We start from the raw sequence: 141,748 nt of genomic DNA, 5'->3' as shown, positions 1-141,748 counted from the left end.
ATGTTTCTACAGCATGAAGGTGAGAGCAGTCTTTGGTCCCTAGAGTCTTACCAATTGAAGTTCTGTTTGTACATTGAAGAAACCACCCTGGGACCTCAAACTTCTTAGGAGCTCTTTGAAAGTATGACTCCAGAACTCACCAAACTCCTATGTGAGATGGTTATGGTGAAAATGAACTGTGACTCTCTCTGGAGAAGGCCACACCCACGCCATGGTATGTCTTCTTGGCCTGAGTCACCTTCTCTTCTTTGTCCCTGTGCTTAAACAGTGAACTCCATCTCTGCTGCGTACTGGCTTAGGCTGAAATTCTTTTCTGAGGCAAAGTCAAAGATTTGGCATTGCAGGTTTCCAAAAAGAACTCTTCAGGGTGTTTGAGATGTCAGAGACACAGTTGGAGCTGTGTCTCTGGCTGGTGCCCTGCCATTGCTGACATAGGACAGTAGAACTCTGGTTGCCAGCCTCTGCTGCCCTCAGCCTGGGAGCCACAGCTCTGTTGTGGTAGTCTGCCAAGAACAGTCAGGACTTGGGCACTGGCTGTCAGCCTTCTACTCGCCCCCACCACCAACTAAAGGTCAACTGGAGACTGCCAAATATGTTCCCAAGCGATTACATAAAGACAATGTTTCTAGTCTCTCTCTCTCTCTCTCTCTCTCTCTCTCTCACACACACACACACACACACACACACACACACACACACAGCTTCCTAATGAAGGCCAAGGCTATATTATGGAGTCTTTCTTTCTTTATATTATAAAGTTTGATCCAGCATTGTAGGTGAGTACCAGGACAGAGAAATGGGGGGGGGGGGGCAGGGGTGATTGGGAATTGGCGGAGGGAAGAGGCTTATGAGACCCATGGGGAGGAGGGAACCGGGAAAGGGGAAAGCATCCAGAATGTAAACAAAGAATATAGAAAAAATTTTTTAAAAAAAGAATATATCGAATAAAAAAAAAAAGAACTGAAAAAAAAAGTTTTCCTGCCTCTGACTTACCTTTGAATTTATGCCAAATACGTGTGCGATGGTGGGTGACTCTAGCAAGTTCTGAATTGGTGTGCCCTCCCTCAGTGGTCTTCCCCTCCTCCGAGAGCCTCTCCTGTCTGCCCCAAGCGCTCTGAGGTTCCTACCTCTCACCTGTACCTATTGTCTCTGAAGTTGAACGGTAATAACCAGGGCAGCGCCCTCCACATAGTGCATGCTACACACACATTCCCTTCCAGTTTAAAGGGAGGGATCGTGCTACAGATCCAGCTCTCAAAGTATGCTCGCAGAGATAAACAGACCCAGGGTCACCTTGTCACTCTTCATGAGGTGTCCAGTTAACTCCTAGTTATTCTGAATTCTTTAGAAAATGGAGTCTTCTGAACTGAGGAGATGGCTCAGTTGGCAACATGCTTGCCGTGACAGCTTGAACATGTGAGCTCCTTATCCAGCACCCATGGTTTTTTTTTTAAAAAACAAATAACAACAAAAAACCCGTCAGGCTGTTTGTACCTATAATCGCAGTGCTGAGGCTGTGGAGACAGCAGGGCCCGGACTCACCAGCCAGTAGTCTGGCCAATCTGTATGCTGTAGTGAAAGACCCTGTTTTAAAAAACAAGGTGGAGGAGCTAGACAGATGGCTTCACTATTAAGAACACTGGCTGTCCTTCCCACGGACCCAGATTTGATTCCTAGCACCCACATCTGTAATTCCAGCCCCAGGGAATCCAACACTGGTCCTCCTCAGGTACTGCAGACACCTGATACACAGACAGACATGCTGTCAGAACAACCATACATATAAAAAACTTGTTCATGAAAAAATGGTGTAAAAAGATTGAGAAAGACCCCCAACATCAACATCCAGCCTCTTTCACAAAGATTGTAGTAAAACGTCAGAAGCAACAGCCAGATGCAATGGTCCACCCTGTAATTATAGCACAGAGAGTATCAGGAGTTGGAGGCCAGCCTGGGCTACACAGTGAGCAAGATGTTGTCTCCAATCGAGTTGCGAGTGCTTGGGAACAGAGTGAGGCGCGGAGCTGCGCTGAAGCTGGCTGGGGCGGAGCGGCTCGGCCGGCCTCAGGCTACCACAGAACTAAGAATCACAGAAGCTCGCTCTCTCTCCATTTACTGCTCATAAAATTGATCGCCAACCTCCTTCATTCTTCCCCGTCCCTGGATCTCCTCGTTGTTTAGGTTATGGGTCAATAGGCTGTGGGTGGATGCGGAGAGATGCAGAAGGCAGCAGAGACAGAGGGCGAGGCTCCCTAGGGGGTCCTTCAGACGCTGGTCCGTCCCACGATGCCAAGACCCCCATTTTCCATCTCCTCAGCTCTGTGAGGCACACATAATGCCTCCCAAAGCAGGGGGAATCCTGTTTCCTGAGCATTGAAGAAAGCTCTGTGTCTGCCTTTAAAGAAGAAGAAGAAGAAGAAGAAGAAGAAGAAGAAGAAGAAGAAGAAGAAGAAGAAGAAGAAGAAGAAGAAGAAGAAGAAGAAGAAGAAGAAGAAGAAGAAGAAGGAGGGGAGGAAGAGGAGGAGGAGGAGGAGGAGGAGGAGGAGGAGGAGGAAGAAAGAAATTCCAAACATCCTTTTCCAGCTCTGCTCGGCTCTTTTTATAGCTGTGTTTGGACAAGCTGAACAAGTGGAACATGACATCCAACTTGGGGACTTGGGTTGATCACCGCGTGTTCCGTCTGAGGGAAGTCTGACAGTGCACACCATGGACGATTCTAAACGCCGCAGACTGCCCTGCCTCCATCCCACCTTCTCAGTCCTCTGCCTCTTCTTCTTCCATCTATAGTAGAATTCTTGTTCTCTGGCCCCTGCACGCTCTCCGGAGCCTTCTCCATGCCCATTGTCTGGTGTGGCCTCTCCTCTCAGTCAAGCTGATGAAAACAGTTTTCCTCTATATTCATGAAGCTTGTGAGCCCAGTACCCAGGAAGCAGAAAGACTTAGGCAGGGTTTCTATTGTGTGATGAAACACCATGGGGGAGGAAAGGGTTCCTCTCAGCTTTAAATTCTCAGGTCACACTCCATCACGGAGGGAAGTCAGGGCAGGAACATGGGGTAAAGACTGAAGCAGAGACCACAGAGGGTGCTGTGTACCGCCTTGCTCCTACGACTTGCTCAGCCTGCTTTCTTACATTGCCCAGGACCACTTCCCATGGTGAGTGGGCTCCCCCTCTGGATCAATCATTAACCACTGAGGAACCAAGAAAACGTCCTGCAGGCCTGCCTATAGGTCAATATGGCGGGCACATTTTTTTGATAGAGGTTCTCTCTTCCGAAATGACTGTAGGCTGTATCATGTTGACATAAAAAAAAAAAAAAAAAGCAGCCAGCATATGAAGGCATATGGAGGCAGGAGGACCAGTCGTTCAAGGCCATCCTTGGCAGCACAGCAAGTTCGAGGCCAGCCTGGAACGCTTGAGATCCTGCCCCACCTCCCACCTCTCGTACAACAGCCCCATTGCCACTTTGAGGCAGCCTTCTCGCACACCTCGGAGAAAGAACCATTTATCATCACTGTGCACCCACAATGCCTTTTGCTCCCCACTACACATGGATCACACTGGATATCTGCTCCCCACAGCAGGGCTACATTCCCTTCAAGGGAGGTGACATGTCTTGCTTTCACTCGCCTGTAGGCCACTGTCCTGCAATGTTTACTTAATTGGAAGCAGAGACTTAATTTTCTCTTCTGTACATAGGAGAAGGGTTTGTGGGGTCCCTCAGTGGGGAAAGAGCTTGTTGAAGAAGCTGGAGGATCTGAGTTTGGATCCCAAGAACCCACATGAAATCCCAACAAAGTAGCAGGCATCTAACCAGGCCTAACCTCTAACCAGGCCTAACCTCTAACCAGGCCTAACCTCTAACCAGGCCTAACCTCTAACCAGGCATGCCCTACAGAGAGGTTGGAGGAGAGGTGGGAGGTGGACACAGGAGAATCTCAGAACGGGAAGGTCAACTTCTGTGGCATCTGTGGCCATGAGCAAGTGACCTTTTCTAAGGTGGATGGCAAAGCTCAACACCCCAGGTTGTTCTCTGGCCATCACAGGTGCACTCACACACATGAACACTCACACGCATGCATCATCACACACACACACACACACACACACACACACACAAGTAAATTAAATAAGTAGGAAATACTGCAGTGGAGCTATGGAGGGACTCAGGGAACTGCGCAGTGCTGGGTGCCAGCAAACTTTCAGTTGGCACATGAACTAGTACAGAGGATTTTAACTACTTTAGAAATATAGCATACCAGTATAGTCTGTATTCCTAATGATTGAAGTGGGTGCAGTAAAGAAACCAAAATAGGGCCTCGTCGGGCCTCAGTGGGCGAGGATGCACCTCACCCTGCAGAAACTTAATGTGCCAAGGTGGGGGACTATCCAAGGGGGCCTCTGCCCTCTCAGAGGAGAAGAAGATGGGTGGGGGAGGGACTGTGTGCAGGGGGGTGGGGTCAGGAGAAAGGGAAGCAGTGATTGGGATGTAAAGTGAATAAATAAATATATTAATGGGAAAAAAGGAAATTCATGCTTTTGGTAATACTGTTTAATAAAATTCTACAGACTGCTTTTTTTAAAATAAGTAAAAATAGACACATTCTGTGGGTAAAAGGGAAAAATTTATTCCAAACTGCCAAGGGTATCTCTAGGGAAAACAGAGAGAAGGACTGGGGGTGGGGGTAGGGATGTGGTTGCGGGGGAGGGTAGGGGATAAGGGGGTGGGGGTGTGGACAGGGTTGGGGGGGTCGTATTTCCAGGGTTTAACGGGGAACAGCTACTTGGGAGGACAGGAACCTGTAGACTGGAGTAGAGGACAGGCCTATGACAGGTATCTGTTGAGTAGAGATTGAAGGAACCACCGATCTTGATATGCTCATGGGCATCTCAGGCATATGTTAAGGGAAAACAGGTAGAAGCTATTTTCCCAAGTCCCTGATGGGGTGCAGGCTTTTGTCTAAATGTCAGACTTTGGGAAAAGGGATATCTTGGGACCAGATACCTAGCACTCAGGAGATTGAGACCGGAGGATGCATTTCAAGGCCAGTCAGAGTTACCTGGTCAGACCTTGTGTAAATATCAGAAGAAACGGAAGAAGAGGAGAGTGAGAGGGAGGGGAAGGAGGGAAGACCAGGAAATGAAGGAGGAATGGGAGGCAGAAGAGGAAGACGGAGCTCTCCCCAAGAAAGCATCAAGGCCCAAGTGCACACAGCAGACACTTCAGAGAGGGAGGTGAGGTTGAGAGCAGTGCCCACTCCTCCTCATGCCCGGCTCTGAGGGAGAGAAGAGAAGGGTGCATTTGGAGAGGGAGAGCTCTCTGCCACTATCCCACATGGCTCCAGGGTTCCCGTTCATATCCCCTCTTGCCTTCTCCATCCTGTTCCTCCATCCCGGAAGCTGACCTATGAAAACACATCAGGGCTGTTGGTCTCCAGCTTCAGGGGAGACACACGCAGACCATGAGGGTAGGATTAGGATGAAGAAGACAGGAAAGTGGGGGTGCCATATACCCCACTGCTTTTCTTCTTGTGGGGCCACCTACGGCTGGGTGCATTCTGAGCAAGGTCACATGGCCTCTCCACTCAAGTAACCACTTGGCAGAGGTGCCAAGCCCTGGTGCTGATGATGCCCATGTTATGAGGCAACCCGGGGGCTCCCTAATTATGAGTGCTCCACATGTTTGTAAGCCTGACCTTTGCTCAAATGTCCTCCAACACCCAACTTGAACACTACCTGTTCCCTGCCCACTCCCCGTCAACTGAGAAGACACACATTAAGGTCTTTAAACCTGGTGGGGGAGGTGCGGGGAGGGGAGCCGCGGGGAGGGGAGCCCAGAGGACTGATCCCAGTTCCTCTCTTCAAGTGTGACTGACTATAGGGCTGGGAGGAGAACACATTGGGTGGAAGACTTGCCCCGGCAGAATGGGGCCGATGGTCCCCTGAATTCCCCTGAAGTAACTGTGTGTGTTCATATGTGTATGTGGAGACAGACAGACACAGCACGTCTCCTGCAGATGGACTGTTTACATTAGGACACAGCTGAATGAATCTTCACATACTCTGATGGTTGATTTTTATGTCTACTTGGCTGGACCATAGTGCTTAGATACTTAATTAAATTATTATTCTGGATGCTTCTGCTGAGGTGTTTAGGGTCAGATTGACATTTAAATAGGTGACCTTTGGGAAAAGAAATTTGCCCTCCATAAATTGACTTGTCTGCCTCCCTGGCAAATTTGGGGCCCTCACTGCCACATATGTGCAAGCCAATTCCTTGAGAACCTCAGCCTCTCTCCACATGTACCCCGCCGGTTCTTCTTCTCAGGGGAATCCTGACTTACATGATACCTTCTCTGTCAGTGAGTCAATGTGGGATCAACCAATGACAGCCTGCCTGGGAATTCATTTGACTAGATCCTTGTCACCTCTAAGAGCCACGCAAGTCATTCCAAAGCATTCAGTAGACTGTCACCTTCAACCGCCTCCGCCAGCCCTGACCTATCTATCTGCCCCCAGATCAAGCAGTCAACACATGGGACAACACGAGAAGACACTGGGGACTCTGTGACGGGCGCACTCTATCTGGGGGTGACTGACCCTTTCCCCTGATTTTTCCCTTTTTGCCCCCACCTCTGCCTGAAGCATATAAAGCCTGCACTGGTCAACTTAGGGTAACTTTTAGCTTCCATCTTCCCATTCCCAGATTTTGCCTCACTTTGGGGTACGCAGAACACTTCTTCCCGTTCACACAGAACACACTGCACGCTCCCTAGTGATTGTGCTCTGTGTTAGTACCAATACATGGACCCGGCTTCAGGTTACCCAGAGCCTAGGAAAACCCAGGTTGGAAACAGATGAATGTGTCCATGATTGGCAGCGCCCCAAGACCACACTGGCTTGGGAGAGGAGACCCCACTTGCAGAGGTAGGATCATCATAAAGTTTCCTCCCCTACACCTCCAGGAAGGCCCAAAAATGTTCTCCCTGAATTTCAATCAGTATTGACAAAAAAACCAAGATCACCAATTCTTTGGATCAAGCAGTCAACACATGGGACAACACGAGAAGACACTGGGGACTCTGTGACAGGCGCACTCTATCTGGGGGTCAGCAAGCTCTGGATCAGTATACTGAAGGAAAGATGGCTGACCGTTGACAAGCCCTCTGTCCCAAGCCTCTGGAGGGATTGTCCAGTTAGCATTCACTCAACCCCATTTTACAGACATGGAAATGAGGAGAAGGAACTCATGACTTGACAAGACCACTGCTTAGCGGTGATGGGGTCAGGATTTAAAGCCACAGAGTCTCACTCCATGGCCCTTGAGCTCCTTGCCGGACAAGTAGCTAACGCAGTCTCTGCTCAGAGCACCGAGCAAGCAGCCAAGAACACTACCTTACAAACAGGACAGGGCACTTCCGACGGACGTGCATTCTGGAGAGCATCCTTCTGTGCACTCTTAGCATGTTCTCTGCTTTCTGCATTAGGAAGCCTGAGGCACCCAACCTCCCTGCAGTTGTGACTGATGGCACAGCTGCATTTGTGAGCACACACAGTAGTCCCAGGGCTTCTGGAGTGTCTGGATGACATCAGTATAAGATACTTAAAGAGAATTTAAACGCACAAGAACTAAATAAACTCCCACAATCACTCACCGAGATTCTAGTGTGTATAAACAACAGCCTGAGGAGATACGGCTGGCAGTCCATTGCCAGGGATTTCTGTTTACCAACTAAAGTGGTGCCCCCCTGTGGCCAAACTGCAAACACTATTTGCAATGGACTTGGATAGCCCCTTTGAAATTGCATAGTAGCTAACTTTTATTTAAATAGGGAAGGGTTATATATTTTAAAGTTAGACACAAGATCAAAATTTATTAGTGTTTTATGCAGCAGGATTTTATAGTCCAACTTAGACTTGAGTCAGTTGCCCGTGCCTGCGAGGGCTGTGGTCTGGGCAGGTACCATGCATTTGTGCTTGATGGGACTTAGGAAGGAGGAGCCAGAGGCTCCCGAGAATAAGTGCCATGCAACCTGGGCTTGGGACGAGTTTTCTAAAAGAACAGACAGAAGTGGACAGCAGACGCTGATATGACACATGCGCAGTTCCAGCGCTCGGGAGCTGGGGGCTCAAGGTCGTTCTCCGCCACATAGTACGCTTGAGGCAAGCACAGCTGTATCAGACTCTGTCTTAAAGAAGAAAGAAAGGAAAAAAAGAAAGGAAGGGAGGGAGAAAGGAAGGAAGGAAGAAACACAGAGGAACCTGAAAGGACTGCAGGAATATTGGCTGTGAGGGATCCCGGGCCCTGAGAGAGAGTTGGAGGTGGAGCTGCAGCTAGAGAGGAGGGCCAGGCAGGCCCAGGTCAGGGAGGCCATGCGTGTGGCTGTCGGAAGGACCGAGTGATGGGAGGCACAGCCCTGCATTGGGATGATTAGGAATCACAGAGCCAGACCCAAGGAGAGAAGAAACACACGGGGCAGGGACACCGGTCAGCAGACTGCTGCCGAAACGGCTCGATTGTTCTTCAGATATTGACTGAGCCCCTGCTCTCTGGGCATTACAGCCACAGACTGACTCTGGGAGGTTCTGTCTGGGATGATACTGAGGGCCTCAGGCAACAATAAAGCAGAGCAGAGGACAGAGAACGGTTCCAGCTTCCTATAAGGGGATGGGGAGGGCCCTGGTGAGAGACTGAGTACAAGGCCACTGGGAGCAGGGGGTCAAAGGGGGTCCAGGATCCCAGATCCCGGCAGGAGGCAGGCTGGGCACAAAGACCAGCAAGGACAGAGCCCGGCAGCAAGGAGGCAAGGAGTGACACAGAAACAAATCCAGTGAGGTGAGTGTGTAAGAGAGAAACACACTCACTCACACACACATACACACACACACACACACACAGAGAGAGAGAGAGAGAGAGAGAGAGAGAGAGAGAGAGAGGTGAGAGGTGGCGGGACAGATACTTAACATTCAGACTTGGTGGTCTCTTAGAACTGACTATGGAACTTGGCCCTGGGAGCATGGGAGCAGCTGCAGATTATGTAAAAGAGTGGGGTGGGGCTGCAGAGATGGCTCAGGGGTCTGAGAGCTTCCTGCTGCTCTTCTAGCGGAGCCCCATTTCCAGTACCCATGTCGGATGGATTATAATCACCAGCAACTCCAGTTCCATGAGATGAGAATCTCATGCCTTATTCTGGCCTCTGTGAACACACACACATATACATGCATTATGAAAATTAAATAATTCTTTTTCTTCTTTTTAATGAGTGGGCAGGACTGCATCCCAATAAAACTCCCTAGACAAACTTGGCAACAGAGCAGGACTGCATGACAGTCATGGCTAATCCCCAGTGTTGACGCTGGGGCCGTTATAAGGCTTTAGTTTCACTGTGAGTGAGCTGAGCTGGGCAAGCCACTGAGGGTTTTAAGTAAAGAACCGGCCTGCTCTGACATTTCATTCATGACTTTGGGTGCTGTGTATGAACAGAGGGTCAGAAAGCCAAAAGGGGAGTTGTGAGTCTAACTCCTCTACTTCCCGTCTGGAGGAAGTATGCAGTCACTCAGCCTCTCAAGGCTTCTTCAGGTTCCTCCCTTGTAAACTGGGAGAATACTAATAATACCCATGTCACAGGGCCAAAGTGAAGAAGAAATGAATTATGCAAAGCACATGGAAAGTGCCTGGCACACAGTACGATTGCATAGCGTCGGTGGTGGTTGGAACTAGTCAAAGGCATACAAGGTGACTGGAGGGCTGGAGAGACAGCCCACACCGGCCTGTGCCTCCAGTCCCAGGAGATCCAATGCCCTCTTCTGGCCTCTGTGGGTACTGCATAAACAAGGTGCATAGACATATGTAGGCAAAACCTGAACATGTGTTAAAATAAAAATAAAGTTGGTGAGAAGTCTTTTTTTTTTTTTAAAGAGACTTGTCTCTGGAGATTTTCCCATGGAAATGCAAACAGTACTTCCTAAAGTAGTGTCTTTAAGTAAAACAGAAATTCAAGACTCGCCGGGCAGTGGTGGTACACGCCTTTAATACCAGCACTTGGGAGGCAGAGACAGGTGGATTTCTGAGTTCAAGGCCAGCCTGGTCTACAGAGTGAGTTCCAGGACAGCCAGGGCTACACAGAGAAACCCTGTCTCAGAAAGAAAGAAAGAAAGAAAGAAAGAAAGAAAGAAAGAAAGAAAGAAAGAAAGAAAGAAGAAAAATTCAAGACTCTAACTTTTTTACTTTTCTGACCGAGTCACTGGGAAAATGGAGTCACTTTTTGGTTTGGTTTGGTTTTTCGAGTTGTGGGGATATCAAGGCAGTGGGGTCTGTTAGTCTGACCCAGTGGTGCACAAGATGGTGGCTCAAGGAAGTGAGACTGAACCGTTAGAGATGATTGGAGTGGCTGGGCCAGGAGGGAGGAATAAAATTGACCTGAGGGTCTGGAGAGAGGGATAGAGAGATGGTGAGGAGCGAGATGGTGGGGAGAGAGATGGCAGGGAGAGGAATGGCAGGAAGAGACTCATAACAATAGTCCATGAAGAGTGCTAAGCTCAGAGACTGCTCCTCATTCTCCATGCTAAGATTTTACAAAAACCAGAAGGTATGTCATACTCAAAAATCACTGAAAGGCAGGGAGGGAGGTGTAGTCAGCCACACTGGAATTTGACAGATGAAGTAAGTATTCATCATTGACAGCTGGGTCTCAGAGGCTTGTAATCCCAGCTACTTAGGAGACTGAGGCAGGAGGATCATAAGTTCAAGGCCTGCCTGTGCTACAGACTAAGTTCCAGGCTAGCCTAGGAAACCCAGTAAAAAGGCTGTATGAATAAGGCTGCAGGTACAATCCCCAGTACCGAAAGCAAAGGGGACAGGGGGAGTTTGGGTGTGACAGCTCATTGGGGTCAGGTACAGAGAACAAAAGGGCTGGGGATATAGAGTATAGCGTGTTGGGAGACCCTGGGTTTAGCACTGAGTGAAGGGTGGGGCTGAGAAATGTCTTAGTTAGGGTTTCCATTGCTGTGAAGAGACACCATGACCAAGGCAACTCTTATAAAGGACAGCATTTAATCAGGGCTGGCTTACAGGTTCTGAGGTTCAGTCCGTTATCATCAAGCAGGAAGCGTGACAGTGTCCCGGGGGACATGGTGCTGGAGGAGCTGAGAGTTCCACATCGTGTTCCAAAGGCAAATGGGAGAAGACTGGCTTCTAGGAGGAGGGTCTCAGGCAACTAGGAGGAGGGTCTCAAAGCCCGCCCCCACAGTGACAGGCTTCCTCCAACAACACCACACCATTAAAAATGAAGCCAGAACTGGGACAAGGTATGAGATCCAGACAGAGCTGCTAGTGTAATGAAGCGAATGGCTGCCAAGCGTCTGGCTAAGGCCTTGGACCCAGAGAGGAGATGAGGAGGGTCCAGATGTGCTGCTGCCGGGAAGGACTGTGATTGTTAAGGTCTGAGGGCTGGCTGTTTCCTAACTTCCTAAGATCACTGAAGGATATCAGGGAGCAGCACCCCTCCTCCACAGCACCTGAGGCGCGCTGCTACTGCTGTGCGGGTGCCTTCCGCAGACTGCGCCACTTTCCGCGTTTACTTTTGTGCAGTTGGCACAGAGTGAGAGCTTGGGACCACCCGAGGAACTGAACGAAGGTGAGCTACAGGAGGGCAGCAGTTCCACTCACGGGACAGCGATCTTCTTTTACTGGGCCACATCACACAGGTCACAGAGCATGCTCCGCCCCGCCCCCTCTCTCAGCTCCTCCCCAGCTCCTTTCTTCCTAGATCTGCAGATGGATTCTTAACGCAGAACTCAACCACGTTTAACACAGAAGCAGAGTTGTCGGTTCATCTGGATCCAGAGCTCAAAATGACAATTCACACGGGCCACAGATTGTTCCAGGGTGTCAATGCCTGGAGACTTTTAGTGGACGTTGTCCAGAGTGGGTCATGCAGTCGTATCTTCCTGGCCAGCCCTGGGATCTTTAAGGAATCTATTCAGTAGGTGCTTAAGGATCCGTCCCTCTGCCTCCACAGTCAGTCCATGCCGGGACCACTCCATTTCCTGCTTTTTAATACAAGGCCAGTCGCTGAAGAGTCAAAAAAAAAAAAAAATTTTACATGGATGAAAAGACTTAATACTCCTTGGCACCGAAGAATACTTCTCCATTTGGAAAGATGGAAAGATTTATGAACAAATGGGACTGTTAAAGAGTCTCAGAAATCCAGATCCACATGGAGTATATCCTCAGCAATATACTCCACCTAAGGATCCTCCTGTCTCAGCTCAGGGAAGCATCCCCAGAGCTACTGCCATGCATATCAAATTAAATGAACACAGCAGTCAGCAAAGACAGGCAGTTGATAGGTTTTAGTTACTTACCCCTTAATATTTGAAATGTGGGTTTTTAAAATCACAAAATGGTCAATTTTAGTTGTTAGTGTGAGATAGCCCAATTAAATTGATCGCTTTTTCAAAGTGATTCCCAAGCTTTAAGGGTCCATGATCATACGGGGATCTTGTTAATCTGTGGATTCCGCATCCATAGATCCGGAGGGACGCCTGGGGTTCCATGTCTGTCCTTTGTGGCCGGGTCTTACTCTGTAGCCTTGGCTAGCCTGGATGCACTATTTGACCCAGACTGGCCTTGACCTTGCTCTGACATTTCAGCCTCTCCCTCCCAAGCGCTAAGATTGCTTGTGTGCAGCCCCCTGACTCCACCATGAAGGTCTGTAGTTCAAACACGTTCCTGGGTGATTCCAACCCACCAGTTGCACTGACTAGCAAAGGTAGGAGTCAGCCACCAGGCTCAGTGGAGGTTATAAAACATGGACTTTGCTCCTGAGGTACAAGGCTATCCACGAGCTACAATGCTCAATCTTCAGGAGTCTAGCTGGGTCTGCTCATCAAATACCATCACAGCTGGTCTAATTGACTGTTGGTGCTCCTTCACAGAAGGAGGGGGCAGGAAGGGCCACAGGGGCCTCATGTGAGTGTGCAGACCTACCTCCCAGCCAGCTGTGAACAACTCTGCCCTAGTTGCAAATGGCTTTGAGGGGCTAGAGAGGGCTGGAGTACACAGGTGAGGAGGGATTAGTGGAAAGGGCCCTATCTACACAGCCAACAGAAAACCATCATCTAGCCACTCTGGATTCAATCTTTCTATTGTGGCTGCTTTAAGATCACCCATGCCCCTTCCTGCAACCTCTCACCCCTTGCTCTGTCGTAAGCCTGATCAACAGAATCACTGGTTCTCCAAGTGAACACTGGTGGAGTCATACTTCAGTTTGCCTTTGGGACCATAGGGAGAGGGGATAGATATTGTTTATGTCTCCCAGGGAAGGGAGCTGAGCATTGAGGCCCTGATACCAGATCTACTTACAGAATCAGAATTCCGTGTGCGGTGTGAGACATCTATAATGTTAGTAGGCAGCCCAGATCATTCTAGCGCCCTGAAGCTGAAACCTGCTGCCTGGGGCCTGGGCTGCTTCCTGATTCTGATCTCTGGATAATTCCAATCCATTCATTAACTGGTATTTGTTGAGCTTTTACTCTCTGCCAGCCACTGACCATGGTAAGAACAAACAAGAGGCACAGCAAAGGTGGGTGGGGGCAGAACTCCCAGGCATGTGATGGGTGGTGTGGGGGCCCAGGATGTGGGTAGAAGGTTCGCATAGCTTGATTGGTCAAGAATAGGAAGAAGAACTGAGCATGGCAGTTCCCCAGTGATCCTCCAGTTGGAGGGGCAGAGACAGGTGGATCCTTGGGTTTACCCAGGATAGTCCAGTTGGCAGGCCCCAGGCCAGTGAGTGATCTTGCCTCAAAAAAAAAAAAAAACCAAAAAACCCCAAGATGAATGGCTTCTGAGAAAGGCTATCTGAGGTGGACCTCTGGTGTCCACATGCATGCACATATATGTGTGCATATAAACAGAAAAGAACGAGCAAGAAGATGATGGAGTGGAATTACAACTTAGAACACAGAATGAGGGTGAGCCAACTGCTCTGTCCACTGGGATGATCTTGAGTTCACTCAGGGGGGAGAAAAGTCAGTAAGAATAATAGTAGGCCATGAAGGGTGCTAAGCCCAGAGACTGCGCCTCATTCTCCATGCTAAGATTTTACAAAAACTAATGTTGGTGGGGTGTGGTGGTGCATGCCTTTAATGCCAGCACTTGGAGGCCATCCTGGTCTACATAGCAAGTACCGGGACATTCAGGACTATATAGAGACCCTATATTAGTCAGGGTTCTCCAGAGTCACAGAACTTATGGGTAATCTCTATATAGTAAGGGAATTTATTGATGACTTACAGTCTGTAGTCCAACTCCCTAATAATTGTCAGCAAGTCCATCATTAACTATGTCCTGGTCAAGCCGGGCGTGGTGGCGCACGCCTATAATCCCAGCACTTGAGAGGCAGAGGCAGGTGGATTTCTGAGTTCGAGGCCAGCCTGGTCTACAGAGTGAGTTCCAGGACAGCCAGGACTCCACAGAGAAACCCTGTCTAAACAAACAAACAAACAAACAAACAAGGTCCTGGTCAAATTTCCCAGGGACATGAGAGAGGGTGGGGATGAAACAGAAAACAGTTGGGCTCATGGCTGGAAGGAACCTTTCTATCCCAAGCAGTCCTCCCCAGGTGGGAGAAAGAACAAAAAGGCTCAGTCAGGCTGCAAGGGTAGCTGGGGGACAGATGTCTCCATCCCTTTCAATATGTACGTAAACCCAAAACTATCCCTTGCTTGCTCTACATTTATCATTCAGCATTCCCGCCAGCTAGCTGCCATGTGTCATCTCTAGGTGTTGATACCGTCTCCCTCCCCACCTGCCAGTCAACTGCCTCCATATACCGTGTACCATATACCATACACCATATACCATATGTGCCATAATGGAAATGGTGATGTGGGAGGGGCTGGAGGTGCGCTCAGATTCACTCTGAAGTGCTCAGTGCATATGAAAATTCACAAGTCCACAGCCAGAGAGTCCTGAGAAGTACCAGGGCCCTGTTCCAGAGGGTTTTTTCTCAGCTGTGGGTGAAGTATCCCCTCCTCTCCTCCTCCCTCCTTCTATTCTCTTCATATTCCTCTGGGACTCAGAAATTGGCCAGGTCAAAGGCACATATAAGATGCAAAATTTTGAACCCTCAGACCCCTAAAAAACACACTCCATTTTAAGGGTTGGTGTGCATGCAGCAAATCCCATCAAGTCAGGTGTGGCTTGCGACCCGACCCTTAGAAGTGCTGCCAAGAGGTGTGTTGTACAAGACACTTAAGCAATGTATTCATTATTATTATAATGCCTCCAACTGTAGCATAAGACACTATCTAGGAGGGGTAAAAAACTTTTTTATGTTGTTCCAAACCTTTTCTATGAATCCCATATCAAAAGCAAGGACAGATACCCTGGTCTCATTGAACTTGAATATACTTTCTCTGAGTAGGACCAAACAGTTTAAGAATGTTTCAGATTAGGCTCCCTTAATGTAAAGGGACAGTTGTTCATGGGCCTGGGAAATATTTGTACTTGATAGGGTATAAGGAAAATGTCATTAAAATGGGGATCACAGGTAAGTAGAGACATATCTCTAACAAGGGCCACCTCCTCAGCCTGTCCATTTCCACAGCTTACAGGCATGCCCCTTACTGGCACCCATCGTGATGTTGTGGAGTCCTGAGGAAAACCACATGCATGTTTTGCCCCCATGTCAGCAAGGGGGCAGGTGACCGCCACAGTGATGTTAGGGATCTCTCCACTCTACCAGTGGAAGAGGAGTACTCCAGGGTAGGAAAGACTAGTGTTTATAGGCAGGGCTTAATCCCTGATCACCAAAGGTGAGGAAGTTTAGATGAAACAAGGGCTCTGCCAGGGCTAGGTGAGGGTTTGGATGTCCGGAAGGCAAACTGAGTCAGCAACCCCTTTAGAGTCCGAGTGGGCCCTTCTACCATCACCTACCCGTGAGGGTTCTAGGGAATCCCAAAAGTATGGCTAATCTTTCATGAGGCAGTAAACTCATTGAATTGTTAAGAGACATAGGCAGGGTCATTATCTGCCTTCAAAGCCCAAGGCACAACCACAACCAACATAGCAGATTTCGTAGACTTGATGGTGTGGGAGGCTGTTTCTCCCATCAAGGCTGCAGCATGTACAGAGGAGCAGCAAGTATCAACAACAACATGTACATATCCAAGATTACCAAAAGGGATAGTGAGTCAAGTCCATCTGCCAGATAGCATTGGGGAATAACCCTCTTGGCTTGACACCTCCCCTATTGAGGGGCCCCAATGGTGCAAACGGCACAAGAGGCACAAAATCTTGCAAGATGTTTGCATTATGTCATGGATAATTCTGGTAAGAACTTGTGTAAGTTTTGTGAGGAAAGATGGAATTGTTGATGCAATGGTCTAGCCTGTTCCAAGAGCCCCTGGTCAACAGTCATTATCATTAAGTCAGTCATATAACTGCCCTGAGCCAAGATTCCTGGCAGCCTGGAGTGGGATCTGATGTGAGAAGTGGGCCATGGCTGTACCCTATTCTCAAGGGCTCCTCGAAGGGACTTCATAAGGACGTGTATGGAACTGAGCTCTAATGTAGAGGAATGATTCGAACAGTTTGTACTCCATATTGGCTGTCAGAAAAACATATTGACAGGCTCAGCCTGACAGAGTTCAAAGATCCTCAGGAGCCCCAACAACTTCCCTCATTGGGCTGATCCAGGGTTTGGAAGGATGTGAGAAGCATCCTTCAAGCCTGGCCTCTGTAGTAAAATCCCTTATGTTTCTTTGTTGGCGTTGGAGAAGGCCTTAGGGATCGGGCTAGAACTGGGTAGGCTGTAGGGCTTAATTTCAATAGGTCTATAGGGAAGGGCCACCAGGTGGTTATCTGGGGTGGGTGGTTATCAAGAGTGTCCCGGAAGCCTGACATCATTTCTTGAAAACCAAGGGAATCTGCTCATAAAGACTGAGAGTGCAGCTGAGCAGTGGTGGCACATGCCTTTGATCCCAGCACTTGGGAGGCAAAGGCAGGTGGATTTCTGAGTTCAAGGCCAGCCTGGTCTACAGAGTGAGTTCCAGGGCAGCCAGGGCTACACAGAGAAACCCTGTCTCGAAAAAACAAAACAAAAAGACAGAGTGCTTAAGAGAAAAGGGCAGTATTGTCTTATCAGGCTCCTTATTATAAGTTCTTCTTGCCAAGCCCCTTGACTTAAGAGCAAGTTTAAAGGAGATTTCATATTTGGAGGCTACCTCATGTATTTCTGAGTGAGCTTGATGCAGCTACATGAGGGGGCTATTTTGCCACAGGGCCCCTAGGACTTCCTTCGTGGTCCACACAATTATTTTCAGCAAAGGCCTCAAAGGGTTATGTCTTTTAAGACTCGTGTCAGACAAGTAGGTCATTATCTTCTGCAGGAGTCTCTTAGCATCCTGGGTGGGTAAGGGTGATCTTGGTCGAGGGGCTATTGGGTCCTCCAATGGGGAGAAGAAATGTCTTATCTCTTGGTACAGGATCAGCAGAAATGGCTTTAACCAATCCACAGTTCCACAGATGTTGAAGCCCCACGAGGGAGTAGGTCTCTTTCCAAGAAATAGAGAATCTCAGAAAGGCATGGGGGTGGCTGACTGAATTTTTGGAGGGCAACCCACAGATTAAGCTCTTCTAAGTCTTTTAGGAGCTGTGAGGTAGCTCCTTGTAAAAGAGATGAATCAGGAGGTGCCAGCATAATGTCGTCCATATAGTGGACAGACGCAATATCTTTAGGGACTGCCTGTAGTGCCTCAGCCACATAAAGCTGGCAGGTGTGAAGACTATTTTTCATTCCCTGTGGGAGGACTGGCCATTGATGTCTCTTAACTGGTATTAAGCTCCCACATGGTAAAGGCAAAGAGCATCTGTCCTGTGGTGCCAGGAGATCTGGAAAAGGCAGTCCTTAATCTCCAACACTAGTGTGTGATGGGAGGGTAGGAGGGGACTAGGACAAGACAGTCCCACCTGAGTCATCTTTACTTCTTCCATTTGTTCCTTGATCGCTCTCAGATCTTGTATGAGCCTATATTTTCTTGACTTCTTTTTTATGACAAAGATGAGGGTGTTATGTCTACTGGTCAAGGGTTCTAAGTGACTAAATATAAGTTGCTTCTCAATCAGTTCTTTGAGTGTGGACAATTTTGGCTCAAGGATTGGCCACTTAGTCACCCAGATATTGGCATCTGACAGCCAGGCCAGCAGTATGGGATCAGATACCATGATGGAAGGAGGCCCTGGGTGAGCAGTGTCCCTTAGAATTGGGGTGATCCCTTTCAAGAGGCCTGTTAGGCCCAGTTGTCCATGTTCTATGATGTCATCAAAGAAGGCTTGATCATCCACTGTAAGGACAACACACTTGTCCTCTAATATGTCCCTGCCCCGCGGTGTTCAAGGGACATCAGCAAGGACGGAATCCTATCTAGGTGTACAGACATCATGGGTGAATGTGGAAACACAGGGAGAGTCCAATATACAGTAGGCCTGCTTGGCTAAGTTCCTCCTACTTAGGATTCCTTTAGCAGCCACACTGTCACTGTTTGCTCTAGGTAAAGACTGGAGGAACCTGGGACTCAGCCCAGCCGATTCTAGGCACCACTTTCTCTCATTTCTCTGACTGCTTGACTGCTCACCTATGCTGTGTTTCATCTCCCTTTACCTGCTGCATCTTTTTGTTGACGTGTGAGCTCTTTCTCCCCATCTCTAGTTAAAGCTTCTTGTTTCTAAGAGCATTTATTTTGAAATTGAATATTACTTTAACCTGGCTACTGTGGTCTATCCCTTCAAAGTTAATTCAAACTAGAGCAATCAATATAGCTGCTTCAGTTTTCAGGATTTTTTCTCTAAGTAAATGAATTTCTTTGATCCTTACACAGTCTTCCAAGACTCCCAGCTCATGATATCGTTAATGTGGTACAGGATTATACCTAAATAAAAGATGCACAGTACTTGCCCACAGAAGGGCCAAGGCTAGACCCGGGTACATAAATGCAAACAAGGTCTCTGCCCTTAAGGAACTCAAAATTTACTGTGAGAGGTGGATACTTAAATAACTTACAAGATACTGAAGCTTTTTGTAGGATTGTGTGGAAAACACTGTGGAATCACAGAGGGAGAGGATTCACTCTTACAAGATGAGGGATGAGGATGGAGAGGAACTCCTGAGACACTGGAGCTCAGGATCCACAAGCTCTAAGAGAAGGCCCCCTCAGCAGAGGTGATGCAGCTCCCAGAGGCGGGTATCCCCGGCTGACCTGAGGAGCTCAGGAGCCTCGGCCCCCTCCTTCTCTTTGCTTCTTCTCTTCATTGCCTTTTTTTTTTCTTGGCTTCTTCTGATGAGAAAGTCACACCAGGCAGAAATCTCATGAAAGAGATTTGTTGGGAGGTCCAGGGTGTAGAGGGGCAAATCCAGGGATGGCTGCCCTCTGCTTCCAGGAGTGGGCAGCAAGGAATTGGACAAAGGGCAGTACTTATGTAGTATTTTTAGGGGTGGAGCTTTTCAGGGTAGAGATTTCCAGATTGAGGATTAGTGGGATTTCAAGTCCTGAGCTTGGGAAGCCCAGGGATGGGTGGGCTTTCTTGTTCAGGGATTGGTAGCTTTTTTCACTCCCCTTTCCCTGCATTGGGCCCTTGGGTTAGAGTAGGAAGTCCTTCCTGGTTGCAGCCAGCTTTTGTTGAGAGCCATCTCTGTGAGGCTGTTGGGGGTAGGTGGGTAGGCTAGAGAGGAAGTGCTACCATTGTGAACAGCTCCTGTAGGACAGCTCCTGCAGTGGTGTTTCACAGGGGCTGTAGGTAGAGGCATGAAAGCTGCTCTTGAGGGCCAGCTCCTCCTGAGACAGGAAAGGAGATGCGTCACCATCACCGTAGACAGCTCCTGTGAGCTCCTGTGATGATGGCGGGATGAGGCGACATAGTGGTACTGCCATTTTGTCAGGAGCTGCCATTTTGGACAGCTCCTGTGGGACATTTTACGGTGGTGGTCGCAGGCTGGAGCAGGAAAGGGGCAGCCTGACTGCTTTGATGGCTTTTGTAGCTCAGCCGCTTTTGTGGTGCACAACTCAAGGCACTACAGTATCCCCATAGGCTTCAAGGTTTTGAAAACTTCTAGGATTTGGAGACAACTGATGTTTTGTTTTGTTTTTAGATAAGTTTCTCTGGGTAGCCCTGGATGTCCTGGAACTTACTCTGTAGACCAGGGTGGCCTCAAACTTACATAGAATCATTTGCCTCTGCTTCCCAAGGGCTGGGATTAAATGAACTGGTCTGACCAATGAACTGTTTCAGACAGGATTTTATATTCTCCCTATGACACTATACACTACAGCCGAGAGATTCTGATGCTTTGAACTTGGGCCAGATAGATCTGTTCTCTCCTCAAGGGAGGACAATCAGATGTTCGGTATTTTCTAATTTTGATGTGTTTTTGTTTTTAAATCACCACTTTCATTATGTTGTGTGTGGAGGTCACAGGACGTCCTTCACAACCCAGTTCTCTTTTCCCTCATGTGTGTCTCAGGAATTAGACTCAGATCATCAGATCAGTGCCAAGGGCCTTTGCTCACTGAGCCATCCCGCCAGTCGCCCCTGAATCAGCTCTCAGGCCTCCACCTGCCCGCTGCTGACGACAGCATGCACCACCACGTTTGGTTGGTTTATGTGGTGCTGGGGATCAAACCCAGGGTTTCATGTGTGCCTGGCAAGCACTCTGCCCACTGGGATCCACCCCTGGTCCCCATCAGCTTTGACTTCTGTGCTTAGCTCTTCAGTCAGTGAAGAAAAGTTCCTCAGTGTGGAGCTGGTTAGCGACCTTCCTGTTTAACTGCTAACCATCTAAATAAGGACAGAACCTGAGAAACAAACTCAGGTTCCCTGAACTTCAAATCCAATGCTCTTTGGGATGTGTTCCAGTTCATGGATCTGCCTTCCTACTTATGGGACAGACAAAATGTACTGGGCTGCTTCAGATCTACAGCGTCCTGACAGACAGCTGGGGCTAAAGGAAGCTTGTGTTCCCAGAATGGAATTCTGTTGTGCTTCAAGTCAGGGTAATTCTTTCTCTGCAAAATAAATGGTAGCAGAACCTATTACTTCTTTAGCTACAGATGAGACAGAGACCAGGGGGCGGGGTATATGTTGCTTGTCTGTGGTGGTTTAGCGATGGATGAGGGATGTTCAAGTTTAAGAATCTTCGAATTCCTGAAGAATTGGGAACTTCGGGACCCACGTGTGATGCCTCCTATGGTGGACTGAGCCTAAAAGACACCCAGAACCAGAGGACAAGGGTTTCCAATTGGTAAGAAACCCATTTTGGTTTTTTCTTTGAAATATTCGAGCTGAAAAAGGATGCTCATTTCTGATTCCTGTAGATTCTTTTTCCTTCCTTCCTCTTGTTTTGATTAAGACACAGTCTCATGTAGCTCAGGATGGCTTCAAACTCACCATATAGCTGAATGTAGGCTAGGATCTTTAACTGTTTCTGCTTCTCCTGCAGACTACAGGCATGCATTCCCAATTCCCAGTTATACATTTTTTTTTAAAAACATTGTCTAGCTGAGCTGGCAGGACACCTGAGCAGAATTCCAAAGCCACACAATTCAAAGACTTCAGGCTTGGGGAAAACTACATGGACCTAGTATGAGCAAAGTATTCTCCCTAACAAATGATATTGGTGAAATAAGTATGGCTATTGTTCAGTAAATCTAGAACTGTGGAGGCTTTTGTTGATCTTGTCCTCTACTTAGAAGACAAAGGTTTGAAATGTTCTTGGTCTGTAGAGACCAAGCCTTGACAAGTTTAGGTCTGCCAAATGCCAAGTTTCAGCGTTTCTTTTTCTCTACCTCTGATTTCTATCCAGTTCTGTGAAAGGAAAAGAGGTCAGCTTCAGAGTTGGTTGCCTGCCGCCCTGGGGCAAGAAACTGGACTTATTGTCTAGAGACCGCTTCCGGCCCGGGTGGGCGTGGTCGCGATGTGGGCGGGCTCTGGGCGGGGCCGAGTGTGGGCGGGGCCGCCGCCTGTCCGCGCCCGGAAGTGCCCCTGTGGGCGGAGCTGAACTGGACGTTAGGTCCCTGCGCCGTGTCCCGGGCCTGAGGGCAGCGGCCTGTTTGCTCAGGAACTCCTTCAGCCGCCGCGTTCTCAAGCCGCCGTTGCCGCCCGGGACGATGATGCCGCGCCTGCTGTTGCGTGACTGGTCCCGCTGCCCCTCGTTTGTCCTGGGAGCCCCTAGTCGGCCCTTAAGTGCTGTCTCGGGGCCCGCCGAGTATCTGCAGCACAGCATCGTACCCACCATGCACTACCAGGACAGCCTGCCCAGGTGAGCCTAGCCTCCTGGCCCCGGCCGCAGACCCGACTCCTGGCGCTCAGGACTTGCCCTGAACCTCCGGCCCAGGAGGCAGTCAAATTCCCCAACTTGGAAAACCTGAGACTTTGAAAATTCCCTGGCTCAGAAGATTCAGAAACTTTAAAGTCCCCTCCACAACCCTCCCGTCTACAAGTTCATCTTGAATCCTGCAAACTCCCTCTCCATTAATCTTTTAAGCTTAATCCATTAAGCTATCCTGCGCCCTACACACTTAATGTCTGAAAACCACCCGAATCCTTTCTACTAGGGATCCCTTTCTACTAGTCAATCCCTTGTTTTGTTTTGAGGGTTTGTGTGTCCAAGAACTAGCTCTGTAGACCAGGCTGGCCTACAGAGATCCTCTTCCTTCTGCCTATAGAGTGCTGGGATTAAACATAGACATAGGGCAAACCCCGTCCAGGGATGGTAGCCGGTTCCCAACATGGGTCTCCCTCGGGTCAGTTTCCACTCTTCACCTTTACCTGTTGCTGAGAACACCCAGCCTACTAACAGGACCTGCTCTGTTAGTGTCCCATCAGTTGCTGCAAGGACACCTTTATCCTCAATTTAGCATCCTCCACCTTCTAAGGTCAGCCTTAACCTAGGACCTTCTCATCCCCACCAAACCTTCTTCAGCACTCCTTCAGGTGGTCCCCAACACCTCACCCACACTACCTGACCTATCCAAACCGCCCTAATAAGTATTCCTCCATGTCCATCACCCCCCTCTCCCCTATACCCAGTACTTCCTAAAATTTGGAGTCTAGTTTTCTCTCTGATCTCTCAGCTTTGATTTGGGTTGCCAGATCTGCTCCAAGAATAGAAATTACCCTCAATCTAAGCCAAACCTAAGTTCTCCTCTCTGCATTCACTGTTTATTTACCAAACCAAGCTCCAGCCCTATTTCAAAATCCCTTCTCACTGTCCTTCCTGCTATATCCGCGGGGAAAGACAAACATTGTACCAAGGTATTGTTCCCTGCTGTGGGCTGTGTTTTTCTCCATGTCCAGCAGTTATTTAACCCAGTGTCATCTGCCCACCCTGCCTTCTCAGCAAGAACGTCCAGTAAGCTAACGTGTAAGACCAACTACAGTGAGGTTATCTGAATTCCGCAGGAGGGGTGGGAAAGAGAAAGGGGCTTTGCTGTTGTAGCATGAGGGTGTGACCTGGCTCTCCGGACAGCCTGTGTGAGCTACACTAATATGTAGGGGAAAGGTGAGGACTTGGGAAAGAGAGTTTTCATTTGCTGAGTCAGATGGGCACTGACTTTGAGGCAGGCCTTTGCCTCACCCAGGTTTAAGATCAGATGGACTGTCGGCAGTTTAGAATTGGAAAACTGTAAGAATAGTCAACATAATTTAGTCTTATCCAAAGCACAAACGTCTGTAAGATCCTGGAAGCATATATAGTATTGCTTGTCAGGTGTAGTGGCGGGTTCCTGGAAGTATAAATAGTATCACTAGTCAAGTGTAGTGGTGCATTCCTTTAATCCTAGCATTCAGAAGGTGGAGGCTGGGTGTGAGTTCAAGGCCTGCCTGATCTATATCGTGAGTTCCAGGATAGCCAGAGCTACATTTTAGAACCTGTCTTTGGGAAAAAACCAACCAGCCCCTCTTCCAAAAACAAAACAAACAAACAACAATTAAACAAACAAACAATGCTATACTACTACTGTACGCTCTTCACGGAACAGCCGACTTTCCTGGTACCGCATCTCAAAGTGGGAGTTAGAGGAGATACTCTCTATGTCAGCAGTTCTGGGCTAGTAAAATATATTGTCTTTGACACTCATCGATGTCACACTTGGCAAGGAGCCCTGACCTTGAGGTCGGATAGAACTTAGTTTCAGATTCTGTATTTGTCATCAGGGCTGCAGTTTTGTACAATTAAAGAGCCACAGTCCTCTGTGAGGTGACTGGTAACACAGTTCTTTGGACTATTAGGAGGCCCTTGGGATATGATGCCAGGGATGAGGAAACCATCGTCACGCCCATCATTCCTCCTTATCACGGCTTTGTTTTAGCCTCAGTGGCCTTGGACTCTTCACTAGTAGGAGCCCTAGAATCATTATCTGCTTAACTTTTTAAAGTGCTGTGGGTTTTGATCTTGTTTATACTAAGAGGTACATATCAAGGATATAGAGAATTGGCTCGGTGGGTAAGAGTGATTGCTGTCCTTACAGAGAACTTGAGTTCTGCTTGCAGTACCATTTCCAGCAGCTCCCAACTGCCTGTAACTCCAGGTCCAAGGAGTCATTAGAATTAAACATGGCGTATAAAGCCCTTGTGCAGGTTTGGCACAGAGTTCTCAGTAGACATTGATAAGCATGGTCCCTGCTATGAGCAGACAACTGCTGCTCTGTCAGTGACTCTGTCAGTCTGGGTAGGTGAGGGAAGCCCCGAAGAGGAGGTGACACTGACCTGGACTTTGATATTTACCAAGTGAGAGGAAGAACAGGGCTGCACACCAGGAGACGGTGTCTGAAACAGTGTTGTACATAGAGAGGTGGAGAGGGCGCATTGGCACAGAGCTGCACTTTTAGGCCTCGCTGGTTTGTGGCTGGAATGTTTAGTGGGGAGGGACCTTATGGGGAATCGTATAGATCTACAGTGGGGCCATGACAGTAAATGCCAGTTATCTGTTGCTTTTCATTTAACCTCCTACAGTGACAGCTGGTGTTCAAAACAATGGGCACATTCTGTAGAAAACCCGTGTGGGAGGCAAGAGTGGTAGTCATTTAGGAATAAACAAATCAGAAACTAAGTTCTATCTGACCTCAAGGTCAGGACTCCTTGACAAGTGTGACATCAATGAGTGTCAAAGACAATATATTTTACTAGCCTAGAACCGCTGACACAGAAAGTATCTCCTCTAACTCCCACTTTGAGACCAGGTAAGTCAGCTGTTCGGTGAAGAACATACAGTAGTAGTATAGGTTTGTTTGGTTTCTGTTGGTTGGTTGGTTGGTTGGGACAGAGAAGGCATTTTATCTGTGTTCTTGCAGGAAGAATGCCAAAGTTCCTGCTTTGAAGATGCAGATCGGGTATGGGAACAGGTGACTCAGTAGCTTATACAGGAGACAGATCTGCTTAGCATTTCCCCTTCATCTTTATTAGGGCAAATGTCTGTTAGCAAGGGATGGGGTGGGACAGGAAAACATGTGTGGTTAAGATGAAGCTGCTGTGAGCATCTCTCTAGACTCTGGCTCTACCCTCTTTTGATGCCTGATGAATCACCCAGAGATCTCCTGTCTTGATCGTGTTACTGGGAGAATGGTTGGGGAACACTCTATTAAAAGAAGATTGTTATAGTAAGAGTCTTTACATGCTGCAGAAAGTCCAGTTAAACTGGCTCGAGTAACTTGAGATCTACGAGCTCACACAGGTTTCCAGAATCCACTCATACGCTGTTTTGCCTTCCTGCTGAGCTCTTCATTTATGTGATTTCATTCTCAAGCCGGTTTTCTATTTGTGGTTGCAGAGAGGCAGCCAGTACACAATGCATAGCTTACACCCATCTCTTGGTGACCAAAGCTAATGAACATTGTTTACCATTTCCTAGAAATTCTAAGTCCTGTCTTAGTGGTTGTTCACTGGGTTGCCAAAGATCTGATCAGGAGGCTGGAAACCAACATTCAGGGTGGGTCTTCCCACTTCACTTAGCCTAAGAAAAGTCCTCACAGGCATGGCTCAGTGGTCCACTCGGACAGTTCTCTAGCATGAAATAATAAAGGGCAAAGCCATGTTACCACTGGCAGGCTCCTGCGGGCTGGCCGCCCAGGCACGGGCAGGCATGGCCGACCTATTCTCATCTCATGGAGACTCTTTGACTCAGAGCTCTGAACCCAGCTCGCTAAGTTTCCACTGGCCGGTCACTACACACCAGCCCCACATTTCCAAATTCCCACAGTCTTTTGGAGTTGCACTTCTTGCAAACCCACACTTTGCCTCCGTGTCTTTCTTAGTTCAGAATCAATGGTAACTCAATCGCTGGGTGCAACAACCAGCATCCTCATTTGTAAACCATATTAAATATAAATCCTCCAGTGACAAGTCCATTGAAATTACTCCCAGGTGATTCTAGACTGTGTCAAGTTGACAGTTAAAAACAGTCCTTACAGCCTGGGTGAGCTGGTCTGCTAGCACCAAGTATTTCCACCCCCATCTCCAGCTACATGTAGTGTTGTCATTACACCCATATGTTGCCATACCTGCTTTTTTTATAAAGTGGGTTCTGGGGGCTCAAACTCAGGCCCTCCTGCTTAAGCACTTTGCTGGCTCAGCCATCTTGCCAGCCCAGAATTCCCTGTTTTCAAGGGTACCATTTTTTTAGCCCATTCACAGCACTGCAGTCATAACTACTGTGGAATCCATTTTATCTTCCCGTCAAAGCCTGTCCTCAGTAGTTAGACACCTCCCACTCTGCCTGCCTGCCCTGTGCAACCTCTGACCTTCCTTCTGGAAGATGACCTCATGTTTGAACTCAGGATTGTTGGATGGCAACAGTCAGACATTTTCTAGCGTGCTACCTATAAAGAGAATAAACTTGCAGTTGGCAACATCCTGCTGTTTCTGGTTTCCCTCTTACTCCCTGGTTGGAGGAACCCGTAGAGGTCGAAATGGCCAAACTATAGAAATAAACTGTTGTAATATATACATTCCTGAAAAGACATGAATGTTCAGGGTGAGGAAGGTAAGGGAAGAAACACAGATGATGATGTCAAAACCCACGGGATGATTGGAGAGTTTCTAGCTGTAGCTTCTATATGATAACAACATCAAGCATCCATTAATGAGCTCTCAGTTTGGTGAAGAGAAAAATGAGTAAGAATTGCCACAAAATTGAAAAAGAAGACCTCACTTATTTGTGTGTGTGTGTATGTGTATGTGAATGTATGTGTACACAAGTGCATGCATGTGCTGTGTGGTAGAGGAGGTCAGAGGATAAATTGTAGGTTCATTCTTTATGCGGTCCCTGGAGCTCTAACTCAGGTCATTAGGCTTCGAGGTAAGTGCCTCTACTCACTGGGCCCTCTTCCTGGCTCCTGCCACTGAATTTGGTAGCGAAAAACCTGGAGAGTGGGTTCTTCTTGGGAGTGGAGTATTATTAAAAGAGTAACTGTGTTATAATAGCAAATTTGAACTGGCATAGTGGCTCACCTCTATAATCTCAGCACTTGGGAGGCTGAGGCAGGAGGATTGCCATGAGTTCCAGTCCAGCCTGAGCTTTATAGCATGTCCTTGTCCCCAAAACAACAACCAAGCAAGTTTGGCCTTTTGTGGTCCATGTGCTGCTATCTTCTGTCATGTTATTATGTAGTAAAATGACCTTCAAGAGTTTAGTCTTCTGCCGGGTGAGGTGGTCCATACCTTTAATCTCAGCACTTACAAGGCAGAAGCAGGTGTATCTCTGTGAGTTCTAGGCCACTCAGGTCTACATAGTTGAATCCTATAAATAAATAAATAAATAAATAAATAAATAAATAAATAAATAAATAAGACTGGAGAGATGGCTTAGCAGTTAAGAGGTACCAGCTGCTGTTCTTCCAGAGGACCTGGGTCCAATTCCCAGCATCCACATGGCAGCTCACAGCTGTCTATAACTCCAATTCCAGGGGGTCTGACACCCTCACACAGACATGCATGCATATAAAATAAATTAAGAAAGTGAAGAGGGAAAGGGCATGTTTCATGTCATGCTCAGAAAGGGAAGGAAAGGAAAGGAAAGAGAAAGATCAAGCCTTTTAGGATTCCCCAGCCTCCACAGCATTAAGTTTTTCTTAGTAAATGATGTTGTCTTGATTTGTGACAATATAAAACAGTCTAATGCTGGGTAGAAGAGGAAGTAAAATTAGTTAATTCATCAGATATAAGTTTATTAAAAGCCTTCCTTATGTTGGCCCATGTACCAGTGGTCACCAGAGCAGTTCTATGGGAAGAATTAGTAGTGGAAAGGTCTTGTCTATAAGATACCATAACTGCGAGAGGCAGTTCTATGCCCTTCTTCCTGTCTTCATTCTCACTGACCTCACTCTGGTGGAGAAACCAGCAGATGTTACAATTCAGGTCCATCCCAGGCGATCTCCTGGAGTGAGCTTACACAAACCTCTCTTCTAAGTTATTTTGCTCAGAACTTTTGTCACAGCAATAAAAGAAACTCTTGGAATTGTGCAATTAATAATTTAAAACAAAGTCACCACTCTGAAAATGTCCCTATTCCATTGAAGAAAGTGCAGTCAGGACAGAATTGATCATTCAGAAGTTTTTATTAAAGGCTGTTTTGTTTGTTTGTTTTTGTTTTTGTTTTACAAACCTCTGTTGTCTCTGATTTAGTATTTTCCTTAAAACGAAGGGAAAATTCTTTCCTTAATACCTTTGGTGTTAAAACCTAAGAAATTTAAATAATAGATTTTGTAATTATAAAGTGGCTGAGGTAATATTTGAGGTAATAATTCCTGTGTAAGTCAATGCCTAAAAGGGGGTCTGTGGGGTCAAAGTGTTCTGAATGGTTGGTTACTGGGAGGTATCTAAGTTCACAGTGGCTATAAAAATTTGCATTTATTCTTATTATCAAATTATAGATAAGCATATATTTAAAATAAATAGATGCAGTATAACCTATCATAAACTGAGTTATGTAGCCAGGTGATGGTGGCCACACCTTTAAATTAATCCCAGCACTTGGGAGGCAGAGGCAGGCAGATCTCTGTGAGTTTGAGGCCAACCTGGTCTACAGAGCAATTTCCAAGACAGCCAAAACTCTGTTACACAAACCCTGTCTCCAAAAACAAATAAGCAAGCTGAGCTGTGCTGCCCTTTGTAGAGAGTGGCTTGGTTTTCGTGAGTGACTGATAAAGTTCAGTATTTTGCATCATCTTGGTAGAAGTAAAGTAAGAAGCTATCATCGTGTTAATGCTAGGTTGTGAGTGACTGATAAAGTTCAGTATTTTGTATCATCTTGGTAGAAGTAAAGTAAGAAGCTATCATTGTGTTAATGCTAGGTTGTGTATCTTTCAATAAAATTATTGAAATGGCAGAGAAGATGCCATGGTGTTTGGGGAATGTGTTGCTAGTGAGCATTGGGTGCTCTTGCTGTTATCTGAGCACATGGGGATGCCTTGCGATTACTGGTAGGATGCTGGTGCTGGGCGTGGCATAGTGATCAGTTTCTACCTTTCAATGTATGCAGCCTCCATATTGAGCTGTTTTGGGCAGATCTATCCTTTCCCTTTTTTTCTTTTCTTTTTCTGAGACAGTTTCTCTGTGTAGTCCTTGCTGCTCTGGACTTTATGTAGAGCATTAGACTGGGCTTGAACTCAGAGATCTGTCTGCTTCTGCCTCCCAGGTGCTGGGATATAGGGAGTGGTTCTGATGCTTTGATTGGGAATCTGCGTGTGAACACAGAGACTCCAGTTCCTCAATTGGTTCTTGATCTATCAATAAAGATGCTAGCGACCAATGAGCTGGACAGAATAGGAGGGACTTCCACTTTTCCACTCTGGCAGGCTAGCAGACTCGAGAAAAGAGATTCACCATGCTTCGGAGGGAGAAAAGCCACCAGTCATGTGACATCTAGGGTGGGGTAGCCATTAGCCACTTCCCCAACTGGGACTGGAGTAGCAGGTGGGAGAGTAGAGACAACTAAGGTGAGGGCAGATGTAGGACTAACAGTGACTGAGCAACTGATCCTGAGGGCAGACTTAGGGGGCTGAGCTGGGAGGGAAAAGTCTGCGTGTGTGTGTGTGTGTGTGTGTGTGTGTGTGTGTGTGTGTGTGTGTGTGTGTATGTGTGTGTGTGTGTGTGTGTGTGTGTGTGTGTGTGTGTGTGTGTGTCTGTGTGTGTGTGTCTGTGTGTGTCTGTGTCTTTCATCCACAGATCTGAGGGAACCTGGGCAGGGCTGGTAGCACAGTCTGTCCAGAGTTTAAAGCGGGGTAGTAAAAACTACACACAACACTGGGATTAAAAGCATGAGCCTCCACATCTGGCTTTGTTTCACTCTTATGTGACTCTCTTTTGTAAAATGCTATTTTACAGACAAATCTTTTTTCCTTTCATCATGGATTGTTGGGAATGTATATTCAGTCAAAAGGTAGGACTTAGTACTAAACAGTATTGACCAGGAAAGAGGAATGCTTGGGATAGCCTCTGCTTTCCCATTTTAAATCTATTTTATTGTTATTAATTAAAATACTTTTATAGACATTTTAATAGAATAGAATAGACTTAACTGTTGATGTAGTAAAGTCATCAGCTCTGATTGCTCCTACTTGCTTATTTGTGTGGTACTAGAATCAAACCTAAGACCTCGTGCATGCTATGCTGGGGAAGTGCTCTATGCTGACCTATATCCCAGCCCTGTCCATCAATTCTGGCTTGTTACTGACTTTTCCATTTTTTACAAAGGGAATGAACCATCCAGTACTTGGTGTACTAGTTTGGCTCACCAAGCTTCTTGGCGTCTTCCTATGCTGTCAGCCTCACACTGACTTTGTGTTCTCCCTAGGCTGCCTATCCCTAAACTTGAAGACACCATGAAGAGATACCTCAGTGCACAGAAGCCTCTCTTGAATGACACCCAGTTCAGGTAACACTGCACATCTGAGAGCCATTGCTGACAGGCAGAATTCAAGAGAGGCTAGCAAAAGTGGTCACAGACCAAACTTCAAAGGTTATCAGTGGCCTGACAGAGCCTCCTGAACCTAGAACCTGGTTTATATATTTGCAAGTTGAGGAATTAGGTTTTCATTCTCAAAGGACTAATGAAGCTAGGGTAAGTCCCTCTAGTGAGACTCAGCAGGAGATGGTTTATAAGCCAGGATGGCATGTTTATGCTTAATTTTGGGAGGCTGGCTGGTCCCCCAAAATATTGGGAGTCATATTCAAGTCAAATTCAAGAGGCCAGTGTTCTGGGGAGGGAGGCCCATAAAAGATTATACAGCAGACAAGAGTCTGCTTGCTGAAGATGTTTACCAGATTGGATACTGTGCCCAAACACATGCCCTTTTAAAACCTCAGAATGAGACCTTACATGGAAACTACATTGTTGCAGATGTAACTAATTTAGATGAAGTTCTACTGGGATTGGGAAGGCCCCTAATCCAGCATGACTGATGTCCTTAAGAGATGTTGACAGCCATGAAGAACGCAGGTAGAAATTGGACTGGGGTGTCCACAAGCTTAGAACACCAAGGACTGTTGCCAACACCAGAGCCAAGAGAAGTGCATGGGGCAGGCTCTCTCCTCCATGGTCTGCAGGGAACACTGTCTTGTTGACACCTCGGTTTTGTGCTTGTAGCTCCAGGACTCCCAGAGAGTAAAACTCGAGGAATTTTTGTTTGTTTGCTATTGTTGTTTTGAGACTGGGCCTTTGTACATAGTACTGGTTGTTCTGGAACTCATTATGTAGACTAGGCTGGCCTTGAACTCACAGAGTTCTGCCTCCCTCTGCTCCAGAGTGCTTATATCAAAGGTGTGCACCACCACACTAGGTTTTCATCCATATTGGATTTGTGGCACCTGTAAGAGCAACCTTAGGAAACCAACCCAGCACACACTCTGAAGAGAACATCGGGTATCACCAGAAGGGGTTTGCATCAAAGCCTTGCAGTGTAGTATAAAGGGTGCTGTTTCCGACACTGGGAGTTTCCTGTACAGATTACTAGTTATTGTCATTAGAGTCACAGAGTCCTTCACTGCAGTCAAAGAAACAGGTGAACTAGTCGTAGTCTAGGCCTCTGCTTTAAAATAGTCATCCACAGTTCCTTTAACAATGAAATGGCTTCCAGGTACTGTGTCATGTTTTCCTCTGTCCCAAGCTTTATGTGTTTTAATTCCTTGAGATGGCATTATTCTCTTTTATGCAAATACACAGAGACCCGGAGATGGGCGCTTGTCTGAAGTCGCCCAGTGTGAATGTGGCAGAGTTAGGATTCACACTTGGCCCCCTTTTGACCCCAAAGCTTTTCCTCTGTGCCAAATGGCCTCCTCGTGGACAAGAGGCTTTGGAGGTGCCGCTGACCCTTCCAGGCCCTTAGGTGTATCCATTTTAGGCTGATTTCTGCTCTTCTCTTCTGCTCTTCTTCCCAGGCTCTGGGATATACTTTTGGGGACCCAGAGTGTGAATTCCTGGCCAGGAACCCATAAATCATGTTTTCCCTACTGTGATTTGATCTGTCTTTCTTGGAAATTACAGGAAAACAGAAATGCTGTGTAAGAATTTTGAGAGCGGCATTGGGAAGGAGCTGCACGCCCACTTGCTTGCTCAGGATAAGCAGAATAAGCACACCAGCTACATCTCAGGTAGGTGGGTGGGTGGGCAGGGGGGCTCATCATCCCAGGTAGGTGGGTAGGCAGGGGATGGGCTCATCATTCCAGGTATGTGGGGGGGTGGGGGAACTCATCATCCCGAGACATCTCCGCTCCTCCCTTCCTGAGTGTGTGTGGGGTACGCCGTGGATCCCAGCGCTTGAGCAGGTGTGCACTGGCATCCCGCACACAAGACAGTGGCTTGCCTTTGCAGTATCAATTCTATCTGAAAAAGATGCACAAGTCCTGTGTCATATCATTCAGTCCTGTACTGGCTGGCCAAATGTCCTCTGCAGCCTTGTCTCTTGTGCCTCTTTGATGTGAGTCATGTGTCAGCCAACCTGCTGCATCTGGCTTCCATAGCGGTCCCCACTTCTTCATTTACATTGTTGCTGGCAGATTGTTCCTTCCTCTGTGATCCAGGTAGAGCAGTTGTTCTAAGAAAACCCAGTTCTCTCTGTCTTTGGTCTACAGTCAGTGGTGTTCATCCCTGTTCTTACACTTAAAAAGAAATTACCTGTTCTAGTTTGTTTTTGTTTATTTTTTAATTTAAAAAATGTTTTATTATTTTGGAGATGGAAGGGGTCTCCCTTTGTAACCTAGGCTGGCTTCAATTTCATGAAGCTCTGCTTCGAGTAGCAGGGATTATACATATACCATTACATTTTACACATACACACACACACACTTTTTAACTATACATTCTATCTATATTTGGCAGGGGTTCGTGTGCCCCTCATGCATGTGGTAGTCAGAGGACAGATTGCAGAACTGAGTTCTCTCCTCCCACTATTTGGGCTTCTGGGGCCAAACTTAGATGGTCAGGCTTGACAACAGCACTTTACCCACGGAGCCATTTTCTTGGCCCGTTGTTTCTGGTTTTACCCATGATACATAACACAGTTTAAGGGACCATACAGGCCGGATGCTTAGCAGCTCAGAGCACTCACTGCTCTTGGAGAGCTGGCTCTGGCTACTAGCACCCATGTGAGGTAGCTCACAACTGCTTTAACTGCAGTTCCGGGGATTCAACCCCTTCTCCTGGCCTCTGTGGGTTCCTGCACATAGATTGAGCACAAATAATAATACTAATGCAGATTCATACATGCATACGTTTTTTTAAAAAATCAGATTATCTTATAAGACTTGTTGGGATAAGCAGAAGTTGGCCTACTCTCCCTAATTTCTTACTTTTCTCTTGACTATTTATTTACTAGCCAGGATGTTGCTGTGTAACCCCAACTGGACTTGGACTTGTAATCCCCCTGTCTCTGCCTCCTAAGAACTAAGGCTGCCTCGTCTAGCTTTAATTCTTCAGGCCCCGTTTCCTCTAAATTATATATTTACATTTCTCCCTTCTGTTTTAGACTGCCTGTTGACATCTCACTAACAAAAGTTAGACCTTAGCAGGCTTATATTTCTTTCTTGTACATATAAAAACATACAGACATGCTCCCATGCCCTCATTTGCACACTATAGTTACAATTTTAGTCAACTCTGAATCTGGTCCATACTGGAATAATCCTTACGTGTTGTTGTTGCTGAGTCATGAGGCCTGCTAGGATTGTTTCTCATTTATCAAGTTCTCATTTTCTCTGTTTAATAAAGATCTCATTTTTTGTTTAGTTTTCTATATGCTTAATATTTATCTTGATACTGCCCAAGCAATCAGAATATCTTCTGATTGCATGAAAGTACCCCAGCTGTTCTACGAGCTTTAAATCTTTAAGTTTGTTGTTGTTGTTGTTTTTGAGACAGGGCTTCACTGTGTAATCATCCTGGAACTTTCCCTTTAGTCTAGACGAACCTTAAACTTGGAGATCCACCAACGTCTGCCTCTGCTGTGATTAAAGGTGTGAGCCACCGTCCCCTGGCTGGACTTCTAGATTGTTCCAGTCAGATCTGTGAACTCTTGGCCTGTGGTGAAGCTTCTCTCTCTCTCTCTCTCTCTCTCTCTCTCTCTCTCTCACCCTCACTCTTGCTCTCCCTCTCTCAGCATCTTTTCCCTTTTTGTTGGTTTTCTTTTTGTTCTTGGCATCTTTACTGCCAGCCTTTCAGCCTTTTCTTTCTTCAGCCTTTCCTCGGGTTGGGACTCTGGTTTCTTGGACTTCATATTGTCCTCCCTCTTGGCTCCTCCTTCACTGTTTTCAGAGACTTTTGTCTTTTGGGAGCAGAACGCAGGAAGCAGTCCCAGTATCCAGGCATCCTTGAGTGGAGGACACTTGATTTGGCTGGGTTGGAAATGACTGAGCCACAGGATTTTGAAAGCTATTTTTCATTGTCTGTTAGCTTCAATTGCTGTTGATAAGTCTGATATTCTAGGCTTCAACCTTTGTCTATTTTCTCTCTGCCTCTCTGAAAGTTTCTAGTTTTATTTATTTTTTGACCCCAGTGTTCTGAAATTTCATATAATGTATTTTGGTGCGTATCTGTCCCTACCTAATTTTGCTGTGCCACTGACTGAATCCTCTTATGGAAGCTCATGTCCTTCTGTCCTGGGATGTGTTGTTTTACTTACTTCATTTCCTCTCATCTGGTGAAGATGTCTGTCTTTCTGTGCTGGTTTGGGGTGCATGTTCTGGCCCTCCCATCTCTTGTTGCTGTCACATTTTCCATCTCTTGCTCTTTTTCTTCTACTGTGTTGGAAATTTAGTTTCTCTTTCAGCTCTTCTGTGGAATTTCTAATTCTTGCTCTCTGTTCTCTACTTCCCCCTCTGCTCCACCGGCTCATTTTTGGTTAGAATAACATTTTTTTTCAATATTTACTTTGTGTGAGAGTGTGTGTGTGTGTGTGTGTGTGTGTGTGTGCGCACGCGCGCTCGCGCATGCATGCACATGCAATTGTCATAGAGCAACTTGTAGGACTTGGTTCTCTCTTCTAATGTGAGTCCTGAGGATCTAACTCAGGTCACCATGCTTAGTGGCAGGTGGCCTTACCAAGCTTGTTGTGAAGATTCTTTTTTACAGTTTATTTTTAGAATTTTAAGTTTCCTACTCGTACTTATCATGATCTCTCTCTCTTGAGTTCCATTCCCATTTGATGCTGCGTCATCCTTGGCTAGTGTCTACTGAGTGAGTTGTTCTCTGTGGGTAGGGGTGGGGCAGCTCAGTTTTAGACATAACTTTCTAAAGTGGATGGGTTCGGCTGTTGCTCTGGGTGCCTCTAGTGATGGTGTCTGATTAGATTCCCTAGGAAGGTGCTTCTAGTCATTCCCAACAGAGTATACTATAGAGAAATGGGCTGGGGGATCTGTGAGCTCCGTTGGGATGTCTTCTAGCTTATCTTGATGGAGAGAACAAGAGGGGAAGGGATCAGAGAGGAGCAGGCAAGCCTGCGATGGTGCATTTCACCCTGGCCCTCTGCGGTCTGCTGCGGGAAGCAGGTTGTAGCTTGGCTTCTTGCTAGGTTGAGGCTGGCCTTCTTCCATCTATCTTGGGCATTGCCAGTTGCCTCGATAACGTTCAGACTTTCAGTCTTTCCTTTTTCTCTTGACCTTAACATTGGCTTGCATGGTATTTTTGTAATCCTTTCTACCCAAAAGGCTGAGACAGAAGAGTTACAAATTTTGGACTATCTGTAGCAACAGTGAGACCCTGGCTAGGGTCATAAAAAATATACTACACACATAGTAGTAGTTGCTTTTGAGCGCATGGGGACTAGAGCTCTCATAGGGCTGGTGGGCATTCCTCAAAGGGATAAACAGAAGCCAGGTGTGGTGGGCAGACCTTTAATACCAGTACTCAGGAAGCAGAGGCACTCAGATTTCTGTAAATTCAAGGCCAGCCTGGTTTACACAGTGAATTCCAGGACTGCTAGGGCTATGTAGAGAGACCCTGTCTAAAAAAAAAAAATAAAATAAAAATAAAAAAAAAACTAAATAAAAATAATTAAAAGGCTTAGGAGAGAGTTAAAACTAGCTTACATATAATCTTAAAAGACTTGAGAACATCTGTCCACATAGAAACTTGCATATAGCTGGGCAGTTGTGGCACACGCCTGTAATCCCAGCACTCTGGGAGGCAGAGGCAGGAAGATTTCTGAGTTCGAGGCCAGCCTGGTCTACAGAGTGAGTTCCAGGACAGCCAGGGCTATACAGAGAAATCCTGTCTCGGAAAAAAAAAAAAAAAAGAAAGAAAGAAAGAAAGAAATTTGCATATAAAGTTTCATAGGATTACCATGCTTGGCTAAGAGGTGAACAAAAAACCAGATATCCATTAACTGATGAATGGATAAACAGAATGTACTATATCCATGTTACATGCATGTTACAACCTGGGTGAACCTCAGAACTATTATTAGAAGTAACAGAATCCAGACGCCTGGGACCAGGCATTGTGTGATACTGCTGATGTGGCATAAATCACTGTGCAGCCAAATACAGTCACCGTCTTGAAGTTGATATCATTTCTTCCACCTGGGCTGGAAGTCTTTTCTTTCTTAAATTTTATTGTTAGATCTCTCATTAGCTCTTTATGTTTTCTCTTTCTTAGGCCCCTGGTTTGATATGTATTTAACTGCTCGAGATTCTGTCGTTTTAAACTTTAATCCATTTATGGCGTTCAATCCAGACCCGAAGCCTGGGTATAATGATCAGCTCACCAGGGCCACCAACTTGACTGTTTCTGCAGTGCGGTTTCTGAAGACACTTCGGGCTGGCCTTCTAGAGCCAGAAGTATTCCACCTGAACCCTGCCAAAAGTGACACAGATGCCTTCAAAAGACTCATACGCTTTGTTCCTCCCTCTCTGTCCTGGTACGGAGCCTACCTGGTCAACGCGTATCCCCTGGATATGTCCCAGTATTTTCGGCTTTTCAATTCAACTCGTATACCCAAACCCAGTCGTGATGAACTCTTTACTGATACCAAGGCCAGACACCTGCTGGTCCTAAGAAAAGGACATTTCTATGTCTTTGATGTCCTTGATCAAGATGGGAACATTGTGAACCCCTCAGAAATTCAGGCACATCTAAAGTACATTCTCTCAGACGACAGGTCTGTGCCCGAGTTTCCCCTGGCATATTTGACCAGTGAGAACCGAGATGTTTGGGCAGAGCTCAGACAGAAGTTGATTCTTGGTGGCAACGAGGAAACCCTGAGGAAAGTGGACTCTGCTGTCTTCTGCCTCTGCCTAGATGACTTCCCGATGAAGAACCTTGTTCACCTGTCACACACCATGCTGCATGGCGATGGCACGAACCGCTGGTTTGATAAGTCCTTTAATCTCATCGTAGCCAAGGACGGCACTGCTGCCGTCCACTTTGAGCATGCGTGGGGGGATGGAGTGGCAGTGCTCAGGTTTTTCAATGAAGTGTTCAAAGACAGCACTCAGACCCCTGCCGTCGCTCCCCAGAGCCAGCCAGCCGCCACCGACTCCTCTGTGTCTGTGCAGAAACTCAGCTTTAAGCTCAGCAGTGCTCTAAAGGCTGGCATCACTGCTGCTAAGGAGAAGTTTGATACCACCATAAAAACCCTCACCATTGACTCCGTTCAGTTCCAGAGAGGTGGCAAGGAATTCTTGAAGAAGAAGAAGCTGAGCCCAGATGCGGTGGCCCAGCTGGCCTTCCAGATGGCTTTCCTGCGGCAGTACGGCCAGACAGTGGCTACCTATGAATCCTGCAGCACCGCAGCCTTCAAGCATGGCCGCACAGAGACTATCCGCCCAGCTTCCGTCTTCACTAAGAGATGCTCCGAAGCGTTTGTCAGGGAGCCCTCCAAGCACAGTGTGGACGAGCTTCAGCACATGATAGCCGAGTGCTCCAAATACCATGGCCAGCTGACCAAAGAAGCAGCGATGGGTAAGGCCCTGGTGGGGAGAACACCTTGGGTCTTGCTTGCCCTCTACGTGCCTCAGTAATACTCCACTCACATCAGTCGGATTCCTACCCATCACTAGGTTTAATGTACTTGCTAAATCCCAGATGATCTTTTTCCTAGGTTAGCCAAGCAGCCAGAGCAGCCCCTAGGGGGCAGAAGCTAAGGTGACACGGCAGGGAACTTTCCCTCATTTAAAGTCGGCCTCAGCTGCACCAGATGGTTTGTTTTGTTGTTGCTCCCCCCTACCCCCACCCCCCACCACGCCCCTTATTGGTCACAGACACATTTTTGGCTGGTTAGGATTTCTAAGCCTGTCCTCTTCACCTCAGCTACAGTATGCTCTGTAAACGGTTCATCTCAGAAGCTCATGACAGTAATCTACTTGGGTTTTTTGAGACAGGGTTTCCCAGTGTAGCTCTCGTTGTCCTAGACAATGAGGCTGAACTCAGAGGTCTACCTGCTTCTGTTTCTGCTGGGGTTATTTTTCTTCAAATTTTTGTGATAAAATTCAAGAATTGGAAAGGACATTAAGGAGCTCATAGTCCAGTCCTGTTATGTAGCATTTAATAGTGTCCTGGAATGAAGAGGTGCTCAAGACGTCTAGTTATTCTTTGTCCATTTTTAAGTTAGGAAGCTAAGCCACTGGCCCAGGGTTACACATGGCTGAGATTAGAATCCTGGGTAGATGTTACCACTTTTCCACCCAGTCAGTCTGTTACTCGTGAACTTTGAGTTTTACCCAGTTTTCTTTTCTTTACCCACTCAAGAAGCAGTGATGGGTGAGGCACAGGTGTGTGTGTGTGTGTGTGTGTGTGTGTGTGATTGAGGAATGAACCCAGGGTCTTGCCCATTGAACCTCATTTCAGTTGTGAAGCTCATGTTCCTTCCTACCATCTCGGTCTGAAATGATTTAGGTTTTTTGTTTGTTTAATTATTTTAGATGTATTATTTTATTGTGTGAGTGTTTTGCCTACCTGTATGTGCACCGTGTGTGTTCCTGCTGCCTGTGGAGGTCAGAAAAGGGCATCATAATCTCCTGGAACTAGAGTTGTGAGCCGCCATGTCGGTTCTGAGAATTGACAGAAGGAACAAATGCTCCACTGGGCCAGCTCTCCAGCCCTTGCTTGTTTTCTGTGTAGTCCTGGCTGACCTGAAACTCAGTGTGTAGACCAGACTGACCTTGAACTCACAGAGATCCTCCTGTCTCTGCCTCCTGAGTTTTGGATATTGAAAGTGTGGCCACCATGCATGGCTTCATTTGTTTTGGACACATGTTTTTTGCCACGTTGTTCATTACTGTCCTTAAACTTGTAATCCTCCTGCCTCAGCTCCCTAGTGCTGGGAGTACAGTTATGCACCACGTTCAGTGTGTTTAGCATCATGCTTCCATGTTAGGTTCATATTTAGCCCATCTGTTGGAAGCTGAGAACATAGTTTTTACATCTTCTGGAGCGCCCTGCTGTATGGTCAGCTGGAGATGTGCGTGCAGTGGTAGAGAAGACCCTTCTCTCACTGAGAACATAGTTTTTACATCTTCTGGAGCGGCCTGCTGTATGGTCAGCTGGAGATGTGCGTGCAGTGGTAGAGAAGACCCTTCTCTCACTTTTCATGTGGTGGTTCCTACCATGGTTAGGGGGTCATCTACACTGTCTTCACTGTGAGGTCCTGAGACTCTGAATTTCCATTTTGTCTCTGACAGGCCAGGGCTTTGACCGCCACTTGTTTGCTCTACGGTATCTGGCAACAGCCAGAGGGGTCACCTTACCTGAGCTCTATCTGGACCCTGCATACCAGCAGATAAACCACAACATCCTGTCCACCAGCACTCTGAACAGCCCGGCAGTAAGCCTTGGTGGCTTTGCCCCTGTGGTCCCTGACGGCTTTGGCATCGCGTATGCTGTTCACGATGACTGGATCGGCTGCAACGTCTCCTCCTACTCGGGACGCAATGCCCGGGAGTTTCTCCACTGTGTCCAGAAGTGCTTGGAAGACATGTTCGATGCCCTGGAAGGCAAAGCCATCAAAACTTAGCTTCCTGGTTGGTGAAAAGCCTCCATTCTTCCTCATGAACATGGGAGTTGGTGTAGCTGGAAGGCACCATCTTGTGCCCAACCAGGCTAGTCCCTGGTGCTTGCGCAGCCAGTGCTGCAGGAGTGAGCGGAAGATTCCAACTGAAGGTGAGGAGAGACTGCAGCTCTAAAGCCTTTGTTCAGGAGATAGGGTTTGGAAAACAATCTCAGCTGTATTTATTGTTTAAATAGAAATAAAACCCAGTGTTGCTATGGTTCCTCTTTTTTCTTATCCTCAACCTTGTGTCATAGTCCCCCAAAGAACTTTCCAACAGCATGCAGAAATTGCAGTGACCTTGGGGTCCTAACCTTGGGATGGCATGGGTCCTCTTTGCCTGTAAGCTTGCCCCGGTCTCTGGGATACAGTCAGTTTAAAAGCACTCCTTCCTAAAGCATGAACTTGCAGGCCAGCTGGGCAGAAAAGCTCTTCCCATGGGCTAGAAGATTACTCCATTTTACTCTTTTCTAGCCAGGTAAAAAAATCCAGTCTTTTTTCTTTTTCTTTTCTTTTCTTTCTTTCTAGAATGTTTTTATTTTTTAAAGTTATTATTTTTTCTTTTTAAGACAGTGTTTATCTGTATCCTGGAACTCACTCTGTAGACCAGGCTGTCCTCAAACTCAAGAGATCCACCTGCTACTGCCTCCTCAGTGCTGGGATTAAAGGTGTGCACGATCACCACCTGGCTATTTTTATTTTTTTAAGTCTCTCTCTCTCTCTCTCTCTCTCTCTCTCTGTGTGTGTGTGTGTGTGCATATTTGTGTCTGTGCAAGGATGGCTTTTGTATATAATCTATTTCCAATAACTGAATTGTTGTACGGCTGAATTCTGGTTTAGGTTTCTCACAAATCATTTTAATTCGTTTTCTTATTTAATCCTCTTCCTAGTTTCTATTATATATATACATATATATATATATATATATATATATATATATGTATATATATATATACATATATATATATATAAAATATATATTGCCTCGTTACAATTTAACATTTATCTCTACACACACACAGTTAATAATTAACATGTCCATTTGCAGCACCATCTGCCATTAATTTTTTTCATCAATGGGTCTGTTTAACCTGTTTCTTTATCTTTTTGGCCATCACAGGCTAATACCAGCTCTGAACACTGTGGCATCTGGTACATCCGTCTTCCATCTGTGAACACAGTTGTAATTTCAATTAAATTTATAAAATAACGTTTTTGAAATGGGTGTCTAAACACTGTCTTCCTATCTGTGCTCATAATATAGGTCTTTGATGACTTTCAATGAAGCTTAGTAGTAGTTTCCATTGTTAGAAACTTGAGGTGAAATCCTTGTTGGTTAGGGAGTGGGTGTTTTCTCGCTGTTGTGTTTCTTTGTGCTCCCTGAGTATCATCAGGACTCTTCCATGCTCTGCACATGCTCCTCCCTGAGAGACACCCACCTAGGCTGCTGCTGTAAAAGGCATCTTCTTGATTTTTGCTTGTCAATGAATTGAAATGCTTTTGGTTCCTCACAGATCTTAAAATCTAGCAGCACCTCTGAACTCCTCTGGACTTTCTACTAAGTTCTTTCTTCTTTTCACCCTTTTTTTTCCTTTTATCACACTTCTGGGACAGCAAAGCCACCAGAAAGTGACAGTGAGTCCTCGCCACCCTGACCTGTCCTCACTCATTAACAGTGCTTGCTCTTGGCTTTCTCCTAATTCTCTGTCTGTTGCGGGTTCTATTGCTGTTTGGGTTAAGTAGGTATTGAATATTACCTGTCTACATAATCTGCTTCACTTTCCCTTCACTGATTGATGACTACTTGAGTTCCCCAACCTTCTTCAACCAAGAGTAATTTCATGAACTGAAACACATAAGGGCTATATAGAGACTAGAAACAAGAAATGCTCTTCCAAAGTCCAGAGCTACCTGTTTGCTTCTAGGGTAACTGACTGGGGTCTAGTGAGTGTGAGACTGCCTTGAGGGAGGCTGGGAGCCCTTCTGTCAGTTACAGAAATACCCAGGAAGCAGGGAATAGGGCAGTTGCAGTAGATATTAGGGGTTTCTACTCCACCTTGGATCATTTAGTTCCTAAATAAAAGACACAAAATCTGTTATTTATAAGTCTTAAAGCATTAGAGCTGGCCAGACATCACCCTCTGTGCTAGTTCATCTACTTGCCTGCCAGTGACCCCGAGCTATCACTGGCACATTCTGCTTGGGGACGCAGGGGCCTCGGCGCTTTCCTCTTTCCTCTCTCTCCTCATGGTCTCTCTTCAGACACCCTCCTGGGACTGGGAGCAAGAACTAGACCAGACTTCTACAGGGGGCTTGGTATAAACAACATGGTTGCCAGACTCGACAGGAGGAAAAGCAGGCACCTTCTACCATTCCCAGGCGTGGCCAGTTGGCGAGCTCCCTTTGTCAGACCCTCTGAACCAGCCTGGGGTCAGAAGTGGGAAAACACGGGCTACAGATGAGATGGCGCAGCAGTTAAGAGCACACAATGTTCTTGCAGAAAACCCGAGTGGGTTTCTAGGATTCACATCGGGTGGGCCACAACTAGTGTGTAACTCCAGCTCTAAGGGACGTGGCATCCTCTTCTGGTCTCCAAAGGAACTTTCACTCACATCCACACACCTTCACATAAATACACACAAGTATACATAATTAAAACATACAATCTTTTTTTTTTCCAGTAGAATATTGGAGAAATAGTGTGCAAACAGGTTTCTCAAATGGTGGTTCCCCAGGTATGAAGGCACAACATAGTCACTGCCTAGTACTGGGATCTTTGGTTCCACAAGACTTAAAGGGTCATGATTATTGTCTTCACTCCAAGAGTTGTCTGCAAGCAGAACAGGGACACGTTGGGACCAGCAATAGGTGCTCCAAAGGCTGATTCCACACCAGGAGGAACTTTCCTGTTAACTCTGACAGGAAGTACCCTATCACAGCAAGTCAACGGCCATCAGCCAGGAATTTTGTGGAGTGGATGGATGTGTGCCAGGGGTGGGCTGCTGGCCTCTGCAGTGAGCTCTGGGGTGTGAAATGACCAGCTAACAGAGGTGCCTGGGTTTGCTGGAAGCCACCGTGATCAGGGAGTGTTTTAGGTTGGAGTTGCTGGGTCCACAGCACCTCTCCATGGGCTTCTCTGCCCTCTGTGCCATTGGCTTCATGCCTTTGATCCTGGAGGCTGACCTGCCTATTTCTTAAGAGCTGGAGAGCCTTTATATAAGCTGTGTGCAAATTGCATCAGGTACAGAATAGGAATTAGAAAGCAGAGCCCCCCAGAGCTCACTCTTACTTGTAGAGGGAGGATTGCTTAGACCACCCTCACACAGCACTGTGGCACCAACAGGGGCTTTATTGGTGGGACTTAGAACTGTGGCAAACCCTGGCATGCAGACTGAGGGCTTGGTACAGGTTCTAGGAGAGCAGAGATGAGAAGCCTTCATGGGAACTGCTGCTCAGGGCACTTTGTCTCTTCTTAGTCCTTACAGGCGAGTCTGCAGGCAAACAGTTCAGCACTTCACAAACTGATGGGTGACCTCGAAAATCCCCACAGACTCCTTAGCCTTTTCATCATAGTCTGTCCAGTCCTATGAAATAAGAAGGCAGCATTAGCCTTTCAAGGCAGAATGGGACAATGTGGACAGTGGAGAACCAGAAGTTCCAAAGCCCGATCCAGGCTCTGAGTCAGCTAGTCACGAATGCAGGAGACCCTTAACAGAGCAGACAACCCAGGCCTAAATTCCACCTCTTGGTCTTGTAACCAGGCGAATCATGTCATTTCCCCAAACCCAAGTTCCTTCCTTTATTAAAAAAGAGAAACAGGAGACTTGAGTGAATGTTAAAAGAATGAAATGAATCGTTTCATTTTCCATTCATATGAAAACACTCAGCATGGTGATTGGAACAAGGTGGACACAGAATGCCACCTAAATGGAGCCAGGCAAACAGAATGAGCGGGTGTTCTTCCATCACAGCTAGAGCAATAGGCTGAATTGATGCAGGGTTGAATTAATGATGCAGGGTTGAATCAATACTATAGGTGATCACTGCAAGCACTTCAGCTACTGCTCCTAGGAGAAACAGGGTTAGCTTCTCAAGATTTTCATTAACCAGTAAATACCTCTGTTTCACGTGTTTAAGAATAGCATATTTACTATATTGCTCTGTAACTTGGGCCTGAGTGAAGCTTATCTACTGTGCACTTTCTGTGCCTTCCTGCATGCATATCCACAGGACCGCCTGGTGGTGACTGTGCTGGAGGAACTGCAGTCTGCAATGAAGCTTATGGAGTTCGGGTGGGCTGTTAGCAAGGCAGCCATGGTGGACCTTGGAGAGGCAAAGCCCCAGGGGACGGTGCTCAGAGCCCCTTGCTGCTGCCCGGCCTTAGCGTGCTTGATGATTTCATGTTCTTCTCACATTTATGGTGGTGCGATTATTTTGTGGGAGATTCCCACCCATCTCTGGGCAGTTTACCTATAGCACATAGAGTGATGATGCTCTTCCCAGGACAGTGCTGTTTAGACGGATTAATGATTCAGCTGAACTTTCTGAGAAGAGTTTAAAGATAACAGGTGGCCAGGGGTTCTTATGAGGGATCTAGAGAAGATGGCAATAAAACTGAAAAAGACCTTTTTTCCAGCTGGATGTGAGATTTACTGGAGAGGGGAAATAAGAAGAGGGAAATTTCAGCCATTGTTAGCCCACGAGTCTTGCCTGTGAGAGACAGACAAGCTAATTATCAAAAAGCAATTATGTTCCTGTAACCATGGTTAGGGCCGAGTGTCCTGGTCATGGAGCGTACAGACGTATTTATAGGGCTGAGGTATGCACCTCAAGGAAACAGTTGTAAGAGGAAAATAAATGACCCTATTGGGAGTGAAAGAGAAGGAAAGTGGATGGTCAGTGAGGCCAGTGCAGCAAGGTTTTGTAAACTAGAACAAGAATGAAAGTTGGCCACGCTGTAACAGCAAACCCGCTGCCAGCCAGTACAAGAAAATTGGCTGAAATATACTTTGCATAAACTCTGTTAATCAATAATAAAAAAGAATTAGTGCTTTGGGATAAAGATGTAATTATGGGAGGAAAAATAGGGGAGAATGTTTAACTACATGTGGGCTTCTGAGGAAATTTGTTTTCTGAAATATGTGACTTATAATTATGAGGTGATTTCTTTCTGCATACAGACTTCTCAGTAGTAGAAAAGAGAAAAAATAAGAGAGAATAGGAGAAAATATGAGCTTGCTTCAACCATAGCATGTCTGTGTGTCTTCTTCTTGCCATCTTCACAGTTCCCCTTCAGGACCCTGACTTGCTGGAGCTGGACTCTGGCGACCGCCCTTAAACATTATACCTACGGCCATTTCAACAGCAGAATCACCAACCAAGAGCACAAAAAACTGGAGCTAGCTTGGAAGCCCTGTTCACCCAAAAGAGAATTCCCACCAGGTACCACATAACACCTTGCAGGATCCCCAAGTCTCACCTTTTCTTGCAGATTAATGTCACTGAAGACTGTCCTCGACTCCACACCTTCAGCAGCAAACCCAGCCTGCAGGAGACAGGAAGGCAGCAGGGAGGGTGGGAAACTGAGTGTCTGTGAAGACTAGCCCGGGGCTGTTCTTCCTAGCAAAGCCTTCTAGATGAAAGGCAACTTCAGCACACACAGCTGCTCCTGGAAACTCCAGATTCCAAGTGACTCGGCACTGCTGTGGTGTCTCTGATTTACAGCCCTGGCCCAGAAGACTGCCCTGGTTTCCTTGCTGTTGCTGTGATAATCATATGACCCAAAAGCAGCCTGGGAGAGGCAGGGTTTACTCTCGTACAGCCCGTCGTCCAGGAACCTGCAGACAGGCGCTGAAGCAGAGACTATCAACAGCCTGCTTCCGGGCTACTGTTCTTTCCCACCCTTTCCTTCTTTCTCTACCCCATGCCGTCCCCTTCTTGAGACAGTCTCACTACGTAGCTCTGGTTGACCTGGAACTTACTATGTAAACCAGGCTGGCTTTGAGCTCACTGGCATCCACCTGCCTCTGCCCCTCAAGTGCTGGGATGAAAGGCGTGTGACCAGGCCCAGCCTCAGTTAGTTTCCTATATAGCAGTTGGGACAGTTCTCCAGCTGAGGCTCCCCACTCAGGTGATTCTAGTTTGTGTTAACAAACTAACCAAGTGTAAGGTGACCCTCCCATCACTGCATCTGTTGAAGGGCCTGGGCATGCACCCCACTTCCCTCTCTGAACCTTAGTTTGTGGGTGTTTATTTGGTGAGACAGGTCTCTCTACATATCTCTGGCTATCCTGGAATTTGCTATGTAGACTGGGATGTCTTTGAACTCACAGAAATCCACCTGCTTCAGCCTCCTGAGTGCTGGGATTATAGGTGGAACCCACTATGCCTGGCTCTGAACCGAGGTTTTATTTGTTTGTTTTGAGACAGGGTCTCACAGATCCCAGGCTGGCCTTGAACCTTCTGTGCCACTGAAGATTTTTGTTTATGAAATGGGGGTGCCAACACTATCTTTTCTAACTTACCTCACAGATGTACTGTGAGGTGCCAATGCATACATAATGGGATGAGCACTGGCCTAAGCCTCAGACAGATCTGGGTTCAAATCATAGCCCCTGCTTACTAACTGTGGGACTCCGGCCTGCTGCAGTCGCTGAAGTTCCCTAGTCTAAAAAGTAGTATGAATCACTCTACGGGTTATACTAAGGAAGAAATGAAGCAGCACAGAAAGGTGAGGGCATGGAACACAGCACACAGTAGGCATTTAATAAGTGTCAGTTACTAGTCAAAGACTTCCTGATTTGTGTTGTAGCTCAGTGCTAGAACACGGAAGGGGAAAGCAAGATGGAGAATTCCTATTTTAGTCTCTGTATGAAGAAAGTTCGCTTACTGCATTCTCATCCCAGAGTCTTAAAACTACATACCTGAGGCTGGAAGTCAACTGGTTCAAGGCCCCGGCACTCAAACTCCACTATCGTCTTGAACTTCTCGTTGTCTTCAGCCTAGAGAGGAAGTGAATTGAGGGCTAGGCCCAATGGGCCCTCAGGAGACTCCCCTCCCCTGTGCCCTTTGCCCTTTCTACCATGTGGGCCCTTCCTGCACCCATGAGCCTAGAATAGAACCCAGAACAAGCCAGTCCTTTAAAAAACAGAAAGCCTGTCTTGGGTACTGCTCCCGATAGGACCTTGTGTAGACATGGATTGTGCAGAAGAGTAAGGGTCCTTGGGTCAGCCTTCCTGCGTGTCAACAGAGCAGAGGAAGTCCTACAAGCTTGTTATCAGGATCTGACTCATACACTGAGAGCCAAGCACTGGCCCTAACACTATGTTCAATGAGTGGTAAGTGACCAAGAAGACAAGAATGTTAAGTTACAAGGGCTCTAGACCATCCCTATGGTCCCACTGGGCTCTAGACCATCCCTATGGTCTCACTAAGTACACCATGACCTTTTGCTAACCATCCACCATGTCGGGCTGGAGAGAGGGCTCAGAGGTTATGAGCACGGTCTGCTCTTCCAGAGGTCCTGAGTTCAATTCCCAGCAGTTGTTATACATGGTGGCTCACAACCATCTGTAATAAAATCTGGTGCCCTCTTCTGGCCTGCAGGCATACATGCAGGCAAAAAACGCTGAATACATAATAAATAAAATAAAAAATAAAACCAAAACCAAACATCCACCATGTCATGAGAAGGGCTGGGTAGCTCTTGGAAGGTGGGTAGCCAGGAAATCCACGCCTACTTCACCCACAGGCTCAGATGACCAAGCACCATTCCATGTACTTTCAGGGAAACACTGCAGTGGGTGATGAGGGTGTGGTAGACAAAAGGTACTGAGTTAAGTGCATGAGCGTAGATGAGCAGGGGCGTGGTGCACCTGGACCCGGAGCATTCAGAGTATAATGAGCCTGAGCCGAGCCCGGGCCACCTAGTGAGACTAGACTCAAGCAAAACAAAGCATTAAGCACATGGGACAATGTCCAGGGCAGGCCTCTGATGCAGCCGCTCTGACTGACCCCACTCCTCCAGGCCATCAGCTCAGATTTAATCCCACCATCCCGACACCACAGCAGGAAACTTACATTGTAAGACTTGATGGTGCTGCTCAAAATTTCTGAAATACAAAAAGAAAAGGCTGACTTGAATCTCTACCCAGGCTCCGCTCAGGTGCACAGACACGACCTGGGAGAGAGCTGCGCAGGTTTTAGTACTTCAGACCTAAGTCCACCCCTGGACAACACAAGCCTGCTTCCAGTCAGCCTGGAGGCCTGGAAGGCACCGCCGGACCTACCAATAGAGTTTTCCCGTGCACACAGCTTGCACTTCTGGACCATGGAGGCACTGCCTCGGCCTCCTTTCAGCGCCACGCTGTCCTGACAAGAAGCAAAAAGAATCTCTAGTCATGTAACAGCTAGATGCAAGGGTCCCAGAGAGATCTCATCCCACCACCTCATCCAATGGCACAGACTAAGACCATAGGAGTCAGTCACTTGCTGACGAGTGACAAGAGGGTTAAGGGGAGCTCAACAGTAGAGCATGCTCAGGGTGAGGAAAGCTAGATTCAATCCCCTGGATGGGGCAGGATCCTAAGGAGTCTTCTCGTGGCTGAGAACCTCTTGATTTTGAACTCTGTCTCATCCAAAGATTCCTGTCACTCCCACCATGTGGGTCGTACTGGTGTTCTCTCAGTACCTGCTCCCCGAGAGGTCAGAGGAAAGAGATGAAGACACAGGGGCCTGTGTGTGTGTGTGTGTATGGTGGGACCATTACCATCAGCCGGATATATTGCCACTTCTCTGAAATCTCACCACAGTTGCCACATTTCATCTTGGGGAAGAAAAAGAGTATTAGCTGAGCAGGAAAGACACCGGGGGAAGGGTAAGTCCAGTGTAAAGCAAGTTCAGAGCCTAAAACCACCTCTTAATTCATTTATTTTAGATGAACTCTTACTACGGAAACCCAAACTGGTTTTGAACCTGAGCTCTTCCTGCATCTGCTTTCCAAGTACTGGGATTACAAGTGTGCCACTATACCTAATGTACTCTACCTTCTAGGTGATTCTTACATCATCCTACAGTCAGTCCCAATGAGGCCATGAGCAGATTGACCTCCAGGTAAGAACAAGCTGTTTCTGATGCTGTCACCCCCTAGAATCAGTGCCATTTGGCTGGGACTCCAGGTTGTCACAGGTCCCCAGCAACTCTGCTGGTTAGGAGCTCTGTGCTTAGGGTCCTGAGTGCTGGGGTTAGCAGGTCATCATGCTGTCACTCTCCTTCATTATTCTGTGTTTCTTCTAGTCAAAGAAGTTCAGTCTTCAAATGGGCCCTGGAACTCCTGCTCTAAACATTTGGAAATAAGAGCTGTGGGTGCAATGGGAGAGCACTTGTCTAGTACTGGGGTGGGGTGTGGACATAAAAGTGATCACTTATGGCTTTGGTTGGGTATGTGAGTCACTGAGACAGACTAGGAGAGTAAGGCAGAATCTGGGACAATGAAGAGCCTCCCGCTGTCTGGGCCTCTACAGACCGTATGGGCAGGGTCCCGAGCCAGTTTACTAGCACCGTGTGAGAACAGAGGGTGGCCAACGTTCACAATAGGCCGAGCAGCAAATAAAACAAGCTGAGTTTATTCACCAAATTAAGTAATCACATGGCCCCTTCAAATACCATTTTGTTCAGTGTATGTTTACAAACCAAGAGCTGGAAGGATTTCACATCAGGAAGAGTGCTAGCATGCGGTCCCAAATTCAGATAGACACCCCCAGAACCAAAGTGGGGTAAAAACAGAAAACTCCACTGTGTGAGGAGGCTGAACATCTGTAATCCTAGCAAGAAGATCACGAGTTCAAAGTCATCCTTTGCTACAAAAAGAGCTCAAGGCCAGCCTACATTACATAAGAATAATGTGTTTTGTTTTTTAATGTTTGTTTGCTTTTTGGTTTTTTGAGACAGGATTTCTCTGTGTAGCCCTTGCTGTCCTGGAACTCACTCTGTAGACCAGGCTGGCCTCGAACTCAGAAATCTGCCTGCCTCTGCCTCTCAAGTGCTGGGATTAAAGCATGCACCACTACTGCCCGGAAAGACTAATGTTTAATCAGTAAAAATAAAATCTAAAATTCCATCCGGAAAAACTCACTTAGATGCCTGGTTAAGTACCTCAGACCCAATGGAACGAAAAGCTACCAGTTCAACACTGAGATCTCGGTTGGTCCCTGAGCCCTAAGATGCCCAGGGCTTCCCCATGCTCCTCCCTTTCCCAGGAGGAATCCGCCTTCCGTCGCACCTTCAGGTACCACCGGAAGTCCTCGCCCACTGGCCGAAGGTTCGTGACGTTCTCCAGCGTGGCTTTGAGCTGCAGGGCGATTTTCTGAGAAGAGGGCGGGACAAGCTGAGTGCATGGCTTCCTCTGTGTGCCTCGGCCCACTCCGCCCCTCCCGGGCCTCACTCCTTCCACTCTCTCCTGGCCCGAGCTCGCAACTCTGAGAGCTCCTCGCCGCCTCCGTCCCACCTCTCACTCGGCTGCTACCGGATGGGATGCCCCAGTGGCGAATTGCCTCCCCTTACCCCCATAGCTGCCGGGTCCACGTTAAGTCGCTGCGACAGCTGCTTTCCGGCCTGTCGTAAAAGGCTGGCGTCGCCGCGCAGTCTCAGAGCGGGTGGGCGGGGAGCAAGGCTTTGGGGAGCGGTGCCGGCTGGCTTTTTCTACCTTGTCCCGCCTTAACCTGCCGGGCAGGGCTGTCCTTGGTAGGTTCGCTGGAACAGGTGTAATCGCTAATGCCAGAGATGGGTCCTGATTCTCAAATCTATGCCTTCACTAAGCAAGCCCTCGGTTCTCTGTCCGACTTCCCACCACCTTGTGGTCCTGAGGCTTCTCGGATTACGTTGCAGCCTCCCAGATTATGGTAGTCGCCCTCTAAACCGCCCCCTGGATCTACACGGTCTGATGCTGCGACCTTTCCCACGGGGCTGCCCTGTGTCCACGTCCTCCTCGTGGAACCTATGAAGGAACAGAGCTGGCTTTCCCTCACCTTAATCTTATACTTAGCGACACTGCAGGCGCTGGGGGCACCACCATTCGAAAACACGCCCCCGACAGGGTCTCTGTCCTGGCTGTCCTGGACTCGCTTTGAAGAGATGACTGGCCTCGAACTCAAGAGATCCACCTGCCTCTGCCTGCTGAGTGTTGGGAGTAAAGGCGTGCACCACATCTGGCCCCCCACTTTTATGGCCCAGTCTTTTTAAGTTGTTATGTGCTTGAGTGTTTTGGCAGGTAGTACTCCTGTATGTATGCACTCCACATGCATGCAGCTCCCACCAAGGCTAAAAGAGGTACCATAAATAGCCCTTTGTGACAGACTGATGTGAGCCATCCTGTGGATGTTAGGAATGGAATGAGATCCTCTCCTAGAGCAGCAAGTTTTCTTAACTGCTGAGCCATTCATTCCCCTACTTACTGGACACCACCAGACTGGCCTGGAAGTGTCTCATGGCATCCTGACATGTCAGATAAAAATGATATCCCTAACTTGAAGCAGAGTATGGAAAGTCTGAGGATGCCTGGGACCTTGTCTCAGACTGGAATGTCTCTAAGGATATGTATTTAGGCTCATGTCTGTTCAGTCAAATGAACCCTATCAAGTCTCATTGCTTCTGGTGCAATCTAATCAGCGATTTCCCAGAAGCTATGAAATTTAAGTAATGGCAATCTACCTACTGAACAGTTTCCCCTCACACTGAAATAAAGGACATGTAAAAAAGCTCAGCTACAATTTTATGCCTGAGAAGCTACACTAATGCTAGCCAGGTGTTTTACTACTGAGCTATAACTCCAGCAATTAATTATCTTGAAAATCTCCAGGGTTCCCATTTCCCTTGAAACTTAAAAATCCAGGTTGAGCTGGCTGTGGTGGCACCTGCCTACAATCCCAACACTTGGGAGACTGATCCCAAGTCATCCTGGACAGCAAAGGGAAGGGAGGCTTTGTCAAAACAAAATCCAAGTACCTTGTCCTAGAACATTGCTAATGAGGTTTCTCAACTCTCAATGTATTGACTTCTTTAGATGTGTGTGCTAGCCTAGCACACAGCCATGACGCAGCACAGGGGTGGAAGTTCTGAGTCAGTTCTTGCCTCCCACCTTGTTAAGACAGGGCCTCTTTCTGCTGCTGGGTGGCTTAGTCCTGGCCCAACGTGGCTTCCAGGAATGTGGATGCTGCTCAAGTTCATGCAGCTAAAGCTTTTACTGCCAGAACCATCTGCTTGGCCCTCATTAAAGTTTTAAACCTTTCCCCATAATTTCCTGTAAAATGGTAGTTTTTAGACAGTTGCTTGGGTTTTTTTTCTTTCCTTTGTCAAGTCTCCTACAGAATGTTTGTATTTTACAGATTGAGAATTCATATAGTCAGTTGTTTAGAAAAATAACAAAGACGTTATCACATTTATTAAAGATCATCATTTATTGTTTATAAAAATTGCCCCAATATACAGAAAAAAAATCCTAATTATGGAAACTAAAAACTCCCACCCACCTTGTGTCCACAATATTTAATCTAGATTGGTTTAATCTTGAAGTGTAATCCAATCAGACTGAAGACTAAACACTTCAGGTCCTGGACAAGATAATAAAACACTCGTAAACCTTCTGGATCCCTAAAACACAAAAGAAAACCAAAATGTTTAAGCAGAGGAAAATGGGCAAATACAAAAAATGTAATAACCCCGATTACTATAAATATGCTCCTTATTAAGCTATTTACAGTAATAAAACCCGAGGAAGCACATGTCCATTAACAAGGATCACTTATTAAAATGGTGTGTTATGCTGTTTCTACTGTGAAAATACATAAAATTAAGGGGGAAAACTGTGATTTCTTAAACAGATTTTGTCTCTTGTGCTTTCAATACAAAACTATTATAGAACTGGAAATTCAGGTCAGTGGTGGATAAACACTATAACCATGTTCAATTCCCAGCACCACAAACCTAAACAAAAAGTCCCACCTCCAGCACAGGGGGAGGGGGTTAAAACTTGTTTGTTTTTGAGGCTGGATCTTGTTATACAGATCAGGATGGCTAATCATGAGATTGCTGTGTTGTTTTTTAAAAACAAACTCTCAATTGTTTGGTTTTATCAATGAAGACTCAGGAGCCAGATGCTGGAGTAAGAGCCTCCTAGCTCAGAAGGGCAGGGAAAGCACCAGCTGACCTTCCTCCTCAGCCAATGTCCCAGAAGCCATCTCCGAAGAACCGCCTTCAAACTGAAGGCCCCTCCCTTCTACTTCTTGTGCATCTCTGTCTCTGCTTTCCTGACTTCCTGTTACTCTCTCTAGTTTTTTTCCTATGTTCACTCTGTCAACTGTTTGCTCTGCCTTTTGGCCTATGCTTGACTTTACTTAATCATGTTTACAATATTCAAGCAGAAAGCTCTTGGATTGAAGGTGTGTGTAAAGGCTGAGCCACACCCTACAGGCAGGGTATTTCAAAGTAAATAACAACAGTGTAATCAGATGTTCCTGTGCTATTCCTCCCCCAAGTACTTGAGATACAAGCATGTACCAGCATGCCTCAGCTCCTGGTGTTTTCTAAGACTATTTCATGTATTTTCTACAATGACCATCTATTGCTTTCAGAATTGAAGAAAAAAATATTTAAAGTAGTAAGCAGGACTGACAAGTGTGTCCAGGAAGCAGAGAGCCCACCAAATTCTAAGGTTCTTTATAGCAGACAGAGTCACATCCCAGGGCCAGAATTCACACCACTGGCAACATGCATTTGAAAACTTAGATGCAAGATTTCAAATTTCCCCAAGTCTGAGATGAGCTAGTCTGAAGAGTCAGCACTGAGAAGAGTTCACAGCGAGAGAGAGCAGCACTGTGTGGCCTCATCTCATTTCCTCTTCTGGCTGTCACTACGCATTCTTCCATGTCACTGAGAAGTGGTAACTACATGAACTACATGTAAAAGAAGCAATTTCTGAAATACACCTGGCCCGACTCCATAGGCTCTGCATTGTGGGCTCAGCCACAAGCGGATATACTTAGGTCTATGAGCTTTCCAACCATCATGTGTATGTTCAAATTTTCTCTTGTCATCATTTCCTAAGCGATAACAGCTATTTTCCAGAATTTGGTTTTACAAAGATGACTTAAAGAATATGGGAAGTACACAGGCTTGAAGCTAACATGACACTATTTTATGTAAGGAAATTAAGCACTAAAGATTCTAGTACCAAAATTCCTGAAACCAACCCCTCCACAATACTGAACCACTGTGACCTGGAGCCCCCTCTGAATGAGGAGGACCACACACTTCTGGGTATGTCTGCACCACATCTTTCTATGCTGCCCCCCATGTGGTTGACACTTCAACTGATTATGTCATATATGCTTACTTGGACTGGTTGACATCAATAAGGGAACCAATTTTTGATGTTGTAAAAGAAATGTGTTCATCTCCAATGACGATTTCAAGCTCCTAAAAACATAAAAAATATATATATATCACAAAGTTAGACAGTACTGGTTCATTCATCAAGCACCCAGGACAAGGGCTCATCCAAACTCTGGTCTTTATGCTTGCATTACTAGTGTGTGTGTGAGAGAGATGCAAGTAGGCATGAATCTCAGAGCATATTCACGGAGGTGTGAGGACAGCCTGCAGAAGCTCTCCTCACACTGTACGTGGGTTATGGAGATCGAACATAAGCTGCCAGGCGTGGCCACAAGAGCCTTTACCCATGATCCATCTTGCTGCTCCCATCCCCATCCCACCTTAAAAAGAAACACAGGTTAATGCCGCCTCCCAGTCTCCTCTCCAGCATCCCCTAAAGCGGCCGTATACTCCTTCCACTTGTTTTTTTAGACTTAGCAGCAGCTTTTAAAACAAATGCCCACAGTACGTGTGTGCGTTTTTTCAGTCAATATCACTTCTAAGATTTACCCTCGCTGAGCTGCCCAGCACTTAATGCTCTGAACACACATTTCATTACTGAGTGGACTGAAGTCCCCAAGTTCTGTCACTATAAATGATGTGGCAAGAGCATTCTAGGTCGTGGGGCTGAGCTCCGTAAACCTCTGTGCTAGCCCTGAGGTTAGGTCCCCAGGCCCACTCTGCTAGTTCCTACCTACATGGCTGTCGAGGTGGCTGCACGGACGCCATTCCAACCAGCAGTGCCTGGCTCTTTCTAGCCTTTTAAAGACCCAGGTGGGGCTTTTAAGTGTTCTCCTAATTTTACAGGTTACAAGTCACCTGTACATCTTTTCTGTGTTTACTGGCTATTATTTGAGTCTATAAACCGTCTACTTATAGCCTTTGCAACATTTTCTCCCTATTCCAGGTTATCTTTTTATTAATTTAAATATATTTTCTAAGTATCTCCATCCAGTCTGTAGCTTGTTTCAACTTTATTTTAAGGTTTTTTTGTTTGTTTGTTGAGACAGGGTTTCTCTGTGTAGCCCTGGCTGTCCTGGAACTTGCTCTACAGACCTGGCTGGCCTTAAAACTCACAAGATCCACTTGCCTCTTCCTCCTGAGTGCTAGGATTAAAGGCATGCACCACCACGGCCTGGCTACATTTTAACTTCCAATGAAGACAGATTTAATACCTCTTTTCCTTTAAAAAAAAGTTTTTTGTTTTTTTTTAATTTTTTTGAGATGGGTCTCACTACATAACTTTGGTTGGCTTAGAACGTGCTATGTAGATCCAGGCTAGCCTAGAACCCACAGAGATCCACCTGCCTGTGCTTCCCAAGTGCTGGGATTAGATGCATATGCCACCATCCCCATTTAAAATTTTACAGTGCCACCCACCCTGAGCTTTAGGATAGAAACATGGGGCTATGCAAGGCAGGAGAGACATGGAAACAGAAGTCTGGAGTAGAAAAATAAGTAGCACCCGAGGTGGAATTATCTTTCATTTTGTAGTTATCAAAATGGAAAGCTGGCTCAGTGGTTAAGAACACTGACTGCCCTTCCAGAGGACCTGAGTGCCTTCCCCAGCACCAACGTGGAATTAGTGATTCCTTAGAACAGGGTATTCCTAGTCATGTAGGGCTCCCTCCTCCCATAGAGCAGTAGCTGTCCTCTTTGTTGTAAATAGTACAAAGTGCAGTCAATCAAGCACTCACCTGCCGGCCCACTCGATCAGGAGGGGGCCACAGAGCATCATCTTCTTTGGTGATTTCACTGTCATCAATAATTCTCTTTAATTCTTCCATCACACTTTTATGTACATAAGCCTGAAATCAAGTTTAAAAATATGAGCCTACAGGGGCCATGTAGGTTCTCCTTTAAACCACCGTACCCCGACAACATCTAACACAGAGAGCAATAGGAGATAAAAGGACAGTCCCTGAAGATCTGCTTCTGGCCCCTGCAGAAGGAGGGTCAGGATCAAGTGTATCTGACGACGGTGTTCCAGCTCCCCAGCCTCCTGCTGGCCCGGCCCCTTCACACACACCTTCTCGCTGCTGTGGTTTGAATGTTTGTGTACCCCAAATTAAGTTGAAATTTAATTCCCTGTGTGAGAATAGTCAGAGGTACAGCCTTTAGTACAGATCAGGGCACAAGGACAGAGGATGCAAGGGGATTAATTATCTGTCCCCTTATGCCCCTTTGTCAAGTGAAGAACAGAGTTTGTTTGGGAGGCTACAGCAATAAGACACTATATAGAATAGACAGGGTCCTCACCATACACCAAACCTTGAAATTTGGGTCTTGGAATTCACTGAGAGGCGAATCTATTCTTTATCCCCAGTCTCAGGTATCTTAATATGACAGTGTAAATAGACAGAGATACATCTTTACTCTGTGCTATGGCTTGGACATGATTTCACTGTGTCCTTCCCAACTCCATTTATGTGACTAAAGGTTTAGTCCTCCAGGTGGTACTATGGGAAATGGTACAAACCTTGAAGAGGTGGGAATTAATGGTGGGTCCTTAGATCATTGCAGCGTATCAGCAGAGGAATTGTGGGACTCCAGCATCTGTGTGTTTCTCTCTCTTGGTATGAGGTCACTACATGATCACACACACACATTCTCACTACTACAGTGAGGTTTGGATTTTGAATCTCGGGATGATGAGCTAAATCTCTTCTTTATGTTTGAGAGTCTCATTAAGCCCCACTGCTTCAAACTTGCTATGACTGTAGCTAATTAACTAATTATTTTTTTTAAAAAAGCTTTTCCAGACAGTTTCTCTGTATAGACCTGGAACTTGCTCTGTAGATCAGGCTGTCCTCAAACTCAGAGATTCGCCTCATTTTGCCTCCCGAGTGCTGGGATTAAAGTCATGTACCATCACCACCATCACCATCACCGCCACCGCCACTACCACTGCCCGTGTTCAACTTGAATTTCTAATCCCCCTGCCTTCAACTACAATGTCCTGGGATTGCAGGCCTGTGCCATTCCTGGTAGTAATCCTGCAATAGTCTGTCAGATATATTGCTATAGTGGTAATAGACAATTAATACACCCCACTTTTTAAAGACAAGGTTTTATGTAGCTCAGACTGGCCTTGATGACCTTAAACTTCTGATCTTCTTGCTTTCACCTCCCTAGTGCTGACATTATAGATATGACTACCATAACCAGTTTCTGTGATGCCAAGGATGAAACCCAGGGCCTCATGAAGACAAGTACTTTGCTTTTGAGGAACACTAGGTCATGCAAAAAAAAAAAAAAAAAAGAAAAAAGAAAAAGAAAGAAAAAAGATATGCTGCTGACTTGACTTGGCATAAAATTAACTCTAAATTGTATGAAGACATACTGACTGTTATATTTACAAGTGTAACAGTGGTTAAAAGAAAAACAATTTTGATGAAGCCTTAATGATATAGCAGAAATCCCAGAAGAATGGAACACGTGAACTTTACTGAGAGATGGATATGCTCAAATTTCTATCATTATCTCTTACAAGCAAGAGTAACTATGAACAAGCCTCAAATTTAATATCTAGGCCATGATTTTCCTATATGTAAATATGGCAGACTACTTTGTCACATGGGTTTTTAATAATCAGGATTAAAGAACATACATACATGTAAAATTCCTAGAGTCACACAAGGCATCAGTCTGCGTTTAAAGACTTTCCCGATTCCTTTCCCCTTCAGAAGCAAATTCAATGCTCTCTTCATAGTCTATGAACTAGGAACTATATCAAACACTGTAAATATATTGAATTCTGTGATAGCACTTGGGACTGGAAGGTAGGCTTTCTTATCCTTTGTTTTACAGAGACCTAGTTCAGCCAGAGAACTTGTCTGAGGTCACATGGTCAGTACAGGGCATATGGAGGGTACAAACCAAGACACACAGGTTTCAAATAGTTACTAGCAATTGATTCAGCACTGGGGAAAAAAAGCGAATTGGAGATCTGTGAAATAATCTAGCTGTTTAGAAATAAGTGCCTGCTTCCCACACCTCGTCTTTTGTTACAAGTACTAGAGAGGGCATAGACAATGGAAATCTGAAGGCTAACTCGTAGTGAAAGAAAGGTCTGTACCTCTTTCCTGATCATGACGTCATTTTTGTAATTGCTGTTGTTGGCATATCGCAGTTTACCTTCGGGAGAAAAAAAACAAAAGAATGCAACGTATTAGACAACACGAACAAAGCATCATTACCCTCCGAAGAATATCAGCTTTGCCTGAATTATATCCACTGTTTCCCAGCTGTGATATTAGTCTTCTTGGCACTTCACTTTAAACTACCGGACAACACAAGATGGACCTGACAGTGAACTGGAGTCCTGGCAAAAGGCTGAAACGAACACAAAAAGAACACATTCTCAATTCTGGCAGACAGCCTTTCTGCAGGTTAACATCCTTGGCTGTAAACAGGATTTTTAATTGCTATCTTACTTGCACAGAGAACATGATGATGTTCAACTGGGTTGTGAAAGTACTTTGGAAACTAAGGTAGTCACATGCAAGCAAACCAACAGGCAGGCATGCACAGTCACTGATTTCTGCATTTTTAAACTGAGCACATTTGGTTCATAAGGCCCCTTGTGTATGTGGACAGCCAAAAGGTCTGCACTATAATTTTGGAACAGACAGGGCTACATAGTACGAATCTGTCTCAAAAATCAAAACAGTAAAACAGCCCACAGTGTATTAGGTGTGGTGGTAGAAAGAAACAGAGTCAACTTTGGAAAGAACCACCTAATGTAGGCTGAAGGTCTGTGAAGTTTCGTAAATAAAGTTACTTTGGTGGGTGGGCTGGCTATGGGAGGAATGACATTAAAATGTAGATTCAGGTTAAGGATCCAAGAAAAGACAAGATGGTGTTTTGGACACAAGACACAGGGAAGAGAATGAAAACTGGGGCTGGAAAGGCAGGCAGGACTGCAGTCTTGGCTGTATGCCAGGGTAGGGGTTTGAATTTTGTCAGGAAGGTAGAGGAAAGCTATTGACAGTATCAGAGAACTAGAGTGAGCTAATTACATAGGCCTGTTGCTACACTTTCTTGTCTAGGATACTTTTTAAAGAACAAACCACATCTTTTCTCTTTTCAGTTGTTTCCTCTTGCACCTACTCATGCCTTATAAATACTGTATAGTGAGGCTCCTGTCTAACATCACAGCCTACTACTTTCCTTCAGTCACCCCAACGACCACCTGAAATATGTCTGGCTCTTTGAGGTCCTATGACCATGACACTTGCTACCTCTATAGATGCTTTTCTTCCCGAACTTCAAAAATTGATAACCTTTTCAATTACGGCTTAATTCAAACACACACTCTTCAGAGTGCTCTCTAAAAGTCACCTTATTTTCTGATCACTCCTCACTACAAGAGATCACTGTGGTTTCTTCCGGCTTTGAAACACATGTTCCACGAGAGGGGAAGTTTATTTTCGTTGCTCTGTCCCCTGACTGTAAAACAACCCGTTCTGAGATGAACATTAAATCTTTGTTGAAATGTAAGCAATTTGGCTTTTTAAAACGCTACGAAGAAGAATCTCCAGGGGAGGAAGAGAAAGAACCAATGAAGCCGACAAAAGAATGCGCCTTTCACAACCCAACAGCACCACCGGTCTGAGTCCCTTGCTTCGCTCCGCCACATTCCGGCGGCCGCCTTCTCCTCCGCCATCCCCCGGGTCCCGTCCCGCTGCCCGCAGGCGGGAGGCCGCTCTTACCGTCAGGTCGAAATTCAAACTCCAGGAACTCATGGCCGAACTTGCCTTTGTGACCTACGTAGTAACGTAGGTAAAAATCACTCTCCATGCCTCGCAAGGAGCAAGCAAAACGGAACTTTAGGAATAGATGACACTACCTCGGCCTGCTGTCTGCGTCTTACTCTAGCCTAATGGTGGCGCGCGGAAATGACGTCAGCCGCCGCGACGTTAAGAGTTTTTCACTCTCCGGAGGCGGGAACGAGATTGCCACACCCCCTCGCTTGGAAGCAAGATCAAAATCACTAGGCTCCCTTCATTGTAAATCGAGAGTTCTGGAAGGTCTTGGGATCCTTGAACTGCATCTGGAGAGAGTTTGACCTAGGTTTCAGCCCAACACTGAGCGCTGGAGTCCAGTGAGGTGCAACCTCAATTGAAAGAGACAAGTGAGTCGAACGAGGCTATTCACACTCTAGACCTAGATGGGTTTCCACAGTAAAATGCAGCAAAATGATTTGCCCACCTGTGAGCATGCTGTCCCCCTCTCCTTCTTCCACTCCTAGTGTGTGGATCAGGAGTTGGCTTTGAGGCGGGAGAATAGTAGTGAATGTCTATGGTTTAGCGCTAAAGAGCATAATACAGAGGGGTCACGAGTTTGAGACCAGTGGCTGCATACTAAGACCCTGTCTCGAAAAACAAAATTGGCTTTACTTAACTGTCTTTTAAGAAAGTGGTTTTCGGGGCTGGAGAGATGGCTCAGCAGTTAAGAGCACTGGCTACTCTTCCAGAGGTCCTGAGTTTAATTCCCAGCAACCACATGGTGGCTCACAACCATCTGTAATGGAATCTGATGCCCTCTTCTGGAGTGTCTGAAGACAGCAACGGTGACATGTACTCACATGTATAAATAAATCTTTAAAAAAAATTGGTTTTCAATGACTCCTTCCCCTTTCCACAATGTTGCCTGAAACTTGCCTGCATTTAGCTAACATTCCTTGCCGCTGTTTACATGTAGCAGGGTACTGCTACACGATCCAGACTGACCTGGAACTACTAACCCTCCTACTTCATCCTCTAGAGGATCACCACTCATGAACAAGTTAGTTGCCTTTCATTCTTTCATGTCTTTCAAGCTAACTGATGTCTAGGATAGGTGTCATCTAAATGAGTGTTCGATCCCTACTCCTAGTCAACGTCTTTGATACCTGCACTTCAGAGGCAGAGTGGAGTAGACCCCTTCAAGTTTAAGCCTGGACTGCTCTATGCATAGTGAGTTCCAGGCCAGCCAGGACTACCAAGTGAGATACACACACACACACACACACACACACACACACAAACTGAAACAAAAACGAGGTGAGTTGAACATGGAAACCCAAGAGGTTCATTTTCAAGAGCCAAAGTTGACCTCTGTGAAAGTTTTCTGGTTGTGGGAATTTTAAGGTCAAGTAGGTAAGACACACTAAGTTCTTGTCATAGAAGATTGACACACCTCTTTACCAGAGATTCCATCTCACCACTCTCTGCCCTCCCACTGGTTCGTTTGTTTCTTGTTTTCTGAGGCAGGGTCTGATTGTGTAGCCCTGGCTGGTCTGAAACTCACTATATTGACCAGACTGGACTCGAGTACAGATATCCACCTGCCTTTGCCTCTAGAGTGCTAGTATTAAAGACATGCCTGGCTCCTACTGCACTTTAGAAAGATCACTTTGGTTGTCATGTAAGCTAGACTGGAAAATGGAAAGGCCAGTAGTGTAGTAAATGGAGATTGGTAGTTGTTAAAGTAATCCATGTAGGTAGTACTATGATGATCACCCATGTGTAGGTAGGTGGTGACTGTGCAAATTGGAAAAATGAGTGGGTCTGGAATGAAATACCTTCACGTAAAGGGTAGGTATAATGGCTATTCCTGGTTGTCAACTTTACTATATCTGGAATGAACTACAATTCAGAATTGGAAGGCTCACCTATGATCCTGATCTTGAGACTGAGAGATACTAGTTTCTGACCTAGATCTTGGCATGGAGATCTTGAGGCATAGTGGCTATGAATCCCAGGAGACTAAGGCAAGGAGATCCCCGGAGTTCAAGGTCATATGGGACAAAGCAAGTCCCAGATGCAGCCGTAGTAGTACACACCTTTAATCTGGGCCACATAAGGACATTGGAAGAAGGAAGATTCACTCTTCTTCACCTGCTTGCCTTGTGGGACTAAGCAACTACTAGATCATTAGAGTTGGACTATAGACTATAAGTCCTCATAACAAATTCCCTTACTATATAGAGACTACCCATAAATTCTGTGACTCGAGTAGAGTAACACAGTAATACAAATATAGTAAGATAGTAATACAGTAGGCAAAGGAGACTAGACTGTGGCCACAGCTGTAATGGAGAAAACCAGGAATATGGAGCCATAGAAACCAAAATAAGAGTATCCCAAGAAGAGTGGCCTAGTATAAAATACTGCTCCTAGGTCAAAGAAAAAAAGGACTGGAGGTTCTACGAGGAGGCCCTAGATGCCCTTGGTAAAAGTCACCTCAGTGGCATGAGAGTAAGTGGCAGGTCAGACTGGGCTGCAAGTGAACAAAATCATAGTGGAAATGCAGAGTTTTCTAACCCAGACAGTTCGTAATAAGTAGGAAGAAATCTAGGCAGAGAATAGAACATTCTATTGTTCTTTAGAACTACTAAAAAGAACTGTGTGGCTTTGAGCTGTTACTTTACCCATTTCTTTATAAAATGGCAGTGGATAATACTGAATACTTCTTGCTAAGATCGAGATGTTTGTGCAAAACCTTTGGTATACATTAAGGGGTTAGCTGGTGAGAGCTTACACCTCCCCCCCCCACCTCTGCCACCACCAAATCACCACAAGGAAACAAAACAGATTTTAAAAAATGAATTTAATCTCTCTAGAAATAGTGTACTGATTTTACAAATGTCCACATTTGGATGATGTCAGTACAGCTAGTGAAATGGAGCACTCTTCCTGCAGCCCCTCGACCTCTGGAAGAAGCTAGATTGCTGAGGACAGGAGCTGACAGAACCCAGAATGACATGACAAGAGCAGAAATGGTTAATGTGCCAATAATTTACATGCCCTACTATTACACCAAATACGGTAATTTGGAGGGTGACAAACAAGAAAATCCATTTGGATAGTGTGAGTTTGCAAACCAGTACCTTTCCCCTCACATTAACAGCTTGTAGAGAACAAAATGCTATTTTAAAAGCCTGTGGTTTGTACAGTCTTCTCTAGTAGTTTTTATATTTTTTTAAAAAAAGTATCAAAACCTTGTCTTTAAATATATATATATTTATATTTATACAGGTAGTTTTTTTTAAATTAATTTTTTACAACACGTGTTTGCAAATGCAGTTCCTGCTGATTCTTAAGACTGTGCACATGGTGCCCGGCCTGAATGAAGCTTTTATTTAACTGAAAAAAATTGAAGCCACAATTTTCTCCACCTTCTAAATTCTTCACATCCAGGAAACTCCCAAATACCCTAAAAATATAGTGTATGGAGACTGACTCCTTATCTTCATGCATTTATGGGGAAGGAAATGACATTTGAAACTGCTGACTTACTGATGTTGGGTGAAATGGTGGGAGTGTGGCAGGACAGGAGTGTGGTGGGATTAGAATTGTTTTCTCCTCCACCCAATAGCACCCGACTGTAGTGTGATTGGGGTCCCCTCTCCAGAGTCTGTATCTTTATCCTGTTCCCAGGTGACAGCACCTCACAGGTGCTCGGCAGCACAGCACGCTTCTGTGGAAAACCCCAGTCCTTCCACTAGCTTTCACAAACCGTATCAAAATCTCTGACTCAAATAAAAGTCATTTCCCTGTGGGCTCCAGAAAGCTGACGATGCCTGCCAGGTGCTGAGTTTCCCATGATGCCTTACACGCAGGAACCGACCACAGACATGTCTGCTTACTTACATCAGACATTTATAAAGTGCTTGTGTTGAATTTGTCTTTCCAACCAGTTTCTTGCCAACCCTCCTAAAGTTCTTTATTACAGATGTAATGAACTACATGTTTTCCTTAAGAGTCCTGCTGGTGATTCACTCCTCAGTCTTAGCCCAGTGTCTCTTCTCACAGAAGCAGTCTTAACACTACTTTTTAATTTTTAAGACTTGGCTTCAGGCCATTTCTATGTAGACCTAATTTTTTTCACCTCTCCAGGTAAAATGGCCCATCTCATTTGTTGTGCCTTGGGAGTTAAGTGGAATCTATGAGAAATCTACTTTTCTTTCTATTTTTCTTTTTGTATCCACATGTACTGCTGTGAGTTCTGAAAGGGTGAAAACTGTTGAATTGACCTGTGATGTTTGCAGAGTCTGGCACACAGCAGCTAATGAGTAGTTTTAGAGTATGTTGCTAAGACACGAGGATAGCTGAGGGGCTCCACAGTATTCGCTGCCATCAGTGTAAATCCGTGTCACTCTTACTCCTCGTCAGAAGCCATCTCACACTGTCCCTCTCTGTGCACACACACACACACATTCTCAAGAGTAAACAAAGTAGTAGTTTGTTTCAGGAAGGTCGTTTCTGTTAGTGCCTTCAATCTGCTGGCAGATAGCTTTAGGAGACGAAGCAGGTCTGAGGCCTTGCTCAGGCTGCCCAGAGTTGTCTTCTAGAAGGGAGGGCTTGCCTTCATTTCAATAAGTAGTTTGTTCTTCCGGCTGTTAGTGCTGTGGATACATAGACAGAGGCAAAAGGCAACAGAAGATCTGAATTACATCTCAGAATGAGGCGCAAAAAGTTTCCAAGGATAGGAGGAAGTCAGTCTGCCCCCTCAGAGTGCTTCCGCTCTCCAGCCGTCCCTGGAGGTGACCAGGGTGTCAAGCAGGTGACCCATCTGTTTACTGTAGGTTGCCTTCAGACTGCAGCTATAGCACATTCAGGAAACGTATTTCTGATATGAATTTAATCATCTTTTGGAAACCCTAGATGGTATGTTTCAACCTTGTTGTGACGGCTAGGCTCTGACTAAAAGTCCAGAAACTATACACTATCACCATTCCGGTTTCCTTGGAGGCAGACTAAAGGGGGAAAACATGCCTGTCTTGTGTAAATTTTGATGATTTCACTTCCAACATTTTTCTTTGGCCAAATTGATTTTCCTTTCCATTTTTGGATGAATAGTGATAGGTGCACTCCAGAGGACGTGGCTACCTGTTCTTGAGACTGTTTGGGATGGGTCAGGGGTCAGCTGCTCAAGACCATCAACACATGTGTACCAAAAAGAAGTTGTCAGACATAATGGCCAAGCTTGGAACACTGCCATTTCTTAAAAGTTAGGAAAACATGAGTGACATAGGGCAAGCTCCTAGGAACAAGATGGCAGGTCCCCAGACGGTCTGCCTGGAAGTTGAAAGGGCGTCAAGCAGGTGAGCCGCTCCAGGCTTCACTGGTTTAGGGGATGCCGGTGTGTGGGAACACGGAGACATATGTCTCAAATGTCGAATCCCAGTTATGTCAAATTTAGACATTAGTCTGCCACCATTTAAGCCAAACACCTGTTGTACTTGTCCCTGGTCATTCAGCTTGAGTGAACAGTAGAGCAGCAGAGTCACGGAGAGATCACACTTTGGAAGAGAAAGCTAGTGGGGACTGAATTCCTTTTGGGACTATGGGATTATGTTTCCAATAGAGGATTCCACAGACAGACAGACAGACAGTGGCATTTCTCCCACCCCACCCACAAGGCTCAGAAAATGCGAAGGTGTTACATATGAAGAAAATTCTATACAAATACCCAGAGTTTTTCCTTTTATTTATAAAGCAGTGAAACAAATCCTTATGTGGACACATGCCCAATATGCTATAATATCTCATGGTATTTACCCAAAATATAAATTTGGACATAGTCATCTTTTTGGACTTAGTCTTATCCATGTGAACATACGGTGGTAAGAAACATGTTTATTATTTTAAAATGTTTCCCCTACATAAGAAAAATGGTGGAAAGCAAGGGGATGAGAAATAGAGGCAACCAAACCTACTCCTAAGTCTGTCCTCATTCACATGACTCCGAGGTTCAGGGCCTGAGCCGGTCCTCACAGGAAACTTGGGAACCCTGGAAATGCATTCACTCGGCTCTAGAGCTGTGGTTTTCCACCTTCCAATGCTTCAAAAACTTTAATACAGTTCCTCATGTTGTCCTGACCACCAACCATAAATTTACTTTCCTTTCTACTTCATAACTGTAACTTTGCTACTGTTGTTATGAATCATGATGTAACTATCCGTGTTATCCGATGGCCTTAGGCGACCACTGGGAACGGGTCTTTTGACCCACAGAGGTGGAGAACAGCTGCTTTAAAGCTCAGACTTAGGAGCTTCAGAGGAAGCGCGCTCACACTGACCCAAGGCCTCACTAAGAGCTGAGTTTTGAAAGAAGGACTCTGCTGTCTTGAGCTCATGAGGGCTGGTAGCGCTGTCCAGTGGCTGTGCGCAGATCAGAAGCCTAGGTGCGCATCGTGAGTGACAAAGAGGAACGGAAAAGCTTTTTGCCGACTCTCCAGGGCATCAGGAGTAGCGATCTACCTTTCCTGCCCTATGTCTGCATAAACCATGGCATCTGTTTTCTGAGCAGTTTCTCAAGTGTCTCTGAAGACTAGACACCCTCTGGTGGACCGGTAAAATAACTGTTTTTGTGTATTTGAATAATAGTCGTAAGCGTGCCTCTTCTCTACAGACTTTTTTCTCTCACACAGACACACACACACCTAAACACAGAGTCTGTGCAGTGGGCCAATCATACCAAAAATAAATACTCTCACTTCTCTAAATTATTTATAGAGCTAACGTTACTTTTGAAATATGTTAATAAATAATCTAAGTGGGGAGGGAGTTGGTGTTCTTTCTTTTTATACTTATGTTGATGGATAGCCACAAAGCATAATTTTATTTACAAAAAAAAAAAAAATCAAGCTCCTCGAACCTAAAAAAGCTCTCAAATCAAACATCCTCTGTAAATACTGTACTGAGACGATGAGCAGAGTTTGTACCATTGGCCCCGTTTGGTTATGTGCATCGTGTTAGTCACTCAGCAGTGGCTGTCCCATGAACTCTTCACGGGTAGTGCAACCAGTTAAAAAGTGTATAAAACATTATACATATAAAAACTTTCACATCCTTTGGATGTTCGCAGTTCATCATAACTTTGTGGTTACCTTCTCGCAACATAAATTTAAAAAAAGTCACACACACTCACACACTCACACAGACCCATATATAGAAATGGCATTCATCCAGTCACACACCATCAGAGAGAGTAGTGCATAGGACTGAAGTCCATGAGGCACGAAGTGGGTGGGCCCATCCTCAGGGCAGTCCGTCATCTTCAAGACTTAATGCCACTCGCTGGGGAAACAGACCAAAGAGATCCTTGTTAGATCTACAAGAGGCAATCTTCCTGCATGACAACAAAAGTATCAGATGCACTATTGCTTTACAGACATTAGCTCATATAATCCTCACTCCCAGTGATAAGATGTATCTGACTATTTTAGAGGTGAGAAAACTGAGGCTCAGTCAGAGCAGTCTGGATCACACAGCAAACAGCTGAACTCAAGTTTGATTCCACATTTGTGCAGATCTACAAGTGTACCCTTCCCCCACCGTTCTGTCCTTTCAGAAAGAAAGGCAGCCAAGACCTAACCTTGGTGCCTTACAGTCGTTTAAGTTGGGTGAACTTAAAGAGGGTTAACTGTCAAATGTGAAATCTTGGGCTATTAGTCACCCATTCCCAGAATACAAATCACAATTAGGTGGGTGGGTGGGTGCCGTGCTGCGCCCCTCTTAACTGATAAAGGAGCACTGGAAAGCAATACAAGTGATTCTATTCCATCCCTCTCTCCCCGTCCCTCACTTCCAGTTACTGGATTCTCAACTCTCTTCTGCCTCAAATGGCTAACCAATGGCTCTGCTCCCTTTAGGGTTAAACTCTTTCCTACGCCTGTGTGATTTATATCTCCTCGTGCTCCCTGGTCTGCATTAGTCTCAGAGTTCTGGACAGGAAAGCTCCAAAACTTATTTTTGAACAAGTGATCAATCCCCCTTTTCTAGGATGCACATCCATTGTTCCTTAACTCATCGTGAGTGAACCCTGACGGCCACTTTCCCCTTTGCTGCCCCTTCCTTGGATGGACCCGAGCTACATCACCCCGCTCAGACTGTATGATCTGGGGACAGCCTCAGTGCAGTATTCTAAGCCTTCGTTTCATCAGCTGTCAGTGAGGCTTGGATCTACTTCATGGGATGGGCGAGAAACCCAATGGAAAAAATACATCAGAAGTTCCTACATGCTACCTAGCAAGTATGGCGTCTGAAGTAATCTAGTCAAACCTAACTAGCATAAAAGAAGCAATTTCCAACTGTGGACATGATACCTATGACAAAAAAGGAAAAAAGAGAAACCCATTGCCTTTCAAGTTAATTTTGAGTGTTTTTTTTGTTTCTCATGCATGCTTGGTCATGTTTTACCAACAGTGAGATTGTCAAGCCACCTTATGCTTGCCAAGCCCGTCTAGGCCAAAGGCAGGGCCCTGGTAGTGATGGCAAAGCTACAGGAGGAAAGGACAGAAGAAGACAGGAGGCTGAGAGTTCTGAGTTCCAGAACGTGGAGGACATGGACCCCAGGACAGAGTGGAGGGAACTCGGGACTCTGTGCACTGCCTGGAGTTAATCTTGGTTCTGCCACTTTCTGCCTATGATCTCAGGGAAGTTATTAAAACCCTGTGGGTCTCAGTTTTCTCAACTGTAAAAGAAACTAATGCTATCCCCTCCAAAGGTAACTGTGAAGGCTAAATGAGAAAGACATGTGACACACAGAAAGCAGTGTCTGACACATTGCTTGCCAAATGTCCCTCTGCTTACTCTATTTCTCTGCAACTAGCAGGAGCTTATTACACAGGACAGGGCTTCTCTGTGTACCCTGGTCCTGAAACTCCCTCTGCAGACCAGCTGGCCTCTAACTCAGATCCTCCTTATTAATCAGAGTAACTTCATTACATTATTTCCTTCTCTGGAAACGATGATTCTTTAACATAGACTGATTTGTAATTTACAAGATGCTCTTAAACTTTATAACCTCAGGAAGCAGAGACTGGGGTTTTCACTCTCCTCTCACTAGGAAAGGTAAGTAGACAAGACTGCAGGAGCGTGGGACAGAGGGACAATCATTTGCTCCAGAGTCTAGGCCCCATACCATGCCTTCTCTGATCTCTGAAAATCTGTTTGCCTGCATGGCCACGGCTACAGAGCCTCAGGACCATCTGCTGACCCTCACAAGGGTCCAGCTGTATTTCATACATCTCTCCTTTACAACAGTTTGCTTCAAGAGCAGTTTGTCTGCCATGCATTCAGTAACATTACTCCACATGCTGTTTCCTCTGTCTAGGACAAGCCCATTCTTTCGCTGTCCCGATATCAAGCCTTCTAAAATCAACAAGCCTACTAGGATTTGCTGTAGCTGCCCTAGGTTTAAGGCCCTCACTCACCAGCCCCTCAGGCTCAGAGTGGCACTGCCCTACCTTGCACTTGACGACAGGCAGCTCGGAAAGAGGGTTCTTCGGGAGTTGGTGCAGCTGTGACCTTGGTTCCCCCGGCAAGACAAAAAGCTCCTTGAGGGCAGGGGCTGGGTCTTCCAGGTCTCTGGTCTCCCCAAGACAGGGCTCTGCCCACAGTGGGCGATCATAGCTGCTGATTGCCTGACAGGGGGATGGACTGGATGACCTCTGAGGTCATACTCAGCCCCCTGACTCTGCTGTGCAACAATGACACCTGTTCTAACCACTTCATAATCCTCACTCCCCAATAGGCCATGCCCTTTCATGCCTCTAAGTCTTTCCACCTGAATCTCTTTGGAATGTCATTTTTGTTTTTCCCTACCTGAAAATTACTTTTTTTTTTTTTAAGACACAGCTCATGTGTTACTGGGAGTCATTCTATGCGCTGGATCCCCAGACAAACCAGCAGCCCCCCTGGTGCTTCAATACCATCCAGCCATCCATTCAGCATTTGTTGAAGCCAGCTGTGCTATGCCAAGCCCAGGGAAACAGACTAACCACTTCAGAGCCTACCCTCAGGGACCTCACAGTCTAGTGGCTTAACTGCTGAGCAAAAGGCACGAGGGCTGCGGATGGAGAAGCCCAGGAAAGGGAGAAGAAAGCAAGCCTAGGCAGGCTTCTAGGAAGACAGCTTCTTCAGCTTCCGCCCCGACACTGAGCAGCTCTAACATCCCGGGAACACCACTGCCGCCTGGGAAGCAATGCAGTCCTTATTAGCTCTGAATACTTGATGTCTAATGTGGTGTTAGGCATTTAGCTGGCATTCAGAGCTTGTTGGAATTCAGCCAGTTACCCTTCTGCAGAAAGTCATTAGGCTTCTTAAGGCTAGGAAGGCCCTGCAGGTAAAAGGTATCCTGATCCTCTGCTCCCCATCCCTGCTTCTGTGTGGCTGTGTTCTCCCAGAGCCAAAACAGTGCCTGATATGTGGGAGGCTCTTGATAAGGTGGAAGGAAGGAAGGAAGGAAGGAAGGAAGGAAGGAAGGAAGGGAGGAAGGGAGGAAAGGGGAGGGGAAAGGAAAGGAGGGAGGAAGGAGCTGTGAGGAGTACTTACTGCGGGATAGACATGGCCAATCTGAGCCGTCCTCCCTATGTGAAGTTCATCTTCCTCTTCCTCTTCTGTTGTTTTCCTGTACACTGGGTTGTCAAAATTCATGCTCTTGGTGTTCTTCCGCTTCCAGTTTCTCCAGATCAGGTACCCACTCACACACAGCAGGGCTATTACCACTGGAAGGAAGGCCACATCACACTGAACAACCAGGAGCTCTGGCCCAGCAGCAACACCCATCTGCCCCTCCCGGACTTTATTACCCCTGGCTTCCTGGCTCTGTTTCTGTACTCTCATTTTCTCCTGCTTGAGAGTCCTCTCGCTACTGCGTTCCTTTACCAATTCATCTGTTGTGCCATCTTTCCCGACTGCTCTGGGAGACCCTGCTTCCCCTTCTGTGAGTTCCCAGGCCACACTATTTTTAAACATCTGTTCTCTCAACTGGACTGAGCTTTCGAGGGCTGTGCTAACTTTAAAAAAAGTGATATTTATCATTTTTATTTATGTGTATGTAGTATGTCTGTGAGTATATACATATGTACATGCATGTACAAGTATGGGTGGGGACCAGGAAAGGCACCTGATATCCTGGAACCAGTGTGACAGCTGGTTGTGAGTCACTTGGCATGGATGATGGGAAATAGACTCTGGTCTTTTAGAACAGCCAGCGTCCCTAACCGCTGAGCCATCTCTCCAGCCCTGGGAGTATTTATTTCTTTGTGCTCATGCCTAGTATGTGCTCAGTGACACTTGCTAAATGGCTGAGAAGTGTTCACCTACGCCTGTACCCTAATGCCGCTGCTTCTCTAGACGGGGATATAGAAGGGCAACACAGGTTAAAAATACCAAACTGGTTAAAAATACCAAGCAGCTTGGTTCTTGTTGGACGGATGGGAAAGTCAAGACCGAGCACACTCTCTGCCCTTTTGTCAGAACAAAGGAAGGGTGTCTTATAGGTCCAGGGCGAAGACCTAGGAAGGAATCCATGCCTGATTCCAACTTGATGGACAGATCTTACAGAACTGGAGGCAGTGCAAACAAAGAGTTAGATCCAGATGGTGGGAATGGGCAAGACCTCAGCTGGGCATGTGAGGACTGCAGAGGTAACCCAGAGCAGCCTACAGGAAGGGAGTTTCCTAGACTGTGCCCACCAAAGTACGTACTGGGTCTGAGCACATTGGTGGAAATGATTTAGGATGCTGTGGGGGGTTTCTGTTTGAGTGAGAATAACGTAGTTAAAGATAGCAACAAGAAAAATAGCATTACAAAAGCAGGTGAAAGAATATTAGAAATAATCTAGTTATTCAAGAATCAACATAAAATATCAATAGCCTTCCTTTTAGTAAGCAGTAGCACATTAAAGTGACAGATAGAGGGCTCATGCCAGTAATTCTCGTGCTCAGGAGACGGAGACAGGAAAATTATCAAGAGTTTAAGGATAGTCTGGCCTACATTGTAAGCTCAGGCAAATCCAACTTACTAAGTTTCTGCAACCCTGTCTCAAAAAGCCACCCATGCAAACAAACATAACTCCCCAAATAAATAACATATTAGAAAATGTCATGGAACAGACGCATTCATAATGGCCCAGTAAAAGTTACAAAATACCCAGACTAAGCTAACAAGAAGTAGGCAAATATGACATGATCTATATCAAGGCTGCTAAAGGACATAAAGGCTGAAATAAGGATGTCATGTCTTAGATGAGGAAGTTTGATACTGTAAAAATGTAAATTCTTCTCACCCAAGTGTATATATCCAAAGCAAGTTCAATAAAAATGATATGGTAAATTTTACAAAATGGCACAATTATTCTAAAGTTCATCTAGAAGAGAAGAAAATGTTTACAAGAATAACACTTCATAAAGTACTGCTAGTCTGTGGGAATGGACAGATACTCGGTGAGGGATTGCATAGGCTGATGTGTATCAGCTACAATAAAGATGACCACTCAAGTCACAGGGAGATGGTGGGTCCCTAAGAGTGGTTTTAGAAAATCTATACACACTTATAAAGGATCATATTCACAAATTAGAACAGGTATAACAATTACACAGAAAACAGTTAAATCCCTAGCTTAGGCCATTCTCTAAAATAATACTATAAAGTACAGAAAAGAGTTTAAGTTAGAAGAAACTATTAGGAGACATTGTAATAACTCAGAATGAAGTGGGCCTTTCTAGCAAGACAGCAAACATAGAGCTGACAGATCAGGAGATGAGCAGATCTAGAACTTACGAAATATAAATTTATGAATGATAAGAGATAACCATGAGTAAATTTAAAATCAAGTGTCAGACTGGGAAAATATTTGCTATATAAAGCTTTAATATTTATTATGTATTTCTACAAACAATCAAAAGAAAAACATGAGACTGCCAGTAGGCAATTTATAGAGAATAAAATGTACATAACTGTCCAGGAATCTTATGAAAACCTAACTGTGGGAATAATACTTATCCTTTTCCCTGCAGATTAGTGGACATTTAAATTCACTGCTTTAATTCTATTTAAGCACTGATTCTTTCAGCAAGGGTCATAGCAACCAGAGAGGACACACACATGGTAGGGACAGAATCACTCAGAATAAGCAGACTAGTTGTCTCTGCACCATCTTTTGTGGTGAGCCCTTTCAAGACCAACTCACATGCTGCCTTCTCCAAGAACCTTCACCTCCACTCTGGGATTACCTTTCTATTTCCTCCCCAGGAATATCAACTGCCTCTACTCCAGCACACGATATAGACTATGCATTAGAACTACTGTATGTGACTTATACAAAGTCCCTAAGGGAGATGTGTTGGCTAGTATTATATCAACTTGACACAAGCTAGAGCCATCTGAGAGGAGGGAGTCTCAGTTAAGAAAATGCCTCTGTGAGATTGGGCTGTAGGCAAGCCTGTAGGGCGATTTCTTAACTAATGATTGATGGGGAAGGGCCAGCCCATTGTGGTTGGTTCCAACCCTGGGCAGGTGGGCCTGGGTTCTCTAAGAAAGCAGGCTGAGCAAGCCTTGGGGAGCAAGCCAGTAAGTAGCACCCCTCCATGGCCTCTGCATCAGCTCCTGCCTCCAACTTCCTGCCCTGCTTGAGCTCTTATCCTGATTTCCTTCAGTGATGAGCAGTGATGTGGAAGTACAAGCCAAGTGAATCCTTTCCTCCCAAAGTTGCTTTGGTCATGGCGTATTACCACAGCAATAACAATACTAACTAGCCCAGGAGTTAAACCTAAAAACAGGCAATCCAACTAAAAAATACTGCTAAGACATGAGTCAGGTATGAAAAAATGGATACACAGGACACATGTGAATATCGTAGTGGGTGGAGATGAGTCAACCCCAGGTTCTGAGTCTTCTCCAGGATTGCTCTGTCATACTGTGCCATACTGAACTCCTAGTTCAACCTCTCCATCTCCCCATGCCTCTCCCTCTCCTGGCTTTGCACATGCTGTCTGCACTGCGTAGGCTGTTCTTGATTCTTCTCTTGGCCAACTCAGCTCAAGGATTATTACCACTGGGAAACCGTGCCTGTTCTCTTCCCTTTTAGACCAAAGAGACTCCTTGGCATTCCCCACTCAACACAGTAACACGGCTTACTCTTAGGACCCGCCATGTTATAATCAACTTACCAGTGCTATATGTATCCTTTGTCCTGCTGGGTCCTTTTTAAAATCACATTTACTTATTTTTGGGGGGCTGCATGCTACAAAGTAGAGTGTGTGGAAACCAGAGGACATACTGCAGGAATCAACCCTCCTCCTTCCCTGTGGGCTGCAGGGACAGAACTTGGGTAGTCAGCCTTGGTGGCAAGTGCTTTTGCCCACTCAGTTATCTTGCTAGGCCAAGACTAGATTTCTATAGGATAGGACCAAATCTTACTAATCCTTTAACTGCTTTCCCTTTCCTTATTAGAGTTTGGCACATAGTAGCTGCTTGATAAATGATGATAGAAAACCAAAGAGAAAGTAAACAAGACAAGATGATTTACTCAAGAAATGACAAGCAGCTCTACTCATCACTTAACAAATACACAATTTCCTATAACGTGGAATGTGGGAGAGTGGTAAGCAAGAGACACCAGCTGTGTCCCCATGTGGCCGTCACGTGACGCGAGTGTGGGGTGTGGAGGTGGGTGGGGCAGGGAGATGCACCTGGATGTCACATGGGGCAGAAGTTGAAGAGCACTGTGTACCAGGCAAGAACCCACACTGGATCAGGTGGCATGCAGAGCTCTTTATCCCCTTCGTGCCTTTCCCAAACCTTGGGCAAAGAGTCTGTTTGCTCTCCACCAGTTGTGGTCACACTCACCTATGGGCACAATGACCCCAATGACAGCAGCGGTGACTGTTGAACCCATCTGGCTGCCTTCATTCCCATCTGTAAAACACGAGTTAGAGAATGATGCTCCGTCACTGTGAATCCAAGCCCTGCCTGCCCTCGAGCTGTAAGGACCGCCCAACCTCTTCCTGTCCTCGCTCTAGGATGATACTTCCAGATACTATGTAACTATTGAGTTTACTAAATTTCACCAAAACTCCAGGGGCAAATAGGACAGAGGTTATTTCACATCTGGGAAACTAAATTTTGATAAACACAGACTTTGGACTTGAACTCAGGACTCATGACCCAAGTCCCATACTTTGCCATAGCATCGAGAAGGTAGGAAGCTGAGGGCTACATGACAGGTGAGAGCTTGGGGCTCCTTGTTGCCGACGGGGTCTGCTGTCTTTTTCCACCAAAATCGAATGCATTGTCTCCACTGTCTCGGTGGTCTGCCTGTCCTATGCACTGCCAGCTTGTTTTCCTAAGAGATTAAGCGAGGTATACTAGACCGTAGTAGAGTGTAATTGGGAGCACAAACTTCTGGGTCAGGCCTCCTCCGCTCAAATTCTATCTCTATTACACATTACCCGTGTGACATTGTGGACATTAATATAATATTAAACATATAATGTATATTATATTTCTTTATCTTAAAATCTTAAAATTTATTTTTCTTAAAATCAGGGTAGGATTTAAAGATTAAATGGAATAATTCATATAAGATACTTAGCATAATGTCTACCTGGCCTTGCCTAATTCAAGACAGTAGTGAAGAGGATAGTAGTTATTATAAGGGCTAAATTTAAAAAGGTTTGTTAGTCAGGCCTGATGGTGCATGCATATCACACACCACTCAGAATGGCAAGGATAGAAGACCTCAAGTTCAGACTAGCCTGGGCTACACAGTGAGATCTCCATCTCTGAAAGAAGGGATTTTTGTTGTTGTTGCTCTTAAAGGCACATAACAGTCCATCCGTAAAATGAAGAGTGATTGTAAACTGTACTGTATTTTAAATAAATATCCTTCGCTAACTTTAACAGCTGTCTTCCCTGAGACACCCGTACAGCACTAGGCCCTGGGATCCGTGAGTGCCCTCTAAGCTGTGAGAGGATTGGCTAGCCACATCTGCTCAAAGTACGGTAACACTCGCTGGCCATGTCCCCCAACCCATCCCCTTAAGAAACTCCGACTAATCAGAGAGCCGCACTGCTCACCAAGCTAGCTAACTGGTGGGCACTGGGGAGATGGCTCACTTGTTAAGTGCTGGCCATTTAAGAATGGGGATCTGAATTCTGCTCCCAGGACAAGTAAATCCAGGCGTGGCAGCATGCGCCCGTAGTCCTAGCACTGAGGAAGCAGAGACAGGAGGAAGCCTGAAGCTTGCAGGCCAGTTAGCTGAATCAATGACCTGCAGGTTAAGTGAGACTCTGTCTCAAGAATAAAGATCTATGGAGAACACTCCCAAAGGTGATCTCCCGCCTGAACAAGCATGCATACATATTACACTCCCAACACATACAAATGCACACACAGATATGGACATACACACACACACACACACACACACACACACACACACACACAAGGAAGAAAACAAGCTAATTGGAAGCACTACTGTCCCCTTGCTCTGATGTGCTTAAAAATGTCCTAAGGCCTGTGAGGACACTCGGAGCTCTGCCCCAGATGAGAGCAAATGGAATTCCACCTCTGCTAATGCCAGGCTGCCTCAAACATCTATTCTTAGAATCTAGCTTCTGCTGGCAAAACAGCCCTGATGTCACCAGGTTGCTTGGTTTCTGGGTCAGCCAAGTATGGAAAAAGAAAATGTGAGAGATGGCTTATCCTTTAAAATGAACTCCCCCCGGCAATTATAAAGGTATTTTCTGGTTAATGAGATAGAGCAGTTCCAACAGAGACAATTACTGCTCCCAGTGAATTAAGGAGTGCTAAGCTTAATTATTTTATCCCAGGGTTTGAAAACAGGCACCGGCAGATCATACTCATAGACACTGCTGTCCAGGCAGCTAACCAAGGCTGCTGGGAGCTCCAATCAGAGCTCTCCAAACTTGCTGACAGCCACCTCAGGAACACATGAAACACTGACGACACCCAGGCAGCTGGCACTTCCATTCACAATGCCTCTTTTGCCTAGCCCCCATCTCTTGAGGCAGGATCTTACCATGTTGCCTTGGCTAGCCTGGAACTCTCTATGTAGATCAGGCTAGCCTAAAACTTAGAGAGATCCACCTGCCTCTGTCTCTTGTTTGCTGAGATTAAAGATGTGTACCACCCACCAGGCTTTTTTGCCTCTCCTGACCATTGAGAGGCAAGTAGAGTGCCTATTATTATTTGTTTATTTGTTCCTTTTAGGGGAGAAGGAGGCTTAGACATGGAATGAATGGTTTGCCTCCAGGCCCTCTAAAACTTACGGACACACACACTTCCTCAATCCCTGGACGGCCCCTTCTCTCCCTTGTTTCCTCCTAAGAGGTAGACACTATGTAGTTCTGGCAAGACCTCCCTTCCCAGCCATCCCTGACCCTCGTCCTGGCTCCCACAGGAATCACCCCCCCCCACCTAACCCCCCACCCCGTTATGAGAAATGCAGAGCAGACTTCCTTACAGTGCTGGGAGTGGTTGCTGGTTGCAGGACTCGGGGTAGACGGGCTGGTGCTGGGAGCCCTAGGGACATTAACTGAGTGAGGGTCGGCAGCTGTCTGGCTCGGCGTCTCTGTGCTGTGGTTCTGGTAGGTAGGGTCGTGGATGGTTGTCCCAGGGGTTCTCATGGTAGCAGGTACTGTCCTTGTCACGGCAGAGGCTAAGGTTGTAGTTGAGGTAGACTGAGGTGCTAGAGGGGAGAGACCAGGAGGTTACCTAGGCAGAGCAGTTTGTTGCTTTAGTGCCTGAATGATTACTGCTGAGTCACGTGTAGGGACTCATCCTCTGGGCTGAGCTAGGAGGCCGATTTTGTGAGCTCTTAGCCACAGAGCCTTCTCTAGGCCCATTAACTTGAGGCTTTCAAGGGATTCCAGAAACTTCCTGAAAGTTAAATTTAAAATATTTTATGCACATTGCACCTTTCTGGGAGATGGGAAATCCTTAGAGGGCGCCATGGGCTCACACATTCAAGGAAGCGTAAATGTGACGAATGTGCAAACGTGAGGGACAACCAGGGGGGACGGAGGGAAACCTAGAGCAGCCTGTGTCCTAGGAGGCAAGGTCACTGACCTCGGTAGCATCTCTTCATGTCTGGGCCCAGCCACATCGTGTCAGGACAGGCACACGTGTACTTGGGAGAGTGGCTGGAGATCTGAGGAGCAGGAAGGCACAGGTATTCACAGCCGCCGTTGGGCTGGGCACTCAGTTCACAGGCATCTGCAGCTAATGGCAGGGAGGGGCAGACAGACACAGCATGTTGGGAAGCTGACAGGCCGGCCGTGCCAGGTCCTCTTGTCCACCAATATGGAGATCCCACCAACTGGACTTGCTCCAAAGTCTTTCCCTGCTTTTGTTTGGGCACCTACCAGCATAGTAGTAAATCATAAGAATTATCAGTCATCCTACAGCTCTGAGAGGTGGGTGTTATGGACCAAACTGGCAGGAAGCCTCCGCTCAGAGAACATGTGTACATGTTACAATGCTAGGACTTTTAGAGACAGACTTTAAATAGAGGTTTATCGATCCCTGAACTATGGTCTCCCCTACTGTGTCTGTCTTGCTTGTCTCTCCTCTGTGTACCTGCCGTCTTCTTTGCTTTAAATCTCTAGAACTAGAATCAGGCACCAGTCTTATCTTCTTGCCCCCTTTGCTGTCTCTGTTACCCTGGCAACCAACACCTGATACAGTTAAGTCATGACAGCAGACGAGACAGCCCCGCAGTACGATTCTTAACCCATTTCCAGTAAGCCACCTGGCTAACTGTAAGGCCTCGAGACAACACGATTTCACAGTACTGCAAAATGGGTGCAGGAAGTGAGCGCGCACTGATGTGTCAGGACAGAGGAACTTGGCAATCAGGTGGACAGGTTTATATTTTAGTTCTTCTATCTGCTAACAGTGTTTTATCTCTCCAACTTCAGTTTCCTCGATTGTTGAATGAGACATGTAATAAGCATCTGTGATAATGTTGGCAAACCTAGGACGCTTATGTGACTATTTATTCCTAGCCTTGCTTCACACAGGCTGAAGTAGAGTGAGAGAAAATATGGGAACCCGCTCTACAACAAGAGGGATTATTGTATTCCTGGGGATGCTGGATGAAGGGAAAGAACCGTAGCCTGTCAAGTGGCAGAGGAGAGCACAGGCAGGCAGGACCGGGGAAGGCTTCCTTACCCTTTGGCTGCTTCAGCTCATGAAAGATTACGATGTCGTGTGGGTTGTTGAGGTTCTCGGCCAGGATGGAGATTTCCAGGCCATTGAGCCGATTTGCACTGAAAATGGCCTCGTTCTCCAGATCCGTCCAGAACACCTTGTCCTATGGGATACAGATGTAAAGGATAGGAAGGCCAAAATCCAAGCTCCATCCCAGCTTAGGGCCTAGCCCCAAGTCAGGGACAGAGCGAAGCGGTCTCAGCGTTATCTACCCTGCCCACAGGTATCCAGAGGCCTCTGCCTCTGACTTAGAGGATTCTGAGGTAAGTCTGTGCTGCTGAGCTAGGCTTACTTCCTGCAGCCAAAAGAAAACCAAGGTTGCATGCCTACAGCTGGTGCCATTCCTGTGGCTTGGGACTAAGGTCAGAAGGAATGTGTGAGTTCCTGAGGGCTAATTGCTGTTAGGCCTTCTGGGAGGAGCACACACATTTGTCCACAGAAGACTAGACACGCATATGTAGGTAAATCCACAATTACTGGTGCAGCCGGGCATCTTGTCCACAGATCCAGACATACCTGCACAGGCCCATCTAGACTCCTAAAGACATACTGCTGCTGAAGTAATAAACCTTTTAGTGTACATACACATAAAAGCGCACACACGGGAACACACACGTTTATTCTGGCGCAACTATGCAAACTCATGCACGTACACATATTACACAGGCCGGCAAGATGCTCAAGGACACAGACATACACTTGAAGCAGGGGCTAGATTTAGAGGAGATACTTTGCCCACAAGTCCAAGCAGTACTGAGTGAAGAAAAACCTGCCATCGTCCACCCCAGACCACCCCTCCTTATTCTGCCTTCCCTGGACAGCAGGATTAGTCTGTGTGTAAAAGACTTGGGTAGGTTCTGGCTTCCTTGGTTCCCAAAAAAAGAAAGGCTGTTAAGGTCAGAGCAGATGGGCTTCGTGATTCTGTTCCTTCTCGGGAGCTTCTTGAGGGCTTGGGTAGGGTCGAATCTACTTCTGTGACCCCAGGATGTGGCAAAGGTCAACAAAAATGAGCCTAACTGCATAGCATCTCTCAGGGTGTAACCTCCACTAACTGATCCTAAGGATGCACATCTTTCTTTCTCCCTGCCTCCTTCTGTATGGAAGATAAAGTGGAGAGGAAGCGTCTGTGCCGAGTGATTTACTTGTGTGATTTATCTGAATGAGGCTCTAGGGGAGAGCCCAGGAGAGGCTGTCAGGCAGACTGGGCTGCTGAGCCTCTGTAGAGGCAGCTCTTGGAGTCTATATAAGCCTGACAGCTGTCTTCCCGGTTCTTTTGTTTCCCCTTGGACTCACCTGGAAGCATCCTATTTGAACAAAGCCTTTTCTAGGTTTCAGCTTCCAGATAGGATCATGCCTACCCCTGTGGGGCTCACCTCAAACACAGCTACCCCGAAAGGGTGACTCAGGAAGTCAGTGGAGAAGATTAGCATCTTCCTGTTGCCTCCATTGAAGTCAATGCTGGACAGCTGGTGCAGCTTAGAGTCCACCCAGTACAGACGCTGGCTCAGCAAGTCTAGGGGAGGAGGGTCAGGTTAGACACCAATTACTGCAGCTGCCTCTCCACTCCACTGCACTCCTCCCTACCCGCATTCCCCAGCCTCAGGGAACAAAGACACTGGCCACCGTGAGGGGACTCTGACACAAGACCCATGGGACTCCAAACAGTTGTCAGGATCATTTCTAGCGCAGACCCCTAGCTCGCGCAGACAGGCAGGGCTCACCCAGGGTGATTCCGTTGGGCCATTCAATATTGTCTGAAACCAGGGTTTGCCGGTCTGCACCGTTGAGCCCAGCCTTCTCAATCTTCGCCTGGAAACCCCAGTCAGACCAGTACATGAACCTGACAGACAGAAGAGCCCAAGTTAGCTTCTTGCTTGGGATAGTTGGAGTATCTGAGTCACAAAGGCTCAGTGATCCACTGAATACTTAGGGTTTATATTTAATGGGGAACCCTCTGAAATCCTTTGGAACTATCAAATCTTACAACAGGCACTTTGACCTTCGTCTCACGAGAGCCTGGGGAAGCTCAACTCGCCCATAATCTACTCAGTCTTGGCTGAATGGCATGTGAGCTCGGCTCTCAAGAACCCTAGAGCATCTGTGTGGGAAGGGCCCTTCCATACCTCTCCCGATTTACAGAGAAGAAAGTTGAAGACCATCTTAACCCAGGTCCCTGCGCCTGGACCCTCACTTCTAGAGGTCGCAGCAGCTCACTGTTGCTAATTCACCCTTTCATGAGGAAGAAGGAACATTCCCACGAAGGGAGGTCCTAAGTCCCCACCCAGGTGTGGCCAGAGTAAAGTACCCTAGGTTCAAGGGGCCCACACACCGGGCAACAAGAGTCAGGGCAGGGGTGGGAAAAGGTGGGGAGCTAGCAACAGAGCAGCCCCAGGGCTGAGTCCCCCAATCTTACTGGTTGTACTCAGTGTATGGCTTGTGTAACTCCCACTGGGAAGAGTTGTAGGAGACAGATATGGGATTATAAAGGAAAACTCCACAGTGTAATGGGTAGGTATTCCACAATGAAATAGGTTCTATAAAAAGTAATGAGTTCTCTGTCCCCCAAAATGGTTAAGCAGCTGCCCAGATACCTATAGAACAGAAGAGTGAAGAAAGGCCTCTACTTCTGACGCTACGAGGGGTCTCTAGTCCTGTAGCATTCCAGGACATGCCATTTTAGTGATACATCAAGTGAGCCAAGAGTCCAGGGTGATCCCTGGTGACTAATGCCCGACGCCTTGGCTGAGGACAAATAGGATGTGGGCTGTTTGAACTTCCTTCCCTGTGTCTGACTGGCTCACAGGCTTCTAGAACCTTCGACAGCTCTTGTAACAGACACATGGGAACTGAGCACCTTTGCTGGTGGAATGGAAGGTTTGTGTGGTTACTCACCCTCGCAGGGGGTCAACAGCAATGGCTCGGGGCTCGCTGAGTTCACGGCTGAACAGAGTGCAGCGGCGGCGGCCATCGGTCGTGGCCACGGAGAGGGTCTTATTGCCCGAGTCTGTCCAGTAGATGTGCTTGTGGACCCAGTCCACCGCCAGGCCCTCTGGAGAGTGCAGCTGCTCACCAATGAGAACCACCTGCTCGTCCGGGATACTGGCCTTGTCCATGTGGGCGCTTAGGAGAGAGCAGGGCTGGCCATGGGCAGATGCTCCACCCACGGGCCCCTGTGGAGCTGCCTCTGCAACCCGCCCCTTTGTCTTCTCTCTGGGCCAAGTCAGTGGGTTCTAGAGGAACTTGACTAATCTCCACTCAACACATTCCTTAAGCCACCAGCGTAGGGACACGGACTGAGTCAGCTAGTTTCTGGCCTGGGGGAACTCAGTGAGTGGGGAAGCTTGCAGGCAGGTACAATGGAGTGTGGAAGCCCACAGCAGCAGGAAATGGAGACTGCACCATCCTGCAGTGGGAGAAGCCTCTGTGGCTGAGTCTTGAAGGACTAGGTCACCAGGGGCACAAAAGATGAAACCAAACACACAGAGAGACCAGTATACACAAGTGTGGAAGTGCACACATTCGGGAAGGATGCAGTACTTGGGGTGCAGAGCTGGTTTATGGGATGGGAAACTGGAAATAAGTTCAGCTGTGAGCGCACCGCTAAGGAACTGGATCCTGGGGCAAGGGTGGGACAGGCAATGGAATGAGTACAGGGACATCGCTGGGAATGTTAGATCACTGTGGCAGCTGCGCACTGGACGGTCTCAAAAGGAAGGGAAAGCACTGAGGGGAGGTTATGCCACGCAGAGGAGTGGTGAGGAGAGTCTGCAGGAGGCTGCGCAGTGCAGAGAGAGCTGACCACACACACACACACACACACACACACACACACACACACACACAAGGAGGCATCAGGCTGTTGCCTCCCCCACAGCTCTCTCTCCATCATCACTTCCATACTGCCCGCTGCCATCCATAATTCTCACCCCGAAATTCTGGCAATTCTCTTACGGTCCAGGCCGCAAAGCACACTTAGATATCACATGGGCACCTTTACTCAATGCATTGCAAACTGTGAGTCCCCGTTCCTGTCCCTCAACCACAGACTCTCCAGCCCCCGCCCGATCCTTGACCTCCCGAGTGTCCCATCTCAAAGAGGAGCGCAGCTGTGGTTTCTGAGACCCCCAATGAACCTGTGAGCTAACTCAGGTAATGCCTCATCCAGCCCCATACCCAGGCTCTCCCTAAATCCTGCTTCCCCATCGCACTTGCTGGACAGACTCTAGCTGCTTCTGGGTCTGTAGGCATGAACTCAGTGTGCGCGTGTGCTGCGGGGAGGCAGGGACCCAGAGGTCAGAGAATCACACGCGGCACTTTGCTTCCATCTTCTCAGCCACCCAGCCACCCATCTGTCTTTCTACAGTGACTCAGTGTCTACCTGGTTATCAGCAGTCCTGCCAAGTGGATCTCAAGGGCAAAACAAGAACATTAACTCTCCAAGGAGGCCCAGAGATGCAGGGAGGCTAGATAATTATGGTGTCCGAGACAGACCAGACAGAGAACTTTCTCAAGTGTCTGAGGAGTTTCCCAAGTGCTAAAGTCACAGCCAGTGGCTGGAGCACCCAGTGATGACTGGGGTCAGAGGTCTCCTTAGAACTTTCTCCCATGACTGCTAAAAGGTGTCCCTCCAGGTGGGATCCTCCAGGCAGAGGCCAGATCTTAGCCATCTTGAGTTCCCAGGGTCAAGAACACAGGGATGTGGCCTTATTTGTAGCTCTCCATAGAGAACCCAGGGAGGTCTCTCTCTCTTTCCTCATTTCCTCTGTCCTGAACTTCACAGCTAGGCCACCAGAGGTCAGACACAGTCTAGGAAGTGGACTCAAGGCTGTTTGCCCACAGGTTGGTGAGTCCTGGTTACTTCTACTCCAGCTGTGATTCTCTGTCCCTGTCAAGCCCAACTCTGGCCTGAGAGGCAGAGGCCAGGCTTCCTTTCTCTGTAAACTCTCCCTCTCACGCCTCGTGCTCGGCCGCAGCATGCACAACACTCACCTGTAGATCTTGCGGTAGGAAAGGTCGCACCAGTAAATCCGATTGGTGGCCACTTCCACGTCCAGTGCCACGACATTCTTGAGCATGGGGATGAGGCGGGAGTAGTCGCGCTTCACCAGGTCTATCCGCCGCACCTCGTGTCGGTTCGTGAAGATGAGGGAAGGGCTCTTGCCAGCTGCCACACAGGGAAGCAGTGTCAGTGGAGAAAGCAGGGAGCCTAGAGACCAAGTTTCTGCCCCTCGTTTGCTGGGTGCGGGCGGGGTTCACATTCCTATGAAGTGCGGACGATGGTCCCTACTTCACAGGCGAGAAGGGCCGGTGAATAACCAGTGCAGCGCACGGCAGACGCTCTGCTCTGTCAGTACAGGCTCCCAAGTCCGCGGCTTCCCGGGTCTTTATGCCTGCACCAAGGCCTTGTGCAGGGCGACCCTGCTGCCTGTCCAGCTCAGCAGTCTTTCTCCCATCATGGATTCCCCAGCCAAGCTTTATGATCAAAGGCCCTTTTCAAATCTTTCCCTTGCCCTAGAGTGTTTTTCCTTCCAGAGATCACTACCCTTTCTGCTTGGGCCTCCGCCTGCCATCCTGCAAGAACCGCCTACCTAAAGTGCATCAAGGTCCTAGAGAGAGCCCAGTGGGCTACCTTTGTTAAGTTTGCTGAGCCATCGACTGAGAGAGGGTATGTGGCACCTGACAAACCACATGCATGCACTGGACAGAACGCACAACTGACCATGTACATCCAAAACCTATTTTAGACTCTAGAGTTAGATTCTGAAGATCACCTGGGGCCTAGATAGTCTTGACTTCCATTTGGAAGACCAATGTCCCAGAGGTCCTTAAGGACCTTGCACTGCCCCTCCCACAGGTGGTTTTGAGATGTGTCAGGCAATTCTCAGGCACAGTTTCCATGTTTTCCAGTACACATTTCTATTGGCCACCTGGTCCTGTTTCTGTGCCGGACTAATACGGACAGGATGAGCGCAGTCCAGAGCAATGTAGTAGACACATTGACTGGGGTTATGTAGTAGACACACATATGTGCTGTGTGTAGTGATGGAAACTTTCAGGGCAGAGGAGGAAGAGGGAAAATGGGGCTCACGGTGCAGGAAGCACAGCTGGGAAGCTAGGTTCTAGGCCTCCTCGGTCACCGGAACCCTCCCCACCCCAAACTGCAGCCATGACTTCACCTCTCTGAGGTGGGAAGCTGGGGTAGAGGGCATCTTGTGACTCTCACTGAGAACTGTGTCAGTAACGGGGACCTGTGCTTATGTTTTGAGTTTTTGTATAACTGCACCTTAGTCACATGATTTAGTATATATATTTAGAACGTTGTCACCACTGTGTACATATGGGCCCTGTCACTCCTGTCCCATATGGAAGACGGGTTACATGTGACGTGTGAATGTGTGTTAGCGTATGGTGTGGGTGGAATATTTTAGGGTGTATGGGCTTCATATCAAGTATTGTAGCTATGGTGTGACCGTAATCTATGCATTCTATCAAGTATTTGTGTGAAACTCCAGGCTTTGAACTGTCTGTTCAATACCTCCATGTGAAGAGCGACAGTTTCCATATACTCAACCTGTAGCACAGTCTACACTCCTCTGAGACTTGCCCCTGTCACCATCTTTCTCGTATACTGAAATAGCAATTCTTTTTTCCCAGGTATTTGTCCTTAGAATCTTGATTCACTTTTCTCTAGAATCCCACATTAAACTTATAAGCAAACCCCATTGGTTAGCCTTTGAAATATACACGCATCTGTTGGCTTCTCAATATTCCCACAGCAACCACCCTACTCTAGGCCTTTCTCCTGGAGTACCTCGGCAACATGGCTTCTCTCTGGTTCTCTGCAGTCTGTTCTCAGCAACGAAGCCCGGCAGAGCTTAAACGTCACAATGCATTTCCCTCCCACTTGGAACCCTTAAGGACTTCTCTCAGACTCGGGAGAAACCAAGCCCGTCTGTACAACGGTCTGGAAGGCTCTGAGGGAAGGCCCCAGACACCTTTGACTTCACCTCCTGCTAGTCTCCTTGTTCTGACTACACCAGCTTCCTGACTCCTTCACCATCCGAGCACGTTCCCTTGCTCTTCGTGTGAGCTGCCTACACTGGCTCTGTGGTCCAAGCTTGTGCCTAGACATTGTGCTGTGCTAATGTGAGCTGCAGGCTCTCACAAATGATTCTGTGCCTGCGGGAGTTAGCGTGCAGCAGATCATGCATGTGATTGTGGGAATTAGCGTGCAGCAGATCATGCATGTGATTGCAGGAGTTATCGTGCAGCAGATCATGTATGTGTATGCTTCAGGAAGTCCGTACCTACAGCTTTGCAGTTCTTGGTCAGCGTGTCCATCTCATAGCCAGGGTGGCATTCACACTTAAAGTAGCCCTTGTAATTCACACAGATTTGGCTGCAGGCATCTGGGTCCTGGCATTCATCGATGTCTGAGGAAAAGACCAGAAGTCAGAGCTAGCAGGAGGCTCTGCATGTGCTTGGGTGGACGGGGGAGGGCTCACCACCACAGGTCTTCTGGTCTAAGAGCCGGAAGCCTGCTGGACATGTGCACTCAAAGCCGATCTTGAGGTCAGTGCAGATGTGGGAACAGCCGCCATTGTTGTGCAGACACTCGTTCAGCCCTGGGAAGGGACACAGTCTGCTGAGCTCCTCGGACAGGGCAGGGAAGCGGCCCAGAGCACAGCAGAGCTTTGGGGCAGCAGACACTGCAACCAGGAAACCAGGAAGCTACACTGAACCAATAGCCAGAGCAGGCTCCCTGATTACGCGGGGCCAGCGGAACCAAGAAAACACAGGTCCTCGTCCTCCTAGGCTGGGGCTCCATCCACTGCTAGACTAGAGGCAGCTAGGTCTTCCCTGGAGCTCTGAGGGCTCGCACACTTATCATAGTTCCTTCCAACCTTTAAGCCTCAGCTTGCATGCACACTGTTCACCCCTGGGACACCCCCCATGAGCCTTCGAAGGCCGCTGCACAGCCAGCTCCAGTTTCCAGGGCTCCGGAGGCAGGCGGCGGCACCTGGGAGCGCTGCTGCCCGAACACAGCTCTTCCTCCAGGAGCTCTGCTCCTCCTCCCAGCCCTGCTGTGGGGCCAGCCCAGGTGCAGGGGCTCCCTCAGAGCTCCGTAAACTGCTGACTTCTGGCCCCTACTATTTGTGTGCTTTCTCAAGGCAGGGCCCAGAGTTAGTTAGCTGGCCATCTGGCAGATGGCAGACAGCGCAGAAAGTCCTTACTTGCTACAGCTGAGTCTCTGGGCCACACTTTCTTTTAAATATGCCTATGGCCAAGTCAAAATTCTCTCCTACCGGGATTTACACGATGGAGCCTTTTCAACTCCTCTCTGACCTGCCTCGTTGATCTACCTTGCCACAAGCCTAGACCAGGATTACCAAGTGCTGCAAAGGGTGAAGGGGTGCCAAGAGGCCATCTGGGTCTGGTGCCTCACTCTCCGCTCCCTCACCACCTTGTGGAGGGTCCTAGGGGAGGCCAGGACCAAGGCTTACCAAGTTCTCACAGCGCCTTCTGAGCTTAGAACCACAGAAAGTTAATCCGGCAAGCCAGGGCAAAGTACCATGCCAACCCCTCTGCCCACCAAGCTCATGCACTGTGACTCCAGCCAAGCGAAGCAGCGCTGTGCGGAGCCAGCCGTGGCCATGCATCCGGCTGGTCGGAGCTGCCCATCCCAGGCCATGCACAGCTGTGGGCCTCCCCACCTCCAGCTGGAGCCATGCTTTGGGAATGTCCCCTTTACCCCTGGGCCTCCTCCTGTTTCCCTGGAATGTTGGTGCAACTGAAAGAACAAGACCACAGCGAGCCCATGACTTTGGGGGACTGGGAGTAGCCAGTCAGGCCCACTCCTGGGAAGCCCCAGGCTTCTGTTTGAGCCACTAGTTGCTGGGAGAGCTCCCGCCGGGAACCATTTGGCCACTCACACCCTCTGTCACCTGTCTTGGGTTCTATTATTCCACGAGCACCATCCATTCCTGTTTTCTTGTTCCCTCGCTGCCTCAGTCACCACCCCCCCTCCCTTCCTCTCTCTTTACAGGTCGAAGCATTCCACAATTCTCTTTAATGGACATAGCCACGGGGTATGTGTGTGTAGGGTGGTGCTGCCCAGGAAGAGCTCAACCTGACTGTGGCTTCTGATGCAAAAAGGTACGGAGAGCCTCAAGGCCAACATGGGTGGAGAGAGAAAAGCTAGGAGACCCCGATTACTTTATCCCTGATCGTCCTCTTTGGAAGGCCTGAGGGAGTCTCTGTCCTCAGATTCCGTGTAGCCCAGAGAGGAAGGAAGGGGCTGGGGCCTGAGTAGCATTTGATGTCCCCACCCCCTGCACGATACATCCCTGCATGCACACACCTTCATGCATACACACACATACACACACTATCATATGTGCAGAGGCACAGACAGGTCTGCAGGCTCCTCAGAGATGGAAAGGCAGGCAGAGATGTGTGAATGCAGTAAGTCAGGGGTGTGGCTTCGGACGCTTGTCCCTCGCCAACACAGACAAAAAGAACACACGGAGACACAAACAAACACGCATTTCTCATTGACACGTCATGCAGAAGGTGAGAATAGAAAGGTCAGTAGGTTAGTAGTCCCTGGATCGCCTCAGATCTGAGTGGTGTGGAGAAGCAGGTTTCCCTGTCTCCCTTGCCACGAGTCCCTTCTGGATCTCTTCAGGCTAGGGCTGCAGGCAGGGTCTCCTGCAAGCCCAGGCACAGGCTCAGTGAGCTTTGCTTAACTGCATTTCCTCTCTGCCTGACTTCATTTACATCTTCAGTAGGGGAGCAAAGAAGCTGACTCTGGGGGAGCTCTGGGGTGCCCTGTTCCCAGGAGGGGAGATGTGGGCCGTCTTCCAGGAGATAGGACAAGGAGGGGCCAGTCTGACTGTTCTCTGAGGGGCTCCTTTGTCCGGTTCTCTAAATTCTGGCCTGAGACAAGCAGAGATGACTCAGAACCTCTTCTGCACACACAGGGGCTCCTGCTCCTCCTCAGAGCCTCTGCCCTCCTCGCTAGTCCTTGGAGAGTTGGCTCACTCTACTTCTCTCTGGTTAGAATACAACTCTGGGCTCTTTCAGCTTCTCAGGATTGAGAAAGGTGACACTGCCTGCTGCTGGAGCCCCTCTTCCCGTCCAGGCCTGCCCTGCTGGGTATGCTCCTGAGGGCTCCCTGGCTGCTTCCTCCAACCGCTGACTTTGTAAGGAGTCCTGCCAAGGACAGGAAGAGCTCAGGGGCCAAGGCCATGGCTCGATCAGCAGGGCAGGAGCACTGAGGAAGGGAGAAACTTGCAGAGGGCGAACACCCAGTTTGTATGTGGCCGAAGTGAGGAGGCCAATTTTGTGAGAGGCAGCCTCATCTGAGCATGGAAACTGCAGAAGAGGGCCCTGGGCTTTGCAGCAGTACAGACCAAGAGATCCCAGTGGCAAAAGGCCCAGTGTGAGGCCCGGGGAGAGCACAAGGTCTAGAGGGCATGAGGGCCTCCAGCCTGGACACCAGGCGGGAGCACCGTGAGAATGTTAGTTCAGCCGTTGGGTGTAGACAGGTAGCATACCACACACTTTCTGAGGCTCATCCGACCAGTCCCGGCAGTCCCTCTGATCATCACACACTTTCCCGCCGTCCACGCACTCGCCACTCTTACACTGAAATCTGCGGGGACCCTCACAAGTTGACTCTGTCGGGCCAGACAAGAGAGTGGACAGTGCCTGTGAGACAGTGGGTGGGAAGCACAAGGCTGGGCAGGGCCAACCAAGGCCCACAGAAAATGCAGAGTTCAAAGGTCAACCCCAATAGGACTCTTAGGGGACCTTAGGACAGACAACGGAACCACGGCTTTCTCACAGGACAGATCCTCATATATCCACACAGGGGTCTTTGTCTGTCCTGGGGGTCCCAAGGGGGAATGTCTTCTGCCCCATGAGCCTGGGATATGCTAACTGCCTCATTGCCCACTCTGAAGTGAACTCTCCCAGATGACTGGTGGGTAGGGTCTCTATCCCTGTCCGGCAGGCCAACAGAGCCACCTGAGATTGAGAGGGACTCTTTGGGGAACAGGCTTCAGTCTGCCCAGCCTGGGAACTAGTAAGGAAGGCCACCATGAGGCTCGGGTGTGAACAGTGGGAGAGATTCCCTGCGGTGCCCTGTCCGGCCCCCTAGTCCTCTTCAGCCGTTACAAAGTCCTTGACCAGAAGTCCAGGTCTTGGGCCCAGCTCCCCAGGGAAGGAATTCCACTGATAATGGGATGTTGAAGGGATAAAATCATCTTAGAGATCAAGGGAAGAACTCCCTCAGCTCTGTTCTCTCTGAGCTTGGGAGGGTCACAGGCCTGTCCTCACGGAGGCCGGGACCCTTGCCGTGACCACGCACCCTGCAGACAGCCCGCTTCGTCACTCCCATCCGGGCAGTCCCGATCCTGGTCGCACCGTTTGATTGTAAGAACGCAAGTCCCATCCCCACACTGGAACTCATTCTCGCGGCAGGGTCCTGGTGCTGCTGAGACAGGGCGAGAGGCGGTCAGGACCCACAGCTTTGCCCTCCACCTCATGTCCCATCCGCCCCTGGCAAGAATGATCCAGTGGCAGAGCTTAGTGTCAAAGGACACCTACCCAAAACATCTCTAGTGTACACATGGGGAGACTGAAGCTCAGAGAGGGGGAAGGCCTTGCCAAAGGTCACACAGCACTCCCGTTTCCTGCTCCCCTGTCCAATCACCTCAGCACAGACAGGAGGTTTCCCACTGAGTCTGGGGGCTCATGACTCAGTCAACCTTTCCTGAACCTGGCCCTGTGCTGGGTATGGGTGGGGAGCCCGGAGACTAAGAGCCCATTTCCAGAAGCTCAGGTGCAGAGAGATGGGAAACACGAATGAAGAAAGCACAGTGTGAGCTGTGCCTGAGAGAGAGAGAGCAGCGGGGATATGCGGAAGTCCTGGAGGGGATGCAACATGGCTGGGGCAGTCAGCTGACTCTGGCAGGGTCAGTATGGAGGCACTCACTCCTAGGACAGAGGAGGGGATGGTGGGGAGTGGGGACCAGTGCCGGACTCTTTGGAACAGGAAAGGGCAGCAACAGGTGTGATGGAATGGCCACACAGCAGAGACAAAGGTACCAGTGAGGAAGCCTGGCTTCTGGGGTCAGACCTGAGTTCCACTCCTTAGCAGCCATGTGACCTCCAGCAAGTCACTTCATTCTCCCAGTGCAGTCTCTGTTAAAGCAGGGTTTGTACTCCCAGTAGGAGGGTCATATCAGCAGGCTCTGGGTGGGACTGGGTGACACGGAGGGGGCTTACAGCAGTCGGCCTCGTCAGACTTGTCCTTGCAGTCGCGGTCGCCGTCGCAGCGCCAGCCCAGGTGTATGCACTCGCCGCTGCGGCAGGTGAACTGGGCGGTGGGGACGCAGGCTGCTGGCGTGGCCGTGGTCCCCTGGCCCGCTCGCCCGCAGAGCTCAGCTGCCTCATCCGAGCGGTCCTCGCAGTCGAACTGGCGGTCGCAGACCCAGCGCTCCGGGATGCAGGTGCCGCCTCCTCCACAGCGGAACTCGCGGGGCGGGCAGGCCGGGTCTGAGCAGCCGCGCTCGTCGCTGCCATCGCCGCAGTCATCGTCGCCGTCGCACACGAACACAGAGGCCAGGCAGGAGCGGTTGCTGCACTGGAACTCGTGCGGGGCGCACACTGCGCAGGACAGAGAGCCGGTCGGCCGGCCACACCCCATCCCTTGTGACCCAGCCCGCTATTTCTGCTACAGGGGTGCAGGGAGTTCTGACCCTCACCTACAGGCTGGACTAGGTCCTGCTGGAGACTTGAAAGGGGAGCTGACCTTGGACCCTCATTTGCCCTTTCGGAGTCTCTGGGCTTCACCAAGTACTCAGATTTTCCACCCCGCAGCTAGCAAACATGGTGGGGGCAGAGAGGGGGCTCTAAGGTTGCAGAGCACTATCGTCTTGAAGGATAGGAAATCATCTGTAACATGACTGACACCAGATGACAGGGCAGGGTTTGTCCCTATGTGGCACAGTCGTGTATATCGCTTGCAGAGACTATTTAATTCTCCAGCCTGGCATCTGCTACCCTAGTTGCCACACCTAACTCCTGAACATACCCCAGCTATGACCACCTTGCTGATTTGCTAGGCCTGGGGCACACAGTTCCACTCCAGGGTTTTGTTTACGCTGTGCCATCTTGTGGGAACCCACTGTAGCCTACCTTTGCTTCTAGTTCTAGACCAGAGTGCTTCCACTGTATGGGTCCATCCATCACACGCTTCCGTTTCCTTGCTTGGGAAAGCTCCCTCGGCCCCAGCCTGCCTTCTGCGTGCCTTTCATAGCCACTCACGTGTCTAGGTTCCATGCCCCTCATACTCCATTATTCTAAGGACAGGCACGGATGTCCCTTGCAGGGTGTGGATGAAGTCATTAAAGAACAGGTCCTGGCCCTGTCTGCAGCCTGGGCGTCCTCTCTCTGATAGGCTAGTCTGAAATCCATGGGAAAGACCTTAGAGGCCAGCCAGCCCAGCTGCTTGTTTAAAGACCTGAGGCTCAGAGGGGAGCCCCCTGCTCACGGTCACATGTGACAAGAGAGCCAGAACTTGAGTTCCAGAGCATTTGCATTTACCCTGACCCTTCTCTCAGCTTCCTGGTTGTTTGGTTTGGTTTGGTTTGGGGTGCTGCCTCCTCCCCCCTCTTTAGAGATCCCGGTGAGGGCTCAAGGGGGTCAGGAATGCAGAGGCTATGATCCTCAACACCACGGTAGTAGCAGCTCCCCATCTCTCCACATGGGGGAGCCTGGAGCCCACGTTTCTATTTTCTGGTGACAAGATGTCAATTTTCACTGTTCCTGAACATAAAATAAAGTGATGTCTTCGGTGTTACAGTGTCAGCAGATCGCGTCATGTTCTTCTGACAGCTCTACCCAGTCCCTGACGGCTGCATTTCCTCCCTCCTGGGCTTTTGGGATGTGGTGGCACCGGAGGGGAAAGCACATGCTCTCTAGTACCCCAGCCCCCCAAGTCGCAGCTGCTGATACCCGCCTGCCTGTCTAGACAGTTTATACAAGCCCAGGGAGGGAAGACTCCGTCTTCTGAGAGTCCTGATAGGAAGTGCTTCATAACAACGGATTCCCAGCAGGTTCTGAAGCTGACAGTGACTGGCAGATCTCACCACCAAGGCCAGGGCCCCCACTCCCTGCATTCACAAGCAGAACAGGACTGGAGAACTCTCAGAGAACTGAAGGAAGACAGTTTCCTTCCCTGCCCAGGCCACAGCAAGCCCCATATGACCTCTCAACTCTGGTTTCTTTAATTAACAGGAAATGTCAAAATAAATAAACAAACAAACAAGCAAACAAATAAATAAAAGGAAATGTCCCTGTCCCCAAGTGCCCCCTACCCACCTGCAATGGTGCTTGCTAGCTTTATACTGGAAAGATCATGTGACTACAAGGTTGGAGGTGTTGGGGGTGGGGGCTGTCATGGGTGGATGAGTTCTCACTGAACTACCCCAGCTGAAGCCGGTGCACCACTGAAGCTTCAGAGCGTAGATTCTAGTCAGGACCTCGCCTCCCTCCACACACTGCCTGCTTCAGATCCATCAACCCTCCACACTTGCAATCTCAGAAGCCTTAAGAGGAGATGGCTGGCTCCTGGACCAGGAGGGAGTGGGGAAATGCTTGGAGAGGCAGTGGCGGGCAAGTGCCTGGCACGCACCCTCCCGAATGACCACGTATATCTCAGCCCAGGTTAGTGCACAGCCTGTCAGCCTGTGGCCCCCAGGAGAAGACTGTGGGTCACCTTCTCGTCCCTTTCAGAACCTTACTCCAGACCTGGCACACTGCAGGTACGCAGAGAAGGGAAATGAGTCAGGCCGTGCATATGCAGTCCTTGCCCAGCCCCCAGCCCAGACCTTGCTGGACTGCTCTCTGAGGAGATAATCCTGTGTTTGAAGCTCAGCCATGTGGAACTGTCCCAGTGACCGCTTCCATCTGTCCCTGCTGAGGCCGCTGCTCTGCATGCGGCATGTGCCCCAGTCTGAGGTTTCAGTAATCGTCATCCTTCACACCCCGAGGATCTGTCCACACAGGCCCTAGCCACAAAGCTGCCAGTGCCCTGGCACGAGACACCACACTGCACACAGCCCAGTTTCTGGTCCCCCTGTTCTTGTTTGGAGATCAGTAGAAACGGTAGAATTGTAGAATGGATGAGCAGATGTCAAACATGGCAGGAAGCTGTGTGAAGACCTGAATTTGGACCTCAGTTCCACCCCTCAGCCTTTGGGCATGTTTCCTCCCTTGTCTGAGCCTCAGTTTCCTCATCCATTAAATGGGGATGGTAATGGCTATTCATGAGGTGGCCGTGAGGATGAGAGAAGAGAATGTCTGCTCAGCGCCCAGCCGCTCGTTTCTAATGTTCCCGCCATTCTTCTTCCCTTCCCACCCACCCTCCCAAGAAGAGGTCAACACCCCTGAGCACTGGCCCTGGACTCACGGGTAGGACAGCCGGCCTCGTCCGCTCCGCCCTCACAGTCCTTCTCTCCGTCACAGCGCCATGAGGCAGGCACACACTTGTGGCTGGTGGGTCCGCAGCTTAGCTTCTCGGCAGGGCACTCTTCACTGGCTGCAGAGACAGACATCCGTGCACAGCTCAGCTAAGGGTGACAGGTCACAGCACCAACTAGTCCCTTACTTGGCGTAAGTCCCTGGCAGTCTGCTAGGGCCCTCCTGCTAGGCTTGCTTGCTATGTCCTAAGTCTGACCTCACTCCAGACAGGCTTCCTTGACCCCCGGGCCCCAACATGTCTTCCCTTTAAGATCTAACACTATGGAGTTGCCCCACCCTTGATACATTCCAGCTGTGTGCCTCTGGGTAAGATATGGCTAACTGGACCTTAGTTTACTTTCTAGATCAGCAACTGTCATCTGAACCTGTGGGTTTGGAGGGCTCATCAAAACCTTTGGAGCAACAATCTAAGTCTCTACGAAGATGGTGTGGAGCCCACCACAGAGAGCAGCCTCCACGTGCAGGGCCCAGCGGGACTGCGCAGCTCTAATTACTGCAGTGGCAATCAGAGGCTGACTCAGTCAGGGGCCTAGAGCCCCTGGGTTGATTCTCAATTTGCAAGAATAAGAACCACGTTCAGGACTGGGGGAAGCTCTCACTCTGAGCTTCCCTTACTCCACATGACAGCTGAGGCAGATGCATCTATGACCTCTGGTTGGCTCCCTGCTGCCTTCCACAGGGAGCAGGAGTCCCCGGCCTCAGCTAGATTGTGCCAGGCACAGTGCTAGACACTTCCATTTAATCTTTATAATAACCCAGCAGGGTGAGGATTATGTCTCAGCCTCCAACATGGAAAGCAGGGTGTGGGCTCTGGAGGGTGGCTGCCCCACTGCCCAGGCTGGAAACAGCTCAGCCATTCGCTGGCCACGTGACCCTGGCCTAGCACACTTCTCTTTGTGTCAACAAAGTGTAGATGACACAATGACCTGCCACATAGGATCGTTTTAATGACCAGATTGATGTCTAAGAAACGTTTAGAAGAACATTCAGCCTAGGCTTTCTACGTGTTCCTGGTTATTATTATCCACACATAACCCACGAGACTCCAAGTCTTGTTTATCCACTCAATGGATAACACTGACACTGCTGAATACCAGACATGATGCTAAGTCCTGAGTTGCAGACACACACACACGTGCATGCACACGAGAATGACATGAGGACTTGGCACCTTGGTCTGATCCCAGAGCCTGGGCACAGTTTTGTATCCCAGAAGAAGGGTAACTCATGACTCACTCTGATCTATGATCTGTTTCCTCTCATTTTATTTCCATGGCTGGAATGAAAGACCACAAGGAATGAATAAAAGTGAGCTAATGGAAGAAAAGACACAGAAAAGTGTGCAGGGGGAGGGGCAGGGGCTGTGGGCAGGGCAGTGGGCAGGGGCAGTGGGCAGGGGCAGGTGTCTGAATGATTGCATACTATCTCAGTGTGAGGAGAGTGGATCCCAAGGAGCACCTGTCATGGAGTACAGAGCAGTCCGCTGGGAGCACAGCGTCCCCAGAGTCCACTCTTCATAAAGTAACTGTCAGGTAGAGCCTGATACTCAGTGAGCTTTTCAAATGGCCACTTTTGCTGGAAGATGGTGGCGCATACAGTTAATCACAGCACTCAGGAGGTGGAGACAGACAAATCTCTAAGTTCAAGGTCAACCTGGTTTACAGAGTGAGTTCCAGGAGAGGCAGGGCTACACAGAGAAACATGTTAAGAAAGAAAGAAAGAAAGGAAGGAAGGGAGGGAGGGAGGGAGGGAGGGAGGGAGGGAGGAAGGAAGGAAGGAAGGAAGGAAGGAAGGAAGGAAGAAAGAAAGAAAGAAAGAAAGAAAGAAAGAAAGAAAGAAAGAAAGAAAGAAAGAAAGAAAGAAAGAAAGAAAGAAAGAAAGAAAGAAAAAAAGAAAGAAGCTGCTTTGGGTTGTCTGGTGGGTGGGTGTGGAGGGGTTAGAAGCTCAAGTTCCTGGCCCCAGGTCATGGAGACTGAACCGAGATGCTGAAGGTCAAGGAATTTGCATTTTTAAAAAGTTTTATATTTTTCTTCCAGTGTATGTGTGCCTGGTTCACTTATAGGGGTGCTAGTGGGGGAGGGAAAGTGGTGGTGGTGGGAAGTGGTGGAGGAGGGGAAGTGGGGGGGGAGGGAAAGTGGGATCAGAGGGATCAGATCCCTGGGTGCTGGAACCCAAACTCAGGCCCTCTGGAAAAGCAGAAAGCACGTTTAACCGCCCACTTCCCCAGGCCCTGGAACCTGCACTTTAGTAACTACTTTAAACGAAAGCTGTTCCCAGGTGCCTCTGCAGGAGAGCCCCTGAGTTAGCACTCCACATATGGGAAAGGCACACTTCACCATTTGTAATACCATGGCCCCTAGTGAGACGGGTTCAAATGTGTGCAGCACCCAACCCCAACCTCCCCCGCACCCACTCTTATCCCTCTATCCCCAAGAAAGCAACAGGCAGGAGAAGATGAGCCCTGGGCACTACCCACTCGAAAAACTAAGCCTCGAGGGGAGTGGAAAGGGCCACAGTTACATGCAGATAGTCGGTCGGCCTGCTCAGGTTCAGTGCTTGTGTCCCACTCCTCCTCACCTGCAGGAGCAGGAAGCCATTGAGAGCATCGCCCAGCCAATGGGGGCGATGGTCTCTTAGAAAAGAAGCTGCAGAATGGATAGAAACAACACACACACACACACACACACACACACACACCTGAGCACATACACATGCACACAGACATACATCCTTCCACACAAACACACACACAGACACACACCTGTAAACACAGACACACACACATACCTGCACACACACCTGTGCGCACACACACACACACCTTTCATGCACACATGCACACACACACATACACACACCTGCAAACACACACACACATACCTGCACACACACCTGTGCGCACACACCTTTCACACACACACACACACAGATTCAAATTTTTTTTTGCTGTAAAGAACAGTTATGTCATTTGTAGGAAAATGAATTCAATCGGAGATAATCACATTAAGCAATTAACCTAGACTCAGAAAGACAAATATTGCATTGTCTTCTCATTTGTGGTTCTAATTTTATACAGATATATAAAATTAAGTGTGTATATATACCATTAAAATAGAAGCAAAATTATCTAGAGGAACACAGGGGCTACCAGGAGAGGGAAGCGTGGAAGAAAAGGAACACGCTTTACACAGTACACATTTGTATGAAAATGTACTGACGGGCCACAGTACTGTGTAGTGAAATACACATGCAAAATTATGATATGATATGATATGATATGATGTGATGTGATGTGATGTGATGTGATGTGATGTGATGTGATGTGATATGATATGATATATAATATACAGACGTTCAAGGTAGACTCCACGCCCCTCTACTAAGAAGATCTGGGTGAGAGCAACCTCTGTGAGGAATGGACCCTCACCAGACACCAATCTGATGCCCTGTATATGCACCAGAACTATATGCAACAGATTTCTGTTATTTACAACATACCCAGTCCAGTCTGTGGCATTCTGTCTTAATAAACAGAAACAACTAAGAACCAACTCATCATCGCCCCCACCCTGAACTCTGACAGGCAAGAAGCCTGTGCGTAGGTCCCAGAAGCTCCATTCCCAAAGGAACTGTGCACTGCTGTTTCCTAGACCGAGGGGAGACAGTTCTAAGGTTCAGAGACATCTAATGACTCGCCCAAATATGCACAGCACATGAAAGACAGAGTATGGGTTCCTCTGAACCAAAAGTTTAGAGTAGGACAAAAGTCCTGTCCTTCCATCAAACCATGCATGACTGAGGGCCAGTCCTCAACTGTCTTACCTGAAGTCGAGGTGACTGAGAGAGCCTTCGGCCAGATGCACCACCTCGGAGGCCTGGCTCTGCAGCCCCCAGTGCAGCAGGCAGCCGACTGAACTTTTAATGAATATTTATACAGTTAACAGCATAACCTTTCAACAAGGACAATGATTAAACAATCTGTCTGCTTCCTTTCTTTATAATTAATAAGGCATTTGCTGTGTCCCTAAATAGACAGTTCTAATTACAGGCTCTCAAGGACCCAGCAGTGCTTGCTCCCGGTCCCTTCACCCCTAAAGAGCTGAGGCTCTTAGAAGGGCAGGACAAAAGAGGCCAAGGAAATCAGATTGACAAGCATCTCATGGAGTGGTATTCTAGGGTCCAGAGAGGAGCAGGTATATCAAATGCTGGTCTCTCTTGTGATAGAGCTTTTCCCCAAAGCTGGGTCTAGGCGTGGCTCCCCTGGCTCCAGGTCAGGCCTCTCCACTGACCACCGCTGAGCTGTGGGAAGAGCTGATGGGTATCTCCCAGACAGAGAGAGAGAGCAAAGCCTGGAGTGTGTAAGTCGCTTGCTGAGAGTCTTGCGGAGGGAGCAGAGGGGGACTTCCATCCCAGAACTATTCTGTTAGCCACTGCACATGACAAGATCCTGCTGCTTTCCCTGGCGTGACTGGAAAGGACAAAGAGGTGCCCACCTAATTTTGCTCAGGTAGGCTGAGCAATGTGCCCATCTCAGGTCTACTCCCAGGATCCTTGAAGCCAAGACCTATAGGCAAGTTGGTAGAGGTGAAGGAGCCTGGGTTTTAGAGTCAATAGACCTAGAACCAAATCTCATTCACCAAGGTCCTTAGACCAGACGCTTGACTTCTGCCTCTCTGGGTCTCCTCTGCTCAAGAGGGGGTTGAATGATTGCCTAGGATTGGTTTGCAGGAGGCAATGTGGAAATCCCTATACTTAAAAGCCTGGAACACCCTTGCAGCTCAGAAAAGAGTTACTCTTATCCTGGTCCCATGCAATGAAAATGTAAATGGCTGCGGCTGGGGAAAGCTGATTCCACCCCTGGGGGATGCAGAGGCCCACGTGTCCCATCATGATATGGTCCCCATCCTCGTACAGCCTTTCCCTCAGGAATAGATGCTCCCAAGGGACAGCCTGGGCTTGCTGTCCAAGTGTCTCAGCTTCTAAGAGGCTGAAGCAAAAGTCCCTGCTGCCAGACAACACTGTGAAGGGGTTTGAGATGACGGAAGGTTAATTTCTGGAGAATCCTGTTCCAGAAATCCTTTGCCAACTCGCAAGTTAACAAATTAAGAAAAAAGAAAAATGTCTGTTGCCAGTACCTCATAGCTACTCATCCGTCTATAGTCTTAGACACTTGAGTCTTATGGACAGACAGCTTCCAAATGGGGATAGCCTGCTCTAAGGAGACTGGAGGCTTGGGCTGTGGGGAAGCTCTAGTGTCACTTGACTGGGAAACCTAAGGAAGTGCCTGAAGAGGCACACCCTTGCACCCTGTTTCCCAGAAGGAGCTAACTCTGCTCTAACACCAGGCTCTTCCGCACAGCATCAGGCTGGGTGACATCAGATCTCCAGGCCTGTACTTCCTGATCTAGAGGAAGGCGAGCAGGGGTAAGGAGTGAAGGCCCGGGCTAGCTGCTAAGAAAGAAAAGAATCCACACGCAATAAGTAGCACCCAGATCTGTAACTCATTTTCCTTGGGCCAGTCTCTCCGCTCCCTGCCTGTGCCCCTCCCTCCCAGCAGATGCCTGAAGGTGGGTCAGAGGCGTCCCCAATCAAGTGAGCTATAATTAGAGCCCAAACGATTCTTTCATTAGGCAAATGTTCTGGGCTTTCCCATTGTGACTCTGGCTGTATTTGATGAGAACCTGCTCCCAGGCCCTCTGCTTCTCACAAGCCCCACCCCCTTACAATATTTTAATAGTATGAATCTAGTGTCCTGATAGTCTAATAAACTGTTATGTTGGGGGCAGTGTTTGAGGCTCAAATACAAAAATAGACAACGCTGGCACTTACTCTAATATTGCTATTTTCTCACTGAAAATGGAGAAACTGAGGTCCAGCAAGACTTGGCAACTTATATGAGGTTTCAAGGCCAACGACCTGATCCAGCTGAGCCAGATCCCAAGCCTACTATGCGCTTCTATCTATAATGTTTCTGTTAGGGGTGAGGAGTGAGACTCTATCCTGAGAGCTGGCACAGTCCCAGAAACCTGGTAGGCTATGGAAGTTGCTATGGCAACACCAATTAAATGGACAGCGGGTTGGCTGCTGGGTTTTCATTCAGTTGGGAAGCTGTGAGCAAGCTTGCTACCAAGTCCAGCTGCCCCAAATTCTGCCTGGCCTTCAAGGCCCTCTCAGGATGATTCTTCCAGGCAGCCCTCCCTAGTCAAAGACCCCACGACCATTGCGATGGTTTATAAGGTAGGGTTTCCAGACTCTGCGCCCCACTGGACAAGAGCAAAAAGAGGGTCTTGGACTACTAAGAATTTAGGAATCTTAAAATGCGGAAATCTTTGGGATTTTAGATTGGGACCCATATATGATGAGGGGGGCGGTGGATATAGGATCTCACAAGAATTGCCTGGGATAATCCACAGGGAGCTGGGCCTCTTCACTCCTGGGTGTTGCCTTGTTGCTGCTCCCATGAATCTCAGAGAGCTTGAGAAGCCTGTCTTTTGTCACAGGACAGACACTTGCCACAAACAGGCTGTGTGTCTGTGAGGCAAATCTATCAAATCCTTAAGGCCTTGAGCTGCTCATTGTTTAAGGGCCCTGGGAGTCAGGAGTGGGGTATGTGGGTCCATCCCAGGTCAGAAGACAGGGAGCACTGGCATTCTGAGGGAGAAACACGAGGAAGCAGGCAGGATAGGAAAGGGGGGCAGGGAGCATGGGCCAGAGAGGACAGAGCCCAGCAGAGTGAGACAGGTGAGAGGCCCAACCGACAGGGCTGGGAGGAAGCACTAAACAGAGACAGAGAGAGAGAGAGAGAGAGAGAGAGAGAGAGAGAGAGAGAGAGAGAGAGAGAAGCAAAGCCCTCAGGCAGCAAGACCGCCCCTTCCCCAGTGATCTCCAGAGCCTCTAGCTATATCCAGGATTAAGGCAGAACAGGCTATTAGGGTAGAAAACCCCAACCCAACCCCAGAAGCTCCCCAGGAGGCACAGGGCTCTGTCCCTTCTCAGCTGCACTGCCATGGCCAAGAGGCCAAACCTGGCCCCGTCTATTTCTTTCTCTGGGGGAGATGCAGCACCCTTGTGTGCTCCAGGCTGGCATGAAGATGGTGTTCACAGGCAAGTGCAGCAGGGCTCCCTTCTTCTGGAAGGGCAGGAAAGAGCACAGGGCTTCCTTCTGCCTCCAGGCCTCCCGGGACAGCATGGAGGGGCACTTGCTGTGGTAAGGAAAGGATGAACCTGCGGTAAAACTGGGGAAGCCTTGGCAGCTGCCGAGGAAATGAGGGACCCTTTGTCTGGGGCGGGGGTCTCTCTCGCTCTCCCTTTCTCTTTCTCTCTTGGAAACTGGTAGCTCTGTTGCTAGGAGACAAGAAAACCCAGTTATCATCGGTGGCAGCCTTAAATGGGACTCTGGCCTCCATTGTCCCTGCCTCTACCTCTGGGGCAAATGTTAGCTCCAGAGAGGAGCTTCTGGATCTCCCCTTCAGTCCCACCGTCCTCCACGTGCTCCCCACAGTCCCACCACCCTCCATGTGCTCCCCAGAGCCTTTTGTCTCAGGCTTGCGCTGCTACAGCTCAGCCTCTGGACCGCTGGGCCCTCCCTCTCCCCTTCTCCTTTTTAATTTAACAAATGTCACAGAATGACCTGCCAGGTCTAAGTTTGCTTTGAGGATTAGAGCCTAGAAAAGAAATCACAGAGAGACAAAGCCCTGAGTGTGGAAGGCCGTCCCAGAGCACCAGCGACGCCGCCTCACCCTGGTTCCTTATGTTACCATAGCTAGCCACGGAGAACAGGCCGGAGAAAAGAGGGGGGGGGGCCCTTGAAGTCTTGGCTGGGTGGCTACGGACAAATGGCTCCAACTCTATGAGTTTCTGTATGCCCCTTTTGAAAATTCAGAAAGTGGCAGTACCTGCCTCTAGAGGCTGCTATGAAGATAAAAGGACTACAAAGAGCTTAGCGAGCGAGCGAGGCGAGGTGTGGCCCGCGGTAAATGATTAACACACACCAGCTGCCTTCAGTGCTGCTGGAATTACAATTCAGATCCTCCTCAGGCGTGAGAGCAGGGCCTACCTCTGAGCACTGTTCTCACTCCTGGTGCTGCAGGAACTGAGTCCAGCCTACAAGGAAGCTGAGGAGGAGGCCAGGAAACAGAGCAGACCCAGAGACACTCGCCTGCTTACCGGGAACCGCCCACTCCCCCGAGGGTTTGGCACAGAGCATCCTCTGACCATGTCCTGTGAGCCTAACAACCTGCCCACATGAAAGTGCCCAGGAGGAAACTGAGGCCGGGGTAAGACTCACAGCAGGTGGCCTTCGATTCATCAGATCCATCTGGACACTCCTCCTCTCCGTCACACTTCCACCGCTCCGGGATGCAGTGGCCATTGTCACAGGTAAAATCGCTGTCTGCGCAGGTCCTCTTGGCTGTGGGACAAGGATAAGGAAGAGGGTAAGGGTGCACACTGAATGCTCTTCTCGGAGGCAGGAGGCAGCGGGTAAGGCACGTGCACCACCGAAGCTCCTGAGGTCTGTAAGCAGCTCAGGCCCAGGAAGCTAACGTGTGAGGATGAGCCATCGCCCCGGCGAGGCAGCCGCTTGCTGTCAGCACAGCTATTGCTGTTCATCTGCCTAGTAATTAGAAGAGAAAGAAATGGGGTGTTGTGTGCCCATTCGAGCTGAGATCTCCTAGCTCATAGCAGAACAAGGCTAAGAACACGAATACCACCAGGCGGTGGTGGCGCACGCCTGTAATCCCAGCACTTGGGAGGCAGAGGCAGGCGGATTTCTGAGTTCGAGGCCAGCCTGATCTACACAGTGAGTTCCAGGACAGCCAGCCAGTAGTATACAGAGAAACCCTGTGTGTGTGTGTGTGTGTGGGGGGGGGGGGCGGGGAACAAAAAAAAAACCCAAACAAACAAACAAAAATAACGTGAATACCATGTCTAGCCCCAAGCTATTTGCTGCCCCAAGTGCCTAGTTCTGAAAGAAATTGAATTTAAGGGTCAGGGTGGAGAAGTCCCAAGGTTGCCTCCTTATGATTTCTCCGTGTTGTCCTGGTGCCTGGCACTAATTTTATATATATATATATATATATATATATATTCATTCTTCAGAAAAGGGCAAAACAAGGCGGCTGTCCCAACAGGGAACCTGCTTGCGAGCTGGTGGCCTACCCACCCTGGGAGTGTGGAGTAGGCACTGGAGGACTTGGCCTTTGGCTCCTTGCACCCTTCAGGTCCTCAAAGAGTCAGCGACTTCTCAGCATCACCTGCATTCAGCTCCCATGAGCCTCACCTCGGACCGAGGGCAGGAGGGAGGGGCCCTGTGCAGGGAGCTGGCAGGCCTGGATTTGCACTGTGGCTGCACTGTGGCTGCTCTGCTTTGCCATGCACTCTCCACACTTTCCCTTCCAGGCCTTTGCTCCTTGTAGGGAAAGGGAAGGGGGTTGTTGGTAAACACAATCTTTTTTTTAAAGATTTTATTTATTTATTTATTTATTTATTTATTTATTTATTTAATGTGAGTACACTGTAGCTGTCTTCAGATACACCAGAAGAGGGCAGCAGATCCCATTACAGATGGTTGTGAGCTACCACGTGGTTGCTGGGAATTGAACTCAGGACCTCTGGAAGAGCAGTCAGTGTTCGTAACTACTGAGCCATCTCTCCAGCCCAAGACACAATCTTTTGAGTGTGGTAGATAGTCACAGGCCAAGAGGCCCCAGAACTGGCAGAGATAGCCCAGGAGGGTCCTCAGGGGGCCCAGGCGCTGGGAGTCCTCTCCCTGAATGACAGTGGAACTAGATGTGATATTGGGGCCATCAGGATAGTGCCCCTCTCCAGCAGCTGGAAGGTCGTCCTCCTTTCCCTCCCCTTTCCAACTTCCCAAACGGCCCCACCCTTACTACTATTGGTCCCTAGGTACTATTAATACGTCCCTCTCTGCTAAGGCTGTCATCTGAAAATCCCCACATTGCTTTTCCATTATAAGCTTGGATGGTGTTTCCATCACCTCCGGTCTCTGCCGGGGGCCTCCCCTGAACTGCCATAATCCTCTCAGTGGTCCTCTACAGCTTGGCAAACTTGGTACAGATGCCAGATATTTGGGGCTTTCGGTTGCACTGCCTCTGTCCTGCTCCTCAGTTTTGCTATTGCGGACAGAGTCCTGACAGAAAGTAGGTGGGTACACGGGGCTGTGTTTCAGTAGAAGTTTGTTTCTGAAGCCCAGCAACAGGTTAGTTTTGGCCTGTGCCCTTTAGTCTGATGCCTGCTGCTCTACGTCATCATGAATCCTGTGGTCTGGTGTGACTTGCTTTCCTCCTGTCTTTCCACAGGAACCATGTCAGTTTCCACACAGAACCCAACTTGGGCCAGACCACAGAACACCAGTCCCTGACTGGCATCTCTGCTCTTACACATCCAGGGTAGGGCTCCTCCCCCTTGGTAAACAGCCCACGGCCTGGGGTTTGCTGGGTTTCGTTTGTACTTTTCCCTTCTTGTGGTCTTCCAGCTGCCAGGCAGGGTTTCGGGAACACTGACTGACTGCCTTGACTCCAGTCCATGTCTGCTTTGCTTTTCCATGGTATCCCTTGGCCATCTCTAGTCTGAGTTTTCTTCACGTCTTCCTAAGATAGATACTTCCATTTCTTATTTTTCTGGCTCTCTTGATGCTGCTGGGTATTTTACTCAGGAAATCCCAGGACAAACAGCCTGATATTTCATCGTTTGACATAGATGAGTCCCAGCCAGAGCTCTTAAGTTATATGCCTAAGGTCACATGTAAGTGGGAACAGATCTGAACCTGTCAAGTCAGCAAGTTTCCTCCAGCACAGTCCTCAAACAGTGGCTGGCATGTGTAGCAGAAAAGGCCCTTGAGGACCTGGAGGAGCCTGTGAGAGAGCCCCACTATCCAACAGGCCCGTGCCACCAGGAATGCAGAAGACAGCCAGTCGGAGGAGCCCCAGCCCGGGACAAGCCTGCCAGGGAGCAAGATGAATTGCTTAAGGTGATGCAGGAATGCTGTCACTGGGCACAAGACAGCCAGATATCATCCCCGGACCCTTAGTTCCGGGGCATTGTGGGAGTACAGGGGAGAACTTGCTCTCTCCCTGTTTGCCAAGCCTTGGCAGACACTGGGCATGGAGGCCATAGCAGTCAAATGCCAGAAATGGAAGTCCAGGCTTAGCTGACCCACGGCAGGCTGTGGACAGACTGAGTATCTGAGCCGGTTAGCTGACCCCCGGCCCACTGCAGACAGGCTGTTTCAGTATCTGGGCCGGTTCAGTCATATTCACCCAGACCTGGACTTGGGCCTCTCACCTCAAATCCTACAATCCCCTCACAGCCACCCTGGAAGCTGCGGTCAATCTGCTTTACAGCGGAAACTGAGGCTCAAAGAGGTGAGTGGGTAGATGGAAGGAGGACTTCAGGGTCTGTGTGACAACTGCGGAAAATAAGGAAATGCCTTTCCACAAATCTGCAGCCACAAGGGTATTGACTGGCAGGGGAAGAGCAAAGACTCCTGAGACGGAGACCCCTCAAATCTCAGGGACCTCGTAGCAAGACAACCACCAAGCACAGAGACTCCTGCACAAAGGTGTAGCCTTGCCATGTGCCCAGAAGTGTGCAGTCGAAACCTGGCCTGTGACAATCCAGGCCTGGGTAATAATGTACCACCCTGGGGAAAGGGAGGCGGCACTAAGCCACCCTTGAAGTAAGTCCCTGGTTGGATCTCTGTAATCACAGGGAAGGATCTGGTACTGGAGCTTCAGATGAATTCTGGCATGGCCGCCTCTTCACTAGGTGACTGAGGGCAAGTCCCTTCTGTTTCCGAGACAGTAGGGATGTGGCTCTCCTGTGTGTCACTGCCACAGGACAAAAGGCAAAAAAGCTCAGGGAATAAGCTCAGCGTCATCTGGTCCCTTCAGAGTAACCAGGTTAGCTTAGGCCTGCCACTGGCGAGGCCAGGCAGTCGGTCAAGCTGTCATTGAAGCCCCGGGCAGACCCTACTCTCTCCTGGCCTTGGCTTTGGTTCCCAGGGCAATTCCCCAGCTGGGCTCCAGGCTGTGGTTCCCCGTTTCCAGGGATTTCTGTCCCTCCGTGCCAGTCTGCCCCTTGGACAATGCCCACCTCTGTGAGTCCCTGTACTCCACACCGCAGGAGTGATACATAGTCACCCAGGGTCTGCGACATCATCATCTGGTGCCATGACAACAGATGGGCCTGCCACAAAGGCCCTGGGATTCCACGGGTGGTGAGGAGGGGCCTACCCCAGGGAAGAGCAGAGGACAGTGGGAAATCCAGGACAAAGGGAATGGGAGCCGCTGCTACGTCTAATGAGAAGGCTAGCCAAGGAAAGCGTCGGACCGTTCGTGGTCAAAGGAACTCTTCTGCTACCTGTGGCTCTGGGACCTTATTCACAAAACACATGGGGCTGCTAGGAGGAGCAAAGGGGTTGGGGATTCATGAACAGAGAAAGAAAAGGGGAGAACGTCACAGCCCTGGCCCCAGCTGAAGGGGTGTGTGGGGCACGGTGTCAGTCTGCACATCTGGGCGGTGTTCCTCCTCAGGCAATGGAGGTGCGGTGCTGACTGGTCCTGCAGCAGCTCCCAGCCCCTGTGTGCTCCTGTAAATTACCAAGCTCACTCATCACCTCCCACGTCCACCCCCAGAGGCGTCCTTCCCAAAACAATACACATCTCAAGTGAGGATCCCACCCACGCGCTCCTGCGCAGAGAAGCCAGCTGCCAGCTGTTCCTCCAGGCCAGAGAATGTCCCACCAAGACACAGTTCCCAGATGAGTGACGGCTCAAGGCCACAGCCTGTGTCTGTGGGAGGCTGCACTGGAGCTCAAGGATCTGGGTTCCACTGTGTGGCCAGGAAGCCCGACAAAGGCCACTGGGGGAAGACTGTGCCCAGCGGAGATGTCTAGGTGAGGATGGGGGTTGGGATGAAGGGTGTTCTGGGAAGGCTAACAGGCCTAGACTGGAGGACCCAGCAGAGTCTGTAAGGCACTGGGGAAGTAGTAAGTCTCGTGGAGCCTGAGCGCTCTACCAGGCCAGCAGCCGACTCGCTCTGCCTGGCATCAAACGGTTCCTTGGAGGCCGGGTTTGACCTAGCTTTCCTTGAGCTCACGCAGTGACCCACTGAGTGTGTGGCTAACAACAAACAGGATGGCTTATTCCGCAGCCGGTGACACCCATGGCTCTGTTTGCTATGCAACATGGACCAATGGCTCCTAGCAGAGGAAGACAGAATACAGGCAGAGAGTCTGGGCGGCCATCTGCTCAGGTCTTTGGGATATATTTTCCACCTTGGAGAATCAAGATGCCACCAGTGTAACAAAAGCCACACACGCGTGCGCGTACACACACACACACACACACTCACACGCGCGCGCCTGCAGCAGATACCTGACTGGCTGTTTCCGCCAGCAACATCCAATCTTGTCTAATGAAGATTCTCACTTTTGGATGCTATATCTATTAAATTGGGAAGCACTATGTGATGCAAGCTCCTGATTCTATGGGAAGACGGGGTCCTTGGAAGCAGCGCCTGGCCACACAGGCACCCAGCAGAGAATGGTACCCGGCCATCTCACTGTGGGACTCTCCTGCCAGACCATGAGTAACAGGTGTTCAAGAGTGCTCAGCAATGAGGAAACACAAGTCTTCACAGCAGGGACTGTTTGAGGGAGGGCTCAGGACAGGGAGAGGGGACTGAGGCCAGTCACATGGGCCAGGGAGGTACGAGATGTCAGGGATCCAAACTGTCTACCCTCTGGTCTCCTGAGCTCCAGACAGAAGCAGAGCAAGAGACCAATGAAAAAGTTGGAGTCCAGCTCAAGACTGCAACCGAGGGACCTGGAGCGGGCGGGGCCCTGCCCTTGGACATAAACTTTCCACCCCAGAACCTGCCTAGAGGGACGCGCTCGCTCGGCTGCTTCCACTTCCTCTCTCAGGCCTAGGCCAGCTCCGGGAGGCCTGGCTCTGCCTGCAGCCAGTCCTAAGGCAGCTGGGCACTTATACCCTGTTCGGGGAGATGAAAGGGCTGCTCCCCACACAGTTACCCTTCAGCAGAGCTCGCCAGGCCCTGGGGTTGCCAAGACAACTGCTGCCAGCAGAATGAAGATCCGGGGTGGGGGCAGGGGGCGTGCCAGCCCGCCCCTGGCCTACTAACCTGGCAGGCAGATTTAAATGACAGCCCAGGAAGCTACTATTAAACTGTCACCCCAGTCAACAGGACGACAGACTGAGAGTGTTCTCTGACTGCAGCAACAACACAGCAGGAGTGAGAGGGGGAGGAGACGGTGGCCTGAAGCAGCCTGCACCCCCTTCCAGGAGGCCCTGGCCTGCAGGCTTGTCCACCCACTGCCAGAGACACCCCCAACCTCCCAGGCTGCGGCAGGTCCTGGCATGGAGCTGCAGCAGCTCGGTGCAAAGGCTGACAAAGGTTATTTTTCACACTTAAGAGGAACCTTTTCCCAAGTGAAACTCCACAACACAGAAAACAGATAAAAATGGATCTGTGCTGTGGAAACAGAGCAAGAAATAGGGAGTCCTGTTAGCTGTCTCCCCTCCACAGCCCTGCAGGAACCTTCATGAAACTCTGGGAACTGAAACCTCCCGGAGCTACCTTGTGGTCCAGCAGCTCTGGATTCAAGTCCTTACCCCTCTCCAGGCAAGTGATGTCCCCATCAGCCCTGAGTTTAAAGATCCTGTGGGTCTGACATTCAAAACAGCTTCCCTGTCTCAGGCACTAAAGACTCTAAGGAGTCCTAGTTGTGGTGCCTCACACCCTGAGCCCCTATACTATCTAGGTCTCTCTAACAGACACTGCCAGTCAGAGATGTCAGAAGAAGACAGCACAGCCACAACCCCACCAAGGGATGTTTCCGTAGGTTCCGGCAGCCACACTCCGACAATCCGCAACTCCAGGTTCTTGGTGGTACTGGGCAGCAGACAGCTGCTGGAGCCCTGACACACACCAGGAGTAGCATGTGGGGCTCAGGCCCTGGCTCAGTTCTGCCCGCCAGGCTCCAGGACTTAGGCCACCTCTATCCATCAGCAGGTGACATTCACAGACACCTGAGGGAGTCCTTTCTCCATCCACCTGCAGAGAAGGAGGAAGACTCCACAGCTGCTTGCTGTCTCCTGCCCTGTTCACTACAGGTCACATATTCTATCGAGGGCACATCAGGAGTCAAACAAAATGACCCCAAACACCCATAGGAAGGGGCCACAGTCAGAGGCCATGTGGGAGACACCTGCAGGAACACTTGTGCGGATGGCGAGGCTGGGCCTGGAGCATTAGGATCACTTGGTGGCCAATGTCATCACCATGACTCCGTGAGCATCTAGTGCTACTGTCTCCCAGTGAAGAGATGGGTCTTCCTGACAGCCTGAGCTGGGGACCTTAGAGGAAGATACCATTACCATTACCAGATGACAAGAGAGAGTCTGAGAGAGGGGAGAGAGAAAGGGGGGGAGAGAGAGAGAGGCGAGCAGGAAATCAGAGCCAGCAGCGTCTGAGCTAAGTCATAAGCCCATACCTCTCTCCCTGACCTAGCTCCTTCCCCAGTGTCCTCAACCTAGGATCTCCTCCCTCAGAGATTATCTCTAGCCCCACATCCCTATCTACCAAAGTGGTCTCTTCCATTCTGGGTCTTACTTTCCTCACCTGAACCAACCTCTAAGGACTCCCTCCAGCTGATGGTCTAGCCCAGTGGCTCTAAGACAACACACGGGCACCAAGTGTGCTCCAAGGCCCTCCCAAAGGTCACTGGGGGCTTCCCACAACAAGCCCCTCCTTCCAGATCAGCACATCCCAGTTGGTGTTGGACACCCTCTGACCCCGGTCTGGCTGTCACCAAGGGAAGTCCAAGCTCTCGCTGGGGTATGTGGGACTCCCAGTCGCCACAGGAAAGATGAGCAGCTCGCAGGGAGACAACAAAGGCATCTTCCTGTCCCAGTGATTTGTGGAAGCAGGCAGTATTGAGCCAGTGACAGCTGGGGGTGGGGGGAGGGTACACAGGGAGACATGGATGGGATGGCATCTGCGAGGGTCTTAGGCTGGTGCCTGCCAAGTAGCCAAACCCCGTGCTGCTTCCAGGCACAGGTGCACACCCCATGAGCACCGTCTTTAAGGATCAGATCAGCCCCATCCCGGAATGTGGACTGCCCACCTGGCAGTAGAATTATAGGTCCGAGGGAAACAGAAGAAAACTCAGGGTGTCCCCAAAGTCGAAGCTTCCAGAGGGCAGGAGGCAAGTTCGGGAAACCCCTTTTAGATCAGGGGTTCTAGCTCAGGGTCCAGCATGGCTCCAGCTTCACAACTGCTACTGGGGCAGAGAATATCTGACTTGTCTCAGCCTCTTCTGACCAGAAACCTTCCTGCCTAAGCCCAGACAAGAGGTCTGTGGTTCTGTCTCTCTGTCTCTGTCTCTGTCTCTGTTTCTGTCTCTGTCTCTCTCTCTCTGTCTCTCTCTCTCTCTCTCTCTCTCTCTCACACACACACACACACACACACACACACACACACTTCATGCCTGCCAGGTCCATTTTGGGAACCTGTTCTTCCTGCCATAGGCCTCTGGATGGGAGGAGAGGCAGCTCTGTTACAGTTTAGAAGGTTCTAGATTACATTCTAGCCTTGCTGCAAATATGCTGAGGGACACTGCAGGGGCTTCTTTAGGCTTAAGGCCCCATCAATGAAAAGGCCAGAATTCCCAGAACAGAACTCGGCATCCAGTGCCAAGAAAGCCAGGCCATAGGAGCCCAAGGACCCCTGGGTGCAAAGGGTAAGGGATGGAGGACTTGGGTACCACTTTACTGGTGACTGGCAGTGCCCCCACCTGACAAGACAAAAGCCAGTGGATCCCTGCTAGAGTGCCACCCCTCAGCGGGTCCCTTTTCCCACTCGTAGCCCCAGCAGTGTGCACAGGCCAACTCCAAGGAGAGCAGTGGAAGTCCAATTATGCAGTGCCACACAGCTCTCCCTCTATCAGCACCACACAGAGATATGCTGCGTGGTGCACAGCTTCCATTCTGGAAAGACTTGGGAGCCTCTACCAGACAGGACCAGGCAGGGTAAGTCATCCTAGAGGCTCAGCACACGGTGACACAGGCATGGTTCACCCACCGTCCCCAGCTGGGAACGGGAATGCACACCCTCATCAGTCCAGTGCAATGGGAAAACTCTTTGTGGACCAGAGAGGTCCACAAAGCCAGGCCTGCGCTGGGGCAATCCTTGGCATTACTTCGGGTTGCCTCTGGCTTCCGGGGGGGTACATTGAACAAGTCTGACACCCCCTGTAGTTCAGTCTCTTCCTCCTGTAGTCATAAGAGAAAAGGCACAGTTTGTCCATGAGCCCAATTTAAGGGCTTGCTCCAGGTGCATGGAGGTAGAAGCGAAGGGCACAGATGTGGAATTCTCCAGCTGTGGGCCAGCTGTGGGCCAGCATGCCAGCTGAGCCCAGGCTTCAGGTAGATGCCCAAGGGATGGGTCCTGAAGGCAGGAATAACTGAGGAGCTTAGCTCAGAGGTGGGGACCAAAGGGGAGTTTTTAGGGGGCACAGAGATGAGGGGGAAAGTTAGCTGAGCTCAAAGCTCAAGGCAGATGTCCCTACACAGTCTATGCCAAGCTGAGGTAACAAGGACCCCAGGCAATGGCCATAATGCAGAATGGGAAAGGACTTGATTAGAGGCTGGGGGTGGGGGCTGGGCATGAGAGCTTACATCTTTAATCACAGCTCTTAGGAGTCAGGTGGGTGAATTTCAAGGCCAGCCAGGGATACACTGTAAAACTGCCCCATCCCCTCACCCCAAAAAGCAACTGCCCCATCCCCTCACCCCAAAAAGCAAAGCTAGAAGAGGACACGCACTTCCCCTCTCTAGACCAGCTTTAGAGCATGGGTACCGAGCCTGGGGGCACAGGTGAGGGAAGGCTGCCTGGAGAGGACATCTTCAGTTGGACCTCAGAGAAAGGAGTGATTAGGCCAGAACACTCTCTCTCTCTCTCTCTCTCTCTCTCTCTCTCTCTCTCTCTCTCTCTCTCTCTCTCTCTCTCTCTCCCCTCCTCTCCCCTCTCCTCCTCCTCTCCTCTCCCTCTCTCACTGAGGTCCTACACATTGGCTAACCCAGACCTCTTGTGTTTACTGAGACTCCAACCACAGCTGTGCAGCCCATGGTGACAAGAGACAAGGTCCCGGGAGGAAGCTGTACATGGTAGATGAGTTGTCTCTCAGGCCCTTGGTTTCCTTGCCTAGAACATAGGGCTGACATTTTGGGGTGGAGCGACTTGGACGAGATATGAATATTGAAATCACGCAGTGGACTGGCTAGCCCTGCCAAGGCGGTTAACCATCAACACTCGCCATCTGGGACTTGAGGGAGAGCCGGTGGCCTTCCTTCTGGGATGACTGAGGGCTCAGAGGGACAGGACAAATATGTGTTTAGGGTCCCATGAAGTGCTAGATAGAGACCAGGCCACATAGGGCACGACAGGTAGGCAGGAAGAACCTGGAACTTGGGCCTTGGAGGCTACCTGGCCCAGGCCCCAACTGTATGGACAGAGAAACGATGCCAGAGAAGCTGGGGCCAACCTGGGGTGACATTTGTAAGGTAAACTTAGCAAAGCAATTCCTCCCTCAGAGGACCCAACACGACAGAACTAAGTGCAGCTGAAGAGATCAGGGGAGAGTACTGGGAAGCAGCTCAGCTGATCAATCGCCTGCTGCACAAGCTGGGGCGGGGCGAGATTGCTCCCCAGCACACGATTTAAAAGCCATGTATAACTCTAGAAGGGTAAAGAAAGACAAGTAGAACCAGAGAGCTTACTGGCCAGCCAGTCTAGTCAAATAGTGAGCTCTGAGTTAGTGACATTCAGTGAGAGACCCTGTGTGAGCACAGTATCCATCCGTCCGTCCATCCGTCCGTCCGTCCATCTCTCTATCTCTCTCAGAATTCCAAAGAAGCCATAGAACCAAAGATTTAGCTTTCCATATTCCGAGATAAAATTTTTAGAGTCTCAAAACACAAAGCTAGACTACTCAGGCCCACTGGGCCAGAATGTGGGGGCACTAGTCCCAGAAGCTTTCCGACTCGGCCATCAGAGACTCTCACAGGCAAGATGCAGAACCCCAGAATCTCTTGTCATGGGATCCAACACAGGTGCCAGAAGCAGCAGGCATGGCTGCCCCTCCCCCACCGCAGGCCCAGGAATCCTGTTCCCACCGCTGACATATGGCCAGTCTGTGCAGGCAAGGGGCTGAAAGCCACCCCTCCTGAACAGGGAGGGAAATAAGTTCTCAACGGGAGACCCCCGCTTTGTACAAATGGATTCTTCACCCTCCTTGTTCTTTGGCTCTGGTCAGAAAGATTCTCAGGGAAGTGGCAAGGAGCCAAGGTCTGCCACGAAATGACTTTAACCAGCAGACAGGCTGGTAATAGGTTTCGGTGGGAAAAAGGCAGGAGCGGGCGATTCATTCCAACTTGCTATGTGATAAAGAAAATTAAGGCATAATACTGAGAAGGCAGTGCCTCTGTTAACCTGTGCGGAATACCAATTACTTCAAGCTTCTCGAGATTGCTAGAAATAAAAGGAAAACCCCAGAAGAGTGTGACTGTGGCCCAAGGCTCATCTGGATTAGGCTGTTTGTTTGCCCTGGCACTGTAATGATGAGAGTGAGGGAAAATTCCCCGTTACCTTGGAGACGGCTATGCCAAAATGGGGGTGGGGAGAAAAGCAAGCCCACGTGCAGCCACTGGTCTGCTTGGCAAGTGCTGAGGGTAGAGTGGATCCCCAGGTTCACTGGGGGAGGGCTGGGTGCAGAGGCTGCTCGGCCCCCGTTAGCCTCCCTTCCAAGGCAGCTTCGGTGCTATGCATAGTATCTGGGAGGACCTGCAGAGAGAATATCTTGTGTATTGCATGGATGCATCACCTGTCAATTAAAAAACCTATGGCCTATAGGAAAGGGTAGAATAGAAGGTGGGACATCCGGGAGGCAGAAAGAATTCTGGGATAGAGCCAGGCGTGGGAGATTCACCCTGGGAGATGTGATGGGAGATGGGAGACGGAGGCTTGGTGCCTAAGCAGAGGTAGCCAGCCGTGTGGCAGGATGCACGTCACAATAAATGGGTTATTATAGTTATGATCTTGTCAGAGAAAAGCCTAGCCGTGTGGCCAATTTATATTTTGAGTCTGAATCTTTTATCTGAGAGCACAGGGCTGGGAGACAGCACTAGACCTAACTTGTACAAGGGCCAGCTTCACTCATCCTACTCAGTAGCAGAGCCTCAGGTCTCTACTGCTGGAAGCCATAGAATCAGGGGTGGGGGGCTGCTTACTGTGTGCCAGGCACTCGCCAGGTACTGGTGGACTCTGAAGTTAGGGAAGACTTCAGGGGGACCTTGTCTCAGGGCACTGGTCCTGGGAGACAGCCAGAGGGCAAGCAAAACAGGTGGAGTTAGTGACCAGGGCCTGCGAATGGAGCCGAGGGGAAGAGGAGGGCCGGATGCCCACGGCCTCCCTGCTCACAGGCCTCTGGCCCACACCTCACAACTCTACCTTTCCTCTGTGCTCCTTATGCAAGGTAAAGAAACCAGCTGCCTTGAGCCAGCCTGCTCCCCAGGAAAACGCCCCACTGTGGCTTGAACGGAGGTGAAGAAGCCACCTACCACACCAGCACTGCCTGCACCACAGAACAGACCCATTCGCCTGAGTCTCTCCTTCAAGTTCCTCTGGGCTCCAATGTCTGGGAGAGTCTAGTCCTCTGCCTGCTGTGGTCTTCCTCCTGCCAGGAGCAGGTTACAGGTCCCCGCTTCTGCCCCTGTGTGACCTCACTTGGGTTACTTGGCCTGGTGTATATAATGTACTCTTAGATGAGGAATGTGACACTTGGCCCTGACCATGGAGTGATGGCCGCGTCATTGCTCCTTAAGGTATACAGAGCCTATTACATGTAGACTCTCACTTAATTTGGTGCTGAGACATGAACCTCAGGTGTCATGTGTGCTCTAAAACTGAACTACACTATCTATCTATCTATCTATCTATCTATCTATCTATCTATCTATCGTCTATTTATTTATTTTGGAGACAGGGTAGCAGATCATGTTGTTGCTCAGGCTGGCCTTAAACTCACTGTGTAGCCAAGGATGGTCATGCACTTCTGATCCTCCTGCCTCCACTATCAGGCCTGAGCCACGGGCCTCGAGCACGCTAGGCAAGCACTCTCTAACGAGCAACCTGTCGGTCATTACTTAGTTCTTACAACGGTCCTCAAGTTCAGAGAGAGACAAGATAGGCCTGGAGCACACAACGAATGAGCAGACTTCAGTAAGTCCAGAGAGGCCCAGTGCTCTCCTGCAGCTCAGGCGCCTCCTCTAAGGAACGAGAACACAGGAGCTGCAGTGGGAAATCTGAGTTGGATCCTGGTCAGTCTTGTGAAGTAAGAGTGGTACTCTTTCAGAAACCTCTTCGAGCCACCACAAAACTCTTAACAGCATAAAAGATGCGTAAGGCACAAATTGCTGGACAGGGCAGTAGCCTAGTGGAACAGGAAAAAAAAGATAAAAACTGCCACCGGGAGAGGAGAGCCTGGGCTCCAGTCCTGCCCCTCCATCTTGGCTCCGTGCTCCAACTGGCCCGGGTTTCTGCATCTGTCAAACACAGCACAAGGAATCCTGCCTCCTTCCCAATGCCAGTGTATACCTGCCAAACCTAGCTCCATCTTGCCTTCTGCCCAGACAGTCTGTGATCACCGCCTCTGCCAGGAAGGCTCAAGAGGCCGCTGGGCACACAGCCCAGCTGGGTTCCCGTTGCTCGAGATCCAGGCCTGGGCCGAGACCACACACAGGGAAGTATGTTGAAATGGACATATATGCAGGCCCTTGGGCATGGCACAGTGCACACACATGCAGATGAGCATGCATGCACCGAGACATGCTCAGCCACTTCCACACTCATGCGTGCCCCCACACCAAGCCACACTGCGCACACGATGCAGCACACAGGCTGCATACCCACACACGCACAGGTGGCTTCCTGTGAGGCTCACACACTGCAGAAAACTAGGCAGAGATTTGCCTGCCTCTCCTGTGACAGCCAGATGGTGGGATTCTCCCACTGGGCTACCATTTAATGCTCTAATTAATTAAAAAAAAAATCCTAGGCATCCAAGGCCTGGATTTGTTCCAAATGTCTCAGGCATGGCCCAGCCATAGGCCAAGAAGACAGCAGGGCTTAGGAGGTGGGGATACATTGTACCTACCTGAGGCCCCGCCCTCACCTTGGCACCGCAGGCACGGGCCATCTGCCCCTACAACTCAAGCTGGGGAAAGATTACACTGTAGCGTTCCTGGATTTTCACCTGGTCCTGGGGAGCTCTGTATCTGCTGGAGGGGGGACCGGAAGTAGGCCTCAGACTGCACCGCCACCTGAAATGTGTTTGCCAACACTGAGGTGGACCTACAGGCAGATGCAAAGCGGTCTTTGCTGAGTCCTACTGTGCGCAGCGCCTGCGTGCTTCCATGCGAGGACACTAGAGAATGGCTGTCTGCTGTGAGACAGGAGTGAGGCAGAGCTGAGGCGCTAGGCTGACAGGCTGCCAAGCTCCCTGCCCTGAGCTGAGGCAGTCAGCTGGAAGCAGTCAGCTGACCTGAGTCTTCCAGGGAGCCAACCCTTCACCCTCCACACACACACACACACACACGTGCGCGCCACCATTGCGCAGACCATGAGGATAGAGGACCGTACAGGCGAGGGGGACCTGAGCACCAGGTGCCCTCCAAGCCTTTCCCAGTGGGGCCTTTGCTTCTGAGGTTTGGGAAACTCACAGTAAATTTACCACCTCACTTATGAGTAATCTGCTGTCAGAGCTCTGCGTAAGCGCAGGGCTGAATAACAAGGCTTAATTAACATTAATGTTGTGACAGATCTCAACCTGAGTAGGGAAACCCCTCATATCCTGTACCCGAGCCCCTGCCCTCTCACGTGGGAGGTGAGAGGCTCAGCAGGGGTCTCAGGGATAGTGACAGACAAAATAAAGACTGTCTCTAACACAGGATTAGGGCGGGGGTTGGGGTCTTAAGGGGAGAGGGAGAGGGAGGGAGAGAGAGAGAGAGAGAGAGCAGTCCAGGATATCAGAAGCCCTGAATATCCATTTCCAATAGGGTTGGCTGTCCCACGGCCCTTGAGAGCCAGGCCCCAGGCTCCGAATCCTCCATCCCTTCATGTGACCTTAGCTGAGTTTCCCCGCCTTTTGGTGCCTCACAGAATAAGGCCACTAAGTAGCCACTGTCCACTGTGACCATAGTCCTCAGTCCTCTGAGGTGGGGACCACTATGGCCCTGTGCTGACAGGACACCCTGACCCTAAGAGGGAAGCTGACCCACCCTACTCTCATGCTGTGTGACTGTGGGAGAGTGGGTCACAGTATGGCGGACTGAAGCGCTGGGGCCGTTCCTTACACTCACTAAAAAGAGCACCTCCAAGAATCCAAAGTGCCAACGTTTGTGGGGGAAAGGTTAGGCCCTGGGGCTGTCCTGGGTTGGGCCTAGACCTGGCGACAGTGTTTGTGGAATGACTTGGTAAATGACACAGAAGGAAGATGGGTTAGTGGGCATTCCACTAGGGTGGCCCTGAGCCTGGTTTTCAGTCACTGAGGCTTAACTAAGCTGCCTCGGCAGCACCCAGAGTACTCAGCCAGTGTCAGTGTCGCTCTGGGAAGAGACAGCGGCAGCGGCGGCAGTCCCAGAACCAGCACATCCCCTGCTCAGGAGGCACACCATCTTCCATTCCCCTCAGCTGTCCAGGTCTCGAGGCAGGCACACCGTAATCTATCATTAATGATTCTCATTATTAATAATAATGAAGAAGCTGGAGAGACTGCTCAGCAGTTAAGAGCACTGGCCGCTATTCCAGAGGCCATGAGTTCAATTCCCAGCAACCACATGGAGGCTCACAACCATCGGTAACAGGATCTGATGCCCTCTTCTGGTGTGTCTGAAAATAGCTACAGTGTACTCATATGCATAAAATAAATGAATTTTTTAAATTACATATTAATGAGAAGATGCCTGTGCCCAAGAAAGAGAGAGGCCAGGGCCTTAGGCCTGCATACATCTTGGGTTACTTTAGGCAAACCACCTCAGTTTAAGGGCCTTGGGTTCCATCCCGAAGTGGACCACACATTGGCTTCAGAGACAGAAGGGGCCCTGGCCCTAGGTCCTCAATTCCAGATGTGAAACTACACAGCTGGAACTTGGTGCTAGAGACCTGCCTGGTAATGAGCCAGAGCACAGACAGAGTCTACCTCCAGAACATTATTAGGCCAGGGCCCCCCAACAAGCCCCAGCTCCAGGAGGCCCAGCCCTTACCTCCTTGCTGTGCACCAAGGAAATCACCCATTGCTTTCTACCTCACTGACCTCTGTGAAGGAAGAATAAAGGCAGGGTGCACTGACAAGGCACATGGGAGAACAGGCGCCACCCAACACACGCCGAGGGCTTAGTAGAGACCACAGCCAACAACACCCCGGGGGACCCAACCCTGCCAGGAGTCACAAAGAAACTGGGCAGACTCAGGCGAGTCTCCGTGTTCATAGAGATCCTCTGTGTCAGTCAGGAAGACCAGCCAGAGGCCCCGGTGGACCCCACGGAAGCCTGGGATGCCTGAGGCCTCAGGACAGACAGACAGACAGACAGACAGACCATTATGAGCACTCAGGACTGCATGACGAAGGAGCAAGGCTCTATCTTCATCCACCTACCCACCCACCCTGCTAACAAGCGTACCCCAGCCACTCTGTGCCCCCTGGGGGTTAGGAGAGAGCCATCTTGCTCGCTGAAACCACCCTAAAGAAACGAGACACACCAAAGGAGCAGATCAACGCCAGGTCAGGACTGTCCACTCTTGGAATGTGTCACGCAGGGCCCAGAAGAGAGGCAAGGGGAATGAAGGCAGCCTGGTAAAATCCAGACAGCACACCTAGGGATAGGCGATGGCCCAGAAGGTGTCCTGCTTGACCCCCGCCCCCCACTGTAATCCAAAGGCCTCCAGTCCCAGGCCCTTCCTTGACCACAGCTCAGTGCCAGTCCCTGGAGCCCCTACCCACCCCCGACACCCTGTGAAGACAGCAACATCTGTCCTTGGTAGGGAGGGGCAGGAGCACAGCCAACCAAGGCAGGTGGCGGGCTCACCCCTTGCCCACTCTCCTGCCCCACAACATGCACAAGTCTGTAACCCACCCCCAAGTTCCTGAGGAGGCCAGGCAGCCAGACCACCAGCTGCTTCCCCTCCCTACACAAACCATGGACACAAAGCACCCTCCCCCAGCTCAGCTCGCCTGTGGTGACAGCCTCTCTGCACTAGCTCTCCCCTCCCTCCATCTGTCATGAATCTGGGCAGACAAACTGTGAGAACCAAAGAGGAAGTAGCAATGCCGCGTGGTCCCCTCCCCCTCCCTGCCTTCCCAGTGCGCTCCCATCCCCTCTCAACCCTCCCGTGCATCCCCGTCATCTTCCATCTGTCTCTGGGGTCCCTACAGATGAGGACATTGCCAGAGTAGGTATGCAGAAAGGATCAGGACAGGCTACCCAGCAACACCCCTGACAGCCACCATGACCATAGCACGACCACCCTCTTGTCATCCCTTCTCCCTAGCCTGTCAAGAGATGCTGCTGAGATTGAGAGCTCAGTGTTCCCATCTGTATAATGGGTATCGTAATTTCTTACCACGACACCCCCCAAGGGCTATCATGAGCTTCAAGACCACACATGGAAAGGGGCTCTGTCCACTGTGAAGCTTCAAAGGAGACAGATGGCCTGTGTCTTTGTTTGGCGTTGCCTAGGGATTCAGTGCTGCCTTCCCCTGGGAGTCATGAGGCCACAGCAGGACTTGATGGATAAATGTCCTGCTGAATATTGATAGCAAGGAGATCGATCACAGGTGGACCCTTCAGGGCTACAGAGTCTCCCCTTAATTTTGAGAGGTGAGCAGGGTGAGGGTGAGGAAGCCAAATAGCCATTATATGCTGTGCTGGAGGCAGACTGTGTCCCAGTGCCTGGGAGTCCCGGACCTCTCTCCTCAGCACCCGGATGCCCAGCCATGCCTAACCTCCCACCAGGCTCTTCGCCTCTCTGGCCTCTCCAAAATGTGGAGCAGAGACCAGCATTTTTGTTGTCAAGTGAGCCATGCCCAACTGGCTCACCAAGCACCCGGGGGAACCCCTGCTGTAGGGCTCCGGGAGTGGGGAGCAGCGGCCAGGACTTGTGCATGCGGTGTGGCACCCGGGGGAACCCCTGCTGTAGGGCTCCGGGAGTGGGGAGCAGCGGCCAGGACTTGTGCGTGCGGGAGGCAGGTGCAGTGTTCAGGACTGAGGGCTTCCTGAGGTGTGAGACCTTCATTTTTAACCCCGAGACGGTTCTGAGCAGACCAGAATGGGTGAGTCATCTTGTGTGGGGGAGCACTTGGCAAAGATAAGCAATAGGCAAACATACATTTCCCTGGAAAAGCCTCCTGCGGGACCCACCCGTGAGAGTCCCTGTGGAGCGGAAGCCACAACATACAGGGGAGGTCACAGGTCCTCCACGCCTTCATGGTAGCAGAGGCTGAGGCTCCGAGGAGATGACACAGGAGCCGGTAACCCTGGGGTGGGGCCAATGGCGTATAACCAAACTCAGGGGCATTGGAGGGAGAAGCACAGGGCTCCGGTCTCCCTCACACGTCCCTGGGACTCTCTGCAGTCCCGTGCCCAGCCCCAAGTGCCAAGGAAGCAGACAGGCTCTGGGCATACGCAAGGCCCAGCGTCACCCTCCGCTTACCCTCATTCTCCCTCCCACCACAGGCATTCCCCTGCCCCTGCTCCCACGTGTCACATATATATTGTGAACCACAGATTATTATTAGGCCATCAGAAAGTGACAAGGACAGAAATGGAGAGAAACCTGTGAGGCGGGAAGTGTGTCAGAGGAGTACCCTGGGAACGGTGGGTTTACAGGTGAAGCAGGGATGGACCTCACAGGAGACAGGGAAGAGCTTTTCACTTGGAGATGGCTGGAGTATGGTCCTGGGGTTTGGGGCGGGATGGAGACCCGAGGCCACAGAGGAGGCAGGTGCATGGTAAGTTGCAACTGGCTCCATCTGAGGAGACTGCCATCTCTAAGGCAGGCAAGGAGAACAGCCTTGCCCCTTTCAGAGTGGCCCTGAAAAGCAGAGCTTAGACAGGAGGCAGAAGACCGAATTCAAGGGCAAACTATTACAGAGTCTGGGAGGGTGCATCAAGGGCGGGGCATGGACTGACAGGTGGCAGGCAGGGGGAAGGATTTGGGGGACCACAACAGATGAGGACGCAGGGGATAGAGATTTCCAGCTACAGCCCCTCGTGTACTGTACCACGGCTGTCACAGACCTCAACACTGGTGCCCAGGAAGATAAATTTTCTAAGGGATGTCACCTTTGCCTCCAGGCACAGCGCATCTGTCCTCGGGAAGTCAGTCACATTATGGGGGGCAGGCAGGCCAACATGTATGAGGATGGGCAGCCTGTGGGCTCCACACTGAGGTCAGAGAGCTGGAGACCTTTCAGCAGGATGAGCCTCCCTGCACTGGGGCAACGGCCAGGTGGGGAGGATCCAGAGTGGGTTTGGGGGAGGAGGGAGCAGCCTCTGTGAGCAGAGGCTCCCAAATCAGCTGAACCCAGAAGGCAGGCAGGCGGGACTGGCTGGAAACACTGAGAGAGTGGCGGGCAGTCAGCAAGTTTCCTGTCTCGGGAGACGCTGGACCCTACCCTGGCTGCTGAGAGATTCCTGTATGAGCTGCTTTACTACTCAACGGCCAAAACTTGTTCATGCGGTGCCTCGGGACTTTCATAGGGATATCTCTCTGAGGCCAGGCAGAGAGGCCTTCAGCAGTGCACAGAACAGCACAGTTTGGGCCTCTCCCTTCACCCCTCACCATTCTCAAAGACAGGATGCTGGGGTGGGCAGGGGACAGAGGATTGAGGTGAGGCAGCCCTTCAGCCCTGCCTGTCATACTCTGCATCACAGGCCAGTGTCCTCTTTGAAGGGACCAGTGTCCTTCCCTTCCTGGGCCCATCCAGAGGCAGGGCCAGACATGTAACCTCCTCCGCACGCACTCTGCAGGTCCCTGAGGCTCTGCGCTCATTTCTTAACACGGTTCCTGGAAGGACTCGCTCTAAACTGGGCCAGTAAGTTCCAGCCAGGGCCACAAGAATTCGGGGTACTAAAGAATCTTTCTGGGGCCTCCCTGGCTCCTCCCACCCCATTCAACAGTGGTACAGGAGGCAGTCTCTCAGAGATGGGTTGAAGACAGGTTTAAAGGGATGTCAAGGCTTCTCCCTGTTGTTTCTGCTGCTATAATGGATCCCACTGTCACCCAGAGGGAGTTCGTGATGGCTCCGCTCGTGATGGCTGGACTCCCCAGAGGGGTCAGGCAATTTGCCCAGAGTTGCTCAGAGACAAAGTGTGGAAGGTTGGACGTGGTCTCACTAGTGAGTTGAAGCCCTGAGAAGGGTTTTCACCTCTGGGCTCCCAATGGGCTGTGCACTAAGCTGAGATTGCTAGGCAGGCCTACTTAGGAGCTGGGGCTGCGGCTCAATTGCTGCCCACAGGGGCTCAAATACCGTCTATGAACCCTCCCCAGGGAGGGTCAAAGCTTCACCAGGGTCCTGCAGTTAAGTCACCACAAAGGGCAGCTTCCTGGGTCTGAGGGTCGGGCTGAGCTCCGAGGGTTGAGGAGCTTGCAAAAGGGTCTCCAGCAGCACCCAGGGTTCAGGCCTGGGTTTCTGGAGAGAGACCTCAGCACAGAACTTAGGGGCAGGAAAGACCCAGGCCAGCAAGAGAGAGGCAGAAAGAAAGTGCTGAGCGGAAACTCATGACTGCAGTCCACACGCGTGACCTCCAACCCTTGGTGTATACTCGTGGGACCACACTGTTTCTGGTGCTTTCCATGAGATAGGCATTACTTAATCCCTACACGGGACAGTCTGTGGTTCATGATCAAGGGACTTACCCAGGGCTGAGGCTGGGACTAGCTGACACTGTGCCAACCACGGTGGCACTAGTACCAGCTGGTTCAGCACCTACCAGGGATATACAGAGGTGAGGCTGGCCGCAGGAAGAGGCAGCCCTTTCACCAGCAGCCAATACAAAGTCTGCTCTGGCTACCTCACGGGCATTCAGAAGTCACCCCAGTAAACAGGCATAAAGAGCTCCAAGTGGAGATGGAGGAAATGGCTCAGTAGGAAGACACCTGCTGCGTCAGCACTGAGACCGACTAGAACCCAAAACCCATGTAAAACCCATGCTGGCCGTGGAAGCACAGCATGTGACCTGTAACCCCAGCACTGGGGCAGAAACAGACAGACCGGGGAGCTTCCTAGTCAGCCAGCCTAGGTGACAGTGAGTGTCGGGTCTCAAGGGAAAAAGAGCAACAGAAAAAGACAACCAATATTAACGTCTGGCCTCTGCATGAACACACACACGTGCACACACACCACATACACACCACATACCCACATACAACCAATATTAATGTCTGGCCTCTGCATGAACACACACACGTGCACACACACCACATACACACCACATACCCACATACAACCAATATTAATGTCTAGTTTCTGCATGAACACACATACACACACCACATACACACCACATACACATCACACACACACACAAACATACATACCATACTACACCACACTAACGTATACACTACATACACACCACATACATATATACACCCCATATATACATATCATACCACACCACACATACATATACACCATATATACACCACATACATATGCACACCCCACATACCACACATACATATACTTACCACACACCCACATACATACATACACACTACATATATCACATACATATCCACCCCCCTGCAAATACACCACATACACATACCACACACATAAACACCACATACACACACACACACACACACACACACACAAACATACATGCTGTTGACATGGTTTCCTCTGTGTGTACAGTTCAGACTTGTCCCCTCAGGGTTGGGCAGAGCTCCTAGGGTCCATAGGGTTGGCTCTCACAGCTCCCCGTGCTGTCACTGGATGTGAGGCCCCTGAAGCTCCTTGGAACCTCCATACTCAGGACCTGACCGTGGCAGACTCCAGCTCCTATGAATGCCCTGAATTTCAGGGGAAAAACAACAGAATCCTAGAGGATGTGCTGAGTTTAGCCTAGAGGTACCCTACTTCCAAAGAGTAGAGACCCCCCCCACCCCAAGAGGCCCATGTACCTGCCAAGGGGCCACTTGGCAAGATGGGCCTGCAGCCTGGCCCCAGCTGTGGATAACTACTACCTCAGGCTGCAGGGAGGAGCCAGATAGCACACTGCAGGCTGTGGCCCGGACTGCAGAGGCACAGAACGGGCTGGGAACAGATTGCGGACACCTCTCTAGTTACAAATAAATCCCAGCCACAACAGCCTGGAAGGGGCAGAGGGGCTTTTGACTGGTTTGGACCAATAGGGATAGGAGGAAGAGTGTCACTTTTGGTTTGTCCAGAATGGGCACTTCCCTCCTGGTTACATCGGCTCCCAAGCAGGCGTGAGCAAAAGAAGGGACTTTTTAAAATTAAAAAAAAATTTTTTTGGGATTTGGTTTTTTCGAGACAGGGTTTCTCTGTATAGCCCTGGCTGTCCTGGAACTCACTCTGTAGACCAGGCTGGCCTCGAACTCAGAAATCCGCCTGCCTCTGCCTCCCAGAGTGCTGGGATTACAGGCGTGCGCCACCACTGCCTGGCTTAAATTAAAATTTTTTATACACTATATTTTGATCATATTCTTTTCCCTTCCCTCGATCTCTCACAGATTCTCGCCACCTCCCTACTTACTCAACGTCATGCTCTTTCTATCTCTAAAACAGACAATAAAAACCCTGGACTTTAAGGGTGATGGGCAGCAGATGGTAGATCAAGGTCTAGGAAGTGGGCATGGAGGAGGCCTGGCTTGCCTGTCCTTGGATTCAGGTTATCAGGAAAGCCCACGCTGCCTCCAGCAACTCAGCCAGACAGCTTAACCCGGGCCTGGTGGGACCTTTCTGCCTCTCATCAGCTGTCACGTCCCTGATGTCCCCCTGGACCCACTGTGAACCAAGAGTGAGCCAGCTCCTGGGGCCCCCTAGAAGCTGCCCTGGGCAGCAAGCAGGGTTGGAGTGCGCTGAGGCACTACTGCAGCCTGGTCACCTCCTTCCCTCCGGGCAGCTGACCTCCATCTGTCTCTCGAGCTGCTCTCTCAGCAGCTGTCCTCTTGCTGCGCCCTTGGCGCAGAGGACAGCGGCCGGACATATGCAGGAATCATGTGCTCAGGAAGGGGCTGGGAATTTCATCCACTGGTCTTCACACCTCCATGCTGTGGCTGCTTCAGAACGGCTTGAGCGGTAGGCGAGCCTCGCTTGTTTGTTCTCTTCCCTCATCTTTCCCACGGTACTTTTCCAGCCCAACCAGAAACTTAAGCAAACGGAGGAGAAAGCGGCCAAAGAAGCACTTTGCAGCTGAGTCCTGGATCTCTCTACAGGCCCAGACCAATATCTCCCATCCCCAAGGCTTGCTCCAGCCCTGAGCTCAGACCCAGGCAGGAGTTGGTTGCTCAGAGGTCCCGGCAGTGTAGATAAAGTAAGGACCGATGAATGAAGGGAGAAATGAAGTTTAGATGGGGCAGCCACTTGTCCAAGTCACACGACCAGTTTGGGACAGAAACAATAATCACTGCACATCTAAGCAAGAGATGGTTTTACTAATGCATTGAAACAAATGAAGCAACAGTTTGGTTATATTGTGGGTTTTTTGGGGGTTTTTTTGTTTTTTTTTTGTTTTTTTTTTTGGTGGGTAAGTGTCCTTGGGCCAGAACACAGTTGTCCCTTATCTCTGCACTGTGTGACTCTGCTATGGCTACTTTGTCTGTGTCATGGAGCTGGTACAAGATGGCCCTGAGCTTAGGGTCCTTTGGGCTGGCTAGACACCAGGGCCATTAGGGTAGACAGGGGTATTCCGAAGACGTGGTCATCTTTTGTTGTTTGTCTCAGTACCATGTATTTTGCTTTGTTATTTTGTTGTTGTTGTTTTTTTTAGTTAGAGTCTAGCTATAAAGACCAAAGAATTTAGGCTCTGGCCTAAAATTCAAGATCCTTTTGCTTCAGCCTCCCAGGGGCCGGGGTTATACAGACATCTCTACCCACAAGAGACCATGTCACCACACTATGGGCCACCCTCGTACAGTGGTATAATCCAGTCCTTTAAAACAATATACATCTATGCTACTGGCATAGGACATTATATATGATATGAGAAAATTATCTGAACAACGGGACCTCGTTTTTGTTTCAGAAAATTACTTCCATGTAATCAGAGAAGGTTATTTCTGTAAGGAAAAATAAAAACGATTAAACAGAATCAACTGAAGTTGTGGTTGCAGAACTCCTAGTAACAGAAAGACCTGTGTGGCTCCTTAGCCTGAAATTCCTCTTCAGGCCAGTGGGGCCTCCTCACTGCCTTCATCTGAGTGTGAAGCAGCACTGAGTGTGCAGACAGGTGGCAGGAAACCAACAGAGTAATAGGGATGAAGTTCCTTGCAGAACCCTTGGGCCAGTGTCCGGGGTACTGCCAGGGGGTGGGGGACCACTCCCATGGCTTTGGTGGGTGCAGTTTCCCAGGAAGGCTTTTGTCTGTTTGTCCCACCATGTTCTAGAAGGCAGCATTTAGGGCTGGAGAGATGGCTCAGCAGTTAAGAGCATGTGTTACTCTTGCCAAGGACCCAGGTTTGATTCCCGGCACCCTCATGGTGGCTCACAGCCATCCATAACTCCAATTCCAAGAGATGTAACACCCTCTTCTTACCCCCACAGGCCCTAGGCACTCATGTGGCATATACATCTATGCGGGCAAAAAAAAATGATACACATAAAATTAATAAATCCATAAGGTTGTAGGTAAAGGCAGTGAGGGGACATGGGAACTGGATGGATGGTGCTGGATCACTCATCATCGGGATATTCAGGAGGCCTGATAGGATCCCAGAGTCTATACCCCTAAGGTGCCCAACCCTCCTAGCTGTGGGTCCTGGACTGACCAGAATGGTGATGGGAAGCAGAGTTGGTGCTGAGCAGAGATCCCCTATGGGAGCCTTCTCTGCTGGGCCTTTCCAGCTCCAGGATGGGTGACATAGCAGCTTGAAGCAGGAGGGAGAGCTTAGGGGGTGGTAATTAAAACAGCTGCAACCAGGGGTCCGTCCTGATGGTTGGCCAGGGCACCCCAAGGCTAGCGTTGCTCAGGAGGGAGCCAGCACACCCTAGGACAAGGACTGGCAGATGCCTAGAACACTTACAATGGGAGGCTGTGGCTCCCCTATGGCTCCGACACGAGGTCCTGACTGATGTGTGTGAATCGGTCTCTTCCTTCTGGCTGCAGCAGAGAGCACATTCAGGAAGTCATGGTCACAGAACAAATCACTTTACCATGCCTGCCAGACACCCTGAGAGGCCAGGCAGGGCCCAGACAGGACAGTATATGCCCGCAGTCCCCAATCCCAGAGCCCAAAGCTCTGGGATGTGGCAAGCATGTATCTGTCCCTTAGCCAGACACAGAAGAGAGGTGTGGCGGGTGGGTGTGCAAGAGTGGGACGGGGACGTCTGCTCTTCTTCCTCCGGTCCCCACTCTGCTTCAGAAAATGGGCCCTGACGGCACCAGAGGTCTGGAAGCCAGGAGGTAGAGCACAGGTGACACTGTGACAATGAGCTGACACTGCTTTCCAGGGCCAGGTCAGGTCCTCCATTCTCAATGGCATAGCTAACAAAGCCCATGATGCTAGGAGAGGGGCCTGCAATGGGACTCTATGGGATCTCCAGAGAATGTCCCTTCCAGTCCCGCTCCCCAGGCCACAATATTGTACCGTAGGGAGACAGGACTGGGCAACGTGTCCTTTGACCCCAAAAGGGTGGACAGAACTGAGAGAGAAGTTGATTTGTGTTTGTAATCATAGCACTCGGGTGGCTGAGGCAGGAAGATTACTGTGAATTCAAGATCAGCCTGGTCTCCCAGCACTTGGGAGGCAGAAGCAGGTGGATTTCTGAGTTCGAGGCCAGCCTGGTCTACAGAGTGAGTTCCAGGACAGCCAGGGCTATACAGAGAAACCCTGTCTAGGGAAAAAAAAAGAAACAAAGACAAAAACAAGATCAGCCTGGTCTACAGAGTGAGACCATGTCTCAAGAGGAATAAATATGGAAAGGGGGACTAGTAGGGGCAGGCGGGCGGGCGGGCGGGCGGGCGGGCGGGCGGGAGGAGAGGGAGCAGCTAAGGCAGTCATTTTACATGGCAAAGCTCCAGTCCAGAAGCACCAGGCCATATGCAGCACAGGAGCCATTTCTCTCTAAGCCTCAGTTCCCTCTTTAAAATGGAAATAGGAATTAAACAGAGATAAGAAGTACTGAAGAAAATAAGTTGCTCAACAGCCTGCAGGCCAGTAGCCAGTCCCTGTTAGCAGAGATCTCCAGAGGAAGGTATCTATTCCAGTGTCCCTGGTGCTAAGCACAGGCTAGCAGTGCTTGCCCTGTGAGAAAGAACCTGAGACTAAAAAGAGGACAGGGTAAGGAAAGGCACCCTGGGAGAGAGGCACCTACACCTTCAGAGACCCAGCTGGGGCCCAGCCACCTTCCTGGAACAATGAGGTCCTTGGGGACAGGACCATTCACCCTGGGCCAGGAGGATGCCACCTGACTATACCCTGAAGGGGTGCTTGTTCCACCAGCCCTCTGGGTCCCGCTCTTCCTCTGTCCCTGAGGTCCCTCGGATCCACCTGCTACCTCATTCCCCAAGGAGGAAAGCTGTCAGTCAGTCAGGCAGGCAGCAGCAGCGCAGAAGGGGAGGAAGAAGCCACACAACCATGAGCCAGTTGCAGCCTCGGAAACTGAGGGGACTCTGACCCAGGAGGGGCCATGGAACGCCCAGGGAGAGCCTTCAGCACTCTCAGGGCCAGCTGGAACAATCCAGCAGCACAGGCAGCAAGGCAAGCTCGGGGCCTGTTGGCAGTGCCACGGACCACGGTAAACAGGCACAGTTAGAAGGAGAAAAGGAGGAGGCTGCCCACCAGGACCTGCCCTTCCCAGCCCCAGACTACTTTTATAGACCAGCCACATCTGTTAGATTCATTTCTTCCCCAGTCCCTCCCTGGATACGTTTTGCACCTCTAGGTCATCTTGGAGCCACCTCCATTGTGTCTGTACCATCATGCTCTGCCTGAAGCCACACACACACACACACACACCACCCACACCACACACACCCCTGCCTGAAGCCACACCCCCTGCTGGAGCCACACCTCCTGCTAGAGCCACACCCCCTGCTGGAGCCACACCTCCTGCTAAAGCCACATCCCCTGCTGGAGCCACACCCCCTGCTGGAGCCACACCTCCTGCTGGAGCCTTCAGAAACTCTTGTCACAGAGAAGGGTTTGGGTGCCTGCTGTAGTAACAACCTTAGAGATATTCACTGGGTTTCGCCCACCATGCTACCCCCTGCCACCCATCAACTGTCTCCTGCTCACTCACCGGGCACATTAACCACACATCTCTGGGAAGGAGGAACTATTGTCACCGGGGCCATTCAGCCAAGGGGGGCTCAGCTGGTGTTAACTGATCCAGGGCTGCACAGAGTTGGGATTTCAGTATTCCCAAAGCCCCTTATCTCAACCTGAGAGAAGAGTGACACCTTCTTCAAGGAGAAACTCCTTGTCTAAGTCTCAGACAGTGGTTCTCAACCTTCCTAATGCTGCAACCCTCTAATAGAGTTCCTATTATTATTATTATGATGATGATTATTATATTAATGATATTTTAAGATTATGTTATTGCTGCTTCATAACTGCAATTTTGCTACTGTTATGAATCATAATGTAAATATCTGTTATTCAGAATATCTGATATGTGATCCCACCAATGGGGTCATGACCCACAGGTTGAGAAACACTGGAAAAGCAAGGAAACCTGGGTGGCAACAGTGTCCTGGGAAGGCAGACAGCACGCACAAAGGCCTGGAGGTGAGAAGCGGAAAGCAGGGGACGGAGCTGCAGCGGTGGCCAGGCTCAGAGGAAGACACAGGAAAAGGCTGGAGGGCAGTGGGCACAGGCCCCGAACAAGGAACAAACAGGTCACGGTACCAACTCCATCCTCAGGGTGCGGAGGTGGCAGAACAGCTTTGTCAGACCAGAAAACCAAGGTCCAGAGAAGAACAGCTCTCTGTCAATGATGCCATCTATCCAAAGGGGAAATAACCTGGGGCCTGGCGTCTTGGTTAACTGCACCCCACAGCCAAAATGTGTGCTACATCACAAGCCAGGACCTGTAGCCAAACTGTCATCACTCATAAGGCCACCACCAGGCAAGCTCTGGAATCCCTGTGGCCCAGCCAGAACCAACTAGTGGGTCTAAAGCCTGGGAGGCCGGGCGATCGCAGCTCTTCACCGAGTAGGATGGATGGATGGTAGCAGATAGCTAAAGCAAGGGAAAAGCAGGCGAACACAGAAAGGGCGCGTCCTGATCCGATCTCCCACAAAGCAGCCCAGTGTCCCAGGAGCTGGGGCCGTCTCGAGAAGGGCAGAAGAGCTTCATGCATCTCAGGATGAGAAATGGAGGCCTGGGGGGACCTGTGCAGGTCCTGTGGTTACGTGCTTGAATGCACATTGAATTTACTTAAACACCCCGTTCCTTATCCCTCTGAGCTTCCACAAGGTGGAGATGGCTCAAGTCTCTCAGTCTCAACCATCCTATAGACCGAGGAGCACCAGCAGAGGCGCATGGCCTGGGCTAGCTGCCTGGCGCTCCCCAGTGCTCGACAAGTAATGAATAGGTGCTGTGTTTGATGGTCTAGGAGCAAAGGCCTGGCCGGAGACCAGAATCCCCACCTCTGCTCCCAGACACCAGGAAGCAACAGGAAACCCAGGCCGACATGAGCCCGCAGGCTGGAGTCCCACCCAACTTCCCCTGCCTGGAGCCCTAGGGCGTCAGACCCTTCCTCCGCTTTGAAGGCACACTGGGAACTGAAGCCCCAGTAAGCTTCCCTTCCCTAGCCCGCCAGCCGTGGGCCAAGAGCCTTCCCTGAAGATAAGGATCAAGACTTAGAAGACCTCAGTGTGAGTTTCAGGTCCAAGGACAAGCTGTATGACTTGAGAGTCCGGTTACCTCTGAGCAATGGTGGTGACCTCTGTAGTATGGGGTCTGTCCCACCTTTGTATTTGTTGAGACAGGGTCTCGCTACATAGTATTAACTGGACGGGAACTCACTGTGTAGACCAGGCTGGCCTCAAACTCAAAAGAAATCCTCTTATCACTGGCCTCCCAACTGCTGGGATTAAAGGCACGCACCACCATGACCCACCAGTGTCCCTTATTTTCAGATGACAAGCCTCGAGTGACTCTTCTAGAGATGAGCTCCGCAGTAGCCTTCTATAGGAAGCCGGTCTCAGCCTCCTCAATGCACAAGCTCCCTCCTTCCCTTCGGCCCCCTGGGTACTTAGGCTGCATCAGAAGCTTGGACTCACTGTGCCTACACTGAACACTTTTACAAATTACAGCTCTGCCCCCACTCTATTTTGCAGCCTAGGGGCAAAGAGAGGCAGAGCAACCAGGCCCCTGTGGGCAGAGCAACCAGGCCCCTGTGGGCAGAGTAACCAGGCCCCTGTGGGCAGAGCAGACAGTGAAGTATCGGGGTGGAGTGAGTCTGGGCATGCGGCCTGGAACGGTGTATCTATCCCCTTGTATGTACGTGTCTGTGTGTCCACAGAGGTCACAAGAGGGCATCAAATCAGATCTGGAGCTGGAGTTACAGGAAGTTGTGAGATGCTGGGCATGGGTGCAGATGCTTGGAGCTGAACTCTGGTCCTCTGCAAGAGCACTTCAGTATTTTAACTGCTGCCAGTCCCATGCGACTTCTTATGCTCTAATGTAGAATGGGGACAGAGAGACGGGCATGCTGGTGGGCACCTGGGAAGCAAGCTCAGTAGAGTCAAGCCGTGTGCCACAACATCCTTTCTTCTCCACACCATTGGCACCATGGACCCCTGCCCACTAACTGCCTAGACCTTGCCTTACCCATTTCAAACCAAAGCAGCTGCCACCCTTGTCAGCCATGCCTACATTATACACCTTCATACGTGACGACTAGCAGGCACCCCTGTCCACCCCACACTCCCTACTACATCAGTTCATGCTTGAGCTAACAGGCGGGCAGAGATCTTGACCAGGTTCTGCCATCCATCCTGCCTAAAAAACCCCATCTATCTTTACCTATAAAATGACAAGGAAAACGTCACAACCACACTCACAAGACTAGTGTCTTAAAGAGCCAAGGGGAGAGATACAAAGATTCTATTTCTGCTCCCTGTCCTGTGTGTGTGCCCCTCTAAGAAAACCAGAACAAGTCCCAGGCATGAGATTCCCTCTGATATTTTACCCAGCCACAGCCATAGCAGAGAATAAGGATTTGGCTAAGAACTCTGGTGTAGGATGCTTAAGTTCAGGCCTCCACTTGGCAACTCAGTAGCCACAGAGCAGGTAACTCAACCCCGGAGCCTGTTTTCATCTGTAACATAAACCACTGTGAAGACTGTTAGCTCTCCACAGGCTGCAGTTACAGCTCAAATGGGAAACTGAGGCAGTCAGGCTCTGTATGTCCAAAAGCCTGCTCTAGTCTAGTCCAGAGTGAACTGCCAGGCTGACTGGCGGACAGTCAGAAGAATCTGCCCGCCTGCAAGCTGGACCAGTAAGATGGCTGGGCGGGTGAAGGCATCACAGTTAGGCTGGAGGACACTGAGTTTGAAGCAGAGACCCAACAAAGTAGGAGGGTATTGACTCCCACAAGTTTTTACTCTTATCTTCACATACATGCTTTACACATGTACCCCACCCCCAAAAATGTTAAGCCAGGAAGCCTCAAGGACTTAACAGACTGCTTCCGAGTCTTGCTCAGCCTACTGTTACCGAATGCTGGGTGTGTGCCCACCTGGTGCTCTCCCAATCTGACGCTATGATCCCACACTGCAGGGCTGGCCTGATCCTGTATACCCAACATGGGCCGGCAGGCAGATAGCAGGCCTCTATAACGACAACGGAAAGGCCTCCTAACTAGCTGTGCCTAGAAGAGTGTGGGTTCTTGGTACCAGGAACTACAATCCTTTCACAGCAGAGAATGCCTGCTGACTCCGTTGCCGCTGGGCCCCAAAGCCACCTGAATACCCGCCCGCACAAGGGGAACTTCCATCAGTTGCTCAGGGTGTACAAAGGCCACGCTCAGCAAAGGCACTGGGGCTGGCATTTGCCCTGCCTTCTCTCCCTTGCTCCGGTGGCTTCCAGGAAACACACTCTTCCTCCTGAGCCCCTCCTTGCTGTTGGCCCCATGACTCACACCCAGGCTGGGGTGGCAGGAGGAAAACGCTCTCTTAAGGGTGACTCGACAGAAAGGCAGCGGGCTGTGACCAGGACCTGAGCCTACCACGCGGAGGATGCGCGAGGGGGTGCGGCCGGGGCGGACCAGGGCAGGGCCTAGAGCCCTTTACAGCACACCGCCAGCCCCACGATTGGCCGCTCCGGCCACAGGCCTATGGGGTGGTCCTTGCGCAGCCAATCAGTGGCCCCGGGGAGCCCATTCATTCATAAAACCAAGCAGGGAAAGATCCCCCTCGCGGCCCGAGCTGCGTGGAACTTTGAAGTGCGCGCACACAGTGGGGTCTAGATTGGGGATCCGATCCACAGAGCTTAGAGGTGTGCAGGGGCTGTCGCGTCCCCACCCACAGTCTCGGGTAGTAGCTCCAGCAAGCCGCGCTGGGCTCCACCCTAAGCAGGACACGCCTGCCATCCGGCTCCCGCCGACAGCTAAGAGCCACCCAGCCCAGAACAAGGCCGCCTGCCTGGGGCAGGTGGCCCCATGATGGATGCAGCCACGTGCGCAGCGAGCGGAGCATAGAGCCCCCCACGGTTCCCCCTCCCGTGGTCGCCGCGACTCACGGCAGTCGTCCTCGTCGCTGTTGTCCGAGCAGTCGTTGTCCTCATCGCATCTCCACACCGAGGGAATGCAGCGCTCGTTCCGACACCGAAACTGGTCCTCTTCACATTCCTTGACCAGCCCTGCGGGGGTTGGGGGTTGTGAGCTGGGTCACTGCCCAGGAGCCCGCTCCCCACCGTTCAGCCCTGGCTGCCGAGAAGTCCAGCGGGTATAGGAAAGGGGGAGAAATCGGTGAGCTCCAGAGCTCCAAGCACCTTAATTTCGAGAGAGGACAGGATGCCACGGGTCCTCCACTGCAGGACCGACTGATGGCACAGCGAGACCCGACACATGCTTAACGAGCCCGTGGCTATACTCCGCCTTCAGACACACTTACCCTCACACAACGGACAAGTCAGGTCCACACAAACCTAGCCTGCGGGAAGCCCCGCACACTGGCGACGCACACACCGGGCGCAGGGGCTCAGTCCCTTCGCAACCTGTCACTCTCCTCGGCCCGCAGGGGTCCCCCGGAAACGCATTGTCAGAAAAGATAACGCTTCTCTCATCGTCGCTATGGAGCGCGAGTGTCAAATTAAACCAAACCCCAGACCCTTAACGACTACCCCCCGCAAAGTTCACGGGCCAGGGATGGCGGCGCCCATCCCCCAAGAGGATGCCCGGAGCCAGGGTAGAGCTTCTGTAACCAGAACCGTGGGAGGGGGGCATGGCAAATCCAGGAAGCTGGGGTCCCCGGAGCCTCTCTCGCGGGGCCTCTCCGCACAGCACCCCCTCCCCCCGGCCGCGCTTTGTTGGCGGCGGCTCCGAGCCGACCCGGGAAGCGCCGTACGCACCTTGGCCGCCGGGCAGCGGATCCGCTGCAGAGAGATGCTGAAACTGAAGCAGCAGCAGCAGCAGCAGCAGCAGCGCCAGCGGCCGGAGCGCGCCCCGCTCTGGGCGGCCCATGACGGGCCCGGGGCTCCGGCCGCCGCGCCCCGAGACCCCCGCGCCGCCGCCGCGCCTCAGCCCGCCAAGTCCTTGTCGCGGCGCCGGGGTTGCCGCTGCCGCCTCCGCCACCACCACCGCTGCCGCCCGCCCCGGCTCCCCGGCTGCATTTCAAGCAGGTTCGGTGACGCTCGGCGGCGGGGCGGGCTCAGGCTGGGCGCGCGGCCCCGGCCCTGGGCGGCCGCCGCCGGCGCGCGCGCTCCCTCCCGCCACCGCCTCCGCCCCACGCTCCTCCCGCCGCCGCCTCTTCTCCTCCCCCGCCTGTCCTTGTCCCCTCCTCTCTCGGTCCGAGCCCCAAGACCCTGCTCTGTGTGCGTGCAGGTGCTGGGAGCTGTAGACACAAGGGCGAGCCCGGCTAGGCTCTGGCCTCCCTGGTTTCCCCGCGGAGGTGGCAAGCGGGAGAGAAGGAGGCGTATGGTGGAGAGCCGGGTTTGGGAGAAGGAGATGTTCAGACGCACAGGCCGGTGCAGCGAACGCGCAGAGCGCGGGAAGGCTGAAAGCATTGCCAGGGAGAAGCTAGGGGTCGGGCAAGATCTGTCATAGCTTCAGATTAAACGAGTCGCTTTCTGCGACCGTGTGCATCTGTGATTATTATACACTGTGTGATCCTGAGAGAGGTGAAGGTCTGACGCACAGATTGTTATCCATATTCATCCTTCTCTGTTGGCCCCGCAGAGGAGCAGATTAAGGGTCCAGACGGCATGGCAAGGTAATCCTTGCTGCAGAGAAGGGCAGGGGCGGTGGAGGCCCAGATGTTTCATCCTTGCCGCCAGAGGCCGCACATAAAGTGTCTCTGTTTGGGCCCCACTAGCCTGTGCACAAAGAAGGCCCCTCCTCTAGCAGTACAACCCCCACCTCCCCTACTCTACCATGTCAGAAGGGCAACGCTTAGACTAGATTTCAGCCACCTGCCGGTGAGCCTGGCCCACAATCTCGTCAGAGAGTGAGACTCTTGGGCACTGGTTGTAAACCAGGCCCACTGAGGGTGCTAAGGTCCAGTGTTAAATAAGAAAGAAAGAAAGAAAGAAAGAAAGAAAGAAAGAAAGAAAGAAAGAAAGAAAGAAAGAAAGAAAGAAAGAAAGAAAGAAAGAAAGAAAGAAAGAAAGAAAGAAAGAAAGGAGGGAAGGAAGGAAGGAAGGAAGGAAGGAAGGAAAGAAGAAAGAGAAAGAAAGAAAAGAAGGAAGGAAGGAAGGGAAGAGGAAGAGAGAGAAGAGAAGCAAAGAGAAGAGAAGAGAAAAAGGAAAAGAACGGAAGTGTGAGAGATGTGATTCCCATACCAAGTGTGATGGGAGCATAGCCCCGCTGGGTCAGCAGCCTTCTCAGTCTAACGTCTTCCCCCCAAAGGTTAGCCCACGACAATGGCTATGTCCACCACAGACCTTGGGAGACCACAAGTGCACCATCCCTTGGTCACATTAAGGTCCCATGCTGGGTCTGGAAGTCCTGGCCACAGTGAGGTTCCTAGGGAGGAGAAGACAAACCATCAACAGAAGAAAATGTAACAAAAACTTGTGCAGCGTGTGCTGTGTGTGGTGAGGGCTCAAGGCTGCAGCATCATAATTTCGGTGCTTCCCGAACCTCCCGAAGTTACAAATTAGTTAGAAAAGAGAAATACAGAAGCAAAAAAGAGTTCTATCAGATCATCATAATTTTTTGATGAGAAAATAACCGATATGAGGGCACGGAGGTAATTTAGAGAGGTGATCACCTCAGAGGAGGTGACATTTCACTGACAGCGAGGAACCCAGCCACTCAATGGGTCAATCGCAAGGCTGTTCTTGGCAGAGGGAAGAGTGATGGAGACGCATCTCATGGTCGTCAACTAGTGCTTCCGGGGACGCGCTGGGGAGTCTGCAAGGCCCAACCACAGGATGGCTTTGTGAGCCACAGCAAGGAGTTTGGATTTTGTCCCAAGCACAATAACACCCACTGTGTGACACCCTCAAAGGTTAGGATGGAAGCCCTCCCACAACCCAGATTCACCCATCCAACCTCACATGGCTTCTGCTCTGAACTCCTGGGAAACTCGGTCCCATTATCAGGCCTCAGGGAGGCTGAGAAACTGGGGAGTCTTGGTGGTTCCTTCTGTGCTAAGATTTTTTTGCGTGGAGTAAAGTTTAGGATATAGCTCAAAGGGATGAGAACACTGGCCTTTGGGCCTGGGCTTCTCCTTCCTTCCCTGATTATATGAACATGGTCACCTCCACTTCCTTGGTTCAGGTTCTCCGTATAAAAGATGGCATGGGGGAGGGAGGGTCGCAGTGCTTACTACGCAGACTGAGGTAAGGTTTAGATTACATGTGGTGATGTGATGCCTAATAAATATTAGTTACTGTTACTATAATTCAAAACACACTCCTCAAAAACCTCTGATAGTCCCAAACCTCAAAAAATACAAATTGCCCAGCCTGGGTATATAGGTCAGTGGACACAGGCCTAGAATTCGAGCTACTTGGGGGACTACAGTAGAAGGAACACAAGTTCAAGGCCTGTCTGTGGTACAGAGAGTTCAAAACCAGTCTGGGAGGCCTCCACAGCAGGCTCTGGAGTCACCAGAGGCCCACTGGCCTGCCCCGCACACAGGCCTGCCCCGCATATGGGCCTGCTCCTCACCTATCCCTGAGAGCTGAGTTTCAGATCTCTTCCCACTTGTACCCTCTGTGTGAAACATTCACCTAGTCTGGTGTCTGTTCATCCTTGGGCTTCTGCTCACATAGCTTCTAGTCTCTCTACAGAAACTTCTGTACAAGTTTCCCATGGCCCTGTGGATCAGTTTCACTGAACTGCTGTCAGATCCACTTCCGTGCAGAGGCCTCAGATTAGAAAGGGCTCTCTAGTCCCTGCTTTGTCTCCACCGGTGGCTTGTTAAAGAGTGGTGTGGACCCGCAAGTTTGCCCTAGGACCAGAAAGGTTGGTTGACTGTGGGGGCATAAATGATAAAACTCCAATCCTGCCCTTAGGGTCTCTGGTCTAAGGACCAAGACAACTTTGAAAGGACAGTGATGAAGTCACAGAGGATGAGCAGCCCAGAGAGGGGGCTGTTCGGGGACATCAGGTTTCCACCCATGCCACTCACACAAACAAGGTCAGCGAGCCGGGGCCCAGCTGAGCTGAGAGCTTTCTCCCTGTGCCCTGCCTTCCCTTGGCAGAAGTGCAGCCTCAGTCTCCTTTGGTATTCTGTGGGCCTGTTGGCCATTCTCCTTGACGGGCTCTTAGAAAAGAGACGCTCTAATTCATGATATGAATTTCACAGGTTCATATCATGAACCACTCGATATCTGTGTGACCTCCTTTCTTGGACTGTCTGTTAGTTTTCTCTTCTGTAAAGTGAGCATATGGTCCTGTGAGGTGGCTGAGCAGATAAAGGTGCTTGACACAAAATGTGATAACCTGAGTTTCAGCTCTGGGCCTCATGAAAGAAGGAGAGAACTGACTCCCTCAAGTTGTTCTTTGGCTTCCACATGTGTGCCATAGAGCACATGGGAGTACACACACACACACACACACACACACAGACACACACAGACACACACATACACACACACACACAGACAGACAGGCACAGACACATGCATGCATACACACACACTGTAATAAACATTTTGACAAATAAATCAAGTAATAAATAAATAGATTAGGAATGGGGTCAGTCAGAGTAGTTTGTGCCTATAATCTTAGCACTTGGGAGCCTGAAACAAAATCGTCATGCTTGAAGCCCGTCTGGGCCATATAAAGACCGCGTGTCAAAAATAAAAATAAAAGGGACTACCACTTAAGAGCATCAATTATCTATTGCTATATAACAACCCATAGACTTAGCAATTTAAGACAAAATGGGGCCCGGCACGGTGGCACAGGCCTTCAATCCCAGCACTCAGGAGGCAGAGGGAGGCTGAACCAGAATGCTCATCCCAGTGAATTTCATGACAGCCAGAGCTATGTGGAGATGCCATCTCAGAAAACCAACAAGACAAAAAGACAATAGAGTCTGGAGGTGAGAATTGGGGAGCAGCTCAGATGGGAGCTGTGTGGTCCTCCGAGGCCTACCTGGGCTGGAGGCTCCCTAGAGGGGTTGGTGAGTCCATGCTAGCATCAGCAAGAGGACTTCCTAGAACTGCGTGAGTGTCCTCATGACATGTCAACTGGCTTCCACTCAAGACCAGGGGGCACAGTGTTCTTTAAATGAAGCTTAATTAATCTCTTAATTAGCACACAGAATAAGGGGCTCCCTTCTGATATTCCCACTGATGCTTTAGTCATGCTCAGTCCGCCCCACCCCTGCTGGTCTGTCTCCCCATCTCCAGGACCCCCGTTCACTCTCGTATCACATGATACACTCATCACCCACTTCCTTAGGTCCCCCTTTCCCCTCATGGGCCCCTTCTGGGTTCCTCCCCGACCCCCACTCACATGCACATGCATAATCGTGGATCCAAACTGGCAGCTAGGATCCATGGCGGAGAGATTATGGGAGATGTCTGTCTTCCTGGCTCACCTGAATACCTCTATAGTCTCATCCATTTTCCTGCAGAGATCATATTTCATTTTTCTTGTGTGTATAAGGTGCATATCCTATGCACATGTGTCCTACGTACATGTGTGTGGAGGCCAAAGGACTCCTTTTACAGACATACCTCAGGTACCATCCATGGTGTTTCTTAGACTTGGGTTTTTAACTAGCTAGTAACTTGCTAATTAGACTGGCTGGCCATCGTGCCCTAGGGAATCCCCCATTCCTCACTCAAGGATATGGGATTACAAACACACAACACCATACCTGGCTGTTTATCTATGGGTTCTGGAGATCAAACTCAGACCTCATGTTTGCAAGGCAAACACTTTATTAGCTGAACTATTTGCCCAAACCCATAATATCACTTTTCTGTGTAGCAGAATAAAATTCCATGTGTATATCTATCATATTTTCAAAGTGTCAATCAACAAATGGGCCACTGAAGTAGACATATACTTTTCAAAGGAAGAAGTATATATATTCAATTAATATTTTAAGAAGCATTCAACATTTTTAGCCAGCAGGGAAATACAAACTAAAACCACTTTGAGACGCGCTCTCTCTCTCACTGTAGCCAGAGTGGCAATTATCAAGAAAACAAATCTTGGGGGCTGGAGAGATGTCTCTGCGGTTAAGAACCCTGACAACTCTTCCAGAGGTCCTGAGTTCAATTCCCAGCAACTACATGGTGGCTCACA

At 49.4% G+C, this 141,748-nt stretch overlaps 4 protein-coding genes across 20 annotated transcripts; 1 reads left to right on the top strand and 3 right to left on the bottom strand.

The window, feature by feature from the left end:
• Positions 1-22,033: 22,033 nt before the first annotated feature.
• Positions 22,034-40,748, top strand: Cpt2 (carnitine palmitoyltransferase 2). Its single transcript, XM_052176944.1, has 5 exons — positions 22,034-22,315; positions 30,845-30,925; positions 32,534-32,640; positions 37,139-38,443; positions 40,162-40,748. Exons 1-5 carry the CDS (start codon positions 22,164-22,166, stop codon positions 40,491-40,493), a joined length of 1,977 nt encoding a protein of 658 aa, XP_052032904.1. The 5' UTR covers positions 22,034-22,163; the 3' UTR covers positions 40,494-40,748.
• A 2,430-nt stretch (positions 40,749-43,178) lies between these two features.
• Positions 43,179-51,158, bottom strand: Czib (CXXC motif containing zinc binding protein). 5 transcript variants are annotated; one of them, XM_052176947.1, is made up of 8 exons: positions 51,087-51,158; positions 50,806-50,889; positions 49,294-49,350; positions 48,815-48,896; positions 48,606-48,637; positions 47,450-47,527; positions 46,006-46,071; positions 43,179-44,110 (listed from the first exon to the last, which is right to left on the bottom strand). In XM_052176947.1, the coding sequence occupies exons 1-8, from the start codon at positions 51,090-51,092 to the stop codon at positions 44,033-44,035; spliced, it is 483 nt and encodes a 160-aa protein (XP_052032907.1). In that variant the 5' UTR covers positions 51,093-51,158; the 3' UTR covers positions 43,179-44,032. The 5 variants fall into 5 exon arrangements, with proteins under 5 accessions (XP_052032907.1, XP_052032909.1, XP_052032910.1 ...); XM_052176949.1 differs by lacking the exon at positions 49,294-49,350; XM_052176950.1 differs by lacking the exons at positions 50,806-50,889; positions 51,087-51,158 and adding an exon at positions 50,659-50,791.
• Positions 51,159-52,951: 1,793 nt separating this feature from the next.
• Positions 52,952-60,850, bottom strand: Magoh (mago homolog, exon junction complex subunit). Its single transcript, XM_052176941.1, has 5 exons — positions 60,665-60,850; positions 59,029-59,087; positions 56,648-56,758; positions 54,913-54,995; positions 52,952-53,171 (listed from the first exon to the last, which is right to left on the bottom strand). The coding sequence occupies exons 1-5, from the start codon at positions 60,750-60,752 to the stop codon at positions 53,072-53,074; spliced, it is 441 nt and encodes a 146-aa protein (XP_052032901.1). The 5' UTR covers positions 60,753-60,850; the 3' UTR covers positions 52,952-53,071.
• Positions 60,851-63,528: 2,678 nt separating this feature from the next.
• Positions 63,529-136,705, bottom strand: Lrp8 (LDL receptor related protein 8). Of its 13 annotated transcripts, none has more exons than XM_052176929.1 (21): positions 136,387-136,705; positions 135,556-135,675; positions 103,804-103,926; positions 99,339-99,431; positions 95,446-95,574; positions 92,259-92,639; positions 91,339-91,464; positions 88,717-88,755; positions 87,470-87,589; positions 87,272-87,397; positions 84,954-85,128; positions 82,857-83,084; positions 81,686-81,804; positions 81,338-81,477; positions 79,926-80,067; positions 78,822-78,974; positions 78,217-78,441; positions 75,578-75,646; positions 71,279-71,451; positions 70,192-70,368; positions 63,529-68,020 (listed from the first exon to the last, which is right to left on the bottom strand). In XM_052176929.1, exons 1-21 carry the CDS (start codon positions 136,496-136,498, stop codon positions 67,982-67,984), a joined length of 3,009 nt encoding a protein of 1,002 aa, XP_052032889.1. In that variant the 5' UTR covers positions 136,499-136,705; the 3' UTR covers positions 63,529-67,981. The 13 variants fall into 13 exon arrangements, with proteins under 13 accessions (XP_052032889.1, XP_052032887.1, XP_052032891.1 ...); XM_052176927.1 differs by lacking the exon at positions 88,717-88,755 and adding an exon at positions 90,524-90,646 and having other exon boundaries at positions 91,339-91,461; XM_052176931.1 differs by lacking the exon at positions 88,717-88,755.
• Positions 136,706-141,748: the final 5,043 nt, after the last annotated feature.

Source organism: Apodemus sylvaticus, chromosome 3 (assembly GCF_947179515.1).
Source record: "Apodemus sylvaticus chromosome 3, mApoSyl1.1, whole genome shotgun sequence".
NCBI classification, from domain to species: Eukaryota; Metazoa; Chordata; class Mammalia; order Rodentia; family Muridae; genus Apodemus; species Apodemus sylvaticus.
The sequence above is the reverse complement of the archived record's forward strand: the minus strand, read 5'-3'. Positions and strand labels throughout refer to the sequence as shown.

Bases quoted from the DNA above. Each gene is read 5' to 3' on its own strand.
- Cpt2 (XM_052176944.1), top strand. From the start codon at position 22,164: ATGATGCCGCGCCTGCTGTTGCGTGACTGGTCCCGCTGCCCCTCGTTT. The intron at 22,316-30,844 runs GTGAGCCTAGCC...TGTTCTCCCTAG, and splicing joins TACCAGGACAGCCTGCCCAG to GCTGCCTATCCCTAAACTTG. The intron at 30,926-32,533 runs GTAACACTGCAC...TGGAAATTACAG, and splicing joins TTGAATGACACCCAGTTCAG to GAAAACAGAAATGCTGTGTA.
- Czib (XM_052176946.1), bottom strand. From the start codon at position 50,339: ATGTTCAGCCTCCTCACACAGTGGAGTTTTCTGTTTTTACCCCACTTT. The intron at 48,638-48,814 runs GTAGGTCCGGCG...TTTGTATTTCAG, and splicing joins TGCACGGGAAAACTCTATTG to AAATTTTGAGCAGCACCATC. The intron at 47,528-48,605 runs GTAAGTTTCCTG...CTTCCTCTCTAG, and splicing joins GCACCATCAAGTCTTACAAT to GCTGAAGACAACGAGAAGTT.
- Magoh (XM_052176941.1), bottom strand. From the start codon at position 60,752: ATGGAGAGTGATTTTTACCTACGTTACTACGTAGGTCACAAAGGCAAG. The intron at 56,759-59,028 runs GTACAGACCTTT...ACTTGATTTCAG, and splicing joins ACGTCATGATCAGGAAAGAG to GCTTATGTACATAAAAGTGT. The intron at 53,172-54,912 runs GTAAGCATATAT...TTTGTGTTTTAG, and splicing joins ATTGATGTCAACCAGTCCAA to GGATCCAGAAGGTTTACGAG.
- Lrp8 (XM_052176927.1), bottom strand. From the start codon at position 136,498: ATGGGCCGCCCAGAGCGGGGCGCGCTCCGGCCGCTGGCGCTGCTGCTG. The intron at 99,432-103,803 runs GTGAGTCTTACC...ATTCATTAAAAG, and splicing joins TGAATCGAAGGCCACCTGCT to TTCAGTCGGCTGCCTGCTGC. The intron at 70,369-71,278 runs GTAAGTACTCCT...TCCCCCTGTCAG, and splicing joins TTGGCCATGTCTATCCCGCA to GCAATCAGCAGCTATGATCG.